Consider the following 144179-nt stretch of genomic DNA (forward strand, 5'->3'; position numbering starts at 1 on the left):
TACCTTTATTGTGCCATGTGTCTTCTCAGTCAGACCTTCCATTACTCTGATATTTCTTTAAAGCTAATGTGTGGCATTTTTCTGTCCTCTTTTTGTAGCTTTTAACTCTCCCGACAGCATTGAGAGCTGAAGGAGCAGAGGAATCATCTTGATAAAGGGGCAATTTGTGCCTGTGGGTAACCTGTAGATGAACCAGAAGGTGAAATGCTACAGTAACTGTCTGCTACTCAGACATTAGCACTGAAGGTATCAGAGAATTATCTGATGGGTTATTCAGCTTCAATTAAAGGGAAGCTACAGGCCGCATATCAAGCTTGAAAAGTGCCTCTGCTAATGCTTTGACCCAGACAGCAAAGAATGCATCAGTGTCTTGGAGACATTAGTCCATAAACAGCCTCAATAACTCACTTAAAGACTAGAATCGATGATATTAGTGCATAAACAGCTTCAATAAACACTTCTATACACCAGCATATGATATATTTGTCCACAAACAACCTCAGTTAACACTGCTGTAGACTCAAATACAAGACATTAGTCCATAAATGGCCTCAATAAACATTCCTATACACGATAGTAGATAACAGTCAATAAACATCCTTAATAAACCCTCCTAGAATAGGAGATATTAGTCCATAAACAGCCTCAATAAGCACCGCCATTACTACTAAACAACCTAGAGAACTCTTTTATACTCCAAAATAGAATATGAGTCCATAAACAACTTCAATAAACATCCCTATACACCTGAAAAAAGAGATGTTAGTCCATAGGCCACCTCAATAAACACTTATTAACACTCAAATAGATTTAAGTCAATAAACAACCCCAACAAATACTTACACATTAGAAAACAAAAGGATATGAGTCCATAAACAACCTCCAAAAACACTCCTATACACTGGAAAAAGAGTTATTAGTCAATACATAGCCTCAGTAAACATATCTCCGCACTAGGATAAGAGTACAAGCCTATGAATAACCTGAATCAAACACCCCAATAAGAACCTTAATAACCTCAATAAACACTACTACACACTAAAATAGGTGATATTAGTCCATAAGTAACCACAATACACACTCATGTAGGAGATCTTAGTCAATAAACAACCCCAATAAGCACTTCTATACAGTAGCAGATGAGATATTTGTTCATAAATAAACTCAATTTACACCACATTAGAATAGATATTAGTGTAAACAACCTCACAAAGCATTTCAACTAAACATATCAGTTAATAAACAGCCTCATTTAACATTTTTATACACCATAATAAGCAATATTAGCCCATAAAAACTTAATAAATACTCTTACACAATGGGATATCCAGTATTATTCAAGACACAGCAAACTAAAACCAAACACAACCTGTTTACTATACGAAATAATAAATAATAGAAGTGCTGCAGCAGGAAATGTATTTTTTTTTTAACAAATGTATGTTGTGCTTTGACAATAGCAGGGAATGGTAAACACTGCCAAATTAGAGTGTGCCAGTTAGTCTAATACATCTAGTGTCATGGGGAAAAACTGCATCACTCACATTCAAAGTCTTGGGAATCAGTTATGCTCTAAAAACAATGTGGGATTTTATCCCGCTAGTGGGACGGCTGGTCTGATTGAATTAATACCATTGCCAGCTCACTGCTGGAATAAACTCTTTAAAATAAAGCTGCCAGAAAGTGTTCTTTAGAGCGATTCTACAGAACCACTTTTGGTGTATTTGGTTCCCTAAATAACTTTTCAACGAATAGTTCTTTAAACAGTGGTTCTCAAACTGGTTGTCAGGGCCTCCCAGATTGTCCATGTTTCTTCCAACCTAACTTGCAAGGCATAATGATAGAGCAAATATGTAGGCCATCTGGGAGCCCTGAGGACCAGTTTGAGAACCAAAGGACTCAACTAAAACATGTCACTTTGATTACCAGTTAACCAGAAAGGTTACTTGGAAAGTTACACTTTTGGTTCCTTTGCTTCTCTAACGGTGAGTTCTTTGAGGGATAGTTCTTTAAACATCACTCAATTGAAAAGTTCCTCAGGCAAATAAAAGAGACTTCTCTATAGCATTTCTCCCAAGAAACCCTTTTGGAACCCCTTATTGGCCCTTTTTAAGAGTGTATAAACTGATCCTAGACTATGAAAACACAGTGCTCCTCTACGACAGTAAAGAGATGCACATGCTAATGATATGTATGTTTGCACCTTTCCCTTGAAAGGAGGTGCGCATCAATACCTGAATAATTAAAGCAAGAAAAAAAATGACACGGAATAAATTTCAGAGGGAAAATTTTCATGATTTTGAGAGTTACGGAGGATATTATCACCAGAGAATTGTCTTCAGGACTGCAAGTCTAGTGATGTTAGGCTTATCTTTGTCTTTGTTTCTGCGACTGTGTGTATGTGTGAAAGAGAGAGAGAGAGAGAGAGAGAGAGAGAGAGAGAGAGAGAAAGAGAGAGAAAGAAAGAGAGCTTAAAGCACACATCAGAATCTCCGGTGGTACGCAAGGGAACCTTTCGGTGACATATTTAGAGCAATGAATGTGAGGATACTTCAACAGAGAATAGTGTTGCAGTAGAATTCACAGGCTTGCGAGACACAATGCATTTGTAGAGTTGGGTTGGGAATTGGGGCGCTGTTGGAGGAGGAGGCAGAGGGATTGCTTCAGAAACAGCCGACGCGCTATAGGATAAACATCTAGTCTTTGCATTAACATGACCTGTTTCCGATTTACGTTTAACTAATGCAGTTCACTCATTCATGGCTGGCACATGCTGTCAACATGCTACTCAGGCCAAGACAAAACAGCTCTGATGTCTTTCATCTTCCTGAAAGAGATCCTGCTGCGTACATGCCAGACTACAAATAGGTCAAAGATTTTCTCTTTCAGTTTTTGAAAAGTCGTTTTGATGTCTTCTTTCATAATTCACTGCCATGTTTTTAAGGTAGACAAAGTCGCAAAGATGCAAAAGCTGGCTTTTGTTATGCTTCCAAATCCCCTCCCCTCTCAAAAAGCAGATTTTCTTTGGAGAATTTATATTAGTGATGCAAAATTGGTCATAAAACATTTAGCCGTACAACACTGCACATTATGAACCTATCAGTGCTCTGAGAACTGGAAATGTTTTACAGTTCATTTCATTTTGGCAAAGATTGTGTGATTATTACTGCATTTTTCATATAAAACTAGGTCTGTCAAAGCTACCGTGTTAATAATGCATTAATAACACATTCATAACAGATTAATCTAATAAATTATCAACATTACTAAGTTTTTTTAAAGGCGGTAACACATTTAGACCCCTCAAATTAGGAACCTTTCACTAACACTTTCTATGAATGCCATGTTTATAAGAACCTATACAGCATTTATAACAAATTATAATGCATTTATGAAGTGTCATAAATATGGATATAAATATTTATAAAAACGCATTAGAGTTTATATCCATATTTGTCAACACCCTGACCTTATATACTTGTCATTATATCAGAGATATGATATCATGACCCCGTTATAAGAGCTTGTAAGTTGTATTTGTCAGCTCTAAGTAAAGTGAGATGTACTGTACTGAAGGCTCCTCCAGTACTATGGATGAAGCTTAAAGGTAAAGACAGAAGGATGTACTGAAAAACACTACAATATACAAAGTAAAACATGCTTACAAGCTTCTAGTAATATCATCTATATTATTTAACTCATCATGAGAAAGTCAGTGTACACCACTGTTAGTTTGGTGCTAACTTAACACTGCATATCCAATAGATTGCTAGCAGAAATTAGAATGACCACAGTGATGATATTCAGACAAACAAAGGCTACTTACCAAGTAAAGGTTTCTAGTTATTAATGTTAAACCTAGTAAGGAAGCAAATAATGATTAGTTTAATTAAATTGCATTGAAGTCCCTGTAGTTACTAAACAATAAGCCTTAGTATGTAATAAGCCTTGAATATTAAGCAGTTAGTAACTCTGGGCTGAACAACTTGTTTGGGGTGTCTGAAGGCCCAGCCCTAACAACACCTGTGGGTGAAAAAATAACATATTGTAAATGCTATGATGTAAACATACATCTCACTTTACTTACATCAACCTACAAGCTATTATGACAAAGGTGTTATATCATATTTTATCAATAACCATACATATTCTTAATCACAAATAGATTATGTGTATGTTTATGAATAGGCAGGGTTGTTGGTTGTAATGCAGTCGCTTGCTTTGTTTGACACTGACAATGTAATGTGTTGTGAACACTACTTATAATGCATTATGTTAACAATTCACAATGCATACTAAACATGAAAAAGTGTATTTCATTTTCTATAAAATTTTTATAGTTAGGTTTATAATGCCTTATGAATACATTATAACATGTCATAAATGTGTTTATAGATGCTCATAGACATGGCATTCATAGAAAGTGTTACAGATTTCATTATTTCCATTATTTGACCACCCCAATTTTACAATGTAATGTAATGTGACTTCTCCCCAAAAAGGTGTCTGTCTGTCTGCCTGTCTGTCTGTCTGTCTATCTATCTATCTATCTATCTATCTATCTATCTATAGATATCCATCTGGTAACCCTATATTTTAGTTTATAAGGTCTTGTTCTTTGCTCAGTAAATCCCAAATGTACAATTTCTTAATTGTTTATTTATGATTAGTACATAATTGAAGATCTGTTATGTAAAAATGACTAACAATTGCAATATTAGCTTTAATAATGCACACGAAAAAGCATTTCATTAAGATACTATGGTTATCGTGAATTATGATCCATATTCTAGTCTATTATTATTCTGGTGTACTACTTTGAAGCTAATAAGCCTTATAAGTTTAAAAAGTTACTAATTCTTCAAAGTATAATCTGTATTTTAACATGCATGTTTCATCATCTATAATTAGAGGCTAAAACTGCAAAACAGTTTTTCATGAAGTCTCTTTTTATGGTTTTTGGTTCAGCCTCAACAATTTGCTTAACAAGTTTTTTGGGAAGTAATAATTATGCTTCATTACAATTAATAATGCAATGCTTTTTACATAACAGCCCTTCAGTTTTGTACTTGTAGAGATCATAATAAATAAACAACTTAGAAATCTGTAATTTGGGCTGTATTGAAAAGAAAAAGGTCTCAATAAACTTCCAGAATGTGTTCCTCTATCTATCTATCTATCTATCTATCTATCTATTGCTTTTGGCCATTTCTATAGATAACAGTGTGTCATACACTGTTAAATATAAAGGTTCTGTGCAGGCACATTATTATTAAAATCATCAAGGTACAAACAGTGTAAATGTACCCTCAAGGTACAACAGTGGAAAAGTACATAATTATTTTTTCACAAACTAATGTTTTACAACAGAACAATAAAATAAAAAAAGCCTGGAGACGAGACGAGGTGTGTGGAGTCTTAGAAAATATAATTTCAGTGGATTATGGTACAAATATGTTCCCTGACTAAAGGTACTGAGATGTACCCTTGAGGGTTCCACCCCAGTGACAAGAGGGGTACCGGCCCTTTGATTTGAAAAATCACATAAGCAAGTCTATTTGAGATTACTGAACAACTTAATATGGTTTGAGGCCAGTGTATGATGATTTAGGCTTTCAGTTAGCACAATGCTTATAAAAAGGTTTATTAGCCTCATAGCCTCGGTGCAAAACCAAAAAAGCAAACTTCATGTCTTAGCTGATTGACTACATCCAGGGAGGGCAGATATTAAGTACATTTATTTTGAATTTTTTCACCAAAATATTGCTTTAACCTCTTTCTGCAGCCCCACCAGTGGCCATTCCACTGGCAGAATGGAAAGGTTAACTAGGACACTGTTCAATCTCTGTGTGAGAAACTTTGTGACCCTTTGTTGAGTTGCTAGTGAACAATGAGGGGTGAAAAGGAGAGATGAGAACCCCCTGCTGTCAAAACAGTTCACACCTCTCCATAAAGACAGCCATTCCGAAAAAGTCATAGCACATCTGCAGCTTTTTTCATACCACAACTGCAGCACGAAAATAGCGTTTAAGCCCAGTAAAAAATGCTTTTAAAAATGTTGTCTTGCTTTCTCACCTATAATGATAAAAATCCAGTCCGCTTTCTCTCATGTAAACCGTACACATTTCTAACTTTTACAGTGTTTTTTTTTCTCTCAATTGTTAAAGAAGCACTACCCAGAACTTTAACGGTAACACTTTCTATGAATGTCAGCTTTGTAAGCATCTATAAACACATTCATAACATGTTATAATACATTCATAAGACATTATAAGCATAGCTATAAATATTTATAAAAATGCACTATACGTTATAGCCATGTTTATTATGCATTATGAATTGTTAACATAATACATTATAAGTACTGATCATAACAAATTATAAGAGCTCATAAGTTGTATTTGTCCACTCTAAGTAAAGTGAAGCGTACTGTACTAAAGCCTCCTCCAGTGTTCAGAGTGAGGCTTCAAGTTGAAGTATTTACTGAAGGATTTACTGAAACACTAAAACATACACAGTAAAGCACATTACAGGCTTCAAATGTCAGAGTTTAAACTAGTGCTGCCATCAGTGTTTTACCCAATGTGGGAAAGGTAATGTACACCACCGTTAGCTTGGTATTTGTCTTTACTTTACGCTCTCCAAGCTGGGAATGACTTCTTTGGCACTGACATTATAACATGTTATTAACACTATTTATAATGCATTATATTAACAATTCATAATGTATAATAAACATGGCTATAAAGTGTAATTAAGTGTAATTGTTTTTTATAAATATTTATAACCATGTTTATAATGCCTTATGAATACATTATAACGTTATAAATGTGTTTATAGATGCTTACAAAGGTGACATTCATAGAAAGTGTTACCACTTTAACCTCAAAACCGTGCCTCAGAACCCCACAGCATTAATGCAGTTGGCCACAGCACTGTTTCACTTCTCATTGTTTGCATACAAAATGGATGCGCAAGAGAACTTTTCTGCAAAACATTAAATACAGTGGTGATTGTTTAGATGCAATCTTCACTCGACTATGAAATCTCAGTCATAACAAATTTCAGTCTTGTCAAGCGGCCATGTACATTTCACACTCACATTGTCACAGTAATTCATTGTGTAAATGGCATGCAAAATACTACCACTGCATTTGTACCAAAGCAAAAAGCCTACGTGTCCCACATGGATCCTGTGACTGACTTCCTCAACAAGTCACTGAAAAGCAATTGCGTACACCTGTTCATGGCCCATCCCACAGGTGTACATTGTAAAAGTACAACCACAAGCACATATAAATATGAAAGTGTTCCAGTACACAATGTTGCTAAGAATGGAGCAGGAAGCTGGTTACAGACCTAGCCAAGTGTCTGGTCATGCAAGAGGGAGAGGTGCCCGAATGCATGGTGGCATGGGTGACATTTGAGATTTATGCTGGGGGGGCAAGCCATCTCAGTCAACTATGTACAGGGAGATTCACTCGAAAGAGGCCCTGAATATTCTGTTGTGACTCCCGTTAGGATGAAAAAATTTGAACCAAAAAAAATATGCTACATACCTTGATGTATGTGTATCTATTCACCTTACATGTGATGCGATCTCCGTTTTCTGCTAGACACATGAAGGGGTACGGGGGTATGTACCTGGAAGTTGCAAACGGAAGTTAAACATCGTGACGGCTGTCCGGTGCCTAGCTCATCACTCCCATGCAGGGGCTTGTTCAAAGCTGCATATACTGAGGAGTACATTGCACATTGTTTTATTCAGATTGCCTCTTCCTAGTGAGAGTTACTGCAGAATATTCAGGGCCTCTTTCAAGGGAATCTCTTTGTAGTAGGTATAACACTTACTTTCAGCAAATAACCTATACTTTTTCAATGTATAAAAGTTGCCCTACCATAGTGAAGTGCAAGACGGCGACCACTGGGCACAGCATCAAATGCACTGACTGGGTCAATATTCAGCACTGCAGTGTCAGACAGTCTCTCCTGATTCACGGTGTTTCTCATGTAAATTTTCAATTGAAGCAAGCAAAAAAATTTCCTTTTGCATGATGCTCTGCTTATTGGCGTGGTCAGGAGCAATTTGCAGAGGTTACTGACATTTACTAGGCTACCACCCAGATCTGACGCTTTAAAAAGAGCTCATTTTTGATCCAAGTCAATTTCTTCTGAAGGAATAGCATTGAAGAGGGACAGCACTAAGCTCGACTTATCATAGTGACGACAAACAAACACCAGGTCTGCTTCAGTGTGCGTTCTAGAGCCAAGAACGTTTTTCAGTGCAATTAGGCTTTCCATGTCATCATCACAGATTTCTTGAAACAGTTTTGTCCAGCACACCCAAATGCAACTCCTTGGAATGGCCTATAGTTGAGTCAGCATCTGATCCAGACAGTCACTTGTGGCATCCAATTCAGTTCCCTCTCAAATCCACGTTCCCATTCACAATACATGCACCCAAGGACATGATTTATGAGGGAAAGTGAGAATTTGAAGGGGGAACTGAATTAGATACGACAACTGACATCCTCCTTGGATGCTGTGGGCCTTCTAGACTTCTTCTATAGTTTTTGAAAGTTGCTATCTGCTAGCAGAATAGAGACTGTGCTACTAGCTAGGCTCTTGACTGCATCATAATTTAAACTTGGTGACTGCAGTGCTTTCGATAGTGTAATGCATTGCATGAAAACTCAGAATGCAGGCTGCCCCCTAGTGTCGTGGAGATCAGTCTCTATACAGAGTAGTTAGTTTTGACATAATTAAAGTGAGCTGACGTCAGAATGTTTCCCCTGACATTCGGGCCACTATCATAGACATTGTTGTTAACCATGGTCCAAGTGTGGCTGAGGCAGTTCGAAGGGTGCAGCCTCAGCTCAGTCGGTCATCCATCGCATCAATAATATGAATGTTCTGGAATCAAAACAGGTGTGTGTGTAATGTATCAAAAAAAATGCATCTAAGCGGCTGAGAAAAACTGTGAAGAGCTCATTTGCAAAAACAGATATCTCCAATTTAATGAATTTTCATAGATGATGTTTTTTAATCACCCATTCCTGGTAATATCAATCAAACTACTGTTAGGTTGTTTTGATTAAGGAAAAATAACTCAACAAAATACAGGTAACTTACAAAATTGAACTAGACTAAAACTTGAAAAGTTGATTTCTTTATTTTTAATTTGAATTCAAATTTAGTTTTTGGGCAAAAGCAGAAACTCCACTTGTCATTTCATGTTTCAGTAAAATAAAGCCATTTAATGCATACAACTTCCTTTTAAGCACATTATTTGACATTATTTAACATAAAACAAGTAGGTAAAGTGCTGAACATGGCACTAAAAACAACCCATTAATGGTCAATATTAAACATCTAAGATCAGACCTCAGAAAATCCTAAGGCTGAATCTCAAATGGCTCACTGCTCCCTATATAGTGCATTATGTGAGATATGGAATTTTGGCATTTATACCCAAATATTGCACTTTATGTCCAGTATGAATTGTGCACACATGGCTGAATCCAAAGTGGTTCTATATTAGACACAATGTGCTCTGTTTAAATGCAGTAGCCGTTATTTTAAGACCTACATGCTGCACTTTGTAAGAAGAAGCGAGTCCTCTGAAATTCTGCCTTAATAACAATTCATGGCATTTTGCACCACCTGACACGAATATTGCGCACTGATTGGCTGAACAGATTTATTGGGTTCTGCTGGAGTTAAAATGTAAACTTGCAATGCCTTGACAGTGGACAATAATGGGATTTTGTGACAATACATATTTAGGGTTCAGAATATGCTGTGTGTTAAGAATAACTCAGCACAGTCAGCTTGTTTTTGAAGGATGCTGTTTTTTTTGGACTTGAACTTTTCATATATTGAATGGTACATAAACAAGTAAAGGACCTTCAAATCAGGCGGAAATTGAATTTTCTGATACTGTATAAAAGGACAAAATTAAATCTGAGGACAGTGTAGTTAATGTGAATATCATTACACAAGCTTAGGAGAATAAAAGCCAGTAAGCCTAAAATTTACCACTAAATCTTTGACCTGTAAAGTCAACCGAACGTTTAAATGATCCTGAATGGCCAACGACACCCTCCAGTCAGATTGTGACTCAACTGGAATGGGTGCTTTTGCTGTGCTGAATCATACGTTAGATTTCTCTTTTGAAGTTGTTTATGACTTCGCTGGCGTTTACATGATTGATGTGAGCTAGGCTTTAAGTAGGACAGAAAGAATGATATTTCACTCCCACTGCCTCTGCGGCAGCATGCAACTGACTGCTCGCTGGCGCCGACGAGCCAGGCTTCACATCATGAAAGAGAAAACTCTTTGAACTTTAAGGTGAATTCACCCCTGGGTTTCATCAGAGATGATTCATGGTGAGGATGTGGCCACTTGTCGGATGAGGGAAAGCGTTCGAGCTGCTGTCTTTTCTCACTGCCCTCATCTGACCGATCCCACGGCTAGCCACAAGCTAACTCTTTCTCGACGAGTGCGACATTCATATTCAGCGAGAGGCCGGTTTATATCAAGTAGGAAAACTGTATAATTGGATGAAAGTGGCACACACAACTTTACATGATATATAAAGTTTGATAGAGGACATTTTCTTTCATTTTGATATAAATTTTCACATATAGAAGTATGAAATGACACATAGGGAATAATACAGTAGGGTCTGCACAATGAGTACAATTATAATAGTACATGTTCAATTGCAATTCCCCTATTAGTAATGCTAACATAGCTAAAGTTTTAGGCTATGGTCACATTACAAGCCTCATTGCTCAAATCTGTTTTTTTTTGTTTTTTTTTGTTTTTTTTTCCAAAAAAACAGTATTAGGCTGCTTTGGGGTTCAGAACAGGCCTCTGTCTGTGGACACACCTTCTCTCTTTGCACCTCAACCTGCGTGTGGTTTAGCGACACACCCCCAAAGTGGCCAGCTGTTGTCCCTACTGCAGATTTTGAAAACAGAAAAATACAAATTCCTGTCTAAATAAGCCTGCATGAATCTTTGCTGCACACAAATGATTAAAAACCTCAGATCTCTGTATTCTTATTACATTTTTTTCAGCAGTTGAAGTCCTGAAATCAGGTGGGGCTAATGGGGCTGCACTTCCCACATCCCTGCAAGCATAAGCCTCGAGATCAGATCTTTTAGATCATCAAAAACGTTAATGCAATCAAGTGGGTCCAAACTTTTGACCTGGACACTCTTCACCATGAGGATTTCAAAATATTTACTGGCTTGGACATAGAAAACAATGTCCTGTATTTCACGGGTACCATAGAAAATAATGTCCTGTATTTCACATGTACCACAGAAAACAATGTCCTGTATTTTGAATGTACCATCAAAAATGTCCTGTATTTCTTGTGTGCCATAGAAAACAATGTCCTGTTTCACATGTACCATAAAAAAATTGTCCTGTATTTCACATGTACTATAGAAAACAATGTCCTGTATTTCACATTTATCATAAAAAACAATGTCCTGTATTTCACATGTGCCACAGAAAACAATGTCCTGTATTTTCGACATGTACCATAGAACAAATGTCCTGTATTTTATGTGTGCCATAGAAAACAATGTCCTCTATTTCACATGTACTATAGAAAACAATGTCCTGTATTTCACATTTATCATAGAAAACAGTGTCCTGTATTTCACATGTACCATAGAACATAATGTCCTGTATTTTATGTGTACCATAGAAAACAATGTCCTGTATTTCACATGTACCATAGAAAACAATGTCCTGTATTTTATGTGTACCATAGAAAACAATGTCCTGTATTTCATGTGTACCATAGAACATAATGTCCTGTATTTTATGTGTACCATAGAAAACAATGTCCTCTATTTCACATGTACCATAGAAAACAATGTCCTGTATTTCACGTGTACCATAGAAAATAATATCCTATATTTTATGTGTACCATAGAAAACAGTGTCCTGTATTTCACGTGTACCATAGAACATAGTGTCCTGTATTTTATGTGTACCATAGAAAACAATGTCCTGTATTTTATGTGTACCAGAGAAAACAATGTCCTCTGTTTCACATCTAAATGTGAAAAGCGAGTCAATAGACAGAGGTGATGTATTTTTTGCTTTGGCATTCTGGAGGGCCCATCTTCATTCTCACAGTTTGCCCCAAGTCAGGCAAAGCTGAGTATTATTTAATTTATTTTTTTTTTACATTGAAGCAAATTAAACTTAGAAAGGTATGAACATCACCGTATTATTATCCTTTCCTTCAAGGCGAGATCCTTCAAAAGCTTGTAATTATCTCTGGTTTTATTGAGATGAGAGAGAAGTTAGCCGGCTCATTATAATAAAACTTGATGCGCCATCTGACATTTGAAATCCACTTGACATTTAAGTTTAAATTTGAAGATAGCTCTTTAAAGAGGGTTATGAAACCAAAGGCATGGCATCGTCCTTAAAAGAATAAAAAAAAACGTTCATGGATGTTGGGAGATAAAAGGTTGTACTGGGAAATGAAGATTGGGAAAAGGTGTAAAGGTGTATGTATGTATGCTTGTGTATGTGTGTGTATGTGTGTGTGTGTGTGTGTGTGTGTGTGTGTGTGTGTGTGTGTGTGTGTGTGTGTGTGAGGAGCACTATTTTGCCGAGATGCGAAACAAGGTGATTACCTGAAAGCCAGATGAGGATTGAAATGCAAATGGAACGGTGCAAATCATCAGCCTTCTCGGCTACATCTCATTCATCTTTGTTTGTATAATAGGGTCGGCCCATCTATTTCAAACACATTTGCAGCAATTGAGGGATTGTACAGGCAGGTCAGCAGGCTGGAGCAAATGACTGAACCATTTTCATTCATTTTGACCCATTTTCCCCCAATTGTGGTCGTAGCTCTGCAAGGGCAAAAGTTCTGAAACATCTCAAACCTGCTGTTGCACAAATTTTCAAAGTAGCATTCATACAGCGGCTTCAAGCTGGTCAGCACTTACTAATTGCAGGGGCACTGTAAGGGCGGTGATGAGGAAAGGTCATTTGCCAATGTGATTTTTTTGTTTAGGCTTATTCAAAGATTATCAGTTGAAAGACTTCAGTCATTGAATAAAATTTGGAGTAGTTTTAGATACAGTGCCATCTTATATTCTGTCACCCCTCTAGTGGACCCCTCTGTGTAAATCTGGCTCCAGTGGTTTATTCCAGTCATGGTCTATACAAAGAATAACAATTTGTGTTTTCATTCAAATGAAAATGACGCCACAAATGGAAATCAAGCTTTCAGAAATACAGTACATCAACTAGTTTTTCACAGGTAAAGGTTTGTTGACAAGATATACTGAAACTTATGCTAATAGCAACTGCAGTTGTCAAATGAAAATGATATAACACAGCTGTGTAAAAAAAAACATCCCTCAAAAATCAAAATTATCAACACAATTTTCTGTTAGATGTTTTCAATCACTAAAATGTAATAGTTTTACCTGAAAGCAAGGAGAAGTAGAAAATGGTCCCGCGTCCTTTGTATTCTAAGGACACCCTCTGTCTTCCAGCCTGGGTAAGGTATGAATTAAAACCAGCATATCTTCAATAGTGTATGACTACATGTCACGATATACAGCTGGATGAACACATGTTTGTAAAGGTTTTGGTGGGCTTTAATGTATCTGTCCTCAAAAAAACAATTAGAGTTTTGCTTCTACTTTTGAGAAGCGTTGCAAACTTTGTCAGATGCTGTTCATGTTTCTAACCACAGCTTGCTTAGCATACTGAGTAAAACCTATGGAGCCATAACAAAATAAAATGAAAGATTATGAAAAATGTTGACATGTATTCATGTTCTGACAGGTTCTGCTAAGGAAAATGGGTGAGGTAATGCATGCATTCTCAAGGGGGTCTAAATTTTCTTCCAGTGCCTCTTCCTGTCCAGGACTGACATGAGACCTAATTTGAATAGTACACTGTTTACAGTATTCAGCTCCCCGAGGTTGGTTAGTTACTTCAATGATATGATGACTCAAGTAGACATCAAATAAGGCTTGCAAAGACAATCTGAGTGAGAAAGCATCAAAATCTCCATATAGGACTGTAGTGCAACTGCTTAGTACATCAAGCATCTGTCAGCATAGAAACTGAAGTTAGGTTCTATTCCTGTCTTTTTCCCGGTTTAAGATGAAAGCTAAAGCTTCAAAGTGAGAAGTCTGAAATGTGTTCATTGTTAAGGGTGCATTCTCAGATGTACAAGTTACCCACTACTATCCCTATAACAGACCCTGGCTGAAAGGTGCTTTTCTTCTTCGGCCCTCCATTGTGCATCAGTCCATTGCAGATGAGCTCAAGCCAAGAGAAGTCTGGGCTTCCACTGTGTGTAGTACAGTCTTAACTTGTATTGAATATAGTTTTTATTGACAAGAATTTGGCAAAGTATTCCTGAACTCATGTGGTGAAGTCCATCACAGGAGCATGCCAGTTTTTAATGCAGCGCCATCTGATGGATCGAAGGTTACAGGTATTCAGTTGTGGTTTTTGGCCTTACTTTTCACGCACACACACATTTCTTGGGATTCCCTGAATCTGTTAATGACATTAAGCACCTTAGAGTGTGAAATCCCTAAGATCCTCATTCGCTCACTAAAGAACATTATTTTTAAACTGCTGGATTTTTTGCCGATGCATTTTTGGCAAAGTGGTGAATCTCAACCCATCCTCACTCGTAAAGAGCTAGGCCTTTCCTGGATGCTCCTTTCAAACCCAAGCATGATTGGACCACCAGTTTAAGATGGTTTTGGAACATTTTACAATGTTTCTTGCCAGTCTTGTCTAGTCTAAACTGTTTGGAAGGTGTTGGAGGCATCAGTTTCAGAATGAGCATATGTTTACAAAATAACAACGAAGTTGATCAGGTAAATTATTACATATCTTGTATTTGTGCCTGTTTTCTTTCAAATAAAGGTTCAAGCATTTAGAAACAACCTTGGAATTGAGTTTGTGTTGTCATTTGAAAAGACCTCCATCAAAATGTGACTTAAGTGCATGTAACTGAACAAATAACCCAACTCTATTAAATTAGATGTCTACAATGAACATCCCAGGGCAGCTTTCCAGAAATGTGGGTGCAGCCTTCCTATGAGAGTTAGTGTCAGAAAAAAAAATAAATAAATAAATAAAAACTCTCCAAGAGCCTGAGAGAGAAACACTGAGATGAACCAGGACTCAAAAGGAAAAACTCTATAAGAGCACGAGGAACCACCACTGAGAAGAATCAAGACTAAAAAGGTGAAACTTCCAAAGAGCATTAGGAACAGTAACACTTTATTTTAAGTGGCCTTTTGTAGATGATCAATAAACTCTTAACGAAGTATCAGTAACGACAACAATATATCAGTGAAGCAGTAGTGCAGCAAATGAATCAATTGAGGTGAATATCTTGAAGATGTACTGTTCTTTACACTATTTACATGAAGTAGATGTATTGTTGATTTGTTATATAAAGTAGAATTAATGTTAACCCCAAAACCTAAGCCTAACCTTAACCTCAACACAAAACGTAATTCTAATACTGGTCCTAATCCTAGCCCTAAGGTTACCTCAACCCAAAACCTAATCCTAACCCTCACCCTGGCCCTAATCCTAAACCTAACTTTAACCTCAACCCCAAACCTAATCCTAACCCCCCCCCCATCCCTAATCCTAACTCTAACCTTAACCTCAACCCAAAACCTAATCCAGTCCAGCTCCATGTACAGAATAGTGTCAGCAGTGTGTCTGTAACAGCTTGTTGAGGCTGTTAAGATGGTCTGTATTAAACCAATTTGGACCCCTCAAATAAAGTGAAAAGCAACTGAACTCAGATTACAAAGCAATGCTATTTACACAGTTTATTAAAAAGCTCTTGATAATCTACTGAATGCATTCACTGCTGCTACATCACTGACATGTTGTTGATATGCTACTGAGAGTCTGCTGAGTGTTTATTTAATCTGAAAAGGGCCACTCAAAGTGTCACCTGAGGAAGAACCACAGAGAGAAACCAAGACTCAAAAGGAGGAACTCCCTAAGAGCACTTTCCCTGTGTGCATAGTAAAATAAAGGTCTACGGGCACAATAAACATATATTCCCCAAAGTTGAGGATAACAAAAATGCCAAGTTGTGCTAAGTTGTATGTAACAGTAGCAAACTTAAGAGTTGTATTTACTTGTGTTAATATCCCTGACCTAATATTGCCCAGTCTAGACTATCTGATCCATTACTTCAGTGTGTAACTTTGCAAATGAAATGCTGGATTTTGCCAGAATACTAGAATAGATTTCGCGAATTATGTTTTAAATTGTTAAGATGCAAACAAAGTCTTTCACAGAGGTTTCATATGACATTTCGGGCACACTTTATTTGGATGGTCCTCTATAGATGCTCTACAGATATTTCAATGAATAACAAACTTTCTGGTGATATTCAACAGATATCAACAACTTTATGGTTAAAGGTAGGGTCAGGAGTAAGTGTGGGTTTTGCCGTGAGGTTAGGGTTAGGTTTAGGTTTAGAGTTAGGAAGAGATTTAATAAACTCTGAATCTAAAGTTCAGTTGCATTTAATGGAAACTTAATTTAATGTTACTTAAAGACAGACTGAGCATTAACAAAGCATGTACAGTTGAGCACGGGCGGCACGGCGGCGCAGTGGGTAGCGCTGTCACCTCACAGCAAGAATGGCCTGGGTTCGATTCCCGGCTGGGTGACCAGGGTCATTTCTGTGTGGAGTTTGCCTGTTCTCCCCGTGTCTGCGTGGGTTTCCTCCCACAGTCCAAAAACATGCAGTCAGGCTGATTGGACATGCTGAATTGCCCCTAGGTGTGTGTGTGATTGTGTATGTCTGTCTGTCTGCCCCTGCGATGGACTGGCGACCTGTCCAGGGTGTATCCTGCCTTCCGCCCAATGACAGCTGGGATAGGCTCCAGCACCCCACCGCGACCCAGAAGGATAAGCGGTTTAGATGATGTATGTATGTACAGTTGAGCATCCAAATAAAGTGCTAGCGAAATTTCCATTCTAAAGAAAACATACCTGCTTGTTTACTGAGAATTGTTTACTGAGATGATGATGGGAACCAGACGTCTAAAGAGTTCAGTGCCTCTAAAAGCCACTTCAAAGAAAGTTTTAGCACAAAGTGGTTACAGACATTCAGAATGATGTTTGATATATTGTTTTTAGTAGTTTTAGGTATGTATAAATCCATTTGTGGTACATGCAAGATGTTGTGAAGCAAAATAGTACAAAAAGAAAACTATAACATCTAAGGAGGTTTGTGCTTTTAATTTTTGCATTCTCATTGTAGATATCGTGACCTCTGGTTCCCATCACCACCACTTCAACAATGAACCATTTCATGTCAAACTACTCTGAAAGACCTTCTTTAGAATTCAACAACCGTCCCAAAATTTTGAGAAATTGGTGCCCTTTAATATCAGGGCCTTATGAGCCACTGCTTGTCCACAGCAATGTGATACAAAAGGGATTTGAACTCAAACCTCATTCACAACACTGAGACAGAGAAATGTGTTTTTGGACACTGGGGCAGGAAAATAAACCGCAAAGTCACGGACGTCTTATCTCAAACAACTTTATTACCCAAAAAATGCTCTGTCGCAGTTCACCACTGACACAAGTTTGTAGAAACGGCCCACGTGGTAGAACAGCAGGCGAGAAATGCTCTCACGCTCCCTTCGGACGACTTCTTAACAAGACATCAGCAATCTGCCTGGAAAATTACAGGGAGGGATGGAGGGCTTTGAACTTTATTTATTTATTTGTTCATCCATTTGGTCCATTATTTTTTTCCTGCAACGAAACGTCTGAAATTTCAGCTACAGTATGAAGTTCCCCGGCGTCTAGGAGTGAGCGTGTCTGTATCTGAGGGAGAAGAAACGAGAAACAGTTTTTGAGGCACTTTTTCATATCAAAGGGGTGTCTTCGAATCCCCAAAAAGGGATTTTTTCGATACTCAGATTCTGACAAGTACAAACATAAAGCCGAACTTAAAATGCAATTGGAAGGATTTGTCTGTCAGTGCAACTTTCAACTAAAAAGTACTGAAATGAGTTCGAAACAGAAATGGGGCATGTAGAAAAAAAAAACGAAAAGAAAAAAATGCACCACTTCCCTTCTGCCCTAGCAAGTCTTGGTTTGGAGCGTTACGCCCCAAATCGATAACGTTCCAGCTGTTTTCACAGAGCTTGCGTGATAAACAAAATCGCATCAGTCCGGCTGCTCTTCTGATCCCTCTGCCCGAGGATTGCTGCCTTTATTTTCCGGCCGTTTTTCTGCACCCTGGGTCGACTCCCGCTGGCTAAAGATTCCAGCCAGGGTCTTAAAACGTGGCCCCCAGTCCTGAATGGACCTGTAATCTTCTTCAGCATCCAGCACCCAGGATTCGATGGAGCTCAAAGATTCGGCTACTGACCCTTCGCCTTCGTAGGCGTATGTGGCCAAGGAGTCGTATGGCGGTGCTGAGGTGCTGGTGTGGTTCTCCTGCAGCCGCTGCTGGATATAAGCCCGGATGTCCTCGTTGTCTTCGGAGTCCAGGTCCAGTTCGGCCTCGAGCTGGACGTCCCGCCTCGGCGGCGTCTCCTGCAAGGCTTTGGGGTTGCGTAGAGTGCCGATGTCGAAGGCGTTCGTGTCCTCCTCCCCTCCGCCCTCGTCATCATAGTGGATGACGTTGTCTCGCACGTCCTCCTTGGAGGACATCAGTGCGTCCTTCTTCTTGTGCCGCTTCAGAGCCACGTACAGCACCACCATCACTGCAACACACCGGATGGAAATGTGGTTAGAGAGAGAGAGAGAGAGAGAGAGAGAGAGAGAGAGAGAGAGAAAGATGCAAAAAAAGAAAAGGACTAAAAAAGATATAATATGAGAAAAGATTGGGAGGAAAACAGAACTAGAGACTGATGGAAGGATAGAAGGAGAAAGGAAGAGGGGGAAAGAAAATACAGAGAAAGAGAATGTGACAGAAAAGGAGAGAGAGGTGGAAAATTGAAAAGGAAGACACAAAGAGAGTGCCTGAGTGAGTGAGTGAGTGAGTGAGTGAGTGAAAAGATTGAGAAGGAAGAGAGAGAGTGACAGAGAGAAAGAGAGAGAAGATTGAGGTGAAGGACAGAAAAGCGAGAGAGAGAGAGAGAGAGAGAGAGAGAGAGAGAGAGAGAGAGAGAGAGAGAGAGAATGGGAAAAAAATAAGAAGACAAAGACAGAAAGAGAGGGGGGAACAGAAAAAAGAGATAGAATAAGAAAAAAATAGGGAAATGGAGAGAGAAAGAGAAAGGCAGAAGATTAAGAGGGAATATGGAAAGAAAAAGTGAGTGAGTAAGAAGCAAGAGAGAGAAAGAAAGAGTTAGAGAGAGATTGAGAGGGGAAGACAAAAAAGAGAGAGGGAGGGAGAGAGAGAAAGAGAGAGGCAGACAAGTGAGAGGAAAGAAAAACAGAGGAAAATGTTGAGTAGAGACATTGAGTGAGAATAAAAGAGAAAAGATTGAGAAGACAGAAAAAAGGGAGAGAGAGAGAAAGAGATAGAAAGAGAGAAGAGGAGGACAGAAAAAAGAGAGCGAGAGAAAAAAGTAAAGATTGAGAAAGAGATAGAAGGGGAAAGAGAGACACAGGGAGAAAAAAATAGAAAGAAAAGGAGAGAAAGAGAGGCAGAAGATTTAGAGGGAAGACAGAAAGATGGAGTGAGTGAGTAAGGAGCAAGACAGAGGAAAAGAGAGAGAGAGAGAGAGAGAGAGAGAGAAGATTGAGGAGGAGATAGAAAAGGAAAGACAGAGAGACTGAGAAACAGAGAAGGAGGGTAAGAGAGAGAAAGAGAGGCAGATGATGCAGAGGGAAGCCAAAAGAAATAGAAAGAGACAGAGAGATAGAGAGAGAGAAAGGACAGAGGAAAAGAAAGAGAAAGAGAGAAAATGTTGAGTGGAGACAGCGAGAGAGAGACAGAGAGAGAAGATTGAGAAGACATACTGAAAAAAAGGAAGAGAGAGGAATGAGAGGAGAGAGAGAGAGAGAGAGAGAGAGAGAGAGAGAGAGAGAGAGAGAGGGACAGAGAAGAGAGAAAGGATTGAGAGGGAAGGGGGGAAGAAGGAGAGATAGCTCTAGCAAGGCCAATAAATTAGACCTAAATACCCTGGTTTTAAAAGGAGGAAGCAGCGTGAAAAATTGGCTAAATAAACCCGTGACTGTAATTAAGAAGGCGTTATATTTTTTTTCCGTGTTCTGTTCCAGTTTTATAGCCATTATCACTTCAACTCATTATTTTAACAGCATTGCCCTCTAGTGGTTAAAAACAGAACGTGCTTTGCCATATGTGGAGGTTGATAAGCATCACTAATATTCATAACAACAAGTACATTTTGACACACATCGTAACAGCTTTTCCCTTTTCTGTCTCCCTTTCTTTCTCTCTTCTTTCTCTTTATCTCTCACGCTACTGTCTCTTTCTCGTCCCCCCCTCTCTCTCACTGTTGAGAGCATTGCAGTGTGTGTCACTCTGAATCTGTCACATTTTCACACTGTTCCACATCAGGCTAATGTGCTGGCGCTGCTTACCCAGCAGAATGAGCATGCAGAGCAGAATGGCCACCAGGGCTCCGGTGCTGAGGCCCATGGCCAGAAAAACGGCCTCCGCGCTGCAGGACAGCACGGATCCGCCATCATCACAGGCACACACACGCACACTCAGCGTTCCTGTGCTGCTCTGGATGGGGTAGCCACTGTCCTCCACCACCACCGGAACCAGGTACATGCTCTTCTCTCTCCGCCAGAAGCCTGCTTTCCTGGTCACGACCCCCGCCGTGTTATCTGCAGTTCAGCACATAGTTATTTATAATAATGAAGTTTAAAAGTGGTATAATTTATAATAAAATTTATAATAAAATGTAATAAAAGACACAGAAAAGAAAAGAAAAGAGAAGAAAAGAAAAGCAAGAAAGAAAAAAAGTCAAAATAAATAAATAAATAAACAAACAAATAATTAAAAAATGAATAAAATTTGCAATTTAGCTCATTCAAATATATATTTTTAAATGTAATATAAAAAAATGTCATTAAAAATGTATTAAATTAATTTTAAAAACTAATAAAAAATCTACAAAATTCCAAAGCCTAAAAAAAGGAATGAAGGAAGAAACAAAACCCACTACACAGTAAATATAACTAAAAGTTAATGAGGACTGAAAGACTATCTTCTGCTGTTCGTTTAATAAAGAAAAAAAAATGAATACATCGATCAGGTATAACATTATGACCATGAATCCTTGTTTCTACACTCATTGTCCATTTTATCAGCTCCACTTACTATATAGGTGCACTTTGTAGTTCTACAGTTACAGACTGTAGTCCATCTGTTTCTCTGCATACTTTGTTAGCCCCCTTTTACCCTGTTCTTCAGTGGTCAGGACCCCCATGGACCCTCACAGAGCAGGTACTATTTGGGTGGTGGATCATTCTCAGCACTGCAGTAACACTGACGTGAGAATGATCCACCACCCAAATAGTACCTAATGTTATGCCTGATCAGTGTAAATAATAAAGTTTTTTTTTATTTATATAGTTTGTGTTTTTATACCAAAAACCGTTATAGTTCAAGTTGATATCTTGAGATAATGAGTTAATTATCTTGTCAACTTAACATAATGGAGTAGTTCTTGAGATAACAAGTTAATGATCCTGTGATCTCAAGAAAACAGTTGCTGTAGAATATACTTCGGTCACAACTTTCGAAAATTTCGGATTACAATTCCAGTCAGTGGTGGTCATACTATATCAAAGACAATTGAATGGCACCACTTTTGTGATCCAAAGCCATAGTAAGTCTTTGATATCAGCCCACAGATTCGGAAAGTGTCATAAATTTGGGGGCATGCAAAATACTGAATGCACCACATTAAACAAACAAACAAACAAACAAACAAACAAAAAACAACTAAACAACTAAATAAGAACTAACAATGCATTTCTGCAAATAAAATCATATTAGGGGCCTGTTGGCAGTCTGTGTGTGCTTAAAAAGGTTTTACAGACAGTACTTTAATATGTAAGAAGAGGAACAATTAATAGTGGACAAACATGGCTAAAACCACAATTTTTTTATTTTTTTTCTTGAAATATGGTACCACTGTGGCTTGAACTGGTTTTGCACTGATGCATTTGCTTCCTGACAGCCAGGAACAGCACAACATTTAATCATCCTCACAACTTCCACTATAAAACCTCTGCTACAGACCGACTGCAGTAACAAAACTCTTCACTTCAACAGAGACGGGCAGAACTGAACTGCTGGAGGATGAATCGGCAACCAATGTGCACATGGTTGTGACATCACAATCATGATAAATTAAAAACGAGCTTTTTTTTACAGCTTTTATGGACAGTATGGACTCAAGAGTGAATGCAACACAGTATATCGAACCTATAATAAGGCCCACCTAAAAGTTGCACATCAGTGCAGCCAGGTGGGACACATAACAACGCAATATTGTCTCCTCAGGATCAACATCACCTTGGTCTCTGGTGAAATTATAAAGACTAAGGGCTTTTCGAGCCACTCACACGACTCATAAATGACTTAATTTTAAAACGTGGCAGAAACATTGATTCAGTGAAGGTGGTTCTAGATAATGGAATTACAAGCTTCAAACAGAGCACTGCTAGGAGGACCATGATGCAGAATAGGGATTCTAAATAAAACTCCAATTTACATTCCTGCAGGCAACAGCAGGGACGGTTTTATCTCAGCATGAAGATACTTGCTCGAGTGGCTACTGTCCTCAGTACAGGCCACAGATTGGTGAACTGTTGAGTCATAGTTGTTAGTTCTGGCAGGAGTTCAGCTTTTTTTAGGCTGTCTACTGATATTTCCGAATGTTTCTCAGGCCTTCAGTGCCATCTGGAGCAGCTGGGAAATCCTGTTAACCTTTAATCTCATACCTTAGGTTGCTAGTGATACCTCAGCCCCCCTCCTACTCATCTATTTTATCAAGTACGTGACAAATATCGCATTATAACAAAACAGTGTGGGTCAGTTTTCTAGATTTCTAGCTTACGTAGCAATCTGAATGGAAATTGCAAGTAAAATTTAATCTAGAGCTAGGCTTAATCCCTGTCTGGGACCCCATCCATCCACCATCAAAGACATGTTCGGATAGTTTAAAGCTATCATGGCAGTCAGTAGGTCATTATATGTTACATATAGTGTTTCAAAGTTTGAAATGCATTTTTTTGATAATATGCAAACAATAAGATTGCAAATAAATGTTTAAAGTGATTCTAATGCCTCGACACAGGTTTGTATATAATGAGAAAGAAGCGGGAAAAACGATAAATTTTAATCTAAGTCTGGATAAATGGAGCTGTCAATGATTCTATAATGACAGAGAAAGTTGTATAACATTGAGAATGAAGTTATAATAAAATTAATCTCTAGAATTTATCAGATTTCAAAACTGATATTCAAATTTCAAGGTGGATAACCTGACAAAAAATGAATCTAAATAGCGGGGGTGAACTACGACTACTAGAGATAGGCCTTCAGTTTTAAGCTATAAATGTCAAAACTCTGAAAAACTGGGAAGAAAAAAAAAAAACTACAATAATGCTACTTTCTGTTAGCACCTCTATTTTCCCATAGCATGTTAGCGCTAATCTAATACTGACACAGATGAACTTTTTTTGGCTGTTCGCGATTAAACATGGACATTTGAAGCTTGTGAAATACATTCTACATGTATATATATATATATATATATATATATATATATATATATATATATATATATATATTTATATATATATTTATATATATACATACAGTAGACATGTTATATATTGTATGCAGCAGTTTTACAGTGACTCTTTCAGTAAGAAGTCCTGGCAACGCTACTGCTGCTGTTTTCCATTCAAAACAACTAAATGACACCTGGTTAGACTTGTCTGTGATGTATCTTGGACTTACAGAAGGTCTAGAGTATATATATTTTTTTTTAATTCCAAAATTGGTTCTACCAATTATAAATCATGATTGGTTGATTACACTGTCAAAGCTTTAAGGGCTAATCATTGGAAGAGCTCAGTCAGCTCTATCTACTTTAGTTCAATGGAGAAATACAGCAATGCATAATTTAAAGAATTTAGCCCTTTTGTTTTAGTATTACTGCAATACTTGTCAAGTTTAAATACAACAATCACGATGATTCTACTGAATAAAACCGAACTAAAAATTGTGACACCTATTGTTCCAAGAATTATCATACAAGGCCGTAAGGGTTACCTACTGAAGAAAACAGTATATTCTATACTTTTTTACTGTAGTGTTCCAGGTGGTCACTAATGAACTGATATATGCATAAATGGCTGTTCATTGAGCATAGCATAAAACACTGAGGAGCTGGAGGACACCTAAAGTACTTTGGAAAAGCCGCATTGGGCTGCCTCGGGGGGCTAGGGTCTTGAAGCTGGGGTTTTCAGGCCCAGCTCGACGTGTGGAGACATGCCAGTCTTAGGCTGTGAGGTCAGTGACCCCGTCGTTTGGAGTTATTTCCGCCCAGGCTGGCGGCCGATCTCTCCTGACAGGGCGGGAGGCGTTGGTGCACCTTGCGTTTGCCTGCCCCGTGCCACCCTGAGTCACCCTGTCGCTCTACATCAGAGCAGCTGATACTCTGAAACGCGGGAAATTCTGGGGCTCAGGGTGCCACCACTGCGAAGAAAGCTGTGAGCAGCTGTACAGACGGATCAGGCGCAACACCATGGGACGTGACTGCCTTTCATAGCACTAATGTTCCATGATAAAAGAATGCTTTTACAGAGTGCCCTCCACAAATATTGGCGTCCATGGTGAACATGAGCAAAACAGGCTGTAAAAACATTCTTTATTGCTTATCCTTTTGATCTTTCATTCAAAATATTAACACAAATCTGATCTAATGGGGTTTAGGTTAGGGAACTGGGGTGGCCTTTTGTATCCGCAATGTTTGAAAAATGTGACAAGGTGTGTTTCTTAAGCTTAAAGCTGTTAATTCAAGTGTTCTTGTTAACATGATATATGAGAAAATATTATTCTTAAAGAGTAGCTTCACTATTTTTGATCATTTGTCCCTGGCTGTCTTCACATGTCCATACCGACCAACATCATATTTGCATCAAAAAATTTTCATCTTTTTTATTCACATTTTGAATGTTGAGTATCTATTTAATTTAGTACAAGACACATATATTTGCATTATTTTTTTTTTTTCTAGCATGCTTTTGTATTAATAAAGCCTAATTTTGATATATATATTTTGGATCTTGTATCATTAAGTTGTGCCTCCATTTATATCCAGAATTATCAGGAGTTTCTAATCGTAGATGAAGACTTAAACCAATAGATCATATAGAGAGATTCCATAACACTCTGTCACAGTAAACCACCCATCACATCAGTCACCCCCATCGCAGGATCATTTTGTTAAAAATGATGGAAAGGGAGTGAAATGTACCATAAAATAATGTTAAATAACATTCTTGATTTGTGAACTAATCAAATAAATGTAACTTTTTTTGAAATTTCAAAGTGAATTAGTATTTTTGTACAAAAACTGAAGCCATTGACATGTCAAATTCATATTTCAAGATTGAGAATCTGAAAAAAAACAAACAAACAAAAAAAAAAGATAATATTACATACATTCTAATGATCGTTTTCAAGAAAGGCTATTTAACAAATAGAAACCAAGATTTATTTCATGTAACACAAGGATAATATTAGTAGGGATTTCAGGCCTGAGGTGGGAAAATATGTTTTTAGAGGATTGACATATCTTTCATATTGTGAATAAAAACAAAAAGATGAAATTTTGAAAATTGCAAAGTGCAAAGTGGCACCAATTTTGTAGACTCGATTTTATTTCTGTTGGTACTTCATTTGAGTTCATGATAGGATTTAGCCTTTTCTGACTCTTTCTGCTAATATTTTGAATGAAATGTCAAAAAAAAAAGAATATATATATATATATATATATATATATATATATATATATATATATATATATTCAGAGACGATAGCTCATCTGCTGCTGCACAGTTTGTGTTGACCATCCTCTAGTCCTTCATCAGTGGTCACAGGACACTGTTGGCTGGATATTTTTGGTTGGTGGACTATTCTCAGTCCAGCAGTGACACTGAGGTGTTTTAAAAACTCCAGCAGCACTGCTGTGTCTGATCCACTCAGACCAGCGCAACACACACTAACACACCACCACCACATCAGTGTTACTGCAGCAGTACCTGCTCTGTGAGGGTCCATGGGGGTCCATGGGGGTCCTGACCACTGAAGCACAGTAAAAGGGAGCTAACAAAGTATGCAGAGAAACAGATGGACTACAGTCTGTAATTGTAAACTACAAAGTGCACCTATATTGGACAAAATGGACAATGAGCTTAGAAACAAGGAGGCAGTGATAATGTTATGCCTGATCGGTATATATATATATATATATATATATATATATATATATATATATATATATATATATATATATATAAAACTAACGTAGATGGGGATATGATTGAATGTTGTACTGTTCCTGGCTGTAAGAAAGCAAAGGGATCAGGGCAGCATTCCAAAGGATCTATTTATCTGAAAGCTATTTTTCCCCATGTCCCTGAGGAAAAACAACTTTTGCTGTACAAACTTGTCAGTCCAAAGTTTGTTCAGTCCGAAGTTTGTTTTGCATGTTTCAGACCGAACACACAGTGAGGCACAACACAGGGCTGAGCATAACAAATGACATGTAGATTCCATTTTTAATGGCATATTAGCAAAAAGTAATACTTGCTTCCATAGTCCCTGATGGTGAAGTTCCTGTTCCTGATGTCTCGTGGAGATTTGAAGAAGAATCTGTGTCCTACATGAGGCATGTCTCTGTCCGTAGCACTGAGAATCTCTATCACCTGCACACGAAAGAAAGAAAACATGCCAGTCAAATGCCAGAGAGGCTGTAAAGTATATATATATATATATATATAATATATATATATAAAATGCTATTTTACATTAGTGTTACACCCACAATTTTGTTCCTGTCAACTTTGAGTAATATGTATTTATTTCAGATGCATGTTTCAGAAAGTGGTTGCTTTTTATTTGCCTCCAGTGCAATACAGGAAGCTGAGGCGTTGGATAAAAGTGTTCTGTGGCATATGTTCCCTGATGTTTTGCGTTTGGGAAAAAGACCACCGTGAACTGCTACTCTTAAACAGAGGACGGAGTTGCGCTATGTCAGTTTAAGACAAACCCTGCTGACTTCCCTCTGAAACAATTAATGCAAATAAAAGCCCCTAATTGGTTTATTTGACTTACTGTCATCAATGACTGCCTACATTTTCATGACTCCTTCTATCAAAAAGGCACTATTTTTGTAATGATGGCAGAAATATCCAAAAGGAAGTAATACCACTTTTAAATTGTGTTTTAATGCAGCCAACAGCCAAACTAAGCCAGTAGAAGTTACAGCAAGTTAGCTTTTATGCCCTCTTTCCAACAGTTAATAGCTATATTAGACAGAGATCTCCAAAAAGACATTTTACAAAAGAAGGCAAAAAACGTCCTTAACATCTAATGGAAGTTAATGGAGAAGCTATTGAATCAAAGCAACTTTGGGCCATTTCTATTGGTCCATTCATCAAGCAAATTTGACACAAGCTAAAGGGCAGCAGTCGAGATACGAAGCTTCGCCCACATGGCAACTATGTATATATTTATTTCTATGAATTGACCCTGTGATCAATAAACATACACTCGCAGCACATTGTCCTTTTTATCAGCTTCACTGATCATATAAGAGTATGTTGTAGTTCTACAACTACAGACTGTAGTCCATCTGTTCTTCAATAGTCAGGACCCCCACAGGACCACCACAGAGCAGGTATTGTTCGGGTGGTGGATCATTCTCAGCACTGCAGTGACACTGACATGGTGGTGGAGTGTTAGTGTGTGTTGTGCTAGTCTGAGTGGATCAGACACAGCAGTGCTGCTGAAGTTTTTAAACACTGTGTCCACTCACTGTCCACTGTATCGCACACTCCTACCTGTTGGTCCACCTTGTAGATGTAAAGTCAGAGATGACAGCTCATCTGCTGCACAGTTTGTGTTGGTCATCCTCTAGTCTGTCAAAGGATGCTGCCCACAGGACGCTGTTGGCTGGATATTTTTGGTTGGTGGACTATTTTCAGTCCAGCAGTGACACTGAGGTGTTTAAAAACTCCAGCAGCACTGCTGTGTCTGATCCACTCAGACCAGCGCAACACACACTAACACACCACCACCACGCAAGTTTTAGGCTAAAACTCAAGTGCATCTCAAGCTGCAAAGAAACTTTATGGCAACAGAAAAAATAAAGTGTCGTTAGCCATTTACTAACAATATGTTTCGTTAGCAAGGAGAATATATTATATGTAAAATTTGGATTAGCTTATCATGGCATGTGGTTTGAAGCTTTTGCGTGAAGTTAACACCAATAAATGACTAGATTTTTATTCATTCGTCCAGCAAACTGAATCATTTCCGCATCATTAGAATTTCCTCTGTTTTTAACATTATTATTTGTTCTTGAATCTAGAACATTACACATTTGGAGTGGGCATTGGACTAGAAAAACAAAACCATTTCAAACTGTTAATTCCTTGCATTCCCAGGCTTATTGCATCCCAAGGCTTATCACTGAGCAGCTCTATGAAAAGCAGTGCCAAATCACTGAGTCATGCACCACTAAAAAATAAATAAATAAATAAATAAATAAATAAATAAATAAATAAAAATGAAGAATAGAATCCTGGACTCACTGGCAGCTTCCAACCATTTAAAGAGTTAACTGCAGGCAAACAAATCCGCTCAAGGTAAACAGGTCTATTTGTCTGTTTCTTTATCCACTTCTTAAGCAAAAATCAATTTCACAGACATATCCTAAACTGACAACATGTGAAAGTGGATACAGACCATCGTACGAAGGGACTCGGGCTGAAGCTGAAGCTTAATGTGCTGAAATAAATTCTCAGTGAGAGCTGGAAAGCACAGATGAGACAAATAGCTCTACCAGCATGAATCTGACTCACGACTAATCTTTAATAGTTCATTCGCCCCATTAATATCAAGCTGCTGAAGGCTGATCACAGCTACCTTTAACACAATAGTTCAGTGAAAACTAAATGTTTACTCAGTTTTCTACATTTACCTCTAATATAGTCAATCAGCCAAGATATATCTGGTGTTGAAGTTTGCTTCTTAAGTGTTGCACTGTAACTCTGAGGCTAATGTAGCTACATTGCTATCTATAAAGACATACTGTCATCTATAAAGCGACTTATACTTTGTTTCCAGCTTTATAGATAACAAGTGCCTGAAACCACATAAGCAGGTCTGTTTGAGATTACTTAACTCCTAAAATGGCCAGAAGGCCCAAAGTAGTTTTACACACTTATGTATATATATATATTTTTTGCATCGAAGTCCCTTCAGTTACTAAATAATTTAATACGTTTTAGTGTGCAATAAATATGAGATTTCAAGGAGTTAAAAGAGTTTAAGTCTGGATGTTTTTGCTGACAGATACACTATATGGCCAAAAATATGTGGACACCTAACCATCACACCTTTATGAGCTTGTTAGACATCCCATTCCAAAGTCAGGGGTCGCAATCTACGCACCAATTCATCCCAAATATGTTCAGTGGGGTTGACATTAAGACTCTGTGCAGGCCGCTGGAGTGGCTGTCCACTTATTTTTGGCCAAATAGTATAATCTAATGTCTGAAGTTTGTGTCTGTGGTTTTGCACTGGAGCTACAAGGCAAATGTAGCTAATAAGCAATGGCATGTTAGAACTACTCAAACTGTAAACTGGAACGGTCATGTTGTGTCCACACAAGCACAAAATCCACAAATACATATATAACAGCACAATATTTTGTGAGCCAAATAACGAGAAAATTAAAATATACAATACAGTGCAAAAGTCAGATACCACAATGTATCATTTCATCTCCAGTCAAAACAAGCATCAAGTACAACTTATTTCCACAAGTGTTTGTGTCCATCCTTCCACTGTGAGAAGGCAACAGCTTTGAAAAGAGATGTAGCTGTCAAGAAGCTCTTACTGAGAAAAGGAAGTAGACAAAAACAGAAGACAATTTGCAAGCAAGACAAAGAAGCTGCTGGTGTTCTCAGAACAATAGATTGGCCACCCCAGAGTCCAGACTCTTCTTGCTTATATATTGCATATAAAACTGCATTGATTGTCAGTTACATACATAGACAATTACCATAGTATCAAATATAACTGAATATGAGGACGACATTGCATGCCTTACAACCTAAAATCACCTCCAGTTCATCTACTGGTTGGTAGTGTTTTGAACTTAGACAGCAGGGGGTGATCTATTCACTACATTTAGCTCCAACAGCCTCAGAGCTCTACTGATGAACTGAAGAATTAAATGTTAGACACTAAATATATCTTGAGTGTTTAATATCTGGGGCAAAAAGAAAAATTGGTACAATCATTTTTCACCAAACCAATGTTTTAAAGCAGTTCAACTCCAGGTATCTTTCATTATTGCTGATTAAACTGAAGAGACAAGTGATTCTGATGCAATGATTTACAATCTTTTGGGGTTTCCACTAACACTGCAATGAGAGGACATTAGAGCAGCACCATGCCGGGCAGATCAAAGGCTACAACGTGTGCACGCAGGGAAGACTGACGTGTGTCAAGACAAATAGTGTCAGGACATGACGATACCTGAATATATTCTCTTTCATAGTGATGGAACACCTACTGTGTGCTAGGAATGGTTTTTTATAGCTTTGGTAACAGCAAACAAGTGGAGGACATCAGTATAAAGCCAACCTTACAATGAATACAGACTAAGGCTGTCACTATCCATTAGGTTATTCATCAAGTGATCTTGTGATCATTTTCACAATTAATTGCATAGCCAGAGTTCATATGAAGGGCACATTGTTTTCATTTATCTTTTATATTTCATGTAAATGCAGCGGGAGTCAAAAAGAACTGCTCACATAGACGCATGAACGACACTGATGTTCTGCAATAGTTTCTGATATGTTTATCTTGTCTGTTCACTTAAAAGAGGAAACAACAACAAAGGATGGATGTTTTAATGAGAAAAGTTCATTAAGTGAAGCTTAAACCCAATGAAATCTGGTGAGGCTATGCTGGGAAATGCAACCATAAAAATCCAACCAAGCTCTAAGATTACTTACTAAGCTAACTTGCTAATGAGATTGAGTGAGTCAACTTTATCCACCGTTTTTTTCACAAAGTTACCATATTTTGAAATCATGGCTAAAACTGGGAAATGAAAAGTGTATTTAGCTTTTAAGCCATCAAATGTCTCTGAGGTGTTTCTTGTAAATGTACAGTTTGTGGTGGTCAACAGCCAAGTAGGAAGGCCATTAGCATCAACCTCTTAGGAAAGAAGATAGACGAAGGTGGCTTCATGATCACTAGTTGGAAAAAGCCCAGTGGATATTCGTGCCCATTAAACTTGCAATGGGCCATTGTTATATAATGTTAGGCCTGATGTTGGAACAAAGTTGAAATAATATGACTTTATTAGTGTAAGTAATTTGTGTAAGCCAGGGTTGGACTGGAAACCAAATTTAGCCCTGTATTTTGTCTAGACTATCCCACTACAAGCACAGTGACCTCCCCCAAACATAACCCCCCCCCAAACCGCAATTTACCCCTTCTGCCATTTGACCCTTTTTTGCTCTGATGCTTAAGAAATTAATGAGTCTGATGCACTGATTCTCTGTACTGAGCAGGAGTAGGTCAGAGCTCACAGCTCTCCAGCTAGATCTCTGTCTATCTGTAACTAAGACAACCACAACGAGCTGACAGCAGATGTTCAGCACATGCTTCAGCTCTCTAGGATCAATTCTGTAACCTGGGGCCAGATTCACAAAAGCTTTCTTATGAAAAAAACTTAGGTTCTTAAGACTAACACTAAGAAGTTCATAAGATGTTCTTAAATGCAATTCTTAAAATTCTAAAGATAATCTTCATTATTTTCTTATGTTGGCTACATTACATTTTACCAAGTACCATAATTAACACAAGATACATTTGTGTTTTTATTAACTTTTATTTACATTATTTAGTTTAACCTGCTCAGAGGAGCAAAATGGAGAAAAAACATCAAACCAAGCATTTAAAATATTTAGCAAACAAGAACTGGAGTTCTTGTGAAACAGGCAGCAGAAAAAAAAATCTTATTAGAAAATATGATAATTGTAGGGTGACCAAGGCCGATGGGCAAGAGAGGCAGATGCAGTGTCCGTGATAAATTTAGACCTTTTTAACTCTTACAGCCAAAAGACAGGTGACGCTGTCGTAAGGTTAAGAAAAAAAAAAAATAAGACATAATACTTTCAAGAATCCCACTTGTTCTTAAAATCGTTCTGAAGAAGTTATTTGAATTGATAACAATTTCTTGTAACTTAGGAAAAAAACACATATTTACGATTTTCTTTCTTAAGACACTTTCGTGAATCCGACCCCTGATCCCACTTGGTCACTTTTGTGCATGTCAGTGAAACCATGTGGGCAAGAGAGGGTGGATCCTGCTGATTGATCTGATATGTGGATCATGTCTGTATATTTGATGGATTTTGAATTATGAAGTCTAAAAACAGAGATATAATATCTCCGGTAGATTTTACAGCCCTTGAGTCGATCAGTTGTGTTAAAGGCCACAAAGCAGACCAAAAGTGAATGTGTGGTATTATTTTAGCTTGCTTCATTTTTTTTTATTATTATTGTTATTTTTTTTTTTAAATCTGCTTCCAGGTGGAGAGGACTTTTCCTCTTCTCTCCGTCAGACGGATTCTTTTTTGGTAGTTCATTGAAACATAGCAGCTTCTCGTGTGCTGTCGGCGCTGTGTGAAGCGAAAGCTCGAGGGGGGCTCCCAGAGTTGTGCGAGAGTGGCACTCTTTCAGTAAGAAAAGGCAAGATCAAGGTACGTTTCACACATTTTTACCCACAACAGCCCTGAACAACTGTGCCACTACCTCAGCATACACCTACACACACAGGTAACACTCCCTCTGTCTCTTATTTCCATGTCACATTCACACACATACAGACACTCAGTATCTCTGTGGGCATGCGTACACGCTGAGCGATGTCTAAAAATAATTAATATGATGTATTCTTTTTAATGAATCAGCATTATTGATTATCGTTTAGACCTTACATAGTTTCTATGCTACCTTTGCTTGTAATTTGCTATTTTAAATACCAACATATTAAGCTTATATACATTTTATATGCATTTTATATGCATTAGTTGACTTATCCACTTAAAACCCCAGTCTTATTATGTAGTAAGGCAATCTAAAGTGAAATCAGTGTAAACTGGCTGAGCTATTCTATTCTTCTATAGAAGGCTGTGATAAGGGGTTTATAAAAAAATCCATATCAAATAATGTAATATTGAGTAAGTCCTTACATTTTGGTAATTAACTATTTTGAAAGTTGCAAACATGTTTGTGAGATTCTGCTTATTACTTACATGGTATTACCTCCCCCTGCTGGAAAAACTTCAAACTGCTAAGCATGCTTGAGTAAATGAGTGAGTTCCATTTCCCTATTCCAAGCTCCTTACACAATAAAACAAAAATAGGGGTTTTCCATCGTTACAGTGGAGGAGCTCTGGGATTCACCCATATTTGACTGCGGCAACATTTTAGAAAGCAGAGAAAGTGGAATATTTGCCAATGACTTATTGATGATGCTCCTTAAAGTACCCCTTGAGGTTTTATCCTGGGAACCTGCATCAGTGAGGTTTCAGTGCGATAAAATAAACCTGTGCTGTGCTAGTGGTAGCGGTAGTGATGTAGCATTGTACTTACTACTAGAATAGCTCCAAATGCCACATTTGATAGTTTATTAGATAAATGTGGAATACAATTCTGACACCATTGTAACTTATACACCAACATCATTTACCTATTTTACTGCACAATCTAAACGTTTCAAACAAGTAGGCTATGTTAGAGCAGCCATGTCCTGTAGCCGTAAAACAAGTATCCTGTTGCCTGTTATAATCAACTTATTTGCAGATTTAATAAATTGGACCATGATAGGTTCAAGCTCATTTGGGATGTACAAAACGAAGCTGAAACGTTCCACAATTTATTTTTTTTTTTCAGGTGTTCTAAGAAAGCCTGTGTTTTCAAAGGAAAAATGTGAGCTCTGTGCTATAGTAGCATATTTGATATGAATATCAGATTATGTATCAATAATAAGCCATCCAAGAGGAGTAAACCTTTTAAAAACTTTTAAAAAGTTTGACTTTTGTTTAACAGTAAAAGTTAATAAATCATTACATGTAAATAGAATTTAATATCATTTAATGAGCTGCTTAAAGTTGAATTCATCCTCTCTGGTTCTTTATCAGTTCTCTTTCCCAAAACGCTCATTATCGCCTCCGAAGCATCGGCAACAGCTCACATCCAGTTACATTGCCCCTTCTCTCTCTCTCTCTCTCTCTCTCTCTCTCTCTCTCTCTCTCTCTCTCTCTCTCTCTCTCTCTCTCACCTACTTACCTGGCCTACTTTTGCATCTTCACAAACAAACGCCTCGTAAGGGTGGGAGAGTTCCGGGGGGAATTCATTGACATCCAGCACGCTGATGGTGACACTAACTCGACTGTACAGCAGGGGGTTGTCTGAAAGATCAAAGCAGGCAGTGTCCATGCATCAGGCTCACACACACACACACACACACACTGACACATGGAGCTCATAGCTGAACACCCTAAACACATTCTAGTACAGAACCATGAAGTGTTAAACACTGACACCTGCTGTTTAATTTTAGTACTACATGCATCATTTCATTTGTAGGCAGTTGAAATAAAACATGTCTGTACCTTTCAGCTTATTAAAACATCCTAAATGATCTGATTTTTGGTTATCTTGTAATTTGAAATATGGATCATTATATCAAACAATTAAGTATTCAGACCTTAGATATTCACAAGGATAATGTAAAGATCTTTTTCAACCCAAGGCATTAATTTAGAGCTTAATATGTTTATAATGACTTTATTTCTTAATTAAACAAGTTTCATTGATATCCCACATTTTCATGTCAATACCAAAACACACAAAATGTTACTCTATAGGTGGAGCCTTATTTTGGCTATGCCATTTTAGCTATGAAGTAAACGTGTCCCACAGTCTGTAATTCAGTATTTGAGAATATTTGTCACTACTGAAACTGTATTTTCTGCAATTAAATGAACTTTTTTTGTGTTTTAAATAAAATAGCAGGGTGATTCATAAAGAATCATCCGATTTCAAAGCGCCATATTTTTACAACCGTGAGGAGCCAAGGAACCAATCACACTATAATTGAAAGAGGGGGTCATAGAGTTTCTGACTGTCAGTGGAAGATGGCTCCCTTCAGTCTGAGAGGAGATGAGACCCCTGAGCAGAAAGCGTTTTGCGCTCTCCATTTCAATAAGAGTGAAGAGTGATTTTCGTGGGCAGTGAAGCTCCAGCAGCTCAGAGCGTTCGTCGTTGGTTCCACAACACTGGATGATCTCTGAAATCGCACTGAAAGAGCCGTGAGTGCAGCGACACCCGACATGCTCAATCAAGTATGGGATGAATTTGACTATGGTGTTGATGTTGTCCGTACAGCTGGAGGAGGTTCATACTGAGACCTTGTAAAATTACATAATAAACTTTATGCTCACTTAAACCATTTACAGTTTACTGCAAGTGAAATAAATCCTTTTGAAATCAGATGAATCTTTTTGAATCGCCCTGTATTGTGATTTTACGTGTGTGCAACTGCTCACAGCTGTGTTTCCTAGTCATGTGTTCTTGAATTCTGCTTAAACATAGCTAAATTGTCACTACCAAAACATTTGGTAAAGTTGTGGTAGTGTTATGATTGTATTGGTAGTGCCAAAATCAAAATATACATTTTAATAAAATAAACATGATTAAGGTTTAGGGTCCCTTAAAGCAAAATGGTTAAAGTCCAAAGCCCAACCCCATTTCACTCCTTGCCCCTACCACTTATCTCTACCCCTCCATTTTTGTGCGTTCACGCCAGGGGTAGGGTGTCATGATTTTTGTTGAGATAAGGGGTAGATAGAGTGACCAATGAGACCCACAAGTATGAGTATTTTCTCTGTTAAAAAACTACGATAAGCTTTATCTTAGTTTAATGTTGTTTCAATAAATTATGGCCCTTTTTTCACATCAAGCATAAAAAATTGCTAGTAGTGCTGATGTCTTGGTAGCTAGTTTGCTAAATGTACCATTCCACCTTAACCTTAACTGTAAACCATTTAAGGTGGAACAGAAAAATTAGAATAAGAAGCTGGTGAATAGCTAACTCCAGCTTTATATCACCGAAGAATTAGGGGTGGACGATAATAAATAACTGCCGCACCCCATCCCTATCAGGCTCACACAGAGGCTATCTCTGATGGCATATGATACCCTAAATGTAACTAAAGCCCAGCAGTGAGGTTGTTGATCTTTACCCTCCTCTGTTATCACTGCAGACTGGCAGGGTCACCTACAGAGCAGCCTGTTAATAAAGTAATGTTCTTCTTTATTTGAGGGTGGTCCCATTTTGTAGAGGAACATTTCAAGTGTTACCACCAGCAATCTGTCAGGCTAATATATAAATTTACCATTAGACATTCCCCAATTTTTTTACTAAACACTTATGCTATAACTATGCATATACCATATATTATAACAGCTGTGCTCTATCTGATCTGTATTGTATACTAATCTTTATAGTGTAGGACTTTAATTACCAGGTAATGATGTGCTCTACTAAAGCTTGACACTCAGAATTTCCCACCTCAGACTAAGAAAGCCTAAGAAAATGTCTCACCAGCTGTGAATTCCTTCTTGGAAACTAGAGAATTGCTTTGTAAATAGCATAGATACATAGATCAGCCAGCATATAGACACAGTGGCTGGTTAAATCTGTAACATTGACTATAAAGTTTGCGGTGTTGAGAAAATAAATACATCATGAACACTGTCACACATATCACTAATGTTAGCTGAATAGCATGTTGATAACAATGCATGGAAGTTTTAATGGTTTCATCAAGTTATGACCCTGTTGGCTACTTTGAAAATACAACTGAATTCAGAAAATAACTGTTTTAGTGTAAGTGAGTAAGTGAAGCAGCACTCAGCCAGGCATTCGCCACATTTGCAAAGTCTTCTAGCCTTGAGCCAGCTCACAATGCATTGTGGGACAATATTGTCCATCAATACCCTGCTGAAAAAATCTTTGCTGAATGCATCAATTGTTAGTACACATCTTTGAGTACTTGCAATTTTAGCACTTGTGAATATGCCAAGTTTGAATACCCCTAATCAGATGTTATGTTGATTATTTTGAAGCAAAAATAAGTGGAAAAACCTCTACAGCGAACTTTATTATGGCATTTTCTGCAAATTGTAGTGCACAATTTCTCAATTTCTATTTATCTGCTGAGTATCACACTGGAAAAAATAAGACATACAATATAAAATGTGCTATAACTTTTGCACAGGCCACATATTAGGTTTCATTTTCTGTCCCTAATATGTTATACTCAGAAAATAACCAGTAAAGTGTAGTAAAGTGTGCTCTCTGTAGAGAAAGTGTTCACTTATGTTCACTTGGAAAATCAACAAAATCAACAAATTGTTATTTAAGCAGGGCGCCAAAACTTTTGCATCCTACACGAGTTAGAATTAGTGTTTAGTACAGAGCTTCTACATAGTGTGTTTTAGTGTAGTCTTGACTACAGATGACAAATTGAATGTAGTACCCATTAAAGCCACTCCGCTCAAGTCTACATTAGAATTCTGCCAAACACTATTGAACTAAATGTAATTTCAACTGCAGGATAATTACTGATATAATTAACAGCTGGTTTCAAGAATGTTCACACTGGACTTTGCATAAGTATGCATGCCATGGGCTCTATCACTGCATTCCCCACTTTTGTCCACTAGATGGTGACATCATGCTCTGCCAAGCATTAGCTTAAGTGAACAGCTGACACTGATTAATGTCAATGCTTTCAAAGCAATATAGTTCAGCAGCAGACTTACTGATACATTGGCCTTATATTTCTCATCTCATGCCATCAGTTTCTCTCAGTGGTCTCATACTTACTAACTTTAGTCGCAACAACAGTAATGTTATGTTTGGCCGCTCGCTCTCGGTCCAGGGCTTCGCTGGTGGTTATGGTGCCCTCGACAGGGTCGATGTCAAAGTAATTTTCGGCATCCTTCTTCCACTCAATGGAATACCTGCAGAGCAGAAATAAGAAAACAGACCAGATGGGAGATTATGGGACCCAGCCTAACTGCACTGCTATCTCAGCGGCATTGACCAAACAATCTGAAACAGCCATGACTGTTTCTGTCTCAAATTTTTGCTGCTAGAGCTGTCATTATTAATTATGATAATAACTGAATAATTGATCTATTATTTTGACCTGTAATTGAGCAATCAAAGTTAAAAAAATGTTAATTCTATCGGTAACACTTTCTATGAATGTCACCTTTGTAAGCATCTATAAACACATTCATAATATGTTATAATGCATTCATAAGACATTATAAACATAGCTATAAATATTTATAAAAATGGACTATACATTATAGCCATTATTATTATGCATTATGAATTGTTAACATAATACATTATAAGTACTGATCATAAATTATAAGAGCTGTAAGTTGTATTTGTCCGCTCTAAGTAAAGTGAAGCATACTGTACTAAAGCCTCCTCCAGTGTTAAGAGTGAGACTTCAAGTTGAAGTATTTACTGAAGGATTTACTGAAACACTAAAACATACACAATAAAGCACATTACAGGCTTCAAATGTCAGAGTTTAAATTAGTGCGGCCATCAGTGTTTTACCTAATGTGGGAAAGGTAATGTACACCACCGTTTGGTATTTGTCTTTACTTTACGCTCTCCAAGCTGGGACTGACTTCTTTGGCACTGACATTATAACATGTTATTAACACTACTTATAATTCATTATATTAACAATTCATAATGTATAATAAACATGGCTATAAGGTGTAATTCAGTGTAATTCTTTTTTATAAATATTTACAACAATGTTTATAATGCCTTATGAATACATTATAACATGTTATAAATGTGTTTATAGATGCTTACAAAGGCGACATTCATAGAAAGTGTTACCATTCTATCCTCTTTATCCTCTTTTAATCTGATGATATTCAGCACTGTAAACACTGTAAAGCTATTTTTATTTGTTAAAAAGACACTAACATCAGAATAAATACAAATAAACAAATACATAATACATTGACAATTTCTACTTTGTCTAATCATCCTTCATTAAAATAAATCAAATGAGTTGCTGGTGGAATTGATAAAATCCTTAAAAGGCTGTTAGAAACTAAACCTGTGTTTTTTCAAAATTCATTCTTCTAAGCAATATTTTTAAAAAACTTTACTGAAAATAAGATATACTTGAATTTATGTTTATTTGTTATTCTCAAGTTTGTGTTTTTATTAGCTAAAACACAAATAACACTGTGATAATTAGTTTTAAACCATTGTTATGGCTGCCTAAGACCTTTGCACAGTACTGAACATTTAAAAAAGATGGTTCTACATGGGTTCTTTAGTAAAGGCAATGGTTCTACTTAGCTGCCCTGGGAATACAAGCTGTCTAGCACTGTGGTAGCATGAGGATGAGTGTGTACTAACTATTGGGAGTGAGCAATATGGCAGGCGCTTAAGCTGAGATGGTGTATATTTCCACATTTTAACAGTGCAATTAGTAACAAAGTATAACAAAGTATAAATATAATGCAAGAATGTGCTGAAAAAACATAGTGTGGTGTCGCTAAGCTGCAGTGTAAGTAGTTCTGTTTTTTTTTTTAATGTTGGTAACACTTTCTATGAGTGTCACGTTTGTAAGCATGTATAAACACATTTATAACATATAGTGCATTCATAAGGCATTATGAACATGGCTATAAATATTTATAAAAATGAATTACACTGAATTACATGTTATAGCCATGTTTATTATACATCATGAATAGTTAATATCATGCATTATAAGTAGTGTTAATAATATGTTATACTGTCAGTGCCAAAGTCAGTCCCAGCCTGGAGAGCGTAAAGTACAGACAAATACAAAGTTTATTTATGACCTGGGATTTCCAATATTTTATTTCTCACTGCTGGTGCTGTTAGTGCTGCATTTTCAGGGCTTCAGTCCTGAATATTCAGATGCTCCAATCAGGTTGTCCAGCCTAGAATGACTGCTACACTGTACTTTTCTTACCAAGAAACCTCTCACTTTCAATGTTACATTACATCACAGCAAACCAAGTACCCATGAGCCCCTCCCGCTGAACCCCCTCTGACTTCACGATGAACATGAAGTTACTGTGAAGGCCTGGAGAGGGAGAGTCGAGGTAGTAGAGTGCTGTCATTGTGATTTGTTCAAGCACTAGAACCCTTCACTCTGTAACATCACTAAACTACACCACAGTACTGCTAATTTTGGTAACACTTTCTATGAATGTCACCTTTGTAAGCATCTATAAACACATTTATAACATGTTATAATGTATTCATGGTTATAAATATTTATAAAAAAGAATTACACTGAATTATACTTTATAGCCATGTTTATTATACATTATGAATTGTTAATATAATGCATTATAAATAGTGTTAATAATATGTTATAATGTCAGTGCCAAAGAAGTCAGTCCCAGCTTGGAGAGCGTAAAGTAAAGACAAATACCAAGCTAACGGTGGTGTACATTACCTTTCCCACATTGGGTAAAACACTGATGGCAGCACTAGTTTAAACTCTGACATTTGAAGCCTGTAATGTGCTTTATTGTGAATGTTTTAGTGTTTCAGTAAATACTTCAACTTGAAGCCTCACTCTTAACACTGGAGGAGGCTTTAGTACAGTATGCTTCACTTTACTTAGAGCAGACAAATACAACTTATGAGCTCTTATAATTTGTTATGATCAGTACTTATAATGTTTTATGTTAACAATTCATAATGCATAATAAACATGGCTATAATGTATAGTGCATTTTTATAAATATTTATAGCCATGTTTTTGATGGCTTATGAATGCATTATAACATGTTATGAATGTGTTTATAGATGCTTACAAACATGATGTTCACAGAAAGTGTTACAGAAATGTTTTATATTGGGCTGTTTTAGGTTCATTCACACAAGGTCTTTTATGTTGAAGAGCTGTGTTGTGGATCAAGAACCTCGAATATTACAGTATTTTGCAGTTTGCTTTTACTAATAGTCTAAAATCCCAAAATGAAAATCCGAATTCCAACCCGATGAACAAATATCCAAATAGTTGAATATTCGTGTACAGCCCTAAAACACGTATATGTATGTGTATGTGGTGGGTATAATGTAGTGGGTAACACCTCTGCCTTCTATGCTGTAGACTGGGGTTCAATCCCTGCCTGGGTAAGCACCCTACACTATACCAACAAGAGTCCTTAGGCAAGACTCCTAACACTGCCTGTGCAAAAGAATGATCAAATTGTAAGTCGCTCTGGATGAGAGTGTATGCTGTAAATGTATCTTTACCACAGAACTCAATAGCAGCAATTTTCAGAAACACCTTCTTCTTTCTCATAAAGAAAAACTGCTTAGAACCAGAGTTCCAAACATGGGCATGATGCCGACAACAGCATGACGTATGACTTCAGAGGTCTATTGTGACAGCCTAAATTGATTACTTTCTTTAATCGAGGAGTCGTGACAGCCCTAAATGCCTCCCAGTCATCTTCAATCATTTTCACGGGAGGGTTAGCTGAGATGTGTAAACACAGAACAAAAGCACATGTTGTGCCAGCTTGTTTTAAACCACCATTCTTTATCCACGGATTACTCTTAGGCCAGTATGTTCCATGCTGCACACTGGTGTACTATTGTAATCCAACCACCAGCAGAATAATAGCTAATGTGCGGTGGTGAAATATTAAAGACATGCGAGTCTCTTGAGTTTACTGCCAAACAAAGTCCCTCTTTATGAAATTTTCATCCAAAAACAAATACTTTTGTAAAGATGACATGGTTTGTGACATACTACACACATACTATCGCACTCTTAATGTCCACACCGTCCCTCCCCCTCTTATAGCTTCTCACCTGGAGAAAAAAAGGGGAAAAAACTTTCCATGCCACAATAAATCCACTTGCCAGCGACAAACCACAGTAGAAGTTTGTCAGATTGGATTCAGTCAGAGGGGAATGTGTTCAGAAGAAACACCCAAGAACAACCACACGCAGCTTTAAATGCCAGGAAAGGTTAAAATCTCTCTTTCTGCCTTATGAATGTGTATGTATGAGCTTATGGAGGGATTTCTTAGAAGAATAAATGTGTGCATGCCTGCTTGTTTTACAAAAGACACAGGCCCTTAATTTATTACATTTCCAGTCAAAACTGTCAATAAGTCAAATAGGAGCTTCCAAACCTGGAGTTCAAAAATTGATTAAACACATAGACAAAAAAGGCTCTTAACAACTGTGCAGGATCTGGTAGACACCAAAACTGTCCCCATCAAATAAACAGCACTTAAAGCTTTCATCTTTGAGAGAGAGGAGAAAATCAACCTGCTTCAAAAATCCGATCTGTCCATCTTTCCACGGTGAGAAGACAACTCAGCGCTATGGGTCTGAAAAGATGTATAGCTGTTAAGAATAATGATAATTATAACAATATTTTTTATTTATATAGCACTTTTCATGCCGGTGGCATGAAATAAAGTTTAACAGTAATACAAGAAATTATGGTAACACTTTCTATGAATGTCACCTTTGTAAGCATCTATAAACACATTCATAACATGTTATTCATAAGACATTTTAAACATAGCTATAAATATTTATAAAAATGCATTACACATTATAGCCATGTTTATTATGCATTATGAAATGTTAACATTATACATTATAAGTACTGATCATAACAAATTATAAGAGCTCATAAGTCGTATTTGTCCGCTCTAAGTAAAGTGAAGCATACTGTACTAAAGCCTCCTCCAGTGTTCAGAGTGAGGCTTCAAGTTGAAGTATTTATTAAAGGATTTACTGAAACATTAAAACATACACAGTAAAGCTCATTACAGGCTTCAAATGTCAGAGTTTAAACTAGTACTGCCATCAGTGTTTTACCCAATGTGGGAAAGGTAATGTACACCACCGTTAGCTTGGTATTTGTCTTTACTTTACACTCTCCAAGCTGGGACTGACTTCTTTGGCACTGACATTATAACATGTTATTAACACTATTTATAATGCATTATATTAACAATTCATAATGTATAATAAACATGGCTATAAAGTGTAATTCAGAGTTATTCTTTTTATAAATATTTATAACCATGTTTATAATGCCTTATGAATACATTATAACATGTTATAAATGTGTTTATAGATGCTTATAAAGGTGACATTCATAGAAATTATAAGTAATAATTTAGAAACATATAAGAAAAAGACAAAGATCAAATTAAAAGCTAAACACCACGAGATGTAGAGTTTTAATTAAATGCTAATTCAAAGAGATGTGTTTTTAGATGCTTTGTAAAAGTGAGCACTGAGATTGACTGTCCAATAAAAGGTGAGCTGAGTTTAGAAGCATAACAACTGAACGATTCTCTCCACGTGTTCTGTATTTTACAGAAAGTGTGCGTAGAAGGTCAGTATCTGCAGATCTAAGATCACATGCTGGAACTTAAAGAGACAGACGCTCTGTGATGTAAGTGGTGCTTTAGGTCATTTAGAGCCTTAAAATTTAGCACTAAAATTTTAGCAATTTAAAATTTAGTACCAGAACTTTAAAATTGATACAGGTAGCCAGTGCAGTTCTTCGAAAACGGGACTGATCTGATCTCTCTGTTGTGTTTCTGTTAGGATCTGTGCTGCTGCATTTTGTATGAGTTGTATTCAGGATGTATTGTTTTCTTGGGAAGTCAAGTAAGAAGATCATTACAGTGATCAACTCTGCTTGTAACAAATGCATGAGCAAGTTTCTCTGCATCGCTCTGAGACAGAAAAGGTCGAACTTTAGCGATATTTCTCAAATGATCGAAAGCTACTTTAGTGACTGTGTTTACATGCGGGATAAAACAGAGCTCAGAGTCTAAGATCACACCCAGGTTTCATACTACAGGTTTGGTATATGAAGCTAAAGAACCAAGTTTCTCATGAAGCAGCTTTCTTTGAGTTTATGTACGATCGATTAGTGTAATTTAATTGTAGAAAATTTTGCAACATCCACTGAGAAATATCTGACACATAGCTGGTCAGCCTGTCTACAGAGTCTTGATCATCAGAAGGAATGGAAATGTAAAACTGGGTGTCGTCAGCATAGCTATGAAAATTTGTATTATGTTTCCTAATGACATAGCCTAGAGGTAGCATGTACAAAGAGAAAAAGCAAAGGCCCTAAAACTGAACCTTGTGGGACTCCATAAGAAATGCCAAAGCTTTTTGATGAATGATTTCCCATTAAAACCATTAACTGCCTATTACCTGAACATGATTGAAAAAATTCTAAAACGGTGCTCCAGAGGCCGACACAGCATTCATAACACAGGATTAAAATCTTGTGGCTGCACTAAGGTCTAATAAAACCAGACTTGATGAGTTTTGTGCATCAGCCCTAAGAAATGAAATCTCCAGAAAAGTATGGAAGCTGTGATGAAGGTAAAGTGTGGACACACTAAATGATGAAAAGTGTAAATAAAAAATAAATAACTTGTATTTCATGACTGTTAAGTCATTGATGAGCGTAAATGTTTTAATTGGGATTATTTGAATCGTGAGAAGCAGAAAAAGCAGCCAACTCCTAAGACTAAATTTTGCAGGTGTGGAAAAATATCTCAGCAGATTTCTTTGAATATTTAAAATACAGCCTCCTGGAATGTTAAGACCCCCTCTCTGCTAACATTATGTTGACTTGTTGAACAACCAAACTATGAAATGTAATGTAATAACCAAAACACTGAATGTGAGTCTTTCTCATAGAAATATTATTGAAGCTTCACTGGCAGGATTTCCAGTGCTGTGGTGATGCATCTATGCATGACAGGTCGAAGTCGACCGAGGCAAAATGTAGAGGGGACTGTACAAGGGCGACCGAAGCCAACCCACTGGCTCTATTCTCGATGTGAGGTGTCTCACACAAATGGATCTTCAACAATAGCAAAGGCTATTTAGAATATATGTTGACCAAGAGGGCACTTGTACAGTCTGAAGGAAGAGGGTAGGAGCTTAAGCCCCCTCTGGGGTCTATATGTGCATATGCTTGTGTCCACACATGCATTCATGCATAAATGTACACATATCTGTGGATATATGTATGCGTGCTTAAATTTCATGCATGAATGCCTTTGGACGATGCTTGTTTGTTTACATGCAGGTGTGCTTTTCTGAGTTTGTGTGTGTGGGTGTGTGAAGGAGTGTGTTATCACGAATGTTATTTCACCACCTCAAGTGTTCTATTGCTTTTATACAACCGTTAAATAAATGAAGTAAGAAATAAATAAACTGGGCAGTGAATGCAGCATTTAACATGTTTAATGTTAGCAGTTCCTTCCGCCAAATTGTAGTTCCTTAACAAGCAGCTTGTTGCTACGTCAGAGTAACGAACTCCACTCACTCGCTGCACATCCTGCTGTAATCTTCGCCTTTGGAAGTACAGACTGAGCCAAAAAACTAACACAATATCAAGTTTAGCTCAGTTTTGTCAATTTTTGCTAGATCAATATTAATGTTGTTTTGTTCCAGCCAGTTTGTAAAATCTTTTACCTCCCATTTAGTTTGGCGAATGGGATTGGGTTCATTTCCGGCTGATTCCAGGTTGTTTAGGTGTTCTTCTGTCACAGCTGCTGACTGAAAAGCTGCTCAGTGGTGATGACAGTTTGGGAATTTAGTGTAGTCTCATCTTCAGAGTCTGACCAAATCGGCTGTCGGTCAAATGTGATCTTAAAAGTATTCATTTTCTGTTTGTGGCAAAGTAAGAAGTAAAATGATCTACAGTACATACCCTCGGCTCATGCCTGCAACCAAATCACAGCCATGATGTTATTTCGTGATAACACACTCCCTCTCATGTTCTATCGCTTAAATATACAGTACTGCTCAAAAGTTTTGGTCAAATAATATCTTAAGACACATTTCTGCACACTTACTTCATTCACCAAGTAACAGACAAACACATAATTTTGTGTTACATTCACTACTTAGCAGTGGTTGTGCTGTTCATAAGTCATATTGACCCAAACCACCTACTTTATTAGTAAGTATGCATTTTAAATTTCAAATAGTATATTGTCGTATATTAGTATTTTGTTTATATGGTTTCTTACCTGATTGGACTGTCCCCTACATCCAAATCTTCTGCAGTCACCGCTCCAATAACGATGCCCATGGGTGTGTCCTCATATGTCTCCATGTTGTAGAAGGACCTGCTGAAGACGGGTGGCTCGTCTACATCCAGCACGCTGACCTTCACTGTGGCTGAGTCCTTATACGGGCCCAGGTGCATGAAGCGTGAGTCCAGGTGAGGGTTGGATGCCTCCACTTTAAAACTGTAGGCCTTCCTGTTTTCATAGTCCAGTGGCTGCAGACCAGAGGAAACAGCATTATGTAGACTATTCAGACTGGATTAAATTAAAGGCCCAGGCACTGACCAAACATTCACCAAAAACACCAACTCTCTAATCACTGGAAATAAAACCTTGTATGTCCAAAACTGTAACTTTTCATGAGAAGCAGCAAATTTCCTCAACCTTTAATCGAAGTTAATGGAGTAACATTTTTGACTTGAAGAAGTTTTAGAAATTTAGAAGTACATTCTAAAATTTCAGTTTTGAAATTTTAAAGGCTGCATACATAGAGACTTCATGACTCATGCATAATCACTAAATAACACATTTATAAAGCAATGCTTAAACATTTCTGAATAGCTTTTGACAATGTAACAAAATATCGATAATAAAATTTCAATGTTATTTTCTACAGGGTTTTAAGCTAATGTGATAGACATTTTGCCTATTTATAACAATGTTATAATTGATAAATGGAATTCCTAATTATGCTGGTTTTTTATAAGTTTTATTACATGCTTTATAACACTGTTATAAATGGAACAAATGTCTCTCATTTTAGTTTAAGACCCCGTTTGTTAATATCAGTTACTTACACCATGAGATACAAAATTATAATCACTTTATTTATGCATGTATCATTCATATTCTAATTACTGGCCATCATTTTTATATTGTAATCATTATATTATATTATATTATATTATATTATATTATATTATATTATATTATATTACTATATATACAGCCTGAGGGGCTGACAGCTTATGTTCTTAACTAAAACTAGGCTGGTCAGCTAGCTAACAGCCTAAATAACTCCATCATTAATATCACAGGCTTGAATTAAAGTACTTACGGTATGATTAACTGTAAAACGGCAGTAAAAAAAAGTCTAAAGAGTGTTACTGGAATGACTTACACACTTCAAAAGTCCATGTTTAAGTTAGAAGTGGTGTCAAACCCAGGCTGAAACCCAAATGGCTCCATACTCCCTATGTAAGGTGCTAAACTATGAAAGTTTAGAAATTCTAGTCCAAAGTCACTATTTCTTAGCTGTATTTTGCACTGTTGGGGTGCAGGATTCAGTATTTAAATTCCTACATGGTGCACTATGTAGGGAGCAGGGAGCCATTTGAGATGCAGCCCCAGCGCGAGAAGAGGGCACTGCTGGATTGGTGCTAAATAAGACTCGTGGTGGTAATCTGGTGACCAAAAAGTACTTGGAAAGTGAAAGTTTATACATTTACAGGGCTGTGTTATCATATGTTCATTACTATATGACAAAAAGTAAAAAAAAATCATGAAATGGTTGCTAGGTTATTGATAGGTCATTGTTATGTGTACCAGGTGGTTGCCAGGGTGTGGCTAAGAGGTTAATAGTGTATTCTAGATAAGTTCTAGGCTGCTAGATGGTTGTTACAGTTGCAAGGGTATTGCTAGGTGATTGCAAAAGTGTCCCAGGTGGTCACTAGTGTACTTCTGTCATGGTGACTGAGTTTTTTTATGCTGGTAATGGTAAAATAGTTGTGAATCTGGAAAAAGTATGTTTTCTTTTGGAACTATTGCCCCACATGTACCTCTCTGCCATGAATGTTAATAAGGCCGCAATTGTATCTGCAAACTATCATCAAACAATGTGTCAGACATCAGAAAGTGCATTCAAAACTACATCATGTAACATTTAAAAGTGCTGTGTTATCATATGTTTAATGCTAAATGACAAAAAAGGTAATATTATATTATATTATATTATATTATATTATATTATATTATATTATTTTATATTATATTATACTATATTATGTTATATTTTTATATTAAAAAATATTCACAATTATCTTGAAATTACTGGCATATGCTGTTTATAAGTGTTTAATGCTTTATAAGTTATTGCTTTATAAATTTATATAATATTCTTAAATGCTTAAACATGATGTCCCTATGTAAGTAGCCATTAAATAAAATGAGACTGCAAATTCAATCTCTTATTCATTCTGAGAAGAAGGTGTTAACATAGCTTACTGGGAAGAAGCATTGTGGACCCTAATGGCAGTCAGCAGAAAGGACCCTCAACATTGTCTCGTAGAACATCTTGAGAAAATGAGCCAATAGCTAAACATGCTCCTGAATATTACATCACAGTGTGGATGGGTAGGCATGTTTAAAATATTCTCAAGTTTAGCTACCATCCTCTTCTCTGTCACTGCCCCCCAGAGAGTCCAGAGTCAGTCCAGAGTCAGTCCTTTGATGGCACTGGCTTTTCTGATCTGTTTATTGAGGCACTTGGCGTCTCCTCCAGGGACGTTCCTCTCCAGCAGACCACAGCATAGAAAAGAACTCAGGCCACAATAGACTGAGAAAAAAACTCCAGTAGCCTGCTGCACACACTGGAAACACATTAAGCCTCTGCAGACTCCTTCTCTAAGCCTTTTCTGTACAGGCCATGCATGCTAGAATTTCCATTCCACGACACAAAGTTCTATATAGCACCGAAAAAGAACTATGTAGAACTGTACACAACATATTCCTCATCAATTTGAGGAATGATTTCATGATGCGAAGATCACTGTACACACACAAATGGTTCTTTGAGTGTTCATGGTCCTATATACAACCACTGTCTTTTCTAAAGAACCACTGAAGAACCATATTTTTATGATATGACGATTCTAGAGTATTCCAACGATTACACACCCCAAAGCCACACCTATCAAATGTTTGGGTTTGTTGATATTTACTGGGTTGTGTGCTCTGGCTTTAACTTTTTAAACTATTATGCACTACATGCTTAGCAAAAAGAGCTCTATATAGAACTATTATAGAACTAAATAGAACTATGACTTGTAACAATAGCAGAAGCGTTTTATATAAAACCATTTTTTAAAAGGTCAGTTAACATATATTCAGGTTTTCCATCATAAAGAAGAACCATTTATACATTTAAATTGTTCTTTAAGATGTCAGGGTTCTAAATGTAGCCAATTCTTTTACTAAATAACTGAAGAACTACTATTTTAAGGGAGTTTTATGAGTAGTTTCTCCTTGTATACAAATACAGAGTACATTGACATTTACTGGCAGCAGAGTTGCTATAATTCATATTTACAGTGCTCATATTGTGATGTCAGTTTACAGTAATGACATATTTTACTTTTTTTTTAATTGCAGTACAAAACTATTTGTACGACAATAAATGTTGACAGCAGTACATTACTGTAATCAACAATATCCTCTGAACATTACTGCTCTCAAATTGCATCTTAAATACTTTTTTAAAAAAAGTCAAAAAGCTAACAAAACTGTTTCATTTCATTTTTTTAAACAGATTTTTTTTTCTAAAAGCTAAAGGTCTAACAGTCTCATCTAATAAGACTCACAGTTAGGCTTTATTTACTAAAGGATTCACTCAAAGCTGCCATTTACACAGAGAAAGTGAATGATTTCTGATTCATGTTCACTTGAAAAGCCCCAAAAAATTCTAGCTTTTAGGCAGCAACTCAGGGCACAGCATCATTTGGATACTACTGAATACTGTTGGGATGAGTTGGAGTGGCGTTATTGTTATTGTGACCATCTAACATCACCTGACCAGCACTCAAATCCTCACAGCAATGTTCCAACATCTATTGTAAAGTCTGCTCAAGAAAAGTAGGGGCTGATGCTGCAGCATAGATGACACAAGCTCTCTATTAACACCCTTGATTTCAGAAGAAATGGTGGAAAAATAGTGTCTACAAACTTTTGAACATACAGTGTTTGTATGTGTTATATATTAATGTATGTCAGGAGCAGAAAGAATTACAACCTTTGTCAGAGTTCATCCTCATTCATCTCCCACACATTCACTCGTATTGACGTCTTGCCCTCTGTTGAAATTTTCGCTGCACAGAATTCTCCTCTCTGATGACAGAATAGCTTGGATTGCACTTGATGCTAGTTGGTTTGGAACATAAGGACAGGTGAAAGCTTTCTTACAGAGCCACAATGTGACTAATATCCAACTTCTAAGCAAAATGCAGCGGCCTCACCTTTCCCTTTGATTGCGAACGCTGAAAAATCTGAGACTGTATTTGACTGACCCGCCTGGAATTTGAAACACATCGCGCCTCATTCAGGGCATGATGCAACTGCTGGAGCTTTCAATAACAGAGAGCTCCTGCGGAGATGAGAGGGAAATGGAGGCTGGAGGGTGCCATTGACTCGGCCCTAACGCCACACGCCGCAGAGAGAGAGAGAGAGAGAGAGAGAGAGAGGGACAGAGAAAGGAGGGGAAGAGAAAACGGAGCGCATTCATGCGTGTAAAAGGCAGGATCTGACACAGTCACACTAACTAAATGGGGACAGAGAGAGAGCGAGAGAGAGAGAGAGAGAGTAACTGGCCATTGCACTATTCAACACATAGAATATATAGCACTATATAACACCATATGACAACCGGCCTGCAAAGGGTGACCAGATATTGCGTGGTCCAGTACAGGACAGTGGGGTCAGGAGCTACATTTATTAAACTACGTTTTTCATCTGGCACCTTTCTTTCACATAGTGGAGGCAATTTACCCCTCTATTCTTTGACCATTTCAAGCCTAACATGTCGATTTTTTCAGAGCCTTCGTCTGTCTTATTGTCTTTCCACCTATTTTACGAAATGTCTGCATAATTCAGTGGTTGAGATGTAAGCAAATTCATTCAGAGTGGTTTAATGTGAAACAGTTCACTGTAAAAAACATGGAAAAAGAAGAGTTTTGCCATTTATGACTCGGACTGAAGGCCTAGCTGTAATAGTGACGGTCCATCACTGATGGATAGCTAAGGTTAGGGTGGAGGAACATAAAGTATCAACTAATACTGAAATAATGGATAATAAGTGGTCAAAATGCAGAGAGCTGTAAGCACACTTATCAGTTCATTGGCAGAAAACTGCTATGGTCTTGTAAATTGTTGCTAGGATGTTGATAGGTGGTTGCTATGGTGTGCCAGGTGGTTGCTAGGATGTTGCTAAGAGTTTGTTATTGTATTCCAGGTAAGTTTAGGTAGTTGCTAGGTGGTTGTTATGTTTGTGAGGATATTGCTAGGTGGTTGCAATAGTGTCCCAGGTTGTCGCTAGTGTACTTCTGTCCAGGTAACTGAGGTTTTATGCTGGTGATGGTAAAATGGTCATGAATCAAGGCCAAAATTGTACCACCAAACAATGTGTCAGACCTCAGGAAGTGTATCCTTCACCATTTAATGTAATAACATAATGTGACGTAGGTTTTAGAGGCATTGAATTCTTTGGAAACTTGGTAAGGCATTTCATGTCAAACCACTTTGTTTGTTTGTTAATGATTTCATTATGCAGACATTTTGTTGATGGAATACTCCTTAAATCATTCAAATCTGCCCTCAGATCAGTTTCCATGTTGGCCATAGTAAAATGGATGAGCATATGGAATTAGAGCTTCCTATGTGCTACTATATTTCCTATCACTGTATAAAAGAAGGCCATGCTGCCGTTAATTGTTGGATGTACTGTGATCACATAGTATCACATAGTTTTCACATAAAATGGAATTCACATTGGTATTGATGTATTTAATTGAAAAAAAAAGTCATGTTTGATTGCTCCAAGTGGTAGTTTCATATCAAATATAAATGTAAAACATAGATTATAAAGTAGACATAGCCACTTTCTTGCATCTTCATTAAAGGGTATGGTTAGTCTTTAACTTTGCCTGTTCAGATGTACCAACAAAATATCTGACAAATAACAATTTAGAGGCAGGGACACCTAAAACAAAGCTGAAATATGGATATCTGGGTACTGCAAGATTAAATGAAGATTTTGTTAAATCCAAAGTTATGTACTCACTGATACCAAATAAGCAGCAAAGCGTGCTAAATTGCTGACATTAATGACCTCAGATGGAAAATACATATAAATCGTTGGCGCTACGCAGCTGAAGGACAATGAGTAAATGGCTTCAATTAGCTTTGCTCTGGCTCAGGTGACAAGAGTAGCAACACAACGCAGTACATACAAATACTATTTCCTAATCAGAAAGTTCTAAAGCATAGTTTATTCACACAGAGCTCTGCAAGAGGCCATGGGCCTTGTTATTTTATTTATAACAAGTTAAAAATTTATCCACGTTTCTATCAAACAGCTTCCACTGTGTTTCTAAAAGTGTAAATTCACTGTCCAATTAAACTTGGCTTTTTAATTAGAAACACCTTCCTTAGGTCTACTAAGGTGTACATTTACAAGCTGTAGCCCTTCTGATGTCATTTTCAAGCCCCACTACTGTCTGGGGATAGGCTTTTTAGTGAAATTTGGTATTCAAATTGAATAACCCCCCACCCACCTACCCCATCCAAAAAATGTATAGGACTCTTAAGGTTACAAGCTACCACACAACAGATACTATGATACTATATACACCCACATTACACGTTCATGGTGGCATGTGGCTTGAAATTTACACCAAGACAGGTGTCAATCAAGTCCTTAAAATGCTAATCATCTCTTTTTGCTTCAGCTAGTGTTGCCAGCCTATAGACATTGTGTTTCACATGATATCTATTAGCTGGAAAGCAGCGAGTTTATGATGTTGTTGAAAGTTTTAGGACCAGATTTGTACGAGTAGCATGTAAAATGAACTTGACTTTAATGTCTATCTTAACACAGTGCTAACATACTACTAGAATCCCATAGGTGTGCTAGGAGATATTAGCATCACAATAGAAGCATTTCTTTTTGACAGTTTTGACATTTATGACCTGAACCGAAGGCCTAGCTGTAATAGTCACAATTCATCACTAGTGGATAGCAACTAGTTATATCTATTTAGTTACATGTAATTAAGTAAATGTTTGTTTGGATCTACACTTAAGCTTGGTATATTTGTGATGAAAGAAAACTACTTTTTCTTCAATTCCACTTTTCTAATTTCCCTTTATTTATCTGTCCAAGTTAGGTGGAATATTTTTCTCTTGACATGAGGGGCAACCAAAATGAGCAGTATCAGTAACAATTCATGTCTCAATCATGACTTCATAATATAAATAATAGTAAGGATCATCACCTTGGGTAGAAGAACACAAGGTACCAATTAATGCTGAAGCGATAAGAAATAAGGGTTAATAAGTGGTTACAATATAGAAAGCTCTAAGCACACTTAGTACATAGTTAATGAGTGATAATCCATGAAAACTGCTATGGTCTTGCAAATGGTTGCTAGGGTGTTGATAGGTGGTTGCTATGGTGTGCCATGTGGTTGCTAGGGTGTTGCTATATTGTATCCAAGTTCTAGGCAGCTGCTAGGTGGTTGTTATGTTTGCGAGAGTATTGCTAGGTGATTGCAGTAGTGTTCCAGGTGGTTGCTAGTGCGCTTCTGTCAAGGCAACACAAGAGAGGTGTGTAAACTTTTGGCCTCAAAGTTCTACCATTCCTTATTGTGGTAAAAAAATACACCTTAAGTGAAACCAAACATGCTATGTATACAAGCTCATATCTTACAATCAGACTGCACATACTAGGATGGCAATATCCTGAAAGCTGTTGGACGAGTTAATGGACTGAAAACAATAGCAATGTACAATCACTAACAATTCATTTGTAATACATCTACTTCACTTATCATTTTTTCGTTGCAGTTATTATACATTCACTTCAGTATTACTTTTGCTTACCCACCTCTCTTCAATTGGAGAACACACTTCTCTACGTTGCAGTGCCGCACTGCTTGCTCCCCATAAGATAGCAAAATATGCCACATCAACAGCACAACAAAATTGTTATCTTGGCTGTTCTGAGCGCAGCAAATTATCATTCAGATGACTGAGGGTGGGGGAATCTCTCAGTCATCACAGCTGCGAGACACTATTGAAAGCTGGCTACGCTCCAAACTCATGTAAGGATGTTCCCGCCTGTCCCAGCACTTTGATATGGAAATGGTTACCTTCTTGCACCCGAGTGAGCATGTGTGATGGATTTAGTTTAGCAGCAGCGGTTTACGACCCTTTGATTAGAGCTTGCACGGGGCAGGGGACTCCTTCTGTCTTTGATATCTTTACATGAACATCTGAGAGAATACCAACTAGCATCCACGCTACAGCATACTCATCTCCAGAGCAAGTAAATACATCTATTTTATCTGCTTTATGCTTCAGAACAACAACTATGGACTAGTTGTCCTATATAACTAACCAGTCATTACATCTCAGTCCAGTTTTTCTGCTTCAGTGATGTATTTCCCAGTATTGAAAGCTGTCATTCGTTAATTCATTGGGTGTGATTGGTTTTGATGTTTGTTGTTTTTTGTTGTTTGTTTTAAACAGGCTGCCTCAGGCATACAAAGCCAGGGAGAAAGCATCAGCAGCCTGTCTGAAACACCTAGGTGTTTCCCTTCTCCTCTGTGGGCGGTCTGGTGAGCAGTGACAGCAGCACAACGCCACTGTCCGCCTGCATCTTAGCTAGGAGTGTAAAAATACAACATGAAGCATAAATCTGAATATGGCAATTCCAATGCATTGATTTTGAAAGGTTAAAATAATTATATCAATCATAAGATTATTGTAGCCATAATGAATTATGCACTCGTGTGTTGACCCAAATAAAATTTTAGGGGCATTTTCAAACATAACAATAAGAAAACTGACACACACTCACACATTGGGAATTTAGCACCTGCAATTCACCTGACAGCGTGTCTTTCGTCTGTGGGAGGAAAGCAGAGCACCTGGAGGAAACCCAGGCAAACGTGAGGAGAACATGCAAACTCCACACAGAAAGGACCCTGGTTATCTGGCCAGGGAATCAAACCCAGACCTTAGGAATCCAGCAGTTGCTTATTCTTTGGATGCAAATTCCTAAATCATTGCAAATTAACAATCCCTTCATATAAAAATGTTGGTAACACTTTCTATGAATGTCACATTTGTAAGCATCTATAAACACATTTATAACATGTTATAATGTATTCATAAGGCATTATAAACACGGTTATAAACATTTATAAAAAAGAATTACACTGAATTACACTTTATAGCCATGTTTATTATACATTATGAATTGTTAATATAATGCATTATAAGTAGTGTCGATAACATGTTATAATGTCAGTGCCAAAGAAGTCAGTCCCAGCTTGGAGAATGTAAAGTAAAAACAAATACCAAGCTAACGGTGGTGTACATTACCTTTCCCACATTGGGTAAAACACTGATGGCAGCACTGGTTTAAACTCTGACATTTGAAGCCTGTAATGTGCTTTATTGTGTATGTTTTAGTGTTTCAGTAAATCCTTCAGTAAATACTTCAACTTGAAGCCTCACTCTTAACACTGGAGGAGGCTTTAGTACAGTATGCTTCACTTTACTTAGAGCAGACAAATATGACTTATGAGCTCTTATAATTTGTTATGATCAGTACTTATAATGTATTATGCTAACAATTCATAATGCATAATAAACATGGCTATAATGTATAATGCATTTTTATAAATATTTATAGCTTTGTTTATAATGTCTTATGCATTCATTATAACATGTTATGAATGTGTTTATAGATGCTTACAAAGGTGACATTCATAGAAAGTGTCACCAAAATCTCTTTCAGTTAATGAAAAATGACAATGTAATTTGCTTATTTACATTGTTGTCTCAACAAAGTTGATTTTTTAACATTATAAATAATGAATATGTCATGTTGGAGGTTGTGAAAGATATAAAACCAAGGATCAGCTAAATTTTGAATAAAAGGGAGATAAATAGACATCAGTTTTGTTTGGTTTGTGTTGACGGAAGCAAATTGTTAAGGTATGTTGTTGAGAAAGTGGATATTTTATTGCTTCATAGATGTACAATTGTGTCAGCATCTATATGCACACAGTGTGATTGACCTCTGGGCCCCACTAGTAGAATGGTGAGGCACAGGGGTGAATGAGTAGTTTCCAGATGACGCATTAATTTGTGCATTATACATCATAATATTTTGCACAACGGTTTAGGGGTCCATTATGAAGCTCTAATGAAGTCTTATGAAGCAAAACTGGTAATTAACTTCTCAAGACAATAGCTGGTAATTAAACTGGCGTCCCATTACCATAGTTTACCTGAAATCTAATTATAACTTGCCAGTTCATTAGCAGCTACAGGCTTGATAAGGCTTTATAAGAGCATCACAAGCGCTGTGGAAAATGTTCAATAAAGATGGCTTAACAAAGGCTTGGCCTCAAATCTAAGAGCCACAAATTCAAAATGTCAAAAAACACATCTGCCCCTTACAAACATCATATCCAGATTCAGATAATTCAGATAATTAGCTGCAAGATCATTAGCAGGATTGACAAGACTTAATAAGGGAATGGCAAAATATAAGATTTTATGATGCACTGAATCATTTTCTAAAGAATCATGACTGAGTCGAATCACTGTGAGGTCAAAGATTTACTCTCCTACCACCACCTCAGGATAGATGTCTGAACGGTCATTTGTGAGCTGATCCCCCACCCAAGCTGACCAGCACTCAGTGGATGACATGATTAGTTACAGCAGGCCAGAGGTCGGGTCATCCACCTGGTTCACACCTCTGCCGCTCAGCTGGCCTTATTAGTACTAATAACACTAATGTGCTTCATGACCTGAAATAAAGGGTATAGCAGAACTGTGAACTGCTCTTAGCTGTAGCACACATTATTTCCCCATCACATCACACAGATCAAAGGGCAACACAATTCCATCTTCACCATTATATAACAGAACTACTACACTATATCACATTATGTGTAATAACTAACGATGTAATGACTTCTGAGTTTCAAAAACTCAAATTTATAACAGTGTTCACATTTATAACTCCTCACTACTTTCCAGGTGTTTCTCATTTGTCCTGCATGGAAAACACTGTTGATGAACAAAGCTAGGAATCTGAGTGTGTCCAATCAGAGTCAGGTGGATGGAGATGGGGGTGGGGCTTATGATATGGACACAAAAATAGTCAAATGAGCATGCAACATGCAGTACACAAATATGTCATACGGTCACTGGGAAGCATCCCTGTGGTGCCAACAAATCTGACTGCTAGTTTAGACACTGAGCTATAAGCACAATGAAGAAAAACAATGAAGCTAGCATTAGTGTACTGCTTACCTCACTTATAACGAGAACAGTGTTTCTATCTTTATTTAGCACAAAATTAGCCAAATATTTATTTTTTTTCCAAAATATTTTCAAAAATTGTGTTTTTCCAAATGTCACCGCCACATGGGAACTCTTACTTTATATCTTCCATGGAAGCTCATGTTTAGATGACTCTCAGGTGAATTTGATCTGCTAATCTGAGACTTGGCTCCCTGGGTTTGTGAAAGGTGCTATATGAGTTGAAATTATTATTATTATTATTATTATTATTATTATTATTATTATTATTAAGTTGTGCCAGTCCATGCCAGCTTAAGTGCATGTTGTCATTAATATAATACCAAATGCTAAGAATTTTTTTTTAAATTCTAAGAATTTATGTTCAAATATCAAAGATTCTACTTTTCACTCAAATTGTTTTGCTGATATCATTTGAGAAAGGGAAATGTGCTAACACTTTCTATGAAATTTGGGTAACACTTTCTATGAAATTTGTTTTCATAAATAGTTACAATCATGCTTATCACTACATAATTTGGTAACAAGGCATTATAAGTACACTTATAAATTGTAATAACGCCTCGTACAGTTGTTATAAAGTACTATAATTATTTCTTTGAAAATTATAAATGCGTTGTTAGACAAGTATCACTATTTGTTATAATGCCTTTTAAGCAGTTATAAAAGAAGCCATTACATATTAACAGATATAAAACATTGCAAATATTTTAAATACAGTTACTGAATGAAGTGATTAATATTTTAAGTCATTCACATTTGAATGTTAGATGTTGTACTGTTCATGTGTGTCAGTGTGTGCTCTATAATTTGCTGCATAGCTGAAAAAAGTTTCCCGCCTTGCAAGGTCAGTTAGATGCCACTTATGTATTCTGGTCATCTTTGGACATTGTAGGGCAATAAATGCTCAAAATGATTGTTCTTACTAGATAAAACAATCAAATTTGTTTTATTTGTTTATTAATTTTACAAATTAGAATTTGGAGAAATTAAACTTTTTAAACTGCAAGAATGTGTCTGTGCTTTTGTAATTAGCTTGGAAATGTTTCCACCTCACATTACAAAAACAAAATTTTACAGCATAGTAAAATATTTATTTTTAGCAATGTATTTATTAATAGCAATTTAATTCATTTATAACAAGGAATAACAAAATATCAATCGGTTCATCTGAAGCACTTAGTGATGGGGTTTTACATGTTTATAATGTTTAAAAAGTGTTAACATGCATTACAGGTGCTCTAAATGTATGCACTGTCTATGAACCAGGCATTATAATATATTGCGCACTTGTGATATTAGAGCCTTACAAGGTATTATATGAATTTGTAATATGCTTGCAATGCATTGTCAGCAAATTACAAAGAGTTAAAAGTACATTAACAGTGGCTTATGAATACAGTCTTTTCATAGAATGTATGACCGAAAAAGGTTACAGTCATGTCAAGAAGTATACCCCATGAAATGTTTCTATTTTTTTGATATATGTGGACATAGCAGTATTTGATCTTGAGTCAAACAGTATATATAGATAAACTTTATGCAATAGAAAAACTAAAAAAAAAAAGAAGAAATTTGACTTTCCAATTATTTATTTAAAAAACAAATAAACAGAGATATATAAGTACACACATCCTTGTCTACAGTGATTGGTACTGCCCCCTTTGGCTGCAACAGGCATTTCTTAACTGTCTACAAGTTTCTGATGTCTACAAGGAGAAATTTTTGCCCATTCCACCATGCAGAATTCTTTCAACTGTGCAATGTTTGAGGGGTTTCCTGCATGTACAGCCCATTTCAAATCCCCCCACAGCATTTCAATGGGGGCTCAGATGTAGGCTTTGACTAGGCCATTCCATAACCCTCCACTTGGATTTACTTGTATGGTTGGTATCATTATCCTATCCACTTTTTCACCTTCAACTTTTTTGCAGATGTTCTCACATTATCCTTAAGCATTGTCTGGTATGAAAGAAAATTCATATTCAATTCTATGACTGCAAGCTAACCAGGTTCTAAGGCAGCAAATCAGCTTCTCGTCTGTCCATAGCACATAGTTCCAGAAGCCCTGCTCCTTGTCTTTATATTGATTAGCAAACTTTTCCTCCTGGCACACCTCACATACAGGTCAAATTTGAGCAGTCTTGTTTCTAATGGTAGATGCATGCACTTTGTCACAATGACAAAGAGCTACCTACAGATCATGTAATGAAATTTTGGGGGTCTTAGAAACTCCTTTCAGCATCTTACGGTCTGGTCTTGGGTTAAATTTGTTGGGTGGTCTGGCCTTGAGAAGTCGGCAGTGGTTTTAAATCTACTCCACTAGTAGATGATCTTCCAGACAGAGGAATGATTGATTTCCAATATTTCGGATATCTTCCTAAATCCCTTCCGGGAAGGCCTCAAAGAGCTCTTTTGATCTTGGCAGGCTGATTTCACACACTCCAATAACATAGAGTAGAACAGACCAGATGTCTGAGGTTTAAATAAGACAAATTCCTCTATGATTTTCTCTAACGGCGTCCTAATCATTAGCTGATTTCAGTACTTGTAGTAATGTATGTTGGGGTGTACTTACTTTTTCCACATAAGAAAATTGCATTACTGTTATTTTAATTGTATAAAGGATGAGAAAAATGTTAATTCAAGACTTGTTAAATAATGTCACCTTTATCTGTCAATGCTATTTAAAATATGTTGAAAAAGGCTAACTTTTTCATGGGGTGTACTTACTTCTTCACATGACTAAATTAAATTAGAAAGGAATGCAAACATTTTTACTAGAGGCCTCAAACGTTTGGGGCCCTCTGTATGAACACAAGACGTCGCACTCTTGTTTTGCTGTATTAGAAAGTGGATAGCCTGTTTTGTATGAGATTGAATTTTGCATTTTGTGTTGTGTTACACCTCCAGTAAAAACATTGGTAACACTTTCTATGAATGTCACCTTTGTAAGCATCTATAAACACATTCATAACATGTTATAATGCATTCATAAGGCATTATAAACATGGCTTTAAATATTTATAAAAATGCATTACACATTATAGCCATGCTTATTATGCATTATGAATTGTTAACATAATACATTATAAGTACTGATCATAACAAATTATAAGAGCTCATAAGTCGTATTTGTCCGCTCTAAGTAAAGTGAAGCGTACTGTACTAAAGCCTCCTCCAGTGTTAAGAGTGAGGCTTCAAGTTGAAGTATTTACTGAAGGATTTACTGAAACACTAAAACATACACAATAAAGCACATTACAGGCTTCAAATGTCAGAGTTTAAACTAGTGCTGCCATCAGTGTTTTACCCAATGTAGGAAAGGTAATGTACACCACCGTTAGCTTGGTATTTGTCTTTACTTTATGCTCTCCAAGCTGGGACTGACTTCTTTGGCACTGACAGTATAACATGTTATAAACACTACTTATAATTCATTATATTAACAATTCATAATGAATAATAAACATGGCTATAAAGTGTAATTCAGTGTAATTCATTTTTATAAATGTTTATAATCATGTTTATAAGGCATTATAACATGTTATAAATGTGTTTATAGATGCTTACAAACGTGACATTCATAGAAAGTGTTACCAAAACATTCAGTAAGAGCTTTAGAAATTTCCTGTTACTTTAATTTATTTATATATGCATTGAAAGCTGTTAATACATAAACGTATGAAAACAGCACACAATTGTAAGATTTTTGAATGAAAGCAGATCTTCTATTTTGGGGTTAATGATGGTGTCAGTAGAAATCCAGGTACTTGAAAAAGAGAACAATACACAGCATGATATCACATCCAATTGCACTGCTGGGAAAACAAACACAGTCTCTCTCTTGCACACATTCATACAGTCAAAGATCAGTCTTCATTTATTTAATTTCCAAACAAAAGTACTGGTTATTCATTTTTCAGATATTTCTGAGATTAGATATACAAAGACCTGCATAAGGTTAAAGGAAAATAAAAGAATGAACAGGAGTTTCAGAAACTAGAGCTATTACTGAAATTAGTAAAAGATATAGAGAATATGGGGCTCCTAACACCCGCAAAACCGGGTAGAAACCGCTGTAGTACTTGACCCTGGTCTCGGTCTTGTCTCAGCCTCAATATCATTTGGACTCAAGGGATTCAATTTTACACGTCGTCTCAACTTTTCTAAATAAATATATTTCTAAAGGTGCTGTTGACATGAAATTCTCACCAGGTGTCGGTACCAACCCATCTAATCCACACATGCAAAGAAATCAAACCATAGATGTCCATAAATTAAGTTATGTGTAATAATGAGAAATGAGTCAGGGAAAAAGTATTAATCACGCTTACTGAAATTTATTTGATACTTCATACAAAAGCCTTTGTTGGTGATCACAGCTTCAAGATGCCTCCTGTATGGAGAAACCAGTCACATGCATTGCTCAGGTGTGATTTTGGCCCATACTTCCACACAAATACTCTTCAAGATTCCTCAAGATTCCGCGGGATCCTTCTATGAACTCTGAGCTTTAGTTCCTTCCATAGGTGATTGGCTGGGCCATTCTAGCAGCTTCATTTTCTTTCTCTGAAACCAATTGAGAGTTTCCTTGGCTGTGTGTTTGGGATCATTGTCTTGCTGAAATGTCCACCCTGGTTTCATCTTCATCATCCTGGTAGATGGCAGCAGATTTTTTATCAAGAATGAAAAGCAGCCCCACACCATGATGTTCCCACCTCCAAACTTCACTGTTGGTATGGTGTTTCTGGGGTGAGATGCAGTGCCTTTTGACCTCCAAACATGGTGTGTATTATGGCATCCAAAGAATTCAATTTGGGTCTCATCTGCCCAGACTATATTCTCCTAGTATTTCACAGGCTTGTCTAAATGTTGTTGAGCAAACTTTAAACATGCTTCAACATGCTTTTTCTTCAGCAATGGAGTCCTGCATGGTGAGCGTGCATACAGGCCATGGTGTTTGAATGCATTACTTATTGTTTTCTTTGAAACAATTGTACCTGCTGATTCCATGTCTTTCTTTTGCTCTCCACAAGTGGTCCTTGGCTCTTGGACAACTCTTCTGATAATTATTTTCACTCCTCTGTCTGAAATCCTGCGGGGAGCACCTGGTCGTGCCCGGTTTATGATGGAATGATGTTCTTTCCGCCTCTCGATTATGGCCCCAACAGTGCTCACTGGAACCTTCAGTAGTTTAGAAATTATTCTGCAACGAATGCCATCAGTATGTTTTGCAACAATAAGGTTGGGATAGTCTTGTGAGAGCTCACTGGTTTTACCCATCATGAGATGTTTCTTGTGTGGCACCTTGATAATGAGACACCTTTTTATAGGCCATCAGTTGAACCAGCTGATATTAATTTGCACCAAGTGTCAGGATTGCTTTGTAATTATTGATAGATTTCATCTGGTGTTATGACTTTCCATGGCTTTTTGAACCTCTCTTTCTTCATGTGTTCAATAATTTTTCCCTGTGTCATTTCTCATTATTACACATAACTTAATTTATGGACCCGCTATATATATACATAGTGGGTGAAATAAGTATTGAACACGTCACCAATTTTCAAAGTAAATATATAACATAAATGAACGATTAATGTAAAAAGAACAAATTTCAGCCTTTTTTCCCTGCTTTATTATTTTCCTTATATATCTGGTCTCAATCTCAACCTGGATTCTACTACTACAACACGACATGTCCAGGTCTCAGTCTTGACCTGGATTCGCCTCTGGTAGACTTGACTACAACACTACATAGAAAACCACTAAAACTGATAACCCCCATCAGATAAACAGTACTTACACCTTTCATTTTTGATAAAAAGAGGATAAAAACAAAAGCACTCTTGCCTTAGATCTGAAACTATAGGTCTATAGTGCTATAGGTCTGAAAGGAGGTTTAAATTCCCTGACAATAAACAAATAATGTACATATTTGCTATTTTCACTGGAAATTATTTAAATGAAAGTCGTCTCTGACTTTTACAAAGTACTGTACACACACAGGCACACACACAAACACACACACATACACACACACACACATGTACACACACAGTATCCTCACGCACACACATACACACAGACATTCTCTTATGCACACATACTGAATAACATCACATTCAGTGTTCCTTCTCATCTGAGTCTGATCAGATTCCTGCTGAGCACTCAAGTGCTAAGAATGATCAAAATGCGCATGAATGTAGCCACTGGCATGCTTCAGAGAACACATGCTTCACATGTCATATCAAAGACATAACACTGCCACATTAACTCTCCTGCTGTTATCCACCATGAACATAAATATTCCAGAGCATTTTTAGCTGTGGCTGCATCGTGAAAAATAAAGCGAGGCAACTGGCAACCTCCCTGGCAGCCTTTAAGGGGCGCTGTTTACTTCTCACTTGCTGATCCTTTGGAGACTGCTCTGCTGAGATTTAACAGCAAAAGTTTGTGTTTTTTGTTTTCTCTCCAAGCCGCTCATAAGAGAATCCGAAATCAGATGCACGTCCAGAAAAGCTGATCCGAAAGTTGATTTGTTATTCAATACGGCACCCACACCAAAGCCCTAATTAATTCCCTTACTAATTGGCATTTATTCATGAATTCCTAATGCGGCTATACTACGTGAAAGAAGCTCATTTAGGTCGGTGGGGTGGTGGAAGGAGGGGGGTTGCTAGAGCTCATGCCACAAACTTGACTGTTTTTCTTCTCTAAATGCATAAAATACAGAAACTTTAATGAAACATAAAAACTGCATAAATCAGGTGTCAGCACATTCATATGCCTTCCCATCTCGTGCCAATTTCTCCTCATTTTAACAGCTAGTGTCCCCTACGCTGAGAATTCCTTTCACAAAGACATTCCAATAACGTATTATTCGCTAAATCAAAGAGAGAGAGCCTCTTAGGCCATCCATTTCAGCTCAGATAATCGGTGTGGCGAGGTGGGCCGAGGTACCGCGAGCCCACCTCTATCGCGTTGTCCGCACACAGGCGATTATCCTTTTGAACCCATTTAGTCTCTGAGATCCTCTTATGGCTTCAACCTGCTCTAAAGCCTGGAGAGACCCCAAAATGCACCACTTCAGCATTTCAGCAAGGTCCCAGTGCAATGCAGCACGGGGGTGGGGTTAGAGAAACAGCCGAGCAGTAGGAAGGAGGAGGGGGTAGGTTGGGAAATATCACATTTTCTTTTTCAGTCTCAGAAAAAGTGAGACCAAGGTTTTTTCTGCACAATTTCTACTTACTGGCCGAAAAAAGCAAATATGAAATATAAAATGTGCCAGTATTTTTGCACAGGTCACATTTTTTTTTTTTTGTTCCTAATATGTTAAACTGTGCATGTAAAGAGTGATGGAGCATTAACAAGGTTATCTTCTGTACGGGATGTGTACTTCTTTTCACTTAGAACAGTGGTCATCAAGCCTCCTCCAGGAGATCTACTTTCCTGCAGAGCTTAGTACTAACCTGCGTCAAACATACTGCCCCCTCCCCTTGCCTACACTAATGCATCTGATCCAGCCAATCAAGGGCTTCTGAAGATGTTAATTAGCTGGAGCAGGTGTGGCAGATTGTGGTCCAAACTACAGTTTACAGGAAAGTAGATCTTCAGGACCAGGTTTGGTGACCACTGACTTTGTGGCCCTCGCCAAAGGCCTCAGTAAGGGCATATAGAGGGTGCTTCTGACCACCATTTTGAATGCCAAAATGACAAATGGGACACACTATGTGTACAATTGTGGACTTTGGGGCCACAAATGTGCTGTTTGTGACTAGGCTTACTTCATTCATCAACATGGAGAAGACTGAAGAATACACAAATGAAATGAAATAAAAGTCTATTGAACTTAAAAAGTCCAGCAACTGCAATTAAAAGAGCTACATGCCAGAAAATGTCCAGATCCACACTAATTAAAAGATTTAAAACAACTGGAGCTGTAGTGAACGTAGAGGAGGAAGATGCATAAACTTTCAAGTATTATGGTTGGAGATTTGCAGAAGATGATAGCATTGTAGGGTCACCAGGTGCTCAAAACTACAATTAGATACAACTTCCAAAGCTTTTTCTTTTATCTTCAAATATGAACATCTAAAGTATGAAACTTTGACTGGAACCAGGTTCTATTGCGAAATGAGATTTTTAGCACCTAAAAATAAGAATAATTCTACAGAAAAGAACCTCATCCCCACTGTTAAGTGTGGTGCAGGATCTGTGAGGTTTCGGAGCTGTTTTTCCTCTTTACGCCATGGAAACCTTGCCAGAATACATGGCATCATTCAGGATACTTTCTCAGATTCCTTGCTGTATATTCTTTGATCTCATTATGGGAGAAGACTCATTGCTGTTATGCTGGTGAAGGGAGGCTGCATGAACTACTTGCAGGGGTGCCAATAATTGTGACACTCCTTAGACTTAATGTGCTTCAATTAAAAAGTACATCTGTTCTCATGTTTTCAATGTGAGATTGTGCTAATTAAGCATTTAGATATTTTCACAACATTTTTTTACCAAGGGTGCCATTAATTATAGAGCTGAATATACACTGCGAACAGCAGTGAATAACATGTATGTGAGAGAATGGAAAGAAAAGTAGTTGCTGTCCTTCACAGTTGATTGCTGTTAAAATATTTTTTCTTGCTTTACTGAAAATAAAAAGAAACTAACAGTGTTGATACTTTTATGTCAGGATTGATTCTCGAAAGAAATGAAAGCGTCAGACATATTAATACTTTGTTTTCAAGCCACCAATCCTTAGAAGAGTGGAGAAGTGGAGGAACGGAAGAGGGAAGATGGCCTGTGGCTGAGGACGGAGGGGTTCTGTCATTGACCCTGTTCTGAGCCCCACGGTGAGGATCCCTCATATCCATTTCCAGCCTCTTTTTGGGTCAGCAGATATGGCACAGCCATTCTGCAGCGTAAGGACTGCGTGACTTTGTCCTGCGCTGCAGCTGTTCTGGAGTTTGAATGCAGCTTGGGGAATAGAGGTGAACAAAAAAAGCTAGGAATAGAAAGGAAGGACGAGAAGAGCGCATGGTGCAACATCTCATTATTACACAATATTAGCATTGTTGCTCGATCACAGATGCCGGTTTGGGGGAAAAACAATTTCATCTCTAATGTGGTCAATTAGCCAAGACTATATATGTATAACAATGGACAAAAGTATGTGAAATGCTATTTGGTTAATGTATGCAAAACGGTCCAGACATGAGCATGTTTACTACTGTGCCAAATCACCTTCCTATTTATTTGGGGACTGAAGACACCAATTAATATAGTTCTGTAAGATGTTTTGCTAATCTTCCATTAAGTCTTTCATTCTCATGTTTTGCCTCTTATAATGCACCATACTTTTTTAATGGGAAACAGGTCTGGATTGCACGTAGGCCGGTCTAATACCTTTACTCTCTGATTACATAGTCATGCTGTTGTAAGACTTGCAGAATGTGGCTTGGAATCCCTGAAAAAGATGTGGTCTTGAAGGCAGCACATCCATCCATCCATCCATCATCTAAACCGCTTATCCTTCTGGGTCGTGGTGGGGTGCTGGAGCCTATCCCAGCTGTCATTGGGCGGAAGGCAGGATACACCCTGGACAGGTCGCCAGTCCATCGCAGGGCGGACAGACAGACACATTCACTCACACACTCACACCTAGGGGCAATTCAGCATGTCCAATTGGCCTGACTGCATGTCTTTGGACTGTGGGAGGAAACCGGAGTACCCGGAGGAAACCCACGCAGACACGGGGAGAACATGCAAACTCCAAGGCAGCACATGTTGCTCCAAAATATCTTTCAGTGTTAATGGTGCCTTCACAGGTCAGAAAGTTGCTCATGCATTAGGCACTAATCATTCTCCCCATTATGGCACACCCTTGCTTTTGAACTTTACACTGGTAACAATTTGGATGGTCCATTTCTTCTTTGGCCCGGAGAAAACAACTTCTATACTTTCCATAAACAAACTTAAAATTTGACTCGTCAGACCACAGCACATGTTTTCAATATGCATCAGTTCATTTCAGATGAGCTTGAGCCCAGAGAAGTCGGCAGCATTTCTGGATACTGTGGACATCTGGTCATTGTTGGGCTCTGTTGTGCATAGTACTGGCTTAACTTGCATTTGTGGATGCAGCAGTAAGTAGTGTTTATTTGACAAAGCATCCCCAAGCTCATCTAAGTGATATCCATCACAGAAGCATGCCAGATTTTAATGCCGTGCCATCTGAAGGATCAAGGGTCATGGGCATTCAGTTGTAGTTTTCGGTCTTGCCCTTTACACATAAAGATTATGCACCACAGAGGGTGGAATACCTAAGTCCTTGCACTTGCTTGTTGAGGAATGCTGTTCTTAATCTGTTGGATCATTTGCCGATACATTTTTTGGGAAAGTGGCAAGCCTTGACCCATCATTGATCTCAAAAGACTAGGCTCTCTTCTGGCTGCTCCTTTAATACCTAAGCACTTGTTTAAGATGTTTTATGTTTTGAACATTTCATAACATTCCTAGTCTTAAGCTTCCTCGTCCTAACTTTTTTGGAATGTGTTGCTGGTATAGATAAGGGAAAATGATCTTTGTCCAACTTTTGCCCTGCTGCAACCTTTCGTACCTGTCATTTTTAGATCCACAGAGATCTTCCATGGTTACAAATGGCACAAACCAGAAAAGCTCTAGACATGAAGAGGCAGCTGCATCACTGCCCTGAATGCTTGGAAGTCTCAGGCTGTCATCATGCGGCTCTGGACTCCTGCGGAGCTAACTGCTGTGGCTGAGAGTCATGATAGAGTAACCTCACCTCTCCATGGAGGACTGAGAGCACTCCGACCTCATCCGCAAGCTTTTACCAGGCCATTCTGAACAGCTAAGCACTTACACGTGCCGGTGCTTGACGCGTAGAGTGGGCGCGTTACATGATGTCTATGGGGATATCTACTTGTCACAATGCATCAAGAGGTGGGAGCGCCTGATCGCCAAGCACAAGCTGACTTATTCATGCCATCTAAATTCAAAAAGATCGGACACTTCCCTTCCCCAAACCCCAAACAATGTATTTTTAAAGGCGACTGAAACAGGCTCCCCCCTGCTGTTTGTGCATCAACACTTTTGGCATGTTGGTGAAACAGGGGTTGGGATATCCTGGGGATAGTTGTAACCCACATTAATGAGATGATGGATCCAGGTTTTGATTGGAGCAGGCAGCACCACAGAGTGGGTAGGGCATTAACAGTTTTATGACTGGTAATGCATTATTCACTGAGGATAGGGAAGCTGGTGTGCTGCAATAAGAATTGCTCACCCTGGGGCAAACAGGAAAACGCAAAGTCGTGTATGAAATGCATTTGGCCGAAGAAGCACAATGGGCTAAAGCTGTCATTCCTATATACATATGAACAGAAAAAGGAAAAAGAACATAAAAAAGAAATAAGCTGGCTTTAAACAGTTGAATGGTTTCTCTGTATCTGTGGGTTGATCTTGGGCCATGTGGCTAAAGTTAAAGTTGATCTAAGAAGAATAATCAAGGCTCAATTTAGCAACTAACATTCCAAGGGACATTGAAATGAGACCTGATTCTAGATCAGCACACATCATCGGTCTTACACATTAGGATTCTCATACAAATTGAGAAGACTTGCCACTTCATATGAAATAATGTCTATATGCCAACAGTACTGTTATGGCCAACAACAAATGGTATTGAAAACTCATCAACATTAATATAGCAAATGATGACTGAAAGCTAGTGGAAGCCAGTTAGCATTTCTTGAAACCTAACAATGTTAATAAGGCCAATGCTGCATGAAAGCTAGTGGAATCCAGTTAACATAGCCTTAATACTCCAAAACATAAATATGGCTAATTATGAATAAAAGCTAGTGAAAACAAGTTGCCATATTCTTGAAACCCAACAACGCTAATTTGGCTAAAGCTGACAAAGCTAGTGGAAATCGTTAACATATTCTTGAAACTCAACACTAATGTGGCTAATGATGAACAAAAGCTGGTGGAAGCAAGTTTTTTTTTAAACCAAACAATGCTAATTTGGCAAAAATTTACTGAAAAAATGGTGGAAATCAATTAGCATATTCTTGAAACTCAACAATATTTTGGCTAATGATGAACAGAAGGTAGCAGAAACTAATTAGCATGTTCTTGAAACTCAACATTAATATGCCTAATGATGAATGAAAACCAGTTGCCTTCTTCTTGAAAGTCAACAATGCTAATTTGGCTAACAATGACTTAAAGCTAATGGAAACCAGTTGGCATGTTCCTCAAACCCAACAGTGCTAATATGGTTAACGTAGAACAAACTCTAGTGAAGAACTGAGCCCATCCTCTTGCTTAATGCTAGCTATCAATAGCTGTAATCGACTGTCCTGGAAGTACCAAACTTTTCCTTGAAATAGGAATGCTGAACTCATACACTCATTTGAGATGAACAAATCCCATTCATTCCTAAGTCCTCAATCTTTTACCTTTCTCAGCACCACTATGCCCTCCTGAGTGTGTTCATCAGTGTAGATGTCAAACATGGAGCTGCTGTCTCCAGGAACAATGCTGTACTCCACTTCTGCATTCTTCCCCAAGTCCAGATCATGTGCTTTAATCCTCCCCACTGAGGACCCGACTGGCGCAGATTCAGGAACCCGCAGGTGAAAGATACCTGTAATGAAAAAAAAAAAGCATGCACATAATATAGAAGGAGGAAACAACCGGCAACAATCCTGTCACTCAGGATAAGACCTAAAGGCCCTCACAATAAGAGCGTGCTCCTAGAGGTAGTTAGCACTAATTATCCACTAATCACTTCAACAGCTCTGCCAGCGAGTGCAAGCATAGCAATCACATTTGCAAAATCCTTCAAAGCTGTTTGTATTTGTGTACAACGAAAACCCCGGCTGTCTTCCTCATGGACAGTTGTGGATCTAAGGCTCTGAGACATGCTGGGTCAGTCTGGAGGAATGATGCTTGCTGTACTCAAGGCCATTACTTGTTAATTACAGCATGCAACAAGCCAAACAACTGCCCTCAGGCATTTTTACGTGTTCACTCATCAGTTGTCAGTTATGTTAATCCTGCCATGAAGCCATCCATGAACAAATTTATTTTTAAGATTTTAAGATTGCAGAGATAAGCTAATGGTAAATTTACAAAATGTTGAAATATTTATTCCAAGTGTCAGGGGGAAAAAATCCCTCCCTAAAAGGCAAAAGGGAGTGTTTTGCAAATACAATCTGTGTTGCTTTAAATACACTTCTGAAGTTGTGCATCATTTTATCATGGGGGTGGGGGGGGGGTCGTTTTTTTTCATTTATAACACTGTTATAACAATGTCCTTCTCAAACGATGGAGCTTATACAACTAAATAAAAGTCTATCACCCTTATGTCAACACCTTAAAATGCCAGGCTTACTTCATTTACCTCATTTATCAAACTGCCTCTGCAAGAACTGTGCATTGGGAATGTCAAGAAATGGGTTTCTATGGTCAAGCAGTTCAATACAAGATCCCCATGCACCATGCCAAGTGTCGGCTGGAGTGTTGTAAAATAGACCACTAGTGGACTCTGGGATGATGATTTATGCTTCACCCTCTGCTTGTCTAATGGACTATTCTGGATTTGGTGGAAGGCAGGAGAAAGCTACCTACTGGAATGCATAGTGTCAACAGCAATGTTTGGTGGAGGAGGGATAATAGTCTTGGGCTGTTTTTTGGATTTGGGCTCAACCTGTTATGTCCACTGAAGGGTAATGTTAATGCTACAGCATACAAATACATTTTAGAGAGTTATATGTTTACAACTTTGTGGCAACAAGGCCCTTTCCTGTTCTAGCATGACTGTGCACAAAGGGAGGTCTATAAAGACGTGGTTTGACCAGTTTGGTGTGGAGGAACTCTATTGCCCTGCACAGAGCTCTGAACAGGAACATTGATTGTGAGTCAGGCTTTCTCATCTAACATGTTAAGTGCTTGACATCACAGACACACTCCAAAAAAGTAAAGGGTGTTGTAACTGTGAAGTGGGGGCAACTCCATATTAATGCCCATATTTTTGAAATGGAATGTCTAACAAGCTCATATAGGTGCGATGATCAAGTGGCCACATACTGTTGATAACATAGTGTATGTCATCAGTATTATGCCACTGTGATGTATACTGAGCTACAAAGTCTATGCTATTTCAGCTTAGTAAGTGTCATGACCCAACAAATGTCAGTCATAAATCAATGTGACCACTAACATGAAAGTTGGCAAATGCAAAATGTATGACAATCAATGCTTACTGGAATAAATGTTAATAAATGTTTATGTACGTCAGTGTTAACTGTCATGAATGACTTTGGTGTGTAGCATGTAGGCTTACAAACACTGCCCTTCGGTAAAGTTTTGCCCAAGGAATTCTGTATTTGAAAGGTTTTTTGGTAACACTTTCTATGGATGTCACCTTTGTAAGCATCTATAAACACATTCATAACATGTTATAATGCATTCATAAGACATTATAAACATAGCTATAAATATTTATAAAAATGCATTTTACGTATAGCCATGTTTATTATGCATTATGAATTGTTAACATAATACATTCTAAGTACTGATCATAACAAATTATAAGAGCTCATAAGTTGTATTTGTCCTCTCTAAGTAAAGTGAAGCGTACTGTACTAAAGCCTCCTCCAGTGTTAAGAGTGAGGCTTCAAGTTGAAGTATTTACTGAAGGATTTACTGAAACACTAAAACATACACAATAAAGCACATTACAGGCTTCAAATGTCAGAGTTTAAACTAGTGCTGCATCAGTGTTTTACCCAATGTGGGAAAGGTAATGTACACCACCGTTAGCTTGGTATTTGTTTTTACTTTACGCTCTCCAAGCTGGGACTGACTTCTTTGGCACTGACATTATAACATGTTATCAACACTACTTACAATACATTATATTAACAATTTATAATGTATAATAAACATGGCTATGAAGTGTAATTCATTTTTATAAATGTTTATAATCATGTTCATAATGCCATATGAATGCATTATAACATGTTATAAATGTGTTTATAGATGCTTACATACTTGACATTCATACTTGAAGGTCATGTTTGTAAGCATCTTGTCAGCTCTAAGTGAGATGTACTGTACTAAAGCCTCCTCCATTATTCTGAGTAAGACTTGAAGTTAAATCATTTACTGAACGATTTACTGAAACACCACAATATACAGAGTACAGCACATTACAAGCTGCTACAAATGTCAGAGTTTGAACCAGTGGTGACACCAGTAGTATTGTACCCAACATGGGGAAGTTAGTGTACACCCACTGTTAGCTTGGTGCTCACTTAACACTGCATATCCAATAGAACAATACTAGAAATTAGCATTACTGTACTGTAGTGTAGTGATGTTATAAAGAGAAGGATTCTAGTGGTTAATGTTAGAACTAGTGACAGCTCTCTACATCATTGCCTATCATGCTCCATGTCTTCACTTCCCAGTAACTTCATGCTCTGTGTGATGTTGTGGGGGTTTTGGGGGGTGCTGATGGCTACTTGTTTTGCCGCAATGTAAATTGAGATTGAGTGAGAGTGGTCACTAAAGGAAAGCACATTGTGGTAATAACTCTGGGCTGGACAACTTGTTTGTGGCATTTGAATATTTAAGACCTAAGCCCTAAAGGTGCAGCCCTAACAACACCCATGGGTGAGAAATAAAATATTTGAAATGCCATGATGTGGCATTTACACTCTGCAAGCTGAGACTGACTTCTTTGGCACTGCCAATATAACATGTTACTAACACTACTTGAAATGCATTATCTTAACAATTCATAATGCGTAATAAATATGGTTATAGGGTTTATAATTATGCTTATAATGCCTTATGAATGCATTATAATATGCTATGAATGTGTTTGTAGATGCTTATAGACATAGTATTTACAGAAAGTGTTACCAACATCACTAATTACACAAAGTTTAGTCTACTACTACCAAAGCAACTTTATCACCAGATTTGGCAAAGCTTGTTAGTTTGAGAATGTCAGTCCTATGAGGTCAATGCAATGTGCAGCAGCAGTCTGCATGTAGCAATATTTGTATTTTGACTAAATAACAACCATGTGATTCAGAAGATCCAGGGATATTTGGAGTGAAAATGTACACAAACTCTATGAACTTGTTTTCTTTTTGTACAGTTATTTACTAGAGATTACATTGATTTTTGAAGACGCTATTTATTAGGCCTTATAGTCAGAAACTGATCACCGATAAATTGGGTGGCTATCAAATTGTACCTATCAACAGATGAGCTATAGTCTGTGATTGTAGACTATAAGGCAGGGATTGATAGGTGGATAGCAAATGTACTGAAACATACTTTTGGCAAATCTAGGTGGGTTGTCATTGACGTCAGTCAGGGTAATGTTGACGATAGTGGTCCCGGCGAGGCCCCCTAGTTGTCCCCCCATATCCTTGGCCTGGATCAACACCTGGTACGTCTCCTTGACCTCCCGGTCCATGTTGGGTAAGGCAATCTTTATCACACCTAAAGCCAGGAAGAAACATTCAAAGATTTAAAAGAGACAGACAGTAGGTGGCGAGGTTACAATTCATGTGGAATTCAATATTCTTTTGATGGTCGTAGCCAAGAAACAGAGATAAGCTTTTTAATAGCCTTCCATTAATCTACGCTCCTAAGGGCAGCCTCATAAAAGGTGAGCATTTGACATTCTGCTAAAGGCTAATCAGCCTTAATAGTTTCTCTCTCAGGGGGAATACCTTTTGATCAGGAGATGCTGGCTTGACACAGGGTCAAGAAAATGCCAGCATAAAAAAGACAGGCTTTGTTTATAGATGCATTTAGAGCCTGGAAGCTTATCCGAAATGCCTCATGCTAACTTTTCATCCATCTCACAGAGACTTATTAACATGGATGGAGACAAATACCAAACTTGCATTATTTCTTTTTTAACCCCTGGGGACCAAGGTTTTATTACACACTTCTATAACCTAAGACTAGCTCAGCCATTATGCACTGAAGTCCCTGTAGTTACTGAATAATAAGCCTTAGTATGTAATAAGCCTGAGAGGTTAAATAAGACACCCAGAAACCAACCTGGCTTTGATGTATTTAGATTATGCAATGGCATGATACTCTGAAAGAGTGCATTATTGGTGCTCATGATGAATATTTTAATCAATTCTGCATTTGAATATTCTCGTTTTTGAACAAGTAGTACTTGGATATACATAGAAAATACAGAAAATGTTTTATACTGTTGTGCATAAAAGGTTTATCATCAGTTTATTGTGCGCAGCAGTGGCTGTGGTGCAACTATCATTGTCTAATGATTGCATGACTGCTCTGTTGCTCTGGCCTGGTCACAATGGTCACATGTAGAGTTAGCATAACCACCATAAGGTGTGATCTGTATCGTGAGGTTAATTTAGTGGGTTTTCTTTTTCTTTTTTTTTTTGTGATCATAGTACCAGTTGACATAACTTTACAACTTTATCATTATTTTATTTCTAGTATTTAACATACATACCACTGTGAAATACCTCTTGGTGTTTGGGGGGTCCTATGTTGACTGGCTACTCCAGCACTGGCTGGCTGCTAACTTACTCGCCATAGCAGCACTGGTGCAACTTTAGTGTCAACAAAATGTTTGGTTAAACAATTTCTCTTTTGGAAATGCTCTTTCTAGTTTGGTAATGAACTTTTTCCTCATCTAATTGAGATCTTACACAACTCCTTTTTTGCTCTCCATTTGGGAAATGATCAATAATTCAGTTTTCCCACCAAACTCTTGGGTAACTGGCCAAGTTTTTGGATTTACAAATATGCTAAGGAATATTGTAAAGTTTTTAGATGTATCCTGGGCTTAGTCAACGTTACGAGGCTATGAAGAACCAACTCAAGCCAATTTGATAGAGCACCACACTGGGGTAGATCAGCGCTCCATCTTTAGTTAGTCAAGAATGCTGAAGTTTGCCAACTGTGGGTGAAGCAGGTTAAACTACAGAGAGCATAACATTATAATAAGTTTATTTTCAGAGACCTCCATTTTGAGACATTCAGGAAGGCCAAAAGGTTGATTAGAGGGTCTCAGACTCACCAGGACCCCTGCATTTCACACCTTGCATACTGCTGCTTTGATGTTACCATTTCACATACTTAACAATTAAAAAACAAGGACATACTGTGTCACTGATGAATAGATGAATTAGAATTTTCTGCCTGTTTTCCTTGTGCTAAACCTGAGTAACTGACCCACATTCGTGCCATTCTTATATCCAAGAATCAGGGGTGGAAGAAATACTCAAAACCCCTACTTTAGTAAAACTAGTTATTTAGTAATAATTTACTTGAGTGCAAGGAAAGGTATAAGTTAAGGAAATTACTAAAGTAAGAGAAAATAAGTAGTTTATTGGAAAACTACCTGAGTAATCAAGTTACATTTTTGTATATATGCAGTCAGAACCTGAAAATATCTTAATCTCTGTGTTCAGCATGCGCACGACAAAAGCCCACCACCCACCTGCAGTCTGATCAGATAGACATCACTGTGTGGGTCAGTAAGACTGAACAGAACGTGAAACACAAATCTGAGTGTGATGGAATCTTTGTCCAGAGGTTATAAGTAACCTGGGTGGTATTCCACGTAGCGAGCTTATAAAACCTGTGCTTATTCGAATTAGCCTCCCTTAAATTAACCTCACTGTGGACTCCAGGCTCAGTGGGTTCCACTAACAGCATCCAGGGGAGACTTGTTTGCACTCATTCAAACCGTGATTCAGTAACTGAGGCTCATGCGTGTGCATGCAATATTCAAACAGACCAGAGAGTTGAGTGCAGAAAATAGCAATATATCAAAAAAAAGCAAAATAATAATCTGAATTTATATTATTTAAAACATTCCTAGATGTTTAGTTTGTTTTAGGCAAGTGAATAGTACTCAGTACAAATAATGCTTACTTGATACTTGATCTAATAGTGTAAAATTCTATGAAAGATTCTATATTACAAAACAAAAACTCTGTACATAGTGTGTTGTAATACTGTCTTGTGTACATCAATTCTCAACTCACAGAACTGGATAAATAATTTATAATTAGACTACATAATTCAAACTTGCAATATTAAATATGAAACTAACTTTTATTTATTGTTCCATTAAAATAATGGAGTTAGAAACAGCATGTGTCAGATACATGGCAGCGGGTGAAGGTAAGACATAAACTCCAGGGGCCAAATTACAGAAACTTCCTCAGGATAGGATTTTTTTTTTACACATTTGTATTACAGAAGCAAATATTATGGTAATAAGACATTATAAACATAGCTAAAAATATTTATAAAAATGCATTATACATTATAGCCATGTTTATTATGCATTATGAAGTGTTAACATAATACATTATAAGTACTGATCATAACAAATTATAAGAGCTCATAAGTTGTATTTGTCCGCTCTAAGTAAAGTGAAGCGTACTGTACTAAAGCCTCCTCCAGTGTTAAGAGTGAGGCTTCAAGTTGAAGTATTTACTGAAGGATTTACTGAAACACTAAAACATTCACAGTAAAGCACATTACAGGCTTCAAATGTCAGAGTTTAAACTAGTGCTGCCACCAGTGTTTTACCCAATGTGGGAAAGGTAATGTACACCACCGTTAGCTTGGTATTTGTCTTTACTTTACGCTCTCCAAGCTGGGACTGACTTCTTTGGCACTGACATTAAAACATGTTATTAACACTATAATGCATTATATTAACAATTCATAATGTATAATAAACATGGCTTTGAAGTGTAATTCAGTGTAATTCGTTTTTTATAAATATTTATAACCATGTTTATAATGCCTTATGAATACATTATAACATGTTAGAAATATATTTATAGATGCTTACAAATGTGACATTCATAGAAAATGTTACCAATATTATCTTCATTTAGGAATTATACTTGATTAAATTTGGCAATCAACTGTCATGTCTGTTACCTAGCAACCAACCATATGCACACAGCTGAAATGTAAACACATGTTCAAAATAATCAAGTTAGTTAGCCAGACAGCTAACGTTAGCTACCGTTACTGATGTAAAATGGGCAAACAAAACTAAAGCACGATAAACTTGAAGTTAAGAATTTTGTATCAGTGCTTCGTGCAGTTTATCAGGACAACATCGCTCTGCAGTTTCAGTTTCCTAAACACTTTAGCTGAGCGAACTAATGTTATTCCTTCTAATAAAAGACACACAGCTCCACATTATTCACCACCCTCACTGTATTATTTATCATAAACATTAATATACAAAGGTATTAAGAGGGGGCGGTGAAGATTGTGTCTAAGACTTTGAGAATCATGTTAAAAAAGACTTTGTATGTAAGTCAAAGCACTGTTTTCAATGTAGATAAATGTAGCATCATTATGCTAGTCATAGTGAACTAACATTATGCTTCCTCTCACTGCATAAAATGTTATAAACGGATCGTTAAAACATGAATCAGGACAGTGATTTTTTTCTAGTTATGATGCTTCTGTAATACTGTTTACTTATCTGGAGTTACGATAAGATGATGAATTTAAAACTGTTGTTCTGCAGTAGCTTCTGTCCTAAATCCAGTCCTAACTGAAGTGGTCATGGCGACTAAACAGGTAAGATTTCAGATTTAAGATGTTTATGTAATTCGACTCCTGAATGGTGAAGTGATATTAATTTTTCTTGTACAAAATATGAATCGATATGCATAGAAACCAAATTATTCACATATTACATCTAACCAAAAGGAAGACTCCTGTTACTGCTTCTGATGATGGGGTGGGGGGTTTCTGTAAAGGGCCTGATTTGATGTGCCATCATTTGAGAAACATCTTACAATGATGGGAAAGTCCTGACTCTCCTGGAGATACATACTCAGTGTTTGTGCATGATGTAATCATCAGAAAACTGTATGATTGTGACATTGTGATGATTGCAATGTTCACCAGAGAGCCTGTAATGTTCAGCGGTACTAATTATCCTCTGATAATGAAGGAACATCCAGGACCAGCAAGAAGAAGCAGATGTTCACATGACTTAAAATCTGCTAAAAAAAATCAGGTGCAACAAAATGATAAAAAAATAAATAAATAAATAAAAAAAAAACTAGAGCTGGAATTTAAGGAAAATATGAGAAAAACATAAGTATAAATTAGTCATTTTAATATGCTCACTTTATATGACATTGTCTTGAGGCTTTATTCTTGCCACAGGCTGAAAAAAAGCACTATTTTTTTTACTTGTTAATAAAATTGCACTTAAAAATCTGTGCAAATTAATTTTAGACAGTGAATCGCTGTCCCTCACAGCTCCACCATCCAAGTGATGTTCAACTGCTTTACAGAAACTTCTTTGCGCCATTCAGCCTACATTATTATTATTCGCACTACATAAAAATGCAGAGGCCTCCTGTGGGGAGATTAAGAGATGCCGCAGGTGGTCAAATCTGGACTATAAATGATTAAGTGCTGATTCTGAACTGGGCGTATGCAGAAAAACACTGCTACCTCCTCACAGTCTGCCAGAAAATACAAACACAAGAGCAAACATTACAATTATACTTACACAGGCAATAACAACTAATATTTGAGGGTCTGTAATGTCTTTACCCTGAATGGACCTCTGATATAAATCACATTTATGCAGTTAAAGACTTTTTATATCTTCTCCATATTGTTTAAATCTCCATGTTTATTAACGCATAATTGTTCATATTTGACTTTTTAATTTAATGTTACTTGTAAAAATGAATTATATCCTTAAAGTTATTATATAATCTTATTAGGTGCCATTTTCTATTCATAATAAAACCTTAAGTACAGTATGCTTTTTATACAGCAACATACAGGACAGTACTGAGGCAGAATGCAGTTCTAGAGCACATGTGTCAGGCTCCAGTCTATGCGGGCCAAAAGACTGCAGAATTCAGAGTGTAAATGCTAATCTCAGCAGCACTTTGGCCCCAAAGGTCCTCAGTTTGACCTGCCTGTTCTAGAGTATTGTTTTAACCTGGCGAACCTATGACATCACACAACTTGTCCAATAGAATTGATCAGCCTCAACTTTAGCAGGTTTGTCCTAAAGCATGTGCCATCTTAGTAACTGAGTGGGGCTTAAGATTAGCTTCTTTTATGGAATCGAAATTGATGAAAATTAGCTGGATATGTTGAATAAAGCCCGGCTTATTGAGTTAGCAGGGAATACCATGGAATTGGAATGGAATAGAATGGAATTCATGCCTCCAAAACTGAGACAAAATTATATTGGTAAACTGGTTTATACCAATGTTTACTAAATTAGCTAGCCAATAGACACTTACAATAAAATAATAAAATATACATAGATCTTAAATTTGAATTTGAAATTTGATAGCTAGACTCTTTAAAAAGATAGTTCAAGGGGTTTTTTTTTATTAAAGAAAATGGTTCCATATAGAACCATGAACGCTCAAAGAACCCTTTGCATAATTGAAGTGTTCTTTGCATCATGAAATGGTTCTTCGGATGGATGGAGAATGTGCCGTAGATGGTTCTATAAGAAACCTTCTTAAAAAGGATTCTATCTTGGTTCTAAATAGAACCATCTACAGCACATTCTCCATCAATCTGAAGAACTGTTTAATGTTACAAAGAATGCTTCAATTATGCAAAGGGTTCATTGAGTATTCATGATTGTATTTAGAACCATTTTCTTTAATAAAGAACCTTTGAAGAACCATCTTTTTGAAGTGTGTAGGAGTAGCTAGCTAGGGAGCTGCTCTCTAAAGCTGAAGTTGAGTTTTGAAAGTGGAGATCTTGGCAGCGTTTGTGTTTAGACAGTAATAATAATGTCATTATCATTAGTCCATTTGAAAAAGAATAAAGTTGATCGCTGTTCTCGTTCGGTTTCCACTAAACTTGCCATCTCCAAGTGCTGTTGTTGTGACTGGGAGCTTTTTTTGATTGGCTTTTAGAACTAAGTCTTTTAAATTTAACCACACTTTTTTTCTAATTAGTTTATAGTCTGATATGCTCATAATTTATTTTTTCCCTATAAATTCAAGTAGCAAAGTAAAAGTATTTCATCATAAATTAACTTAAGTAAGAATAAAAGTATATTGATTCAATTTAACTCCAAACACTAATGTTATAGGGAAAAACGTACTTCTTCAAATTAATGAATTCATTTTAAGATGCACCCATTATGCTGTGGAGCAGTGGAACTGTGTTCTCTGGAGAGATGGAGCTCCATCCAATACCTTTGGGATGAGCAGTAGTGGTGTTTGTGGTCCAGAGCTAATCATACAACATCAGTACCTGACCTCACTAATGCTCTTGTGGCTGAATGCAATAAAATTCTGACAGCAACGTCTAGTGTGAAACCTTCCCAGAAGAGTACAGGCTGTTACTGCAGCAAAAAGAGGACACACTTTCTTTTAATACCCTTGATTTTGGAAGGAACGTTGGATGTGTCTACAAACCTTTAGACATATAGGGGCAGATTTACTCATATTTGCAACCATCACAAACCAACAAAAACCCACTAAAATCCATTGCAAGCCTCCATATGCATATGTTTTTCATTTAAAGGTCAAAATACTGAAAGGAGATTATTGTAATGATATAATAAAGCACTTACTGTAATTTATCTAGATAGTAAATATTGACTGTGTGCTTATATTTGGTGCTAACATGGCCACAGTTGTTTGAAAATACTTTTACTTGTTATTATTATTCTGACATATAAAGGCAAAATGCTGAAAAAATCAGAAAATGTCTGTATTTCAAACAAATCAGTTTAAATCTTAAGCCTCTATTGCATGATGTTGCCATAAGGCAACATTTACTTCAACTAAATTTTACTGAAAGGCAGTAATATAAAATCCATGTTTTACTGTTTAACTATGAAAAACAGGCATTTTATTATGAAAGCACAGATATTTGATGACATCACATGACCAGGAAATCTTGTTTGCAATCCCCTTTTCCCTGGACACTTGACACTGAGAAGGTCATAACCTGAGGGCTCCCAAAGTTGGCTATTTGTTCAATATTTAGGAAAATGTACTTCAAGAAAAAAAAATGAAATACTAACTGGAGTAAGTTATTTTTTAATTTTAATCATTGAGGCCATTTTAGATGTATTTTGGAAAATGGTCAAATGAATTTGTTGCCATATGGCAAATAAATGTGAATATGGAAGTGATGTGTGTGTATTCAAACCATTGGACTATAATTGACTCACATAGAACTAGGCTACTCCGAGATTTTATTTACAATTTTGATTACATTTAAAAGTGATAAAAACTTTATAACATTTTATATTTATATTTTGTAATTTCAGACAATTAATAACTGTGATGCATTTTAAGGATTTTAAATTACACCACTGAAAATGAGTTTTTAACAGTTTTCAGGTTTTAACAGAAGGAATTGCGAAATGCCACCCATATTATATGTCGGTCCGCTTTTGTGTACATTTCTGGTCAATATAAACATGCTGATGTTGTCATTTGTATCTTATACAGTTGTGACTGTGTTGAGTTGCATGCAAGTTCGTAGCCACCCCCACCAGCACAAAGTGTAAGAATACTGTTGTTAATTAGCACCTCATTGATTAAATTTGTCTCAAAGTGTAAATCACTTGTTTTGCATTATCAATGTATTTGAATAACCACGCCCACCCCTAATTAATGCAATAGTGAAATCTCCTACCAGTCTTGGGGTCCACTGAGAAGTACGGCTGTCCATGTAGAATACTGTAGACAATCCGGGCACTGTTTCCATACGTTGGATCATCTGCATCTGTGGCTGTGACTTGCATAACATATGTGCCTGTTCCAACACAGATACAAATGGGAATTCACTTGAAAAGCATGTCCATATACTGTAGGCTGGACTACATGAGTCACACTTCAAAGACATACTGCATCTTTATAACTCCTAAAGACAACATGCATATGGTGTTTCTTTTCAACATCTGTGTGATGATCACGACTGAACCGTTCCAAAACCAATCAGCCGGTGAAGACTTGAAAGTGATGTGCTAGAGAAAAAAAAAAATGCATAATTCACAAAAAAACTGCAGAGGATAAATTCTTATGAGTGGATAATTTATTTAAGCAGCATTAATATCTTATAGAACAAAATTCCCTCACTGTCAGTATCCATAAATATTTGTTGCTTGAATTAAACAACTTCATTATATCAAACAGAATATCTTTTTTAAACTAGCCTAGCATCTGATCAATAAGAAATGGACTTTGGACACTAGAGACTTGCTGACTGGAGAGATGAGGAATTAGCCAGTGGCGAAGCTTTCTGTCGATTCGCTGCACTGTGTGCATGCAGAGAGAGGGTGACATCGGAGCCACATGGTTAACCAGAGTCAAACTGCAGAACCAAACACTGCAGAGTGGTCAATGGGTGCTTTACTTTAAGCAGCAGTCAATTCAGCAGCACATTCATCACTGTTTAGGAAATGACTGCACTGTGGATGTGAAAAGAGCCAGTTTGCTCCTCAGGAGAAGCTTTGTCTAGGTAATAATTGGACGATGGTAAAGCTGCCCATATCCTACATAGATTTGCATTTTATTATTTTTATTTTTTATTTATTCTCCAACATCTCTTACAATGACACTGGCTATTTTTGTTACTGTGCCTTTGAAAACGATGTAAATATGTAAATGACTTTTCTGTCTTGTATTGTTGCCTCATTCAAAAACCAGTCAGGGCTGAAACAGTCCTTACAACTTTGAGCATGAGTGGGCAGTGCTAAACTGCTGTACACTAAATAGTATAGAAATGTATCGGCATAAAAACAATCAGAAAATTTGATCTACTATAAAATTGGGTCTCATTTTAATGATCCCACTAGTGGAAATTGTCTACTTTTAGGGTTAAGGCAGCGGTCAGCAGCATGCAGCCCTGGAGCCGCAAGGTCTTTTACTGCCATGTTGCTGCTCCACAGCAAAATCAGATTTTTTGGTAAGAATAAAATTATCCTCCTTCGCAGTAAAATAAAACTCTGCTGATCGTTCTAACAGTTTTAACAATAGATGGTCTTAAACACTGGAGTTAATGTAGAACTGCTAATTCACCCTTTAAACCTGAAGTTTGGGGCACAGACTGTTGGTCACCTTAGCAATGCAATAAACTATCTTACCTAGCAAGTAGCTAAGGAAAAGGCAAAGAGAAAGATTTAAATGAACTTCAATAATTTGGAGATAAATGGACTTATTTGCATTTAGAATTACTTCAGCTGGTTTCCTGATACGTTTAATCTGCAATGAGAAACTGTCAAATACTAAAAAGTTGCTTTTTAGTAAAAAGTCAGCTTTTTGTTGTAATTTTTCCTTTTGACCTTAAACAGTGCAGCAGTTACATTCTGGCACCTCAGCCATCATTTAAGGTGGAATGGGAAATTTCGAATAAGAAGCTGATGAATAATAAGCTGACCTCTGCCTTGTAAAAAGTAAAAAATTGAAAGACATTTTACAAGAAACTATTCTACTTTTGTGGAAAGGTTTCCTGCTGGAGATGTGAGAAAAGCAGCTATAGCTGAGCTAAAGCTTAAAGCAGAGCAAAGTAAGTCTGCATTTTGGTTTATATTATATTATTTATCCTATACTAGTACATCAGCACATACTGGGACATATTTACAGCCAAGATGGTAAAATGGACATGAAATATCGTGGCTCTCCAGGTGGTTTGATTTTTGATGAAAAGGCAAAATGGCCATTCTTAACATTTAGGTTGGTGATCCCTAGGTTAAGATAAAAGACTACAGGCTGAAATGTGAGATGTTTGAGTTGAAATAAGCTTTGTTGTTTTGAAAAGTTGTGGACAGACAAGTTAGTAGATTTATCAATAATATAGTACACAGAAAATTAGAACAGCAGTTTCAGATAACTAGATAGATAGACAAAGATATCGATGGAAAAAATGTGAACTCTTATGTTTAGTAATACAATCTTCATTTGCAATAACTTAGACCAAACACTTTTTGTAGTTTTTGCAGTTTTGCTGTATTCTTCTATATATTAATCTGTTTAAGTGTATTTTTGTGGATACATGGCTAGAACGGCTTTATTAGGCCAGTTTCAGATTGAATACAGAAGCTCTGGCATCCTGCTGTAGAATTCCTTGATACAAATTTGCATTCATTGATCCCTCAGTGATTTCAAGCTGTCTAGACCTGAAGCAGCAAGGCAGGTGTGTCTCGCCTCATGCCTAAAATCAAGCAGGAAGTGGCTTTAGGGAGTAACAGCAATTTGAGCAGTGGTGAAATGTGACTTACTTTCAGGCCATACATTTCAAAACCTATTTAAAACATGAGGGGGAAAAAAAAACCCTCTATAATAATGCTAACTTCTGTTTGCATCACTGTGGGATTCTAGTTGTTTGTTAGCAATAAGCTAATGGTGATTCACATCAATGATTCAGCTAATTTTTTGGTTGTTCCAGATTAAACACAGATATTCAAAGCTTGTGAAAGAGATCCCATGTTTCACTGTGCCTGTGATAGAGCTGCCACCACTGTTTTTCATTACTAAAAACCCACTGATTATTCTGGCTTATGCCCAGTATTTTAAGGTGTTATGTATGTCTTATTTATAATATTATAATTGCCTTATGAATACAGGATTCAAAGGAAGTGTTAACAAAAATCACTCATTAGAAAACAACCCCTGCCTGAGCCCAATGCTTAACATGAAATATTAGCCCATGGCCTGAAAGCTGATATCATGTTGGGCCCAGTCAGTTTCGGGTTGGTTAGCAGAGCTCTACAATGTTTGTGAAGATACTTATAAAATTGCCCAGATGGAATGGTTTGATTTACCGTAATATTTTCATACATAAAATATAGTTTGTAGTTTAATTCAAATATAGTTTTGCACTCAAATATATGATAACTAAAAATATTTTCTCTGTTAGCAGGATGGCAATTACTTCCTTTTTTAAATTTTAATAGTTTTTATGATTTTGTTTACAAGACACACCAATCATCCGTGCCGAATTCCTTTATGTTTTATTGATCTGTAGATCCTCATAGTAAACCAAAAAAGTAAAAATGGCAAATTTTGTTGTTTAATTATGAACTGGGCTGAGCCTTGGAAATTTCCATACCCAGTTGATTCCTCTGTCATTTACTTTTTATGCTGATAATCTAATGCATCAATATCTCACTTTAACTCTTCAAGTCATAACCAGTAGGAGAGCTCACTACCAATTTCTACCTAGATACCATAAAAATATCCTGACTGTCCAATTTTGTTGTTTCAAGAATCTAAGCCTTTACAGTGGAACAAGAGTAGTGTTGTATATATATATATATATATATATATATATATATATATATATATATATATATATATATATATATGTATATATATTATTATGTAGAGTGCAAATACATTTATTTATACAAATACAATACAAATACAAGCATACATTGTAGAGTTTAAATACAAGCTTCCTTTAAATTCCATTTTTATTTCCCAGAAATCACTAGGCCTCTGAAGGCATTGAAATCCCTGAGAGTTCCACTTCGGAATTGAGAGAATGTGAAAACCAAGATGATTAACATTTCAAATATGACATATATTATAATAAATAAACTCTCTTTGTTCAAATGATGGTAATCTTTGTGTTGAGTATTGTAGAGATCCCAGATGTTCAAACACAATCAAAACCAGCCTTTCCTCCATGATAAATGAGTGACTAGAGAGAAGGCATCCTCAGTATCGATTTGTAAGCTGTGGATGACATATGGCACTGTTGGTGCTCAGTACAAAAGTTGAGGGCTTTTCAACGTAAACATGGTTTAAAAATGGTTTTAAATATGCGAAGTGGGTTGCACAGGCTAGAGAAGTGCCTTTGAGATGCAGTACACACAGCTCCATAAACAACAATGAAAAGACACGCTTGAGAGAGTTTGAAAAGGCATCGTTTGAACACTCCCTTATACTCCCTCCACCGTGTCTCACAGTTTCAATGAAGGTTTGATGTTAGTATGCTGTATTTTTTTTTCCTTTTTCAAATACAATACTGTTCACATTTTTTCCAGAATTTCCTCCACAGAATGTTATTTCAATAGTGCTGTTGTACAATAACTAGGTTTAGGTTTTTTTGGAAAGCAGTGGCTTTTTTGCGCTAACCTCTCTACAACTTTTGGTTCCCTAAAGATTTTTAATAAATTTGCAATGAATTTTACAAAGAAAAAAGAAAAGAACGTTTGGTAACACTTTCTATGAATGTCACCTTTGTAAGCATCTATAAACACATTCATAACATGTTATAATGCATTCATAAGACATTATAAACATAGCTATAAATATTTATAAAAATGCATTTTACGTTATAGCCATGTTTATTATGCATTATGAATTGTTAACATAATACATTCTAAGTACTGATCATAACAAATTATAAGAGCTCATAAGTTGTATTTGTCTGCTCTAAGTAAAGTGAAGCGTACTGTACTAAAGCCTCCTCCAGTGTTCAGAGTGAGGCTTCAGGTTGAAGTATTTACTGAAGGATTTACTGAAACACTAAAACATTCACAGTAAAGCACATTACAGGCTTCAAATGTCAGAGTTTAAACTAGTGCTGCCATCAGTGTTTTACCCAATGTGGGAAAGGTAATGTACACCACCGTTAGCTTGGTATTTGTCTTTACTTTATGCTCTCCAAGCTGGGACTGACTTCTTTGGCACTGACATTATAACATGTTATTAACACTATTTATAGTGCATTATATTAACAATTCATAATGTATAATAAACATGGCTATAAAGTGTAAATCAGTGTAATTCTTTTTTTATAAATATTTATAACCATGTGTATAATGCCTTATGAATACATTATAACATGTTATAAATGTGTTTATAGATGCTTACAAATGTGACATTCATAGAAAGTGTTACTCTTTTGAATTCTATATGGATTAAAGATTTTTAATCACGTCTAAGCCCCAAAAACACTTAAGAACCATTTATTTTGAGACTGTATATCCACAGATGTCCAGCTACAGTTCTTTAACACTTTCTTGAGGGTTCTACAGTGTGTCCTTACACTAATCTTAATAGGGCATCCACTTTTAGGAAGAACATCAGGTCAAATGCTGTAGAGTTTCCTCTACTCATAAACTCTGAACTAAAAGAAGCCAAAGTGTTTATGAATCTTTCAGTAACAATTTCAAGTCTTAAGAGAACCAACAGTTTTTCTTTTGGAGTCTGATCAAATGATTGGAATTCCGTCATGGAGAGCAGATAACCAAACCTCAAGGTAGTGATGCTTATCCCAAATCATTCAAACCGTAAAAGCCAAATTAGTCAATTGTTCCAAACTGATGCTGAGTTTAAAAACATGGGTTTTTCATACGATCGCAAAAGCAAATACTGATAACAGTATCAGTAATGTTTAACATATTCGGTGAGGACTGACCACTCATTTGGAAGCATAATGCTTTTAGTTTCACTCCTGGGCATTGCATTGTGTTGTCTATGGGCAGAATAAAAGTTAGTTTATTCAAGCCATTCAACTGTTGTTGTGAATTCGTCCTAAAAAAGTGAAATAGGGCCAAAAAGGGTCACAATGCCACAAAGTCTAACAATAAATATCTCTAATGTTATCAAGTATTATTGTAAGCAACAGAGGCACAAATCAGTCATTTCAATGTGTGTTGATGCCAAGAACTGGAACTGTTTTGAACTATTTTTACCATCCAATCCCACACCTTAACTGCCTGACCTCACTTATCCTGTTATAGAATTATGTTATATTCAATACAGAATGACGGCTATCATTATAATGCAATGATTTATACACTTGCTGGGAGAATAATGCATAAAGTAAATAAAATTGAAAGATAGATAAATAACACTTTTTTTTCACTTATCCTGTTTTTCAAAGATCTTTATCTTTTAAATATTTGACAATACAATATGCCATGAGCATGGTTCGTTAAGTAAGCCTTTATATAATACATCTTCATGCATTATTATGACTATTATTGTGATCCAGTGAAGAATGGATCACAATTTAAAAGCCATTCAAGCAGAAATACAGATGACGTCCAAGGGTACTGGCCAAAAACCTAATAGAAATCCTTTAATTGTGCGAGAAAAGATTGCTGTAGATGCTTCTCCAACACTGCAGGCCTGCCAATGAATGCTTTCGTACATTCAGCCTGTCTTTTTCGAATACAGTTTGTACAGCACCAAAGGCACAAACCATTAAGCTATTCTTTAGGAGAGGCCTTCACAATGACCATGAACGTGTAGGAGGAACAGCACTTGCAATGCAGAATGGCAGCTATCATTATAATACAACCATGATTCATACACTGGCTGGGAGAATAATGCATGAAATAAATTAATAAATAAATAAAAAGGTAGATATATAACATTTATGGATTACATCTGCTCTGAGATTACAACAATAGGATTCACAATCTTAACCTGTCTTCCGAGACCATATGTTATTTGTTACTTTTATTCTTGTGAAGCAACTCCCCCCCATGTATGCCGCTGTGTACTCACATTCATCTATATTCCATGGGCTAAGAAATAATGCTGTATTTGATCTAGGCGAGACGAGTCATTTAAAGAATGAATTTTGCAGAAGAGCCCAAAGGCGAGGCCTGCGTGAGGTTAAATCCTCATCTTACATTCATGAGATGTATTTTAGAGAGCTTTCCCACATTATCACCTTCCCTAACCACAGCCAGAGGCCGATTACGCTTACCTATGGGTGACATCTCTGGGACGCTGGCTGAGTAAGGGCCCTCCAGGAACTTGGGCTCGTTGTCGTTGATGTCCTGGACTTTGATAATAAACTCGGACTCAGGCTCCAGGGGCCTCCCTGTTAACACGTCCACGGCCTGGGCTCGCAGCGTGTAATAAGGCTTCTCCTCGCGGTCCAGGCTCCGCAAGGCATGGATGTCTCCTGTGGTCGGCTCGACGGTGAAAATGGAGCCAACTCCTTCTCCTGACAGCGTGTACTTCACCAAATTATCTCCCTTATCCAGGTCACTGTGCAGCTGCAAGGTTCGTGATAACATGACAGTTCAGTGTGAGGAAGAATCGTTTGGAACTACTGACAAAGATAAGTAGGACAAATGTAGTAAGGGAGTTCTGGCTACACTACTGAAAATAAAGGTGCCAAAAAGGGTTCTTTGGAGTGGAAGAACCACTTTTGGTTCCCTAAAGAATTCAGTGGATGGTTTCTGTAAAAGAGATGTGAAGAACCTTTTGAAAGTGTAAAGAATCTCCAAATATTGTAAGGTTTTTTTGTTTTTTTGTTTTTTTTTTTAGTTTTTTTGGTTTTTCTCTAGCCATACGGCCAAACCAAGAACCATTTAGGAACCTTTATTTTTAAGAGTATAAGGAAATGCAGATTTTTGAACAATACATGCTTTTTTTCTGATTGAAAATGCTGTTTGAAAGCAGTGAACAAAAGCTATTTTTACTGTATTAACATACCTCCATTAGCTCTATGCAAACTGCTATATGGTAATATAGGGTTTCATTTGCTGTTTACTACCACACTCAAAAAATTAACCAACATGGTTGGACTTACAAACTGAAAGTATATGGATATTAAACAAACAAAGTGTGTTGTCAATGAGTAACTGATTTACATAAAATTGACAAAAAATGAAAGTGCATTTCAACAAATGAAAACTGTTTATTTTGATCCAAATAGAACTCTTCAATTTCAATGAAACTCAAATAAACTGCACTGGCATGCTTCGATTTAGTTTCATCAAAAGTTGAACCTTACATTATTAAAAATGATGGTGCTTCAAGGGTTCTTTAGTAAAGAAAACAGTTCTATATAGAATCATGAACATTCAAAGAACCCTTTCTATGATTAAATGGTTCTTTGCATTGTACAGTGGTTTTCAGATTGATAGAAAATGTGCTGTAGATGGTTTTATATCGAACCTTTGTGGTTCTATATAAAGAGTTCTTTATTGTTACGATGCCAGGCTTGTTACAATAGAAAAATTCTTTTTGGTGCCATTCAGAACCCTTTTCAAAAAAGGTTCTATATAAAACCATGTACAGCACATTGTCCATCAATCTGAAGAACGCTTTTATGATGCAAAGAATCTTTTAATCATGGAAAGGGGTCTTTGAATGTTGATGGTTCAACTCTTGAAGAACCATTTTTTTTAAGTGTGTATGTTCAAATATCCTAGTTCACTGGTGTAGCTACAGTGAGGGCCTAGGCCAACTCATTGGAAAGCGAAGCCTTACCCAGATTCCTAAATATTGAATAAATAAATTACTTAATTAAAAAGGTCCCAGGGGCCATTTGAAAAATTTACACAAGGTAATTTGTCCTGCACTCTTATAATAGATGATGAATCCAAAGGTGCTGAGTTGAACACAGGTGCTTTTTCCACCCAAAATAAATTTACCAAAAGGGCTGATAAAGTTCTCCTTAGGTCATTACCAATTTTTGGCAAAAGCTATCACCATGGCAATGTTTCCATGGCTGCATGGAGCCACTTGTCAAGTATCATCACCATTTCTTCAGTAAGACATGGAACCACACTTTTGTTCCGTGTCAACATGTAAACACAGCATTTGCTTGCTTGACTGTTTCTGTAGATTGCAGGCTACTACTCATGTAGCTAGTAAGTGACAGTGGCTAAACAAAAAGTAAAGGTAGGTCTGTGGTTAATCAGCCAATACCTGCCATTATATGCTGTCAGTCTGGCAGTTAAATGGGAGATCAGCAATCATGTATCGTGTCTAGTTATGGTAGCTGCAATGGAGTAGGTAGTTGGTATTTGCCATTTCTCATTATAGTGGTTTTTATGGGTCATTAAATTTCTTAGCTGTACCCCCTAACCTATAAAACACACCCTCCCACCAACCTCCACAAGTACTAACATTCATTCAATCACCAAGAACTGGCGAGGCGTCAAATCCTCAAAATACACTAAATGTCCAAAGGTTTGTGGACACCTGCTTGTTCTACATTTCTTCTGAAATTAAAGGTATTAATAAGGAGTTTGCCCTCCTGTGCAGCAGTTACAGCCTCTACCATTCTGGAAAGGCTTTATATTAGATGTTGGAACATAGCTGTGAGAATCTGGTTGCATTCAGCCACAAGAGCATTGGTGAGGTCATGGTCTTATGTTGGATGATCTGGATCACTCCAGCTCATGACAAATGTATTGGACGGAGCTCCATCACTTCAGAGACTGCAGTTCTACTGCTACTCAGCCCAACATTGGAGGAAGTTTATACTGTTCTAGCTAATGTTTAGCATTGGATAAGGTGACCCTAGACTCGTGTGCAGCTGGTTCTATTCTATTAGCAATGCTTTTTTGGGAGGGTAATACAGGTGTAAACAACGGGGTGCCTGTGTCAGCAGTGGGTGCAACTTAAAGTAGCTTGAACAAATAAATAAGAGGGGTTGTCTGAATACTTTTGGACATTATAGGATATTGTGTATAACCATATATCAGAACACTGGAGGCTGCAACAGTTGAAATAACACATAATGCTTTCACATAAATGGGCCCTCTTTTGGGGAACGTTCTATTTTTGTCTATCCATCATGAAAGAGATGAAGGGTTTTCCAAATCCTCTGAAATCTGATTTAAAATGACCCTTCTTGCCCCGACTGATAAAATTCTGATCATGTGACTCCTTGTGACCTGGCTGTGGGGTGAGAAATATAAGGATTGAGGCGAATGGCCTTGGAATGATTTATTTTCTGGCCCTTTGCTTGACATCGTAACTGCTTTAAAATGCCTTTAAATGGGTGTTAAAGGATGATGTCTGCTATATCATTTACCAAATTCACTTCCACAGCAAAGAACATGGGGAAATAATGTTATTTTTGTTGTTAGTAGGTACGTTTATTGGTTGGGTATTACACTCAGCCAAAAATCTAATTGGGAGTTAAGTCTAAAGTCGTATAACATTCAGATTATGGAGACAGATTACGCCTAGTCTCGGATTAAAGATTAAATGTGGCATAAGTAAAACCTCTGAATGAATAGGTAGTGCTGAATTCATGTTTTTCCTGAATCCTTTTAGCGGAAGGGAAGATGCTATTTCTGCAATGTGGCAAATGGATGCAAATTGGTTGACTTTAGCTAGCTCGCAATGAATGGAGTGCACTAAATCCCAGCACTGTAGGCAACACCTCCACAGTGTCGAAGCATGTCTTGGTAGAAATGAAGCTTCCTAAGTCCATCTGTAGAAACTGCGTTTCCTCTATCAGCATGTAAGCCTTGTCAAGTTAATTAAAAAATCCCATTAGACGAGGTACTACAGGCCATCGAATGAAAGAATTCATTACTTAGCTGGGGTCATGGGGCTGGCTTTAAGGTAGCAGATAATCCGTGAGCCATAATAGAGGGATAAAAAAAGGCTCCGCGTCCAGCCTTATTCATATGCTTAATCTTTTATAGAGAATGTCAATGGGGGCTATAAATTAAGAGTGGACCTCTTTCAATCTCTAGGCTCGCTGCTAAAGATGTCAACCGCCAATAAATCTACGCGAGTTTAAGTTACAGTGTGGCATCGGATTGTGGCGGTGAGGGTAGTGGAAAAAAGAAGACTCGCTCTCAAGATGAAATTTCAATTTAAAGGTCACACACAGAACAAATTGTGACAGAGATAATCTGTCTTTACTGTAAAGGGCACAGTGCACGTTGTTGCACTTCGTATGAAAGAAGTAACGTGTTCTGTTGACAGTTAGTGCTATTTATATTCAAAAAAGTAAGCATAGAAGTATTTAGGGTAACACTTTCTATGAATGTCACCTTTGTAAGCATCTATAAACACATTTATAACATGTTATAATGTATTCATAAGGCATTATAAACATGATTATAAATATTTATAAAAAAGAATTACACTGAATTACACTTTATAGCCATGTTTATTATACATTATGAATTGTTAATATAATGCATTATAAATAGTGTTAATAATATGTTATAATGTCAGTGCCAAAGAAGTCAGTCCCAGCTTGGAGAGTGTAAAGACAAATACCAAGCTAACGGTGGTGTACATTACCTTTCCCACATTGGGTAAAACACTGACGGCAGAACTAATTTAAACTCTGACATTTGAAGCCTGTAATGTGCTTTACTGTGTATGTTTTAGTGTTTCAGTAAATCCTTCAGTAAATACTTCAACTTGAAGCCTCACTCTTCACACTGGAGGAGGCTTTAGTACAGTACGCTTCACTTCACTTAGAGCAGACAAATACCACTTATGAGCTCTTATAATTTGTTATGATCAGTACTTATAATGTATTATGTTAACAATTCATAATAAACATGGCTATAACGTATAATGCATTTTTATAAATATGTATAGCTATGTTTATAATGTCTTATGAATGCATTACAACATGCTATGAATGTGTTTATAGGTGCTTACAAAAGTGACGTTCATAGAAAGTGTTACTGTATTTAGAATACACACAGAAAAAAAAGCTACTTGTCGATGATGATTTCTAATGGCAAATGGGATAATCAGCTTCAACGATGTTGTTTTTGTCTAATGTGTCATGCTAAAAAGGGATGTAATGGAGTACAAATATTAATAATAAAGAAATAAAGGATCTGTATTCAGTTACTGATGTTGTTCCGAAAACACAATACGATGTTTGAAATAAACACCATCAATATTTGTTTATTAACCTTTTTAAACTCGGCACACAACATGTAGCAAACACTCATTTACTAAATGACACTTGATGCCATATTATGTGCATGTAATAACTGTGTACTTACACATTAACAACACATGCAACAACAAAGTAACTACTGGTGATGTATTCACTGTTGCTGTAGATGGATTAGAGTAGTGCATATTTGTATCAATTTCACTTTCTAATGATGTAATTAAACATGTATTTTCATAGTGGTAGCTGCATATTTTTACACATAATTACACGTATAATACAGTATGATTACATTTGTATGAACTGCTATTTTTCCAACAAGACATTTCTAAACATAAGAGTGGGTGTGTACCTATATTATGACAGTGTGCATCTGCTTGAGAAATGCACACTTTCCTAACATTTAGCTAGCTGTTGTAGTATGCTTGTGTTGTGAAATGGTCACCAAAGTTCTGTAATGTGACGTATTTGCACAGCAACTGTTGATGTTTATTTATCTTTAAAATATTTATCTTGATGTAGGGACTGTAAAATTACAGAGTGGTTTTAATTCATCTGATTTGATTTGATTGTTTTATACAAATACTCCAAGACCACTATGTAAACATTATGCTGTAAAATAGAGGGGAAGTTTGTGTATAGTGCAGTGAACAATGCTAAATATCATCACTAAATATTATCAAAGCTGGCACTTCCTGTGCAGATGCTATGTAAGTATTGTCATAATATAGGTATTTTTCACACACCTCCTGATACAATCGCAAAAGTCTTGTTGGAAAAACAGCAGTTCATACAAACGTAATTACCACTACCCTATTACATCTGTGTGATTACACAAAAGAATATATGCTGTTACAACTATAAAGATACAACATGTGTAATTACATGATCAAAACTGAGATTGATACACATAAGTTGTACCACTGTAATCCATCTATAACAGTGATCACATCACCAATACCTCATTGCTTTTTATGTATTATAAATGTGTAACTACATTATTATAATTATTATATAATTTTAAATTGTATACATTATATAAATTTACTGTTATATTATATAATTATATTAGTATGATTTTACATACACACACATATACACATATATATATATATTATATATATATATATATATATATATATATATAGTTGTTTTTTGACTGTGATGATAAGACAATAATAATAATCATAATATAAAATTGTTATTAGTACTTTTGAGCCTCAAGAGACTTTGTCATAACAGCCACATGACTATCGTAAATTCTCTACCACCACAAGACCAAACACACTGTTGCTAAGCTAGAGCTAGGCTGCCATGCCAAGACTAATATTTATTTATTTATTTATTTATTTATGGACTTATTTATTTATTTTGCAGATGGCTTCTTCTCAGTACTGGGGGCATTAACAGATTACTTAATTGCACGCGCTGTGCAGTTTAATCAAATTCCAAAAGGCTCGCAATCCAAGAGCGCTAAGCTGACTAAAGTTTTCTTCCCGGCAATCTGGGGCAAATTCTGCAAAGCTTTTCACCCACGGCTTTCACATCATCTGGAATACAACAAACCCAGAGCAAAACGCCAAGATTTCGCTTGGATTGCCACTGTGAGAGACGGGGAGAATGCGAGGCGCACGTTGTGTATTTAAGGTGTATTTTTAGTGTCATGGTGGTCTAAAAGAGATTTCATTTCCTCAATATTGTCAGCGATAAATGAACTCCGACAGAGTTCGTTACAATTAAAATGAATGTACGAAACTGTAAGAACTCACAATTCTGCATAGTTCTCTTTCCTCTTCTCTTCTAATTAGAATTACATTTTTTATTTCATAACAGATTCCATGCATACATCCCCTTTGATGTAAGACCTTTATATCTGCAGCACCAGCGAATCTTGCCGAATGAATGATGATGAATCTTGTTGTACAGTAGTTTCCCGAGGTGCCACCTTTGATCACGCTTCATAATTGCTTTGCTCAACTCTTCATTACTGGAAATATACAGTTCATTTAAAAACAACTAAGCAGAAAGATCTGCAAAACGTACTTCAGCAGATTAAGGCCATGTTCGTTTACTGAGTTGTTAAGCCAGCCATTTCTGTGCTTACAAGTGCAAAGTTCTCGTGGAGTCTAGGTCGGCTACCTTCAGGTGCCGTAAAGTGATAGCTCAGCAAAAGGTACCTCAAATGTGGTTGTTCAGCTAAGATATGTTTCTGACGTTGCTTCTTTAGTTTTGCACTGTAGCTACAAGGCTAATGTAACTAACAACTAATAGAAGCTTGCAGCCATTAAATTAGCATCCTAAGAAGCAGTTAGCATGCCTGAATCATTGCATACTTGCCAAAACCATGCTCACTTATTGATAGACTTGCTTTCGAGGTTTGTGACAATTTGTAATATACCGTTATCTATAAAATAGACAAAAGTACACACAAAAAGTGTGAAAAATTAAATAAACCAGTCTACTTAAAATTACTGAACAACTGGACACAGTTGAGGCGAGGGTACACTTGAACCCTACTACATCAACGGTTCATCAAGCACGTGTCATGGATGTCATATGCTGTCCTTATGTTTCCTGAGATTTTAATCAGAAATATCCACTTTATCCCTGCACCCATGATGCTTTGAACCTACATGAGAGAAAGTCTAGTCTGAGTTAGTCTGAGGACCCTATTTACAGACAACACTAATTGCTCATGCTAATAAATTAATTTCAGTGAAAATGTTTAATTGTGTTTGCACTGAGAGTCAGATAAAGACAAAAAAAGCATATGTATCAATGTCTAATGTGGAATGTTTTTACACTGATGCATTGATAATAAGTTCACCAAGGTAGCTAGCTATGTTAGCATTAAGAGAACAGGGTTAGCTTGGCACTGAATGGGATTTTTATGTCAGTTCTAGTGTAAATACAGACATTTTAAGCTCGGAACAGAAGTGTAAGCAACAGTCTTTACTTTGTATGTCTCAGTTTTAAGTAACTCATTCTTTAAAGGCCTGAGCTTGAAGTCTGTATTTGATTTTTTAGTGTTAGCCTGATAGCCAGCTAGCTTTCTCCTAAATGCTCCATTTGTAAAGACAATATAAAGTGTAAACAAGTCTGTTAGAAGCAAACAGTGATGATTAACCCTTAAATGGCCCAGCGGCAGGCCCAAACTTTAACTACATGCTTCTATAGCCAAAGAATAGCTCAAACAGTTTGCACTGAAGTCCCTGTAAGTACTGAATAATAAGCCTTAGTATGTAAATCTGGGATTTTATGGGTTAACTGTCAGTTTGTCGGCTGGTTGGATTTTATGCACTGAAATTTCAACTCTAACAAATGAGCTTTTTCACTGTTTCATTATGAAGCCACATTTCACACGACTGTTGAAGCTCAGTGCTATTTATGCTTGTAACATTGCTACTCTTGCCATAATTTTATCTTCACTCAGCTGTACTGAGAGCCGCAAACTACATGCTGTCAGAAAAGCCTCAGATACATTTAATGGGACAAAACATAACTTAAAAAGTAAGCACCTTTTCTTTGACTTCGCAAAACACGAACAAAAGACCTTTCCACTCTCCAACCAGATATTTCAGCCGTAATCTCAAAATACATGAAAAATAAGTGTCATGTTACCATTAATGATCACTGTCATGACAGATGTCATAAAGCTAGATGTCATGATAGCTTAGGTCACATTCTAAAACCACTGAAGAGCAGCATTCATAAGACTAAATGACACCTGGATGACAACTGAAATAAAGCTATATAAGCATTTATGAAGGCTGATTCCAATAAGTGCTAGCTGCTTTTGTCAACTTTGATGTTGTTTCACTTCAGAAAGTGTTGACAGTTGATGCTTGCCAGTAAAGCTTTGACGAAAGTCTATATATGCTTATGCTAATTGTCATGGAAGGCTTATGTAGGTAGGTATGATGCTATGCTATAGGTAGCCAATCATTATGTCAAACATTTTCAAATATGTTATGACAAATAACAGCAATGGTAACATGACACTGTTAAATTACTAAACAAAATCTGTTATGACAACACATAATGACATCTATCCTGTTAATAACATGGTTATGTCAATGTTACATTGCAGGGTTTGTGCTACCTAGGCAAATATGTGATGATTCAAGTCTGCAGGTTTCATGAAGATAATGATAGCATTAAGCTTGTTAATATACTTGTTAGTATCCTTGGGCAGATAATTAATATTATTGAATATTAAGATAATTTAATAAGCAACAATATTATGTTCTTTAATTATCTTTCATGAGATAAATATGCATTTTTGTATTGCTTTAGCTTTTTTTAACCTACCCTTAGAATAGAACAATCAGTAATTTACAGCTGCACTCTTAAAAAAGATGGTTCTTCAAGGGTTCTAAGACAACGATTCCATATAGAACATTTGCATGCTTCAATGGTTCATTGCTTGGTGAAATGGTTCTTCAGACTGGTGATGAATGTGTTGTAGGTGGGTCTATATAGAATCTTTTTACAAATGTTTCTATATAGCACCGAAATGGGTTCCTCTATTGTTTAGTTTGACATTGTAACAATAGCAGGACCCTTTTTGGTGCTATGTAGAACCCTTTTCAAAAAGGTTCTTTACTCTTAAAAATAATGGTTCATTATTCAAGGGCTCTTTAGTAAAGAAAATGGTTCTATATAGAACCACGAACACATAAAGAACCATTAAATTATTCTTTGCATTGTTAAATGGTTTTTCCGATTTTTGATGGTAAATATGCTGTAGATGGTTCTATATAGAACTTTTTAAAAAAGGGTTCTATTTAGTTCTATTTAGCACTTAAAAGCATTCTTATATTGTTATGCTATCTACCCTGTACAACAATAGAAGAACCCTTTTTGGTACTATACAGAACCCATTTCAAAAAGGGTCTAAATGGAACCATACAAAACACATTCTCCATCAATCAGAATAACACTTTCACCTGATAAAGAACCATATAAGCATTAAATTGTTCTATATTGAACTCATGATTCTAAATTAAAACCATTCCCCTTACTTATTATCTTTTGTGAGAGTGTAGTTTAAAAATGTACACAGTAGAAAAGATTGCACTTAATTACATGCTATACAAACAGAAGATCACCCACTAATTAACTACAAAAAGACAGTCCTGTACAAAAGTTAGAGACTTCTCTTCATGCATTTAATTTCCAGTCAAAACATCTATTAAGCACAAGTTATTCAATTTTCAGGAGAACCTTCTGAAGAAATTATAAGATAATCCAGCTGTGTATGTGACAAAATCAAAGGAACAAAACACAAGCGTTTCCAAAACTGAAGTCAGGAAATGATTGAAAGCTACAGACAAAATGGGACTCCTACCAATCCTGCCTGACCTGGTAGACACCAACACTCACACCATCAGATAAACAACACTTCAAGCTTTCATATTTGATACAGAGGAGAAAATCAAGCTGCTTCCGATCTGAAAACATCCACAGGTGTTTCTGTCCATCCTTCCACTGTGAGAAGACGACTCAGCACTAACTCATCAGAGGAAAGAAAATAGGCAAAACTTTAGGTCAAAGAAATATGCAGGGACATTGTTCCACACCTCCAAAGTTCAGTCTTAGAAGTTGGTTGCATTTTTTGCTTCTCACATTCCAAGTCATCCCAAACACATTCAGTGATGTTGAGGACTGGACTCTGTGGTGGTCAGTCCAGTAGAGCTTGACTTTCTCCTATTTCCCAAAGTTGAAAGCTGTTTTGACTGGAAATAAAATAAATAATTGGTGGTCTCTGACTTTTGCACAGCACTGTATGTCAGCTAAGCTGTTCAGCCTGGCCAGCACCTCCATATCAGCCATACGTTTTGTCTTCTTACTTAAATCATGGGCTCTGGGCCTTTCATCTGACAAACTTTGCAGACTGAAAATCTTCTATAAGTGACATTCTACCAATGTGTTTTTGCTGTACAGTACAGGGAAGTGACAGCTACAATATAATGCCTCATTCAGCTCTTCGATCTTCAAATTGCTGGCAGTTTATGGAAAGAAACAACGCATGTCAACTGTCTGCTTCACATGTCTGAATGTTCTTAGCGATTCCCTTTTAACTAGGTTAAAGGAAGCTGTCCGAGCCAGCTTATTTAAGCCCGTCAAGCCGAAACTTTGCAATTAAAGCTTGATCCCCTCTTGCTGCCAGCTTCCTCTGGGTTAGATTAATCAGTGGTCGTGGGCACGGCTCCACCGTGTCGTCTGGAGCAGCTCTTAAAGTGGAGAGGGCTGAGAGACTTGATAACACAGCTGCCGCAGAACTGACGTGGATGAGACCACGTGGCAATCCCCCCCACCACGCTATTCCTCAGCTCATGTCCATCCTGACACAACTCTGCTAGGCCAAGACTTGATTGCGGTCACGTTGCCTGAAGACGATTCAATTCAGCCCTGATCCCATTCAAGCTAAAGGTGCTTGGCTCCAGCTTTCTCTATAATGCACCTTCATTTTTAATCTGAGACAAATAAGAGAATATAAAATCCCTTTAACCTCATGCCTTTGCACTGAATGCAAAATCAATGCTCTAAATGGCTTCCACTCATAGTTCGTATAATATCTGACATTCGTATTTGGATTAGATGGATTAGAACATATTCTTCGTGGACAATTACTTTAGTCAATACAAAACTGGCTAACATTTCACAAACTGCCAATACGATGCACTACTGAGTGCCTGCATTTTCATCAGGGCGGTCAACCTTACCGTGGAAAACAGGCTGCAACGATTGTAGAAGTTGACAAAGTCAGTCGCTGTATAGCTAAAGGAGAATTCCAATGTTTCAAAAATTTCTGCTTATTTAAATGATTGAGATGTTAAAAAAAAGTCAGCCTGAGTGTTTGATGTGAAATGCTCCATTTTAGAAAAACACACTGAGTCAGAATTGTTCACAGTGGTGGTGAAAGGAACAAGACGTCCAAGACGCACTTACTGTGTCTCAAAAAGCTTCCTCACAGAAAGTTATTACACTAAATTGTTCTGAATATGTTACCTGATGTTTGAGACGATAATTGATGATAATGATAGTTTTGAGAAAATGTAGTTTTCCTAATATATATATATATATATATATATATATATATATATATATATATATATATGTATATATATATACAACCCCATTTCCAAAAAAGGTGGGATACTGTGTAGAATGTAAATAAAAATAGGATGCAATGATATGCAAATCATATAAACCATATTTTTAAAGGAAAATAGTATGAAGACAACAAATCAAATGTTGAAACTGAAAAATTTCATTGTTTTTTGAAAAATATATGCCCATTTTGAATTTGATGCCAATAAGACATTCCAAAAAAAGTTGGGATAGGGGCAAATTTGACGCTGGTTTGACGCTGTCTTGCTGAGATAAGTAAGGCCTTCCCTGAAAAAGACGTTGTCTGGATGGCAGCATATGTTGCCAAAACCTGTGAATATTGTTCAGCATTGATGGTGCTTTCACAGATGTGTAAGTCACCCATGCCATGTGCACTAATGCCCCCCCATACCATCATGAATACTGACTTTTAAACTGTGCACTGATAACAAGCTGAGTGGTTTTTAGCCCGGAGGACACAGTGTCTATAATTTCCAAAAAGAATTTCAAATGTTGATTCGTCGGACCACAGGACATTTTTCCACTTCCACTCAGTCCATTTTAAATGGGCTGAGGCCCAGAGAAGGTGGCAACATTCCTGGATCATGTTTATATGCGGTTTCTTATTTGCATTTTAGAGTTTTAACTTGCATTTGATGCAGCGAGAAGCTGTTTTCACAGACAGTGGTTTTCAGAAGTTGTCCTGAGCCCCTGCAGTGATTTCCACTACAGTATCATATCTGTTTTTAATGCAGTGCCGCCTGAGGGCCCAAAGATCACGGGCAGCAAATAATGGTTTTTAGGCCTCGTCCCTTGCATACAGAGATTTCTCCAGATTCTCTGAATCTTTTAATGAGATTACCATAAATGATGAAAAGCAAAATTTCTTTGCTGTTTACATTGAGAAACATTATTTTTGAATTGTTGCACTATTTGCTTGTGCAGTCTGAAAGACTCAGCCTCTCTGATATTCTCTTTTTATATTCAATCATGGTACTGACCTGTTGCCAATAGCCACCAAATGTTTTTTTTGTAGCATTACACAACTTTTCCAGCCTTTTGTTACCCCCGTCCCAACTTTTTTGAAACGTGTTGTTGGCATCAAATTCAAAAAGGGCAAATATTTTTCAAAAAATAATAAAATTTCTCACTTTCAAAATTTTATATTTTGTCTTTGTACTATTTTCAATGAAATATAGGGTTTAAATGATTGCATGTTTTTATTTACATTTTGCACAGCGTGCCAACATGTTTGGAAATGGGGTTGTATATACATGTATGTGCATGTTGTGTGTGGAGGAGGGGGCATGGTCAAGCGTTACATGCAGGCTGAGTAGCTGATAAGATTCACCTGGGTGTTGTTTCTGCCAGCCTACTTAAAGCCATGTCTTTTCTCAGAAGGTGACAAAGCCCAGAGAGAGAAGGAGATCGGTGAAGATACAAAAGACAGAAAAAGACCCCATGAGTGTGCTCTGTAAATTTGTATGCTGGCTGAAAAGCTGAGTTATTTGTGTTGTTGTGAGAATAAAACAAAAGAAAGCTCTATGTCTCCACACCCTGCTCCCAGTGTCCTCACTCCTCACAGCCTCCCAAAGATCATCACAAAATGTAAAATCAGAAGACATGTGTGTAACTTTTGCACTGAATTGCATTTGCATTATAGTTGTCATAACATTACGGTCGATCTATTGCCACCACTGTAAAGAAATTCCAGTCAGTAAGTGTTTCTAGAATATATCATTCCGCATCTAACCACTCAGTCTCTATAAACCATTGATGTATGCAGTTCTATAATGCTCTGTAATGTGTATGTGATACACGTGGCCATTGCAAGAAACTGCAGTATACCACAGGAAGTGTAGGGACAGTGGTGAACCATGACTAATAGAGCTAGGACTTCAATTCAAGCCATAAATGTTAAAATGTGGTCAAAATATGATTGCACCTCTGCAATAACGCTAAGTCCTGCAAGTGTATCTATGGGATACTAGTAGTTTGTTAGCACTAACGGTGATTCGCATGAACATTTTTTGAATGTTCTAGGTTAAAACAACATTTAAAGCGTATGAAAGGCATTCTATGTTTTACTTGTTAGCACATATTTTACCTTGTTGACATTTCAAGGTGACTTTTACGGTAGAGTATCTCTGGTGGAGCTGTTGCCACTGTTTTCCATTTCTAACAACTTAATGATTTGGCTGCTGCGTGTTTTCACAGTCTATATTTGACATATCTAGGATGGAGGCCTGGATTGATATTTTTTCTCAAAACATTCTTCCTGCCTATTGGAAATCAAAACATGATTTGTTGATTCATCTGTCAATTCATAATAATGATGATAGTTAATCTAACGTTTTAGGCCTTTTTTTTTCGGCTCTTAAAACCCAAACTAATTGAAGAGCTCACTTAGCTACATCAGCCTAGATACCACAGAGGAAAACCCTTCTTGAACGGCCAATTTTCTGCATGGTGTTTCAGGAATTTGACCCTTTTCGATTTTGTCTTTAATAATGTATGAAGAGTAGTACTGTGATATTGACAGACTTTACATACATAAAATGCATGTACTTTTAGTTCCCAGAAATCATTAGGCCTTCTCTGAAGGCCTAGAAGGCCCTGAGGGTTCCCCTCTGGTAGGGCATGATCCTATTGTTTGATGCACCACAACAGAAGAAATAATTCAATGGAGAAATTCCTCTTTGAATTATGGTGGTATAGTGTTGAAGTGAAAGTGAGAGGACACTGCAAAAAGCATGGCTAGTCTGCTATTCTAGTCAACTGTAAATCTATGTGAATGAGTGTCTTAGTCCATCTAAGCTTAGCACAGTTAAAATGTAGTCCAGGCCAACATGGGCCAGACTGTTCAATATATATTTGGACATGTAAATGCTGAGATCACTTAGTGGAAGAGGCATTCCTTAAGTCAAACATTTTGTCATAAATGGACATCCATGGATATTTAAGTGGACGGGGAAAGGAACACTGAAAAAAAAGCAGGAAACTTATATATGTGGATAAACTACTTGAAGTATGTCGTGAAGAGGGTGTTTACCCAGACTATGTTGGCGTGCATATAAACAGGATTATGCATAGTCTAGTCTTTTATATAGTTCTTAAAAGCTTCTTTGTTTGGGCCGGCTTCCTGGAATAACTAAGAGCTTAGTCAGACTATTGTGTGCATCCAGAGCCAATAGATTAATGCATTCTAGGAACAATAATTAGTCATAGCATCAAGCAAAAAAAGTTGACACAATGCTTGTGGCCGAATCCTGTATCCAAATGAAAGCACTTGTCATGCGTTGCTTTGCAAGACCTACCACATGAACTCTGAAAGTGTCTCCTCAGAATGCACAATTCCGAGCAACCGAAAACTCAATCATAAAAAAATAGAAAGGATAGAGAAAAGAGCAAACAAAAACAAACCTCTCATTGCAGACCTTTTGACTGACTCTCAAGTGCAAGCTTTTGAACTGCTTAGCCAGCCCAAAAAATACTCTATTTATTCCTCCAGAAATCTGCGGCTTAGTTCAAACAGTAAACCAAATGAAGCTATAAAATGCTAGAGCAGAAGTGAAACAGGTAAGTGGTTTACCTTCCCAACATACTGCGGATCAGTCCCCATATACTCCTCCAGCACGAAGAACTGGTTCCAGACCCAACCTCGTTTGACTCGATGAAGGCCAGACAAGCCATGTCTCCTCTGGTCCCTCAAACCCCTGTGGTGCTCTTTCCCCAACTTGCTTTGCGCTGAAGAGTGCATGGGTGAAACAAAGCTTTTGTCCAAGAGACACCACAGAATCAGCAGCAAGCAGTTTCCCATTAGCATTGGAAAAACTTAAGCGTAGAACTTCAGCGGGAGAATCCGTCTCTGAATGCTAAGCGACCGGGAACGCCGGCCGCGGACGAAAACCAAATCCGTGATGGATTAGTCCACAGCACCTTGATGACATTGATGAACTAACATCCAGGGTGGCTTGGATTTTCGGTTTTCCACCTGTAGGAGAGAGCGGAGAACATTCGTTCATATTCACATCAGAGCCTAGATGATCCATTAGGGTTGTCTCTGTGTATGTGGAGAATAAAAAGGCTTAGCCTCTCTGTACACTTCCTAGATAGCTTCTGTCTTTGGTGTGGTACAGCGATTCCTTTGTCCCCTCAACCATGATGTAATCTTACTTGAAGGATTTCACGGATCACGGTGCAAGGAGAAGGAAATGTGAGCAAACTGGCCCTTGTGAGTATAGTTAGCACATTAGCACTTTCACATTGGTAGGTTCAAGAAACAGGCATGCAGAAATAAAAATCTCTAAAATGTTGGGACAGTATGTGAAATGCAAATTAAAACAGAAGGCAGTGATTTGTAAGTTCAACAAAATCAGTCCAAATGTTTTATCTTATTAATTTCATTTCAATTTCATTGTCTTTTGCCTGCAACACTTTCCAAAAAAAAGTTGGGATGGGGACAATCTAAGACTGGGAACATGAAATGTTCAGAAATATATCTTGAGCAGGTCATGCAATCATTTTCAGGTATAAATGAGCATCCAGGAAAGGCCTAGTCCTGCAAGGATGGGGCAACGCTCTCCACTTTGCCAAAAATGCATGAGCAGATACACTGTAAAAAATAAATAAATACATAGAAAATCCATTAAAAAGAAAAATGTCTTGGCAGCACATTGGTACAAGTTAACAGACAATTCTGTCACTCTTGTCAGCCATTATTGACAACCCACAGATTTAGCGTATTGTTGTTAACAATGTGCCAATAACTTCAGCTAATGTTTTCAATACTGCACCCACATGTCTAAGTTAATACTGTATTTTTTGCCTTTACTAAACCTAACTGTACCTAACATGGTAAAAAATAAAAACTCTTTCTCATTTTGAAGGTGCAGTTTTGTCCTTTAAGCATGGAAAAATCCTGTTTAAAATCACGGAAGAATAACCTGCAGAAAAGACAGAGTATAGTGTGCAGAAAACCACAACTGAATGCCCATAACTATGAATTCCTCGGACAGCAGAGCATGATTCTGTGATGGGCATCACCACAGGAGTTCTGGAATTCATCTTTAAGTCATTGTCGATAAACACAGACCATTGCTGCATCCATAAATGCAATATGAAATGACTTCTCTGGATATTTGCTGAAATTTACTGATGCACAGTAGAAATGTGTACCGTGGTCTGATAAGTTAAGCTTTCATGTTATGTGTGGAAATAATTGATGTCTCATTCATCAGGCCAAAAAAGAAAAGAAGCATTCAGATTGTTACCAGTGTAAAGTTCAAATGCCTGCCTGTCATGGTATGGGGGCGTATGAATGCATATGGTATGGATGACTTGTACATCTGTGAAGGCACCATTAATGCTAAAATAATGTGCCACGTTATATTTATAAGTATTTTCTATGTATTATACTGTATTAGCAAGCAAATACACCATACAAAAAAAAATAGATGTCAATACTGAATCACTTACTAACACATGTTGAACAGAATTTACTCATCACTTTCTGTTTTTATTAACATTTTCCAGACTATCCCAGCTTTTTTTTTTTTGGCAGTGAGATTTATAGAAGAGGAAATCTGGCAAATCTAAAGAAATAAGGTTTTTTGGCAGGCCTCCAAAAGTGTGTTAGAAGTACTATGTAATGGCCATTTGCAGTGCATTAGTCTCGAAAATGAGGTGGTCCCGCTTGAGCTGCAAAGTTGTTTATGGACTGACTATGCAGATGGTCTATCTCGAGCAGCTAAAAGCCAGTCCAGATGCTCAGGGTCAGGAAGCAGATAACTCTAACAGTCTGGATGGGGAAAAAAATCTGCATAATTAGGTACAAGAAAAGTTCTCGGCCCTTTGGTGTAACAACAAAAAAAAAATAATAAATAACAAAGGAATGAAGCCATACTTGAGGAAATGAGCTTCTAAATTAAAATGTGAAAATGCAGCACTGCTGCCTATGAAGAACGTTAGTGGTAATTAATTGTATTCATGCAGTAGCCCTTCTAAAGTAGAGTACTGCTTAGAATCCAGCACAACATACACCGATCAGGCATAACATTATGACCACCTCCTTGTTTCTATGCTTATTGTCCATTTTATCAGCTCCACTTACTATATAGGTGCACTTTGTAGTTCTACAGTTACAGACTGTAGTTCATCTGTTTCTCTGCATACTTTGTTAGCCCCCTTTTACCCTGTTCTTCAGTGGTCAGGACCCCCATGGACCCTCACAGAGCAGGTATTATTTGGGTGGTGGATCATTCTCAGCACTGCAGTAACACTGACGTGGTGGTGGTATGTTAGTGTGTGTTGTGCTGGTCTGAGTGAATCAGACACAGCAGTGCTGCTGGAGTTTTTAAACACTGTGTCCACTCACTGTCCACTCTATTAGACACTCCTACCTTGTCAGTCCACCTTGTAGATGTAAAGTCAGAGACGATAGCTCATCTGCAGCTGCACAGTTTGTGTTGGTCATCCTCTAGTCCTTCATCAGTGGTCACAGGACGCTGCCCACAGGACGCTGCCCACAGGACGCTGTTGGCTGGATATTTTTGGTTAATGGACGATTCTCAGTCCAGCAGTGACACTGAGGTGTTTAAAAACTGCCTTTTGGGAAGGTTGCTTATGCAACACTATTTGGAGTACCTCTCTCAGAAATGCCAATGTTGCTAATAAATAAAAGCTAATGAGGACTAGCTAGGTGATATTAGCGCGTTAGGCGACGTATTCCTTTCAGAGCTAGTTTAAGCCAGTGAGAAATCTCCTTTGCGAAAAATCCATCTAGGGAAAGCGTGCTAGATAGCTCTTAGGAAAACGTGTCATGTTAATTGCTAGACAGCCTCATATAGCGAGTGATGACAGTGCCCCGGGGGAGTCGGCGTGAGCCGTTCCAAAGCAGTGACAGGTCTCTTCTAGACAGGACACTGCGTCTGTGACTGTATTCTCCACGGGAAACCTCAGCTTTTCTCTCAAGACGTTGCACTTTCGAAGACTTCAAGAAGCAGCAAATCCCAGGGGGATGCTCTCGTATCCCGACAGCTGATTGTATGAAGGCTCTCCAAATGCTAGCATGCTAGAAGCTAAACTTTCTGCATTTTGAATCTGATACATGGTATTAGCCTCACATTGAGTTCATGAGTCAACACGGAATGATGCAGATTATTCTGACAGCTAAAAAAAAACTGTAACGTGCCTGATTTCATGAGCTTTTTTTCTCTGAGCTAACAGTTTTCAGGGCTGATTTGTAAGAGGTGTACAAAGTCCGTTGTCATTCTGGGAAGCAAACAAGAGTAAACTGCCGGAGGGCTTCATGCATTTACAGTCTGGCCCAGTTACTGGGCGAAGACGTTTATTGCTGAATAAACATTAGACTTTTCAGTAAGCCCTCAGCCAGCGGAATCACTGAACCTGCACTGTCACATTCGGTTAGAGAAAAAGCGAGGCTGCTGTTAGCGGAAGTTAGAGGCTAAGCAGAAACTTAAGAGGTAAGCAAAAGGAATCTCAAAAGAGTGGAACTGACAGCACACTACACTACGCTGCCCAACAACAAACAAAATGTTTGGTCAGATTACAACAAACGCTCGCTTTTTCCCTTTTTAGCTGTTGAACATTGCCAATTCTCTCCAGAGGAGAAGCTACAGTGTGCTACGTACTTTGGCTTGGCAGGAAAGATTCACTGGGTCATGCTGCTTTGAGAACATTGGGATAAAATATGCTGCTTTAGTGTAAGATAGCAAAAAAGAAAAGGAATCACATAATTAAATCTCAAATTTCATTCAGCAGCGTAAAGCTTCCAGTGTCATAGCTGCGATTAAAGTGGATTCCAATTACAAGCCAAGGAAGCTCTATAAAGTTCATCCAAATTCAGAGCCTATGGATTTTAGGCACAGGGATTATTGTACAGAGAGTGGGCCGTATCATGCTGCCTTATGGGCAACAGTTTGATCATAAGAATAGTCAAATTATACATGCGTCAGCCTCCAAAAAATAACCGGCATTTTTATCACATCAAAAGAGATTAAGGCGTAGTCATTTTGGAATTCATGCAGCGTCCACAAAAATAGTGGAAGAATAAATACATTATGCTCTCGATGCCGTGATTCATATTACTAACACTTCACCACATTGGTATCTGCCTGTCGTGCTCTGTTGCTCTCTTTTCTGTGTGAGTGATTGCAGGGTCCAGCAGCAATAGTGTCTACTCAGTCCGGGGACAGGAAAGATGCATGGGCTGTTTTGTTTCTTGCTTCAGTGGCATCATTTTCTGCTGTGTTCCTTTGTAGTTGGAAATCTTGACTTGGATGGCGTAAGATTAGCTGGATTAGATTCAGGCTGTACAAGCATCTGCTAAGAATTTAGCTCTGCAAAAATGCGGTGACCCATTATTTAAGGTATAATTCTATCGTAGGTATAATTTTCTTGAAGGAGACGCGCAATGATCTTATAATTTGCAGTTAGAATTGTACCTGCTGTGGTGTTTAGGAAGCATCTACATTCAGAGGCAGTGATATCTTCGTGATTTAGTCAGATTTTTGATATAAATGGCCTTAAATATGCGGTCTATGTTTTGGTCATAGTATATTGATTCATTTTAGACTATTTTACTATGACTTAAATGGCCAACACACACACATACACACACACACACACACACACACACACACACACACACACACACACACACACACATACACACATACACACACACACACACACACACACACATACACACACAAACACACACTGATACTTGATAACAACACTCTCAAAACTCTGGTTGTTCAAGGGTTCTTTAGTAAAGAAAATGGTTCTATAAAGAACCATGAAAACCCAATCCTTTTGCATGATCAAAGGGTTCTTTGCATCAGGAAAAGGTTCTTCAGAATGTGCTGTAGACAGCTCTGTATAAATCTTTTTGAACAGGGGTCAATATAGCACACAGAGGGGTTCTTCTATTGTTATGATGTCAAGCTTGTAACAATTGAAGAACGCTTTTGAGTTCTATATAGAACCCTTTCAAAATGTTCTGTGTAGAGCCATCTATAGCACATTCTGAAGAACATTACCACATCATGTAACTCTATCCAAATAGTACTAAAGACACATGCCCAAAGAAATTTTGACTTTCAATATTCATGTTAGTACTTCGGCACAAATGAGAGCTTTTAATTGTGCCTGGTTAGACAGCTTTTCCTAGTTAGACTCTTCAGTCAAAAAGTGACTGTTCTGCTCCTAGAGCTGACAAGACGGTGGGCTGTGCCTCCTGAAATTTAGTGTGCTCCAATACAAACAGTATTAGTATCAGTGCTAGATTGGTGCTAACACAACATTGAAAACAGCATAGCAGTACTTAATGCTTCATTGGTAACACTTTCTATGAATGTCACCTTTGTAAGCATCTATAAACACATTCATAACATGTTATAATGCATTCATAAGACATTTTAAACATAGCTATAAATATTTATTAAAATGCAATATATGTTATAGCCATGCTTATTATGCATGTTAACATAATACATTATAAGTACTGATCACAGCAAATTATAAGAGCTCATAAGTCGTATTTGTCCACTCTAAGTAAAGTGAAGCATACTGTACTAAAGCCTCCTCCAGTGTTAAGAGTGAGGCTTCAAGTTAAAGTATTTACTGAAGGATTTACTGAAACACTAAAACATACACAGTAAAGCACATTACAGGCTTCAAATGTCAGAGTTTAAACTAGTGCGGCCATCAGTGTTTTACCCAATGTGGGAAAGGTAATGTACACCACCGTTAGCTTGGTATTTGTCTTTACTTTGCAGTCTCCAAGCTGGGACTGACTTCTTTGGCACTGACACTATAACATGTTATCAACACTATTTATAATGCATTATATTAACAATTCATAATGTATAATAAACATGGCTATAAAGTGTAATTCAGTGTAATTCTTTTTTATAAATATGTATAACCACATTTATAATGCCTTATGAATACATTATAACATGTTATAAATGTGATTGTAGATGCTTACAAATGCGACATTCATAGAAAGTGTTACCACTTTATTAGTGTTTTTATTGTTTCTGGCAGTGAGTGGGACTAGTAAATTGTTTTACTATTTTAATATTTTGATATTTTCATTTATGATTAAAAAAAACTGTCAATGGGCTTTTGTGTCAGTGATTTTGTTTGACTTGTTTGTGGACTTGTGTTATCTGATCACATGGTGGTCAAATCTGATCCTGTATCTGCTGTCCTATTTAGATAGGCATTCAGAATACTATCCCAGGTTATTACCAGAGAAATACATTTAGATATTTGCACACCAAGGTTTCCTTAATGATTCATTGATTTCCAAACCTACTAGCAGAGCATCTCATTTCCTGAAAATGAAGGCAAACTAACTGCTGGCTGACAACCTCCAAACTGGAAAAGAGCCTCTCAAGTTTTCACTGGCTTCTTCATAAGTGCAGTTCATTTGAAGCGTTCAGCTCGTGACCGACCTTTTCAAGCTGCTTTTGTTAACCATTTTTTATAAGGACCTTATTAATGTAGAATTAGCATTGTCCTATTTTACTACCGTCTGATTCAACAAGGAGAGAACATTCCACTTGGATAGTGCTAAGAAAAATGTTAAGAACATTAATCTGGTGGTTCTTTAAACCTTAAAAAGGTTTTTCACATCACATTACTAGGAAAAGGTACTTCAAAAAAACACCAACTAACTGGTTCTTTAGGCAACCAAAAGTAGTTCTTAAGCACCGTCGTTCCTTTTTGGCACCTTCATTTTTAGTGCAGTCCCAACTGTTTTTGATTGTTTCTTAAATTAACAATGGGATAGCTTTGACAGACTTTGCTTTCAACTTCTAGACAATTGCCATCAAAAGTAAAACCAGGCCCACTAAGCCGCACTTAAAACGTTATCCAAGCTCAACTTCGCCCGACAACATCTGTTCCGCTTATCCTTGTCAGTGTTAATAATAGCTCAACATCTAAAGAGGTTTGGAGCTAATTCCATTGCACTTCTAATCTTTCAGTTTGTAACCAGCCCAACTAAAGACTACAGTGCAAGTACATGGAAATGAGACAAAACTACTTGATTGATTTAAAAGATGTTTGGTCTTAATTTGTGTTTTTATTTCTCTCTTGTGTCCTGACTAACACAGACAGCCATGTGTCTTTTCTTCCCCTGGGCTGAGCTATCTTTATTACTAATGCTGTTGAGCTTATCATTGCAAGTGGCTAAACTTGTTGGATGAATTGGTAACACTTTCTATGAATGTCACGTTTGTAAACATCTATAAACACATTTATAACATGTTATAATGCCTTCATACAGCATTATAAACATGATTATAAACATCTATAAAAATGAATTACACTGAATTACACTTTATAGCCATGTTTATTATACATTATGAATTTTTAATATAATGCATTATAAGTAGTGTTGATAACATGTTATACTGTCAGTGCCAAAGAAGTCAGTCCCAGCTTGGAGACTGCAAAGTAAAGACAAATGCCAAGCTAACGGTGGTGTACATTACCTTTCCCACATTGGGTAAAACACTGATGGCAGCACTAGTTTAAACTCTGACATTTGAAGCCTGTAATGTGCTTTATTGTGTATGTTTTAGTGTTTCAGTAAATCCTTCAGTAAATACTTCAACTTGAAGCCTCACTCTTAACACTGGAGGAGGCTTTAGTACAGTACGCTTCACTTTACTTAGAGCAGACAAATACGACTTATGAGCTCTTATAATTTGTTATGATCAATATTTATAATGTATTATGTTAACAATCCATAATGCATAATAAGCATGGCTATAACATGTAATGCATTTTTATAAATATTTATAGCCATGTTTATAATGCCTTATGAATGCATTATAACATGTTATGAATGTGTTTATAAATGCTTACAAAGATGACATTCATAGAAAGTGTTACAAACAAATCTTAATGCTTTGATGCCATACTTTGTTTAATGGCCCATTTTCCAATGGACAAAACCTCCCTGTCTATGAATCTGTCCACACTCCAACTTCCATGTGCAGAAACACTCATATCTTATGGGAAAAGAACAAACGAATATCTGTACACTCAAAAGGTTCCCGCCCAACTGGACCTGAATTAACATTGCAGATTCATCAAACTACCTAGATGCCATTTAAGGCAGGTTCACACTTGGCAGGTTCGGTTTAAATAAAGAAAAAGCACGTATGCACTTTTCTGTCTATACATTTTGTTCCAAAAAGTAAATGCTGCCTTTAAAACCAAATGACTAGAACAATTCAGTCCACTTCCAAACTCTTCTGCTTTGTTTGAAATTTGCATCTATGCTCCTTTTTAAGTACACTGGCGCAATATTCACATTGGTTTTTGTCTGTTTTGTGTTGTTTGTGTGTATGTTTTGAAGTTTCCCTGTTAGCTGAGGAGTTTCCCATTATGTCCACTGATTTAGCAGCTGAGAGCTATTTTCCAGCTATGGCTCAGAGGCTGCATGAATGATGCTGTATCATGACCACGAGGCTGCCTGGCCCATGGACCTAATCGATGCTAAATCGTAGCTACGTGGCTGCCTGGGCCGGCTGCTTGGATAATGCTATGCTGCAGCAGTGGGGCCGCCTGGACTGGTAGCGTTCGGCTGCATGAGCAGTGCTATGAAACAGCTATGCGGCTACTTGGGCTGGCCACTTGGCTGATGCTGTATTGCAGCTATGAGGCTGCCTGCCCAGGTGGTGTTCAGCTGCAGGAAAATGCTACCATCATTACTCAAATTCAAATATTTGCTCAGATACAGTCTTTCTTTGTTCACTTTTTACAAGGCTTTGTTCACACAACCAGGCTGAAATGGCACAAATCGAATTTTTTTGCCCTAATATGACACAAATCTGTGTTTTTCAGACATGTGTGAACACCCAAATCTAAGCTTTTCAAATCCATCCTCTGCCTCTTTCGTATGTGATTCCAGATCTGTTCACATATGTGACTCAAATCTATCATTAATATGAATAAACTTGCAACCTGAAATGCACAATCTAATCAGTAACATCACACAAATGAGGCCTTCACTGGAAGATAATTTGCTTTGAACAGTGCGAAGTTGCTCATTATTAGAGAGACACGAAAGTGAAAAGGTTCAGATGATTTAAACCCTTATTTTGGCACTAACTTCAGCTTCAGCTCTGCTGCTGCGTTAATGCTGAATGATGGTGCATGTCAAGTGAGAAAAAGGACATAAAAATACATGAATTCCAATCTGAGTGTTCTCATTAAGGTCGCATGGCCATGAATAAGATATAGGTCCGACCTAGGACTACAGATGAAAGTGGGTCAGATCTGATTTGAAAAGATCAGATTTGTCCACCAAGTCCAGTAAACATTAAATCTGAATCACTTTAAGACAAAAAGTCAGATTTGTGCCACTTTAGCCTGGAAATGTGAACATAGCCTGTCCTATATGGTCCCAGATCACATATATGTATGATTCCATGGGTGCTCAGTTTAGAGCTATGTTTTTTGTACTGTATGTGTTTTTTATTTATTTATTTATTTTTTTATTTTTTTTTTTCCTATTGTTCAGTGTTAATGAGGCAGCAGGGCTAAAACTGAAGTTTGCAAAAGCAAAGCATCTGACCCTTTTGACCTTCGTCTTGCTCTAATAACCAACAGCTAAGAGCAGTTCAGACCACAATATCTTCACAATATCTTATATTCTTTTCTCCTGGTTAGTTTCTTGTTCATGATACACACTGTTCAGTAACGTGATGCTATTGATTAGGATGTGCGCATGTGGGTCGTTTCAGGACACAGGTTTGTTCATATTAATGACACATCTGAGTCTCTTAACTACATGAATATGAACGATAGAGTTTGAATGATTAAATCTGATGAAAAAATCTGAACTGAGCAATGAGGGCTGTAATGTAAATGCAGCCAACTGACAGGTTTTCTTGATTTTCTGAGTGCAAATATATTAACCTCTACAGTCAATGAGCATAAACATGGAATTTTCTGCAAGCTTTAGTGCACAGTTTGTATTTATTTGCTGGATTTAGCATACTGGAAAATAAGAGACATGAAATGTCTATTCATAGCCTGGACTTTATGTTTTATTTCTTCTTTCTCAATATGTTAATCATTAAATAAACAATATCTGTGCATTACAATATGCAGACGTGTGTTCTCTGCAGAGGTTCTTGAGTTATTTTCACTTAGGAAAAAAAAATCATGTTGCCAGAGCACCGAAACTTTTGCATATGACTATATTTCATCAATCTCTTCATGAGCTCTCAGTGGGCAAGTATAGAATGAATGGTTTCAGTTTTAAAATGAAACTGTGACACGTTTAAAAAATGACAACAGCACATCAATTACAGTGTATTATATATTCGCAAAGTTTTCAAGGACTTATAAAAGCAGTACGACGCTCGAGGCTGTGTGTTTTCGCAGTGATTTCACCCAGCTTTGTCTCGTGGGGAAACTACAGTAACATACGGCCTCTTGTGGCTTATTGCTCTAGAATATCACAAGTTAGATAAAACAAGACATGCACAAAACCCACAAACTCAGCTAAGACAGAGAACAGCATGATTTCAGAGAGTTCGATGACTATTATCCCAGTTATTGTTGCCAAATATGCATCATAAAATCTTCCAATCAGTTGTGATGGTATCACTGTACTTTAAGGACATATAAAGGGGGTTTATTAAGGTCCTGTTGCTCAGTAAAGTCCAAATTAAACATGTCTAGATGGTTTATTCACTAAGTTTACGCATTATGACTGAAGGTCTGTTTAGTGAAAATGAAAAGTTACTATGGTGACACTTTCTATAAATGCGTTGTCTATAAGAACCTATGAACACATTTATAAGGCATTATAATGCATTGATAAGGCATCATAAACATGGTTATAAATATTTATAAAAATGAATTGTACTTTATAGACATGTTTATCATGCATTATGAATGTTTACAAAATGAATTATGTGCAGTGTTCATAACATATTATAAGAGCTTATAAGTATTTGTCAGCTGTGATATACTGTACTAAAGGATCCTCCAGTATTATAAGTGAGGTTTCAATTTTGAAGTATTTACTGAAGAGTTTACTTAAACACTGCAACATACAAAGTAAAGCACATTACAGGCTTCAAATGTCAGAGTTTAAACTAGTGATGATATCAGTGTATTTTACCCAATGCGGGAAAGTCAATGTACACCACCGTTAGCTTGGCACTAACTTAACACTGCATATCCAATAGAATGCTAGCAGAAATTAGCATTACTGTATTGTAGTGTAGTGATGTTACAAAGTAAAGGTTTCCAGTGGTTGGTATTAGAACGAGTGATTAAGTCTAATTATAATGATAACACTCTACTAACTCTCCTGTCCCTCTGCATGTCTTCACTCCACAGTAACCTCATGCTGAGTGTGATGTCAGAGGGGGTTTCATGGAGGGGCCTGATGGCTACTTGGGTTGCTGTGATGTAATTCTTAAAGTGAAAGTGGTCGTTAAGGAAAGCACATTGTAGTAATAACTCTGGGCTGGACAACTTGTTTAAGGCATCTGAATATTCAAGACTTAGACCTCAAAGGTGCAGCCCTAATAACACCAGTGGTGAGAAATAAAATTTTGGAAATGTCACGATGTAAGTAAACTTATTTATCTCACTTTACACTCTGTAAGCTGGGACTAACTTCTTTGGCACTGACAATATAACACGTTACTAACACAACACATAATACATTGACAATTCATAATGCATAATAAACATGGCTATGAAGTGTAATTCATTTTTATACATATTGATAGCCATGTTTATAATGCCATATGAATGCATTATAGCATAGTACAGTATGTCTATAAATACTGTGTTACCATTATTGCATTATTAACTGCAATAATGCAGAATAAACACTTCATTAAGAGCTTGTTATGTCAATTATTTTCTAAATCACAATCTATAATCACATCCTATTAGTGTGGAATTGTGAGCATTTGAGTCCTTATAGGTCATAATGTTCAGTACTTAAAAATATGCTCCATGTACCATGCAGTTTTAGCCACAGAACTGTAGTACCAACTAAAATATCATGAATAGTGTTTAAATCTGTCCTGCAAGTTGACTTATTGAAACATTCTTTAGCGCTTGTATCATCTAATGTATCATCTGCACTTTAATGTATGGAACACATCTTAAATTATTAGTGACTTATAACACTATTATTAGTGTTAAAGTAATAAACAATAGAATTTACTGAACACCATGAACTATAGGAATCAAATGCTGCCAATTATACATTAATACATAAATATAGATGATAATTCATACTCAATAATTTATATAATAAGGACTTAACAAAGTGCTTAGTGTGCTTTATTCCAACTAAAATGTAATTATTAGTCATTTTCACATAACATATCTCCATTTTTTTTAGTTATAGAGGTCATAATGAATAATGCATAGAGAATGAACATTTTTTATACACGCCTCAGAACGTGTGTCTAATTTGGGCTCTATTGAACAAATAACAGGACCTCAGTAAATCCCCAATATGTGTTCCTTAAAATAAGGGGCACATATTGGGGACTTTTTTGTGTGACTGACTTTTGATTATATCATTTAATGTCAATTTGTCAGTGTTAACACTAAGACAACCAGAAAAAAGGCAACTGGAAAACATATATTTTCTGCTATTCTCTGCAGACCAAGGAATCCTGCACCCTTAAACACTTAGGGTTTTCTTTGTTCACTGGGGGTACACAAAGAGATATTTAACAGTTCTTTTAATTTTAACAAACAATTTGGGTAACACTTTCTATCAATGTCGCATTTGTCAGCATCTATAAACACATTTATAACATGTTATAATGTATTCATAAGGCATTATAAACATGGTTATAAATATTTATAAAAAGAATTACATTGAATTACACTTTATAGCCATGTTTATTATACATTATGGATTGTTTATATAATGCATTATAAGTAGTGTTAATGACATGTTATAATGTCAGTGCCAAAGAAGTCAGGGTAACACTTTCTATGAATGTCACCTTTGTAAGCATCTATAAACACATTCATAACATGTTATAATGCATTCATACGGCATTATAAACATGATTATGAACATTTATAAAAATGAATTACACTTTATAGCCATGTTTATTATACATTATGAATTGTTAATATAATGCATTATAATTAGTGTTATACCGTCAGTGCCAAAGAAGTCAGTCCAAGCTTGGAGAGCATAAAGTAAAGACAAATACCAAGCTAACGGTGGTGTACATTACCTTTCCCACATTGGGTAAAACACTGATGGCAGCACTAGTTTAAACTCTGACATCAGTACTTATAATGTATTATGTTAACAATTCATAATGCATAATAAACATGGCTATAACGTGTAATGCATTTTAATAAATATTTATAGCCATGTTTATAATGCCTTATGAATACATTATCACATGTTATGAATGTGTTTATAGATGCTTATAAAGGTGACATTCATAGAAAGTGTTACCACCATTTGTGTTAGGAATAATTTCAGGGTTTCTGTTTTCTGGAGAACAATGCAACAAAAAACAAAAAAAAAACAAAAAAAAACCATGTAATTTTCCAATACATTAACAAAGTTTTATGAAGGGACATTTAACCCAATAACACCTAATGCTACATTGTAACATCAGTAGCAATATTATTCTAGAGTAAGATTGTCGAGTTTAACACCTTAAATTGCCAAGAACAACCGGCAGGCCCAAAGTTTTATTACAAACCTTAATAACTTCAATAACTTAACATACGAATAGCTTAACCAGTCTACATTGAAGTACCTGTGGTTACTGAATAATAAGCCTTAGTATGTAGTAAGACTGGAAGGGGTAAAAGACTTCAGATGATCAGAAGGTCTGAGGAACGTTTGAGAGACTACAAGGTCTTTCGGGTGGATAGTCTTTTCACTGGCTTGCCAATGCTGGACATATTTATTAGCCCCTACTTCAGTGGCTATGCAAGCAGTCATGATTTCTTTATTGCAGTGGCCGTATCTCATATTTGCATAATGCACGCTGGGTATTGTAGTGAGAGAACATCAATGAACAAAAACACAGATAAGCTACAACATTGTGAATTTTATCAAACTGATGAGGCTGAGGGACACAAGACTGTACAACAGGGTATTACATAACGTATTAAATAACAATGTAAATTGTCGCTGACAGGACAAAATCTCATATATCCATTTTTGTCATTTTTTATTTTTGATATAATTTGAACTTGCCAGGATTTAATTATTCCTCCTTCAACTTCCACTAAAAGTTAAGCATGTTTTTTTTCTTTCTTCTGTAAAGTTACCCTTCTGGAGTTTTTGTTCTGACAGCAAATTACGATTTAAAAGTTTTAGAAGTTTTAGACTTTAGAAGGCCCAATGAAATTATAATGAATGTATGGTATCATTTCCTTAACCACAAAGTTACAAATTTAAACCCACTTAAATGTTACAATTTGTTTGCTTAGCAATTAAAAATCATTCCCAATTTAAAGCTTGTATTGTGTTTGTGTTTGGAGCGCAACAAATGCTATCTATTTATACTCAAACATCAGCTACCATCATGCAAATGGATCCCCTCACTCGTATAGACAGCTATTCACAATCTAGCCTAGTTCTCGGACTACATTTCCCATGTGCTTTTTGTCATGAAGTCAGAGGCCATGTATGAAAGACATTCCCATGACACGCAGTAAAAGCTCTACCCGTCTGCTGTCACAATAACAATATGCAAGACAAGGTTATAAAACCTTTGAGACAAAACAGTATGACATTTAAAAAGCTATTGTCCTGGAGAAGACAGGCTGCAAGGACAAAATGGAATGCCAGTGTGGGGGCTGTGAGTCACTGTGCTGATGGCAAGGTGGCGCAGGCCATCCGGAACTACAAAGAGAAATCCAGTCAAGATACCGCAGCGGGAACTTCACCACTATATGAGACGAACAACTTCTAATGCACTCTTTCAGAATCCACACACTGGCGGCAAGGAAAGCTCTGCCCAGTGTCTGGCCACCAGTATTATTGCCGCTGCCCCTGTGCTATTTATAACATCCTGTCCTCAGACTCTTTGCTTGTGAGTTTTAAGTTGTAGAAAAGTAGTAAATGCAGAGGTTGGAAAAAAATAGGGATTTTTTTTGAAAAACGCTCTTTAAAAAAAGATGGTCTTTCAAGTTCTTTAGTTGACAGTGGTTCCATATAGAATCATGAACACTTACTGAACACTTGCATGCTTAAATGGTTCTTTGCATGGTGAAAGGTGCGTCAGATTCATGGAGAATGGGTTATATATGGTTCTATATAGAATCTTTTTGACAGTAGTTCTATATAGCACCAAAAAGAGTTCTTCTATTGTTAGTGCTATATTGTCTGCTATGTTGTCTTAACTAAAGAACCCTTAAAGAACCATCTCTTTAAAGAGTGCATGGTAACACTTTCTATAAATATCATACCTATGAGCATCTACAAAGACATTCGTAATGTTATAATGCATTCATTTACAGCCTTGTTTATTATGCATTATGAACTGCTAACATAATAAGCAAGTCTATAAAATGTATATAGCCATGTTTATGATGCCTTATGAATTATAAACTTGACTATATACATTTTTAGCCATGTTTATTTTGCATTATGAATTGTAAACATAATGCATTTTAAGTCGTGTTATTAATATGCTATATTGTCAGTGCCAATGAAGTCAGTCCCAGCTTGCAGAGAGTGATGTGAGACAAATAAGTTTATTTATGTCATGACATTTCCAATATTTTATTCCTTACCTCTGGTGTTATTAGAGCTGCACCTTTGAGGTCTAAGTCTTGAATATTCAGATGCCTCAAACAAGTTGTCCAGCCCAGAGTTTTTATTGCGATGTGCTTTCTCCAATCTCTGCTCTCACTTTTAAAATTCCATCACAGCAAACTAAGTATCCATGAGTCCCCTCCCTGAACCCCCTCTTACATCACCCACAGCATAAAGTCACTGTGGAGTGAAGACATGCAGAGGGACAGGAGAGTTAGTCGAGTGTTAACATTATAATTAGACTTCATCACTCGTTATAACACCAACCACTGGAAACCTTTACTTTGCAACATCATTACACTACAATGTAATAATGCTAATTTCTGCTAGCATTCTATTGGATATGCAGTGTTAAGTTAGTGCCAAGCTAACGGTGATGTACATTGACTTTCCCACATTGGGTAAAATACTACAGATATCATCACTGGTTTAACTCTGACATTTACAGCTTGTAATGTGCTTTACTTCGTATGTTGTTGTGTTTCAGTAAATCATTCAGTACAAGCTTCAAATCAAACATTCACTTAAGATACTGGAGGAGCCTTTAGTACAGTATGCCTTACTTTACTGAGAACTGACAAATACACCTCACAGGCTCTTATAATATGGTATGAACACTACTTATAATGGATTATAGTAACAATTCATAATTGCATAATAAGAATGGCTAAAAAAGTCAGTAACACTTTCTATGAATGTCACCTTTGTAAGCATCTATAAACACATTCATAACATGTTATAATGCATTCATAAGACATTTTTAAAGCCTCCTCCAGTGTTAAGAGTGATGCTACAAGTTGAAGTATTTACTGAAGGATTTACTGAAACACTAAAACATACACAGTAAAGCACATTACAGGCTTCAAATGTCAGAGTTTAAACTAGTGCTGCCATCAGTGTTTTACCCAATGTGGGAAAGGTAATGTACACCACCGTTAGCTTGGTACTTGTCTTTACGCTCTCCAAGCTGGGACTGACTTCTTTGGCACTGACATTATAACATGTTATTAACACTATTTATAATGCATTATATTAACAATTCATAATGTATAATAAGCATAGCTATAAAGTGTAATTCAGTGTAATTCTTTTTTATAAATATTTATCATCATGTTTAAAATGCCTTATGAATACATTATAACATGTTATACATGTGTTTATAGATGCTTACAAATGTGACATTCATAGAAAGTGTTACCAAAAAGTCTAATGCATTTTTGAAAATATTTATAACCATGTTTATGAAGCCTTATGAATGCATTATGACATATTCTGAATCTGTTCATCGGTTATTTTAAAGACATGCTATTCATAGAAAAGTGTCATTGAGTGTAATGCTTAAAGTTTCTTGTGGAAACATTTTGGACATTCTAATCAATATATGTGAATATTTCCCTGTTTCCTAACAACATTTCGGTAACTCTTCCTATGAATCTGACATCTATAATGATTTATAATTTATAAGTGCAAGTACCAATCAATGCTAAATGTTAGCAGCACAGAGAGCTGCTTTATGTTAGCCTGTACATAACAAAGGTAAATCACAGCTGCCTTTTAAAGGAATATAGATAACATTAGCAATGGCTTTAAGCTCACTTAAACATACATACTACCTTATAATGTTTATTTTAAGTTAACTAGAAGCTGTAGGCTAGGCTGTTTAGCTGGCCACAGGTGCTAGACTGTTAGCTGTTAAAAATCAAAGCTAAATGATTAGCAGCACAGATAACTGCTTAAAGTTAGCCAGTAGATAACAACAATAAATGCCAGGTGTCTTGTTTGGAAATAGGGCACAATAGTGGCAATTGCTTTAAGCTAGCATTGCTCCATTGACATTGTTGTCCTGTATTAACAGTTAGATGTTACCATATTATTTAATTATTTAATATTTAATAAAAAGAATAAAAATATAAAAAAAATATAAGTCACTTTGATGCCCGTAATGACAAACTATGCCATGTTATAGTATAACAAACTATGACAATAATAGTAGTATTTAACAGCTATTATAATGTGTTATGAAGCTTGACTATGAAGTCATATAATCTTGCTTTTTAAAGTCTGTTGCATGTAACCATAACTACGTATAAGCAATTATAGTATATATATATATATATATATATATATATATATACTATATATATATATGTGTGATATATATATGATATATATATATATAGCATAGATATATAATATATGTTTAAAGTTTGCTCAACAACATTTAGACAAGCCTGTGAAATACTGGGAGAATATACTCTGGTCAGATGAGACTCTTGGATGCCATAATACACAACATGTTTGGAGGTCAAAAGGCACTGCATCTCACCCCAGAAACATCATACCAACAGTGAAGTTTGGATGTGGGAACATCATGGTGTGGGGCTGTTTTTCAGCACATGGCACTGGCACTTCATACAATGAAAGGAAGGATGAATGGACAAATGAACCGAGACGTTCTTGATAAAAATCTGCTGCCATCTACCAGGATGATGAAGATGAAACGAGGGCAAGACAATGATCCCAAACACACAGCCAAGGAAACTCTCAATTGGTTTCAGAGAAAGAAAATGAAGCTGCTAGAATGGCCCAGCCAATCACCTATGGAAGGAACTAAAGCTCAGAGTTCATAGAAGGAGCCCATGGAACCTTGAGGATTTGAAGAGTATTTGTGTGGAAGAATGGGCCAAAATCACACCTGAGCAATGCATGCGACTAGTTTCTCCATATAGGAGGCGTCTTGAAGCTGTGATCACCAACAAAGGCTTCTGTACAAAGTATTAAATAAATTTCAGTAAGTGTGTGTTTAATACTTTTTCCCTGTCATTTCTCATTATTACACATAAGTTAATTTATGGACATCTATGGTTTGATTTCTTTGCATGTGTCGATTGGATGGGTTGTTACCGACACCTGGTGAGAATTTTATGTCAATAGCATGAAACATTTTATTTAGAAAATTGGTGACGTGTTCAATACTTCAATATATATATGTAAGTATTGAACACGTAACACGTTATATATATATATATATATATATAATATATAATATATATATATATATATATATGTAAGTATTGAACATGTAACACGTATATATATAAGGACTTTTTTTTTTTTTTCTTTTCTCCATTCATAAGATTAAATGTAGCAAACAGCACCGTTATGATAATACCGTAGTCTACTCAGCAGTGCGGTGATGATGTCACACACCTTCCCAAATGGGGACAGATATTCATTATGTGTTCATCATTTGATTTGTTTTCTGTAAGTGCTGTCACTCTATTATGGCCAATCAAAATCTGCCAAGCTCAACTATTTTCCTTAACTCTCCAATCACTGCTTAGCAACCGTCGCTATTCGCAATTGCCTCAGTAATCAGCACTGTGATGTTCGTGACTAGCACTGGGACTCTGAGGTCCTCGGAAGTTTCTAAACGGTTTTTGAGATTCAGTGTGGAACAAAGTGACGAAGGTCCTCTGCTGACCTCAGAACAGCAGTGGTTCGGCCATATATTTAACTGCCCGGTCTATTTATCTCTGTACATACTGGGCTACGCTGCCCAGAGAACCAGAGTAACTTTGACTTCTAGAGATGTTCAGGTATGCAGCACACATGCTATAAACTATAACACATAACATCGCTGTGGTAAAAATGTAGCTCGCTAAGAGTTTATGGGCGCAATTAATACATTAAAGTTGTAAAATCCAAACCCAGTCAGTTTTGTTTTAATTGATCGTAATGTTGCTGACTAAATCAGTGAGCTTTAGTTCAGCTCCAGTAGCTGCTCAGTTTAGGCTACAGGCTCCACAGTGGGTTATACTAGTGATAAGATGAGAAATGAAAGCTGTATTTTGTTACCTACACATAACAGACTACAACCGGCATGAGAAAGATCACGGTTAACCAGCATATTGATGATAGCATCATGTAGCTAACATTATTAATAAATCAGCAGGTACATTAGGCTGTATTTTGTCTCATTAACAGTATGAGTAGCTGCCTTCAGTGTTATCTCGGTTTTGTTAGAGACAGCCTTTTATAACATATGTGTAATGTGTGCTTTTTCAGTGATCAGTGAGGGACAGAGATGCAAAAGGTCGACAGAGAGAGAGAGAGAGAGAGAGAGAGAGAGAGAGAGAGGGTAAATGAAATAAAATCAATTTGAAACTATTCATTTGACTATGAAATGTTTCTGCAAAATGGACCTCACTAAAAATTTGATTGTAGTTACAGCTCTGTATATATATAAATACTCTCTCACACACACACACACACACACACACACACACACACACATAATATATATATATATATATATATATATATATGGCGAGAGAGACAGAGAGTGTGACCCCTCAACTCCTCATGTTCTGAGGCATGTGTAAAAATGCTGAGCAAGTCACCTGGACTTTGGAAAAGGGTGTGACTGGACTGTCAGCGAGAACAGTCTGTCCGCAAACTAAAATGAGGAATACTACAGTAGGGCTGCAGGGCATAAACCCATTACTGTAAAGACGAATACACGTTTATTTTCAGTGGTTTAAAAAACCATGAGCACTTGTTTACAGAGACGTGGAAAAAGATATTTTGGTCAGATGAGTCATCCTTCACCAAACTATACAAATAGCAATGCCAAATGTTGACTAAAGGGGTATAAAGCTCAGCATTGGGCTGTGGTGCAGTGAAACTGCATTCTCTGGAATAATCACCATCCAGTTCCTTTGGGATGAAGTGACATTTGCAATCTAGAACTAGATCAGCATGATATGGATAGTAAAAACATGCTGTTTAATAAAGCTATTGGATCATTATGATGACGATATACACTGATCAGCCATAACATTATGACCATCTCCTTGTTTCTACGCTCATTGTCCATTTTATCAGCTCCACTTACTATATAGGTGCACTTTGTAGTTCTACAGTTACAGACTGTAGTCCATCTGTTTCTCTGCATACTTTGTTAGCCCCCTTTCACCCTGTTCTTCAGTGGTCAGGACCACCATGGACCCTCACAGAGCAGGTACTATTTGGGTGGTGGATCATTCTCAGCACTGCAGTGACACTGACGTGGTGGTGGTGTGTTAGTGTGTGTTGCGCTGGTCTGAGTGGATCTGACACAGCAGTGCTGCTGGAGTTTTTAAACACCTCATTGTCGCTGCTGGACTGAGAATAGTCCACCAACCAAAAATATCCAGCCAACAGCGTTCTGTGGGCAGCGTCCTTTAACCACTGATGAAGGACTAGAGGATGACCAACACAAACTGTGCAGCAGCAGATGAGCTATCGTCTCTGACTTTACATCTACAAGGTGGACTGACAAGGTAGGAGTGTCTAATAGAGTGGACAGAGAGTGGACACAATGTTTAAAAACTAATACCCCAATACACCAAAACAAAGGTTGGAATGTTGGAAAAACATGTATATCAGTTCAGTTCAATTCCAATTTATTTGTATAGTTTTTTTTTTGTTTTTTTTTTTCACAAAGTAGCTCCACAGAAATTTGGATCAGATAGAAACAAACACGAACCGAACAAGACCAATAAGCATAACAAAAGATTACAGACTAATAAATATACAAAAGTTAATAGTGAATAAAGAAAAAAATGAGTGTGTCATTAAACAGAAGTATTTACATTGACCAGTAAAAACAAAAACTGCTTTTAGAAGTTTATCAGAGTAACAACGAGGAATAAATCCTTGAAAACATGACAATGCTTACTTCAACTGTGTCTTAAGTTCTAGATATTAACCAGATCAGTCTAAGACCTAATCCCCTCCAATTTTCATGTTCACGTCTAGGGGTGGGGTGTCCAGATTTGTCTAGACAGAGGGGTAGAGTGAAGTGTTAGGGCTACATGGCCTCCAAAAGGAGGTTTTTTGGAGGCACACTCCAAATGGAGTGTTTTGAGAAAAAAAGAGAAGCACCGGCTAGATGGCTGCACAACTGTCTAATTTTCTCTGTTAAAAAATTATGATAACCATTGTATCATTTTAGTTCAATGTGGTTGAAGTGTATTATGGTCCTTTTCTTCATAACAACAGCAGCACACAAAATCACTAATAGTATGCTGATGTCTCGGTTTGCTAGCAAGCTAAAATTCCTGTTTCCCCTTAAAAAGTCCAGCAGTACTGATGCCTGAAAGGCCAGAATGTAACTGCTCCTCCATTTAAGGTGGAATGGGAAAAATCTGAATGAAAAGCTGCCAAAAATCTGACTTCAGCTTCATAACACCAAAGAATTAGGGGTGGGCAATGATAAATAATTATGAATTATTAATATGCAAAATATTCACATCCCCCTCTCTTTAAAAGCATGTGATTCCCTAAATGTGACTAAAGCCCAGCTGTGAGGTTGCTGAACTTAACCCTCCACTGATATCACTGCAGACTGTCAGGGTCCCCTACAGAGCACTGCAAGTAGCCTGTTAATGAAGTACTGTTCTTCTTTATTTGAGGGTCCCATTTTGTTGGGGAAGATTTCAACCAATACCCCTTATAACTCAGCATAAGTGAGTTATAAGACAGTCTAACTCAATTACACTGAAATGACTAACAGGTTTTAGTTATTTAAGCAAAGTGAATCAGGAACACCAGCAAGTACAATGTAAGTTGTGTACAGCAAAAAATGATGGCGCAATATGCAAAGAACTTTTAAAGTAAATGTAGTAAGTAAAACCATATAAAGAAACAATGCTTTCTTTTACTATCCAGAACCTTTTATCCAAAATAATAACACAGTATTAATTACACATACAAGGAGTTTGTCTTGGTAAGTGAACACACGTATGACATGTAACACACTAAACTGACCAGACAAGCAATCAAGTATTTAGCTAAGGGGGAAATAATATAAAAATACAATATATAAGAGTAAAGAATACAGAATTAAGAATAACCATAATAAAGAGCCATGGAGGAGCTTCAGAGAAGTGTGAATATCTGTGCATATGCATATATAAATATGTATACCTATGCAGGTCTGAGTTGACATGTAGTATAAAATCTGTTAAATACAGAATATTACAGTTTAAAATGCGAGGTGTCCACTGTTGTTGATGGGCGCTAGAGCTCTGGGGAAAAAGCTGTTAGCATGTCTGGCTGTGCTGGTTTTATGGCCCTGAATCTTCTACTATATCTAGAACCCATTGGGTATCTCAATGTAATTTTATAAGACTGCCTTGGAACATCATGTTTGTCCAAAATAACTATGTCATTTGGAGTTTGTACCTCATACTTATGTGATTAATACCTAGAACATTAGGGACTGTACAAGAAAACCACGGCGCAAGACCAGTGACTGCTGTTACAAGCCTATCAAAGTGAAGTTGAGTCCTTAAAAAAAACCCTGAACTACATGTGCATGGCTGTGCATGAAGGTACCACACCCCACTAAAAAAACACGGAGTATGAAGAACAATGAGTTTTCACAACTCCTCATCCTGAAGGGGCTGTAACTGTTGCCTTCTAGTTACTGCACAACTTTAATTGAAAACGTATAGGTCTACACACTTTTCTTTGTCTAATTCCCTCTGTCCTTCCCTCTCCTCTCTCTCTTATTCTCTCTCTTTCAGTCAGTCTATTCTTTATTTAACCTGCACAAAGCCCAGTGTAAATAAAGAGATGTAGCATTTCATTGTCTGTGTATTCCCTGCGCGCTGACAGAAACATGGCGTCTAATCTCGCATTCACAGAATTGGTGGACCTCCTAGATAAAGCTCAAAGGAGCGGCCTTGGTATTCATGTACCAGCATTTGAAGCTCGGAACTGAACACGTGGCCAAGGTTAAGCCTGCGTGCATTGGCTTTCCATGGGCGCTGCGATCAGCGGGGGGGGCGGGGGGGGGGCACGCGATGTCCAAAACACGGCCGATGGGGACGCACAACAAAGCCTTATTGTGTGTTAATACAGAGCGCTGCTGAAAGAGGAATTAATTCCTTTGTAAGCGCAGTGTTGAATGTGGACATGCTGTGTGATAAACGAAAAAAAAACAAAAAAACAATAAAGCAAAGCCACGCAAACATTCGCATACGCCCCAGTGCGCACTCTATCAAAGCTGAAGGCTCTCGTGACTAAAATGAAACTAAAGCCTAATAAAGTCTTTTTTTAATATCAGCTGTTTGTCTGAATTGTTGTGTAATGGAATATAACATGAAGGTATCTGTGACTGCACAAAATAGTGGGATTTCCAACTTCAATGCTTTTAAAAGTATCGATAGTTGATTCTACTTTCAATACTTTCAAGCTGCTTTTGTTAACACGGGTGGTGGTGCTGGGAGGCCATCCAATTATAATGGAGTAAAACATAAACAGTAACATTTTAGTAACATAACAGCCTTTTAATGACTTGGAAAGCCTGGATGATGACTTGTACATAATAGAGCCGTCACAATGAAAAACATTTGTGATATTTTGTTGTTTCAAGAATGACAATGGCATTTTATTCTGGATGTATCTTCACTTTTAATAACCATATTTAATAGCTGAAGTACAATATTTTAATTGGGCGAAGTAGTAAAAACAGAAATGAACAATATATAGATAGATGTTAAACATAGCTTTCTAATGCTTACGAGATGAAGTCAAGTGTATGTAGAGGCCCACAGTTGCTTCTCTGAGCCAGGAAAAAATGCTGCGGAATGTTGTTTTTACGTCTAAAAGTAGTTTGTCTCATATTCCAAGCTTTAATCTGCAACTGTGAGATGTTGCTGAAATTTAGTAAATATTACAAACCGATCACACTGTCAGTTTTAGCTGAGACATGCCATTGGTGATGCACAAAGATGGCTAACAGCTAACCCCAAGAGACTGGCTGTTCCTTCCACTCTCTGCTCCCCCACTTATTAACTCATCCAGTATACCGGTTGAAATTACTTTTAAGGTGTCAGTTGTGTCAATACTGTTGTGGTGGTATGCAAATAAAGCACTTATATTACATATTAACATTTATTAAAACATACATTTATTATAACATTTATTACACTTATTTATTATTTATAACATTTGTTATAAACACTTACAATGCCATGACTGCATGCTTCAAGTGATTGTGCTCTTGGCAAAGCACTTAACCTTAACCTCTTAATTGGTCAAGGTCCACCAGTGGGCCCAAAATATTATTACACACTTCTATAACTGCAAAAAAGCTCAGCCACTTTTTGCACTAGAAGTCCCAGTAGTTACAGAATATAAACCTTATTTTGTAATAAGCCTGGGATTTTAAGGGATTAACTTTTGCTGCTTTGCAAAGGTTGTGACGCTGTGCTGCACACATCACTGGTTGTGCTGTGATCATAATATTATTCTCAAAAAACCACTAGCAAAAGTGCCATGGACACAGTCTTCAAATGATGCAGTGAGAAACTCTGAACTTTCTCAATCTTCGTCAGGCTGCAAAGTGTTTGAAAACGAACAGCACTCCCGTCGTTCTCTATTTCTTATTCATCACTGGACTTAGAGAATAAATATTTAACCCATCACTGCAGTGCTGCATTAGCTGCCCAACTGTCAGCATCTGCAGTTAAACTGTTGGACAATGAGCTGATTGCTTTGGATTGACGGTTAAAGAATTTTTTTTAAAAATAAAAGTGTTGCAGAAGCTACTGTGGATGTCAAACATTGACAAGTTTTGGTTTGCTGAAGAACCTTTTAATGGATTGGAACATTTTTGTGAATGATCTTGTGCAAATAAGTGAGAGTGAACCTCAATATAATCTTGATACATGTTGCAGATTTGGTGACAAAATTCTCCACAAATTCATCGCTGTCCAAAGGAAACCAAGTATTTCCAAAATAGTAACCTTACAGAAGAAGGCAAAAATGTTCTTTATTGTCAGTTTAGGTTGATTAAAGTGATTTAATTCTATGCAGTTTCGGAGCATTTCTATTTGTCCAATCATCATACAACTTTCACGCAATGTAAGGGACAGCCTTGCACATATAACGTAGAAAAATAAAAATCAGCAAAAAAATTGTGCTACATGTTTTTGTTGGGACAGCAATGTGATGTGTTTATTTACAATTAGTGAGTGCATTTACATGCTCTCAATAATCCAATCATAATCATATTTCTTCAGTTATCTGATTATTCAAATGGTCATGTAAACAGTATACTCCTTAGATCAGAGTAAGGTCTAGAAATCCGATGAAGAAATCAGAGTAGGAGATCTGGATTTTAGCTCAGCAATCAGATTCTCTGATTTCGTTTGGATTCCTCAGTTTGCACATGCGTGAAAAGAGACTGTGATACCAGAAATAAGCAAGCAGCATTAAGATGGCAGCAAAACACTTTTAAAGCGATGGTGAAACCAAATACATGCTTGATGAAAGGAAGGATTTAATTACTTAATAGGATTATTCTTCATCTTCGAAATGGTAGATGTTCATATTTTCAGCTAAAGTGGCTCGATTTAAAAAAAAAACCCACAAAATGAAGTTTGAGTTTAACATTACGTTTGTCACGTCTAATTCTTTGAGCCTATTGGCTGATTGCAAAGCAGAAATCCAATTACTGTCTGTCTCCTGTAGATCCGAAGTTTTCACATTATCTGATTACCCAAGTGCATGTAAACACACTGATCGGATTACTGACAAAATCTGATTTTCTGCAGTTATCAGATTATTAAGTGCATGTACAAGGTAATGTGTTACAGTAGTGTCACTATTTGCTACTGTAGAAAATTAGATTAACATTACAGTTTCAAATCTTGTGATTACAATACAGGTACTGACTTAATAAGAAAGGTGTTATTTGCGTTACTCATAACCTGGAGTTAATTTGATGTGGGGCTCAAGGAGATGCCATCCCTTAAATCATAAAAAGGCTTGTAAAATAACTTTCCCCATTTTTAACATCTTTAGATTGCTGTGATATTATTTAACATCTCTATTTCTGATATTTTCACTCCATCCCTATGTGAGATTGATACTCTATGGAAGTTCTTCATGTCAAACAAATGAGTTATGATCAGGGCAATGTAAGCTCTCCAGACAAAAAACTAGTCACCTTGCGTGTTTAAGGTGGTAGTAACTTCAGGGTCCTGCAGATGGTGTTGCATGAGGATGATGGGGCTATAAGTACCTGCAGGCTGTGCGACAGGATTCATAGATTGAGAAAAGGTGGTACAGTGCTGTGAATGTCTCAGTCGATGTGTGGAAAATGGGTCACAAAGCAGATGTTCATTGCATTTGGGTGTACCAAAGCTACAGTGTGAAGGAAGTAGCTGAATTTGCAGGTGTATTGCAGTGTATGGTCATACGGATCTACCAGTAGTGGCAAAAATCTCAGTCTACAGGAAATTCTCATCAGAATTGTAGCCAGAAGACGAAACCGATGGAATAAAAATCAACTCGCTTCCAGGTAAGATTTGCTTCTAATGGATAAAGATCTCTTTGCTGAAGAAGAGAGAACCTCAACCTCAACCTTCTTTTTAAATAAATGGGTCATTCTACAGAAACGTCTACATTTCTATCTCCCCATAGGTGTCACTGGTGTCACTAATCCTCATTGGTGTTACACAGAAGAAAGGTAACACCCGTGACATTTTTAATGAAAAATGCGTTTTACAAAATGACTGCTACAGAGTATCAAACCACATGTTGTCAATCATGGAATATCCACCAAAATATGGAATTTAATCCATTTGTATTCTAATTCACAATTACCTGAGAATAAAGTCGGTCACACCAGTGACGTCAACTAAAAGCTTCATATGAAATCATGAGCTAAATGAGAAAATCTCTGATAACTGAAAGACACAGTGGATTACGATGTGCTTTTTTTCATAGATCCTCAGAAAACAGGTAAAAGGAATTCAAGTGATGTCATCAGTGTGACATTTATTTCAAAATGAGAGATTTTTTGTGACGCTGTAACACCAGTGACACGACTCCTGGGGACAACAACTTTCATTGTATATTTTATAATATTTATTTGGCATTTGTTTTTTTTATTTATGTCATTTAATTAATATATTTCATAGTCATGTATAGATTATTGTAGTTAAAATTGCAGAAAAACTTTTTTTTCTTCAAAATATGGCCTATTTTAATTGATTTGAAAAACCAATATTGCTAAATTGACGTCAGAAGAAGGTTTAATTATTAAAATAACGTACTGTTTTATTTTAAAATATAAATAAATTGTATCCCTGATTGTTTAAAAGTCTAATATATCTGTAAACACTAGGGACACAAAAATGGATGTTTCTGTAAAATGACCCAAATCTTGGATTTCCCCTTGCACTTTACAGTTGAAAGTGATTTGTAGGTTTTAGAGAGTAACTGAGAGGTAAAGTAATGAGTAATGGGATTACATTCCCCAGAAGGTAATGGATGAATCAATCCCATTACATTTTGAAAGAAGTAGATAATAATTTGGGTAACGCTTTATTTTGCTGATCTTCTATATATCTTCAATATATCCAACAAAAAACACGTATCTTCATTTTTTTACCAATAGAAATGCTCTAAAACCACTTGGAATAAAACTTCTTTACATTAACTTACATTGAAAGGTAAGAGTGGTTTGGCCTTCTCTTGTTAAGTTACTTTTTTGGAAATATTTGTTTTTCTTTGGACAGCGACGATATGAAGCACAGATATTTAAATTATGAACAAACCTTATGGAAATACTCAGCTGATGATCAGCACCATAATAGATATTTAATTGAGTGTAAGTTAAAGACAGACTATCTACATCATCTGCGAAGCATCAAAATAAAGTGTTATTAAATTGTAATAGATTAACTAATGAACTAGATAATGATCTCAACACAGTTTAGAAAGCACTAGAGTCTGAAGAGTTAACTAAACGATCCAACCCTGAACTTTATTTACACACAATTTTCCAGATACAAACACTAAGAAGCAAAATTGTTCACCGCCAATTAGAACTTCAGGATAAGTATTCAGGAAGAATGTCAATCATGCTATGAAAATCTACATAAATCATATAGATTTTTCATCAGATTTACATGTGCAGGTACACATTATGTAAACTCATTGCTTAAAAAGGAATAGTACTATGAATGAAGTGTATCCTACACTCATAAAAGAAAAAAAGATGGTTCTTCAAATGTTCTTTAGTAAAGACACTGGTTCTATGTAAAAACAATGAACACTCAAAGAACCATTTGCATGCTTAAAGGGTCCTTTTACAAGATGAAATCGTTCTTCAGATTGATGAAGAATGTGTTGAATATGGTTCTATAGAGTTATAGAGTTATATATATCACCAAAAGGCTATCAATCTGCTGTTATTACAATGTCAAGCTTGGTTCTTTCAGTGTTCATTGTCTTTACTAAAGAACGCTTGAAGAATTGTTTTTGTTTTTAAATAAGAGCGTATGGTGGGTGTGCTGGGGGGGCTTCCTCCTACCATTTGGCCAGGATTAACACTGCATGTGCTGTAGATGAATGTGTTATACAATGTACAACACTATGCAAAAATCCCAGGCTTATTACATGTTATTATTCAGTAACTACATGGTCTTTAATGTAAACTTACTGAGCTATTCTTAGGTTATACAAATGTGTAATAAAACTTTGGGCCGATGGGTCGCTGACAATTAAGGGGTTGAGTATAAGTTATTCATTTTGGCATCAGGATAAAAAAAGCAGAAAATGGATTTACAAAGCCATTTCACAGAAGCATAAACAAATAAATATAAGTTCACATTTTTCAGTATTTAGTGTGTCTCCTAGTTTATTACAGCTTCCATTTTTTTCAGGTGTCTCACTTTCAGATTTTCAAAGAAATCTGTGGGATATTTTCCCACAGCTCCAAAGTTCAGTCTTATAAGTTGATTGGACATTCAATGATGTTGAGCTCTGGACTCTGGGTTTGTCAGTCCATTCTTCTGAGAACAACAGCAGCTTCTTTGTTTGATTTCTTCTTTTTTGCCTATTTCCTTTTTCTAAGTAATGGCATTTGATTTTTCCCACTCTCTCACAAGTCACGAAGTACTGTTTATTTGATAGTGACTGTTTGAGTGGCCTTCAAGGCCTTGCACAGTTATAAGCATTTGTACTTAATTTTCATTTTATTAGAAGTTCAATAAATGAAGGGTGGTCTTTTTTGCACAACAATGTAAAACCTCCACAGAAAGACCACTAATGTAAAAATCAACATACCAACTGAAATGTAAGCTCAATACTTTGGACACGTTTCAGGAGCTATTAAGTGTTTGCAATGGAGGATGTGATGAATGAGATTGTGTGAAGTGATAGCCATCGGAAATTTATTGAAATATATTCTATTCACACTTGGAATATATTGACAACATACAGCAATATATTTCATTTTCATCAAACATTGAGCAATGCAACACTGATAAGCATAAAAGGGTCTTCGCACAGGCGGAAAGAAGTTCGTCAGCAAGAAGTTTAGCCACTAACAACAAGCAGTTTCTCTACTGGAATGAAAATGAGAATATAGACCGATGCATGTTCTTTCTGAAGAAATCTTTACAGGACATCTTTTTAAAGCCAAATAAACAAACCATGACAGACCTTTTCTGAGCAAAGTGAGCTGAAACGGTCACCAGAGATGAGCAGCTGTTGAGCGCTCGCCGTGGACGATCTTTCAGAGGTGATTCAACACCAAGAGCACGAGCCCTTCAACATCATTAGAGACGCTAAACGACTTCATCAGCGTAATCCACAAGCCATGCTGATTTGCTTACACTAAGCACCTCTGATTTCTCTTCACGTTCTATTCACCGAGTCTTTCTTATGTGATCGTTGTGGATGAGAAAAGAAGAAAAGCCCAAAAAGAAGCTTAAATTCGCACCTACCTTCACTCTGCCTTTCAAAGTCTCGCCAGATTTAAACCAGCGGAGTCCGAACGCAGGAGGGACACACAGATAAACTCTCCATCCAGTAAATACACGCTGAGAGTCTAAAGCACATAACACCTCCCTCTGCGATCCTCTCTCACTCTTAATTCTCTCTCTCTCTGTTTGACTCTCTCGCTCTCTCTCTCTCTCTCTCTCTCTCTCTCTCTCTCTTTGGGTCTCTCGCTCTTTTTTCCCTCACTATTGCTCCTTTTCTCTAGCTCTACTTCCTTTCTCTGTTTCCCTTTGTTATCTGTCTGCCTCACTTTATCTTTTGCTCTATTTTTGCTTCTCTCTGTCCCTTTTTCTTTATCTTTTTTCTATCTCTCCCCACCTCCTCTCTTTCTGTTTCTCCCCCTCTCTCCGTTGTGCTCTCTCTCTCTTTCTCTTTCTATTTCAAATTTGCTTCTCTCTCCCTTGCCTTCTCTTTCTCTTTTTTTTTCTCTCTATCTCTCTCTCTCTCTCTGTCTCTCTCTCCCTCTCTCGCTGTCTCTTTCACTTTCTCCCCTGTGCCTCTCTTTTTCCACTATCTCATATCTCTCCCTCCCTCTGTCTCACTCCTCTGCCTATATTTCTTCTTTCTTGATCTCTTTCACTTGCTCTGTTTCTCCATCGCTCTGTCTCTATCTCAGTCTCTTTAACTATCTCTCACTCATCACCTCTCTCTCTCTGTCACTCTTTCTCTACTTTCCTATCTATCTGTTTTCTCTCTCTCTCTTCTATCACTCCCTCCTCTGCCTCTCTTTCTCTCTCCCCTCTGCCTATCTTTTCCTTCTTTCTTTCACTCTCTTGCTCTGTGTCTCTTGCTCCCCATCTGTCTCAGTCTCTTTAACTATCTCTCACTATTTCTCTCTCTCTCTCTGTCTCTCTTACCTCCCCCTTCTCTTTATCTTTATCTGTTTGTTTCTCTCTCTCCTCTCTCTCTCTCTCTCTCTCTCCTCTCTCTCTCTCTCTCTCTCTCTCTAATCTGCAAGTGAGGGTCTCTGTAGCCCAGCAGTAATGTAGAGAATCTCTGAGTGTGTGGCTGCATCCAGCGCCGAGCGCTGCAGTGTGTTGGAGGGAGGCGGGGGCAGAGAGATCGAGTGCAGGAGAGAGAGAGAGAGAGAGAGAGAGAGAGAGAGAGAGAGAGAGACAAAGAGAGGGAGAGAGAGAAAGATCATTCACTTAGTGCAGGTGGAGTTGGGAGATGAGTTGGTGTGTGTTTGTGTTTTTTTATTAATACATGTTGGAAGCATGTTTGTGAGTCTGTATTTGTGTGTGTGTGTGTGTGTGTGTGTGTGTGTGTGTGTGTGTGTGTGTTGTGGGCCATTCTTTGCTAATAGTTATCGCAATATGCTTTAATACATCACAAAAAAATGAATTCATTCATCCTGAAGATATGTTGCAGATGTGTTTCTGTGGTAGTTTTGATGAATAATGAGATCCAACATGATTGAACGAATTTATATAATTATAGTCACAATAGCACAGGACATTTTTTAACCTTGTTGCATTCAGGTGGTTTTTAACCTTTTAAGAATGCACATCACGCTGGTGACACATTCACATGTTGGGTTTAAACTTTAATATTGTCAAAACCACTTGAGATATCAACAAACTTCAAATCCCCAGTGAAACTACAGATGCTGAGCTTTCTGACAACATGACACATGTCTGCACTGTGTGTTGTATCTCCCTCCGAAATGTCAGAACAGAATCTACACTACATCTGCAGAGTCATCTGTATTGCTTGTGCATTACATCAGTTTATTCAGATCAAATTTCAGTGGCCATTTTTTTTTTTCTCCATTTTTTGTTGTCATCACTTGGCAGCAAATAAGAGGATTAAATACACCATCCGGCACATCCAATCAAACCCGGGATTTCACATAGGGACCCTCCCACACCGCATTTCAAAATGACAGCAACATAGCAGTAGCACACCACATTAGCACCACACTAGCAGGCCCACAACTTCTGAAGGACTTCAAAACATTTGACCTCAGTCTTTAAAGAAGCAAGATTTTCCTCAATAAGGTTGCTGAAAAACTGTAATGCTATTTGAGGGCAGGGATGAGGAGGCTGGAGACACTTGAGTAATGTCAGGAGTGTGATATGACCCTGTACAGCTAGATAACAACACCAGCAGTAAGAGCGTGAACTAAACGCCTACTAATAGCTCTGAGAAACATGGTCACAAACCTGTACACAGTAGAGCCTGCTTTGATTATTATTGCAAAAAGATTTTGGTAACACTTTCTATGAATGTCACCTTTGTAAGCATCTATAAACACATTCATAACATGTTATAATGCATTCATAAGACAGTATAAACATAGCTATAAATATTTATAAAAATGCATTATATGTTATAGCCATATTTATTATGCATTATGAATTGTTAACATAATACATTATAATTACTGATCATAACAAATTATAAGAGCTCATAAGTCGTATTTGTCCGCTCTAAGTAAAGTGAAGCGTACTGTACTAAAGCCTCCTCCAGTGTTCAGAGTGAGGCTTCAAGTTGAAGTATTTACTGAAGGATTTACTGAAACAGTAAAACATACACAGTAAAGCACATTACAGGCTTCAAATGTCAGAGTTTAAACTAGTGCTGCCGTCAGTGTTTTACCCAATGTGGGAAAGGTAATGTACACCACCGTTAGCTGGGTATTTGTCTTTACTTTACGCTCTCCAAGCTGGGACGGACTTCTTTGGCACTGACATTATAACATGTTATCAACATTATTTATAATGCATTATATTAACAATTCATAATGTATAATAAACATGGCTTTAAAATGTAATTCAGTGTAATTCTGTTTATAACCATGTTTATAATGCCTTATGAATACATTATAATATGTTATACATGTGTTTATAGATGCTTACAAAGGTGACATTCATAGAAAGTGTTACCAAGATTTTTATTTTTATTTTTTTGTTCCTTTGAGTAAATTATGTTCAGTAAAAATATGAAAAACAATACAATTTTAGTTCTTTTTTTTTTCATTTTGGCATATTATATTTCATTTAGAAGCTGAGTGCCAATCAGATGTTCAGTTGGCAACTTCTCTGCCTAGTTCATAAAGGGTTACTTTATTGTGATAATCATGATAATCATCTACATAATCATAGTCATAATCATGTAGCAGCATAGTACAAAATAATCTATCACCAATTATTAATTACATCTCAGGTAGTTAGAGTAATTAATTTTTCAGTGCTTATGATGTAATATTTAATATTTGTAATTATAGTAATGACATATTTTACTGTGTTTTTTAAATGCTGCTGTTTTTGACAAGACTACATACTGATAGCAGTATATTACGGTAATCAACAATATTCTCTTTTTGAAAATTATACGTTTGCACACACATCTTAGGAAATGAGTGTTAAAACAGTGGTTTCAAAATTGTATTTAAATTGCATCATAAATACATTTTGAAGTTTCATTTCAATTCTACAAAAATACAAGCCACTTTCAAATGCTAACAGGCTATTGGGTCCTCTAATGATACTTTAAGATGAAGTATTTACTAAAGGATTCACTGAAAAAACACAAAACACAAATATAAAATGTCACATGCATGTCTTATAGTCTCCAAAATTTCATTTTTAACACAAGGCTGTATAGTATTAAACTCAATGTGGGAAGTGAATTTACACCACCATTAGCTCAAGACTAACATGACACTGCAAATCCCATAGAGAGTCAGACCCACAGCTGAAATTAGCATTATTACAACAGTGGTAATCAGACAGTTACAAAGTGAATATCTACATTAAATTTGACATTTATAATAATAAATAAATAAATTTACATTCAAGAACTTGAAAAATAAAGAGTATCCTATGCTTTATTCTATGATAGTACAGGTTGCTCTAGATCACCTAGCATGCTATTAGATGATAGCACTAGATAGCTACATAGTGCTACATAGCTAGGTTAATGTTAACTAACTTTAACAAGTTAGGGGTAGACTTGTGTTTATCCTGATTTACAGATATATATATATATATATATAATATATATATATATATATATACACATACATATAAATACAGATATGCAGATATATATAACTCTGCTGTATTATTTGAAAAGCACATCCTTTTTGGTAATTTATTCAGAAACTAATAGCCAGCCACAGTAAACATTTGAAAGTCCTGTCATTATCACTGCCTTTGAACAGGACACAGTCAGTTCTGTTTATTTGCAATTATCACTGCTATTAGAAGAACAACAACCTAGGCACTAGAAATGGCCCAAAACCAGCTGCATCAAAATAGTGATGCACTGCATGCAAAAGTGCACACTGTCATTAAACCAAAAGAAGAACCCAAATACTGAAAAATCCTGAAATTCATGTTATAATTTCAAGGATTCTACCTTTCACTCAAATTCCTATGCTAAATTGTAGAATTTGTAATGAAAATCTTTCTATTAACCCTATCTACAAAACTGGCACGCTTCCATTGAAGCATTCACTACCAGTCTTTTAATTATCATATTTTTCGCATCAAATCATTCAGCAATACCATGATGCAGTACACAGTTAGAAAGCTTGAAATCTCAGGATTCGATTCCCACAAACTATTGTATGATCTGTTATACACAGAAGATACGATCGCAACATAAGCGCCATGAGTGAACGCAGCAAATCTGTGGGTCCTCACCTTCAAAGCGTTGTTATTCTCCACTGAATCACAATCCAAAACATGTGATCTTAAAAACAGTGCATGAGTCAGAGATCAGTTTCTATAGATCAGATCAGAAGTATGAGATCTCTTAGATCAGATCAGATCTATGAGATAAACTTCTCCATTCTAGCCTCTGTTGCTCTGTATCAGTAATTCATACAGTTTTCCTGATGGTTGGGAAAAAATGTAAGAGTATTACGTTTCAAATGAGACCAAGATCATGACTGTAGCCCAAAGTATGTGAGAACAACACTCCTTTTACTATGGGTTTCTATTTGAGGCAAAAATGGGGCAACAGTTAAAAGATCAAACTAGATAGGAATACAAAATAGTAGCATTTTCACTAGTGATCTGAGATATTTGGACCCCACCATATTTAACATCATAAAATCCAGAGCAACACTGCTGCAAAGGTAGTCGCTTGCAAACATGTCCACTACTGAGGAGATTATCAGTTTAATCATCCCTCAAAGGGGCTTAACACTGAGATAAACCTCAATGATTTATCAGTCTACTCAGGCTTTAGCAGGAACTTTAGTCTTTAGAGTGTGCCTAATGTGTGTTTTCTACACGCAGTGTCCTGATTACAAAACAATCGATAAAGAAGCATTGATGGTGTTTCTATTAAAGTGTGTTATTATTCTAAACACTTTCCAAAAAATACAGGAAGTTACTGTATCATGAAAACAGCCTTTCCAGAATGTAACATGGACTTAATACAGTTAGTTATTTTTTATATGCTGAATACATATTACCTGGTGACCCAGGTGACCAGGCTCCTTTCTGTGAGGAGTTTGCATGTTCTCCCCATGCCTGCATGGGTTTCCTCCCACAGTCCAAAGACATGCGGTCAGGCCAACTGGACAGACTAAATTACCCTTAGGTGTGATTGTGAGTGTGATTGTATATGTCTGTGTGTCTGCCCTGTGATGGACTGACAACCTGTCCAGGGTGTTTCCCGCCTTCCACTCAATGACCGCTTGGATAGGCTCCAGCACCCCCGTGACCCAGAAGGATAAGCGGCTAAGGTTGTGTGTGTGTGTGTGTGGTGGATGTTGTGTTTGTATGTGTTGGTGGTGTAAGTGTGTGTTAGGGCTGCACAATATTTTGTTTCTTGGTTTCTTACTGTGCAAATGTCAGTGAACACTCCCTATTTAATTTCCAGTCAAAATAGCCATTAAGTACAAGATGTTTCTGGAGATTTTTCAGAGGAGATTAGATATGAGATTGTCCACTCGTATAAAGAAAGGGTAAGACAAAGGAAGACAGATGAAAAACAAAGGTTTCATTTTTTGGTGTTCTAAATATTATTAAAAGGCACAAAACCTCTCACCATCCATGACCTGGCAGACCATCAGATAAACAGCACTTAAAGCTTTCATCTTTGAGAGAAAGGAGAAAATCAAGCTGCTTCAGATCTGAAACGATCTACATGTGTTTCTGCCCATCCTTCCACTGTGAGAAGACAACTCAGCGCTATGGGTCTGAAAGGATGTGTAGCTGTCAAGAAGCCTTACTGAGAAAAGGAGCCTTACAAATCAAGCCAAGAAGCTTCTGGCATTCACAGAGCAATGGACTGACCACCCCAGAGCCCAGAATTTAACAGCATTGAATGTGTTTGGAATGACTTGGATTGTGAGAAGCAGAAAATGCAACCAACTTCTAAGACTGAACTTTGGAGGTGTTCAATACTATCCCTGCAGATTCTTTGAGAAAATGGTAGCGAGTCTTATGAAAAGAACAGAAATTGTGGCCACACTAAACACTGAAAAAAGAATATTACATTTAATCGTTGAGGCTTTCTATTAAATATATATTTTCTGATGCTCAAATGCAAATAGCTTGTACTTAATGGCTGTTTTGGCTGGAAATTAAATTAATGAGAGGTGGTCTCTGACTTAGGCACAGTACTGTAAAAGTAACAGCAAGATACTTTGTGCATGTCGTGCAGCTTTGGTGTGTTGTGTGCTGTCTACTGGAGGTATGTGTGTTTGGTTGATGTGTGTGTATGTCCATGTGTGTGTGTGTGTGTGTGAGGCTGCCTGCTGTCATGTCCCTGCGGGGGTCCGTCTCTCCTCCCCACCATCCGTGGATTACTACAGCAGCCTCTCACACATGGCAGGAATGTGTTTTTGAGTGGGGGGGGTGTGAGTGAGTGAGTGAGTGTGTGCGTGTGTGTGTGTGTGTGTGTGTATGTGTGTGTGTATGTGTGTTAACCCCAAGAGAAATGGAGTCTTGCCATTAGAAAACCCCTCTTAGGATTTCTGTCACATCCGCATCCAGAATTTCAGAAACGTGTGTGTGTGTGAGTGTGTGTGTGTGTGTGTGTGTATGCATGAGTGTGTGTGTGTGTGTGTTTGTGTGTCTTTGTGAGAGATACAGCTTGTAGCGGTGCATGTGTATCTCCATAGCCTCTGACTGCAGGAGGCTTGTTTTGTGTGTGTATCTGTAGAAATTTTTCTCTGGAATTCTGCAAAAACAGCATCTGAGTTCTTGTGAAAACTGACCTCACCAAAGAAAGTCTCATTTGTAGCAAAAGCCCTCCTGCTGTTTAATGTTTAATACCTTTTGATGTATGAAGCCTCATTGTGGGCTGACCTATTTTGTAAAAGACTCCCCTCTGAAACATTCATTCATGCCTAGAATATTTGCCATGGAAATACACTGTCAATAAAGATATACTGACTCGTGGGATGCGCATTACTGTATGATTACGTGTGAGGTAGGTTTTAGTTAACCCCTTAGTGGTCAATTCGCAGGCAGAATGAAAACCAACTCAAGTATGTTTAGTTTATCTAATCAAATCAAATATTTCCCCTTGTAACTCATTTTTATCTGGGACACTGTTGGTTGTCTGTGTGTGAAATGGTGTGACTGTGTTGGGCTGCTAGCGAGCAATGAGGGGTGAAATGGGAAGGAGAAGAGCCCCATGGAAAGCAGTTCTCACTTCAGTGACAGCCGTGTCGAGATAAAACAGACAGAACTACAACTTGATACAAAAGACAACGAAGAATAGCATTTTTTAAAAAATTACATTCCATGGCTGCTGTGAATAAGGGTTAAGCATTAGAACATTCTGGTTTGAATACTGCCCCCTAGAGCACACATTCAAGTTTTGTGCAAGTAT

The 144179-nt window shown here is 37.1% G+C and overlaps 1 protein-coding gene across 2 annotated transcripts; it reads right to left on the reverse strand.

Annotated features, from left to right (window-relative positions):
• Window positions 1–18134: 18134 nt before the first annotated feature.
• cdh12a (cadherin 12, type 2a (N-cadherin 2)) lies at window positions 18135–105535 on the reverse strand. 2 transcript variants are annotated; one of them, XM_036556712.1, is made up of 11 exons: window positions 105279–105535; window positions 89651–89945; window positions 82616–82735; window positions 74255–74422; window positions 70357–70544; window positions 46496–46749; window positions 38238–38374; window positions 34631–34752; window positions 26838–26952; window positions 20575–20826; window positions 18135–18785 (listed from the first exon to the last, which is right to left on the reverse strand). In XM_036556712.1, the coding sequence occupies exons 1-11, from the start codon at window positions 105510–105512 to the stop codon at window positions 18244–18246; spliced, it is 2427 nt and encodes an 808-aa protein (XP_036412605.1). In that variant the 5' UTR covers window positions 105513–105535; the 3' UTR covers window positions 18135–18243. The 2 variants fall into 2 exon arrangements, with proteins under 2 accessions (XP_036412605.1, XP_036412606.1); XM_036556713.1 differs by lacking the exon at window positions 82616–82735 and having other exon boundaries at window positions 105279–105382.
• Between the last annotated feature and the right edge of the window lie 38644 nt (window positions 105536–144179).

This window comes from Colossoma macropomum, unplaced genomic scaffold, assembly GCF_904425465.1.
Source record: "Colossoma macropomum unplaced genomic scaffold, Colossoma_macropomum, whole genome shotgun sequence".
Classification (NCBI taxonomy): Eukaryota; Metazoa; Chordata; class Actinopteri; order Characiformes; family Serrasalmidae; genus Colossoma; species Colossoma macropomum.

Excerpts from the sequence above, each read along its gene's own strand:
- cdh12a (XM_036556712.1), bottom strand. The coding sequence starts at position 105,512 with ATGCTAATGGGAAACTGCTTGCTGCTGATTCTGTGGTGTCTCTTGGAC. Across the intron at positions 89,946-105,278 it reads ATCCGCAGTATGTTGGGAAG|CTGCACAGTGACCTGGATAA; the intron begins GTAAACCACTTA and ends CGAACCTTGCAG. Across the intron at positions 20,827-26,837 it reads CACCATCAGGGACTATGGAA|ATAACACGGCGGGGGTCGTG; the intron begins GCAAGTATTACT and ends GCTGAACTGCAG.